Consider the following 144,179-nt stretch of genomic DNA (forward strand, 5'->3'; position numbering starts at 1 on the left):
GTAGCAACTCTACAACACAAAAGTGTATAAGGCAAAAGTGCTAGTCCAACCCATGAAGATTCAAATGGGAAAGACAACATTGCCATGTTCCACAAACCTCTTTGCCTCTAAACCAAGGCTTTCATCATCTCTGCTTACTCCAGAGAACATTATTGTCCCATTAGGGAAATTTTATAATCCCTATTATACAGGAGCCTTATCCTCCCAATTCCGGGAGCCTTATCATCCCAATTCCGGGAACCTTATCGTCCCTTATCCGGGAAACTTATTGTCCCTTATCCAGGAACTTACTGACATCATTGCAGTCCTAAGGCTGGAAAGTCCTGAATCCAAGTCAGAACAGAGAAGTTTCTCGGGTCTCCGTACATGTCCACAAGTTGAAGCACCCACCTCAAACAGCAAGGAAGACACAACACCGTTGGACTCCTTCTTAACGGCCTTTATTGCAGATACACCTCATTCTTGATACAGGGGGACCCGGGGAACAAAGGAACTTGCCTTAAATACAAGACAGACAGTGGCTGTAAACTTATCCTCTGGGGATTGGTGGAATATGAGATACCTTATAGCATGCATATCACTCTGGATTTGTAAATGCCAAAGAAGACTGAAGACATGGCTATAGTGGTTCTAATACCACAAATGACCACTAGCGCCATCTTTAGCCACTCCCAACACTGAAGCTGAAAGAACATATTGGACAGAAAATAATAATAGACGAGATTTCAACACCCTACTCTCATCACTAGACAGATCACAAAAACAGAAATTAAACAGAGACATAGACAGAATAACAGAAGTTATAAACCAAATGGACTTAGTAGATATTTTAGAACATTCTATAATAAAACAAAAGGATATAACTTCTTCTCACCACTTCATGGGACTTACTCCAATATTGATGATATAATCAGTCAAAAACCAGGCCTCAAAGGATACAGAAAGATAGAAATAATCAAATAGAACCTATCAGACCACCATGGGATAAGGCTGTTCTTCAATAAAAATTAGGAAAGAACACTCACATATACATGGAAGTTGAACAATAATCTACTCAATGATAACTTGGTCAAGGAAGAAATGAAGAAAGAAATTAAAGACTTCTTAGAATTTAATGAAAATTAAGGTACAATATACCCAAACTTTTGGGACACAATGAAAGCTAAGAGGAAAACACATATCTCTGAGTGCCTGCAGAAAGAAATAGGAGAGAGCATAAATCAGCAGCTTGACAGCACACCTAAAAGCTCTAGGACAAAAAGAAGCAAATATGCGCAGGAGTAGTAGAAGGCAGGAAATAATCAAACTCAGAGCTGAAAACAACAAAGTAGAAAAAAGGGACTATACAAAGAATCAACACAACCAATACCTGTTTCTCTAAGAAAATCAGCAGGATACATTAACCCATAGCCAGACTAACCAGATGATGCAGAGAGTGTGTTCAAATTAATAAAATCAAATATTAAAAAGGGAGACATAACAGCAGAATCAGAGGAAATTATAAAAAATTGTACTACAAAAGCCTATGTTCAAAAAACTTGAAAATCTGGAGAAAAGGGACAATTTTCTAGACAAATACAAGGTACCAAAAAATCAATCTGGAAAAGATAAACCATTTAAACAAAACATAACTCCCAAAAGAAATAAAAGCATTCCCAGGACTCTAAAGGCATTCCCAGGCCGAAGAGGCTGGGAAATCGGCGGTGCATGGTCAGAGGGTAAAGTTCGGGATGAAGCTCGCTAGCCTCTCTCCACACATCTGGCCTTTTAGTCGTTAGGAAATTGAACAAGAAATGGCAAATGGGCTACTACCACGTGAAGTGGCGGTGAATGTACTTCCCAGTGGTGAGGAACATCAGTTGAGCTGTATCCTTTGAGTATTGCTCTCTCTCCCTAGAACTTTGGACAAGTCCGGAAGGCAAAGCAGGGAAATCTCAAGTGACCATTGATCTCAGGAAACAAACAAAGCTCGAGAGGGCCTGTCCTCGAGTTAGCACGGGGCAGTAGCGAGGACTGCATGGTGCAGTCGCGAGGTCTGCACGGGGGGTCGCGAGGTCTGCACGGGGAAGTCGCGAGGTCTGCACGAGGCAGTCACGAGGTCTTCACGGCCCAGTCAGGAGCTGCCTCACTTGTCAATTCTGCTTGTAGTAGCGGGCGATCATCCAAGCTTTCTGAATGGGGAGGATCCCTGTCGACTCTCTTCCTTTGAATCCAGAGTTCTATCTGCTCTTGTGCACACTGTCAGGGGCCAAGACAAGGGATTCTGGAAGGATCAACATGAATGGAAAGGGCAAGGGTTGCTTAAGACACTGTGTGGTCAAGCGACTCTTAAAACAGGGTAGTTCCCTCTAAACTGGAGGCCATCAGTGGTGCAGTCATGTGTCTTGGAGCCTCATAACCGAATGTGAAAAGCTGATTCAGACCCTTGCTCCTCAGAGACTGCAGGGACTAGAAAATCACTGGTGGACTGTGTTAGGGAATGAACATGTGATAGGATATGAATAGAGCATAGAATGCATGTGATTGACATTAGAATTCCATGTGACTTCCAGGTGTTTCTGTGATGCTTGTGACTTGGTGTTCACTATTTTTTCTCGTCCTAAAGCTCTTAATATTATTTCCATGATGATATTTTTGAAATATTGAGTATGCTATTCAATGGAATGTATTTTCTCTAGTCACATATATTGAAATTCTAAATGTCTCTTGTTATCGTACACAGTTGCCTGGCTAGAAATCCTGGGATGCATTCAATACTAGTAAGTTTATTGAACACATACTGTTCGTGTTACAAATTTTGCTTGTAATTAATTCTTTTGGTGACCCCCAATTAGACTGTAGAAATGGCTCCTGCCTTTTACAGACATATCTACAATCACCCTTGCTTGGAGAAAAGAGTTAAGTGTTATGCCTCCTTTGAATGAAGAGGAAGACCTAAGGCTACACTCCTCAGGAAACGAGAAATCAGAAACTGTAGTAAGAAATATGCATCTAGGCAACAATAAATCTTCCAAGCTAACCTGTGCAGTAAAATAATGTATGGAAAATGCCACTCCTTTATTATTAGTATTATTAATCATAGTTTTTTGTTTTCATTGCAAATATTAACCACTTTCCAGTCCCCGTTAATAAACCACCCCAGAGTATACTCCTCCACTTTGTCTCTAAGAGGGTGCCTCCCCAAATCTCCCACTCATTCTTGCCTCACCCCTCTAGAATCACTCTTCTCTGGGACATCAAGCATCTAAAGGCCAAGTGCTTCCCCTTCCACTGATGTGAGATGAGGCAGTCCTCAGCTACATATGTAGGGTACCAGACCATGTACATTCTATGGTTGGTTGTTAGGACCATGAGAGCTCTGAGGTGTCTGCTTAATTGATATCGTTATTCTACCTATAATTACAATCCCCTTCAGCTCCTTCAGCCCTTCCCCTACATCTTCCATTGGGATCTCTAGGCTCAGTTCAATGTTTGGCTGTGCTGGCAGAGCCTCTCAGAGGATAGGCATATCAGATTCCAGTTTGCAAGCAGATCTCAAGATCAGCAACAGTGTCCAGTTTGGTGTCTGCAGATCTCTGGATGGCCTTTCCTTCAGCCTCTGCTGCATTTTTGCCCTGCATTTCCACTAGACAGGGATAACTGTAATTTAATAAGAGATGGGTGAGTTGTCTCATTCTTGCACTGTGGACCATGTCTATCTACTGCAGGTGGTGTCTTCAGGTTCAATATCACTGTTGTGTATGTTGGCTAATGTCATCAATGTTGGGTCCAGGGAACCTGTCACATCCTTAGTATCTGGGACATTCGAGAGATTACCCCCTTACCAGTGAGTGCATGCCATGTGCCTTTATTTGTGTTAGGGTTACTTCACTCAGGATGATATTTTCTAGTTTCATCCATTTGCCTATGAATTGCCTGAAGTCATTCTATTTAATACCTCAGTACCACACCATTGTGTAAATGTACCACCTTATCTGTTTCTCTTTTGAGGGACATGTGGGCTCTTTCCAGCTTCTGTCATTTATAAATAAGGCTGTTATAAACATAGTGGTGTATGTGAACTTGTTGTAGGTTGGAGCAAGTTTTGGATATATGCCATCGAATGGTACAGCTGGGTCCTCAGGTAGTAAATACTATGTTCAAGTTTCTGAGGAACCTCCAGCCTGGTTTCCAGAGTGGTTTTAAGAGCTTGCAATTTCAACAGTGACAGAGTGTTCCTTTCTCTCCACATCCTTGCCAGACTCTTTTGTCACCTGACTTTTTTATCTTAGCCATTCTGAGTGGTATGAGGTAGAATCTCAGGATTGTTTTTATTTGCTTTTCCCCAAGGACTAAGGATGTTGAACATATCTTTAGGTGCTTCTCAGCCATTCAATATTCATCAATTGAGAATTTTTGTGTTTAGAACTGTAGTCCACTATTAAATAGTGTTATTTGGTTCTCTGAAGGATAGCTTATTGAATTTTTTGTATATATTTTACATTAGTGCTCCATCGGATATAGGATTTTTAAATATCTTTTCCCAAGATGTTAGTTGCTGTATGGAAGTTATGACAGTGTCTTTTGCCTTACAGAAACTTTGAAATTTTATGAAGTTTCATTTTTCAATTTTTGATCTTAGAACAAAAGCCTTTGGTGTTCTATTCAGGAAATTTTCCCCAATACCAAAGTGTTCAAGGCTTTTCCCTGCTTTTTCATCAGTTAGTTTCAGTGTATCTGGTTTTATTTGGAGGTCTTATTTTTAAATTTTTTTATTAACTTGAGTATTTCTTATTTACATTACGAGTGTTATTCCCTTTCCAGTTTTCCAGGCAAACATCCCACTAAATCCCCCCCTCCCCTTTAGGAGTGTTCCCCTCCCCACCCTCCCCCCATTGACACCCTCCCCCAACAATCACATTCACTGGGGTTTCAGTCTTACCAGGACCAAGTGCTTCCTGTTCCACTGGTGATCTTTATGTGGAGGACTTTAATCCACATTTACTTAAACTTTGTACAAGGAGATAAGAATGGATTAATTTGCATTCTTCTACATTCTGCCCTTCAGGTGAAACAGCACAATTTTTAAAAAAATGCTATCGTTTTTTTCCACTGAATGGTTTTAGATCTTTTATCAATTTCCAAGTGGCCATAGCTGTGTGGGTTCATTTCTGCATCTTCAATTCTATTCCATTTATTTACCTGCCTGTCTCAACACCAATACAATACAGTTTTTCATCACCATTGCTCTGTAACACAACTTGAGCTCAGGGATGGTGATTTCCCCAAAATGCTTTTATTTTTGAGAATAGTTTTTTCTATCCTGGGATTTATTTTATTCCAAATAAATTGGCAAACTGTCATTTTTATGTCTGTGAAGAATTCACTTGTAATATTGATGGGGATTGAAATGAATCTGTAAATTGCTTTTGGCAAAATGGACATTTTTACAACATTTGTCCTGTCAATACACAAGCATGGGTGATCTTTCTAATTTCTGAGACCTTCAATTTAATTCTTCAGAGACATGTGTTCTTGTCATATGTATCTTTCACTTGCTTGGTTAGATTCACACTGAGGTATTTCATATGCTTTTTGACTATTGTCAAGTGTGTCATTTCTGTAATTTCTTTCTCAGTCTATTTCTCTTTTGAGTAGAGTACTGATTTGTTTGAATCAATTTTTTACCCTGCCACTTTGCTAAAGATATTAGGCTTATAAATTCACTGGTGGAAATTTTGGGGCCAATTAAATATACTACCACATCATCTGCACATAGTGACATTTTGAATACTTCATTTGCAATACTAGTCTCTTTACCTACATTTGTTGTCTAATTACTCTGGCTAGGACTTCGAATATTATATTGAAAAGGTAGGGAAAGAGTGGGTGTCCTTGTCTAGTTCCTGATTTTAGTGGGATTGCATTAAATTTCTCTCCATTTAGTTTGATGTTGGCTACTGGTTTGTTGTATATTGCTTTTACTGTGTTTCAGTATGGTCCTTGAATTTAAGATATTTCCAAGACTTTTAACATGAAGGGGTAAGTTCTGTAAAATGCTTTCTCAGCATCTAATGAGATGATTGATTGTTTTCTTTTCTTTGAATTTGTTCTTATAGTGGGATTAGTTTGATTAGTGATCAGGTTCTGTATATTAAACCATCCCAGTATCTCCAGGATGAAGCCTACTTGATCATGATGGATCATTGTTTTGATGTGTTCTTGGATTTGGTTTGCAAGAAATTTACAGAGAATATTTGCAGGGATATTCATGAATAAATTGGTCTGAATTTCTCTTTTTTTGACGGGTCTTTGTTTGCTTTAGTTATAAGCATAACTATGGCATCAGAGAAAAAGAATTGTGTAGTGTTTCTTCTATTTCTAGTTTGTTGAATAGTTTGGAGAATATTAGTATTAGGTATTCTATGAAGGTCTGAGAGAATTCTTTACTAAACCTTTCCGGTCCTGGGATCTTTGGTTGGGAGATATTTAATGACTGCTTCTACTACTTTATGAGTTATGGGAGTATTTAGATGGTTTATCTGACCCTGATTCAACTTTGGTAACTTGTATCTGAATAGAAAATTATCCATTTATTCCTTACTTTCCTGTTTTTTAAGCATAGGCTTTTATAGTAGGATCTGATAATTTTTCGAGTTTTCTATGGTTTTATCTCTATTTCAATTCTGATTTTGTTATTTTTAATTTGAATACTAAGGATTTACCTACTTCTGGATTTTTCAAAGAACCAGCTCCTGGTTTTGTTGATTCTTTATATAATTCCTTTTGTTTCTACTTGGTTGTTTTCAGTCTGGAGTTTGATTATTTCCTGCTGTATAGTCCTCTTGGTGTCTTTGGATTTGTATTGGTTCTGAGATTTCAGGTGTTCTGTCAAACTGCTAGTGGATCATAGCAATTGTTTCTTTGTGGAGGCTCTCACAGCTATGAGTTTTCCTCTTAGCATTTCTTTTTTGTGTTCCCAAGTTAGGCCTTCATTTTCATTAAATTCAAAAGTGTCTTTAATTTTTTTCTTTATTTCTTCCTTGAACAAGTTCTCCTCGAGTAAATCATTCCTGAGCTACCATGTATATGTGGGTCTTTGGTTGTTCTTGTTGTTATTGAAGACCATTCTTAGTGTTTAGTGATCTCATAGGATGCAAGGGATTAATTCAGGCTTCTTGTATTTGTTGAGGCCTGTTTTGTGATGGATCATATTGTCAGTTTTGGAGAAGGTACTATGTGGGACTGAGAAGAAAGTGTCAGGAGCCATGACTGGACAAGCTAATAACTGGCAGGTGATCATCCTCAGATGAACAGCATCAGATTACTTTATAATCCACAACTGGTACACCCTTATTAAGCAAGGCTGTAAGGGATTCATTTTGGGAAAGTTTCCTGCTATTAAAATGCTATTCCTGTTGTTATTATTAGACATATATAACAATAATTGAGTTAAAGCACACCCCTTTGGAGCAGATCTCTGCAGGCCTATGAAGTTGTACTGTCCCGTAGTGATAGTATACAGACAAGTAGATGAATTCTTTAGTCTTAATAATGATCCTACAATAATTCTTAAAATTATATCAATGGTTATTAAGCTCTTTTATAGTGGGACTGCTATAAGTCTGTTTCTATTAGTCAAAATTCCAGTGACAACTCTGCCAGTCTCCAAGGTGTCATCATTTAATTGTTCTGAGAGAGTAAACAGACTTACTCCTACTCAGAACACATTCCAAGAGGTTCCAAAACAGTTATCAAGAGTCAAACAAAGAGATCAAAAGATTTGTTACAGGTGAAAGGACACAAGATAAGATATTGACTGGGTTTTTCTATATATAACTTCACTAACAACTATGGTTTAGGATCTTCAGTGAGCCTGTGGAGCTGACACTCGTGATGAATGTTTAGCCAGATAATTCCTTCTGATGGATAATCGTGATGTCATTCCCCACCACCATGATGTCATGTCCCACACCCATGATGTCACGCCCCCTTCCCAGTGATGTCATGCCTGCGTCCCTTGCTAGAATGGTTGCATCTATTCACCAGGTAGCATTCTGAATGCTGCCCTGGAACCACACTCCTCCAGGCTCCTACCATTTACATTCCCTCCTATCCTCTCCCCTTCTTATCTGAGAGAGTGGAGGACCCCTCTAGTTTCACCCTCTCCCCTGGCACATCAAGTCTCTACTCAACTAGATTCATCGTCTCCCACTAGGTCCTGAAAACGCAGCCCGGGTAGGAGAACAGGATCCACAGACAATCGATGGGTTTAGTGACCCCACCTGAAGATCATTGTGATCCTCTGTCTCTGTCTGCCCTTCCCTCAGCCCTTCAGTGAGACTCACTGAGCTCCATTCGATATTTGGCCGTATGTCTGTGCACGTGTGTCAGTCGGCTGCTCCGTTGAGTCTTGCAGAGGACAATAATGCTACCCTCCTGTCTGCAAACATAAGAAAGGACCATTAATAATGTCAGGGTTTGCCGTTTGCCCATAGGATAAGTCTCACATCCGGCCACTTACCTTGTCGCCATTCCCTCATTTCCTCTTCCATCTCTGTCCTTGTGTTTCTTATAGAGAGGACAAATTCTTGGTCAAAATTTTGGGAGTGTGTCTGGGTTATTATCCTTCCACCTTGGGTCCTCTGTGGCTACGGAAAGTGACCATTTCAGTACCCATATCCCCACTGCTAAGAATCTCAGCTAAAGTCACCCTCATGGATGCTGGGGTAGCCTCACACATCCCAGATTGCAGGCAAATAATACAGATATCACCCACCCTGGACAGTCACTGATTTCAGTTTATTCTCTTGGCCCTCTGTCCCTCTTGCCCGTCTCTCCCAAGAAATGATTCTCAAACCCCATTTCCCTTCCCATCCTCTCACCACTCAATCCTTTCCTTCCATCTGCCTCCTCTCATTATTTTATTCATCTTTCTGAGTGAAATTTAAACATTTTCTTAGGCCTTTCTTCTTGTTTAGCTTCTTTGGTTCCGTAGATTGTAGCTTGTGAATTCTGTACTTTATGGCTAATACCTTCTTTTAAGTGAATATGTACATGTTATTTTGTGTCTCAATTACCTCATTCAGAACAATGCTTTCTCATTCCATCTACTTGACTGCATCCTCACAATGTACTTATTTTCATACCTGCATAGTATTCCATACTGTAAATGAACCACATTTTCTGTAGCCATTCTTTGGTTGAGGGGCATCTGGGTTATTTCTATTTCCTTCTCATTATGAAGAAAGCAGTTAGGAAACTTTTGGAGTACATGTCCTTGAGGTATGGCAGAGGTCTTTTCACTTATAAGGACAGGAGTAGTATAGCTAGGTATGTGTATATATATATATATATATATATATATATATATATATATATATATATATGTTTATATGCAACTTCAACAAAGTTTAACTCCATGTGTAGCTCACAAGTTAATGTGAAATGCTGAGGGCAGAATTTTTTACACTTCAGTTTGCTTATAATGTGAATCACTTTGATCGATTTTCATAGACTGAACCACTCCTGCAGCTACAGGAGGAAGCCTACTAGATGGCACTGGATGGAGTATTCATGTGTCCTTGGATTTTGTTTTCTATAATTTTACCTAGGATTTTTTCCACCTATATTCTTAAGAGAAATTCGTCTGAAATTCTAGCTGTGTTGAGTCCTTTTGTGATTTAGGTGTCAGGGTGACTGTGCTGTCACGGAATAAGTTTGGCAATTTTCCTCCTGTTTCTGTTTTTTGGAGTATGCTGAGAATTCTTTGAAAATCTGGTTGGACTCTGTGCTCAAACAATCTGGCCTTGTGGCTCTTTCAGTGGGGAAACTTTTAATTACTCTTTTGTCTCTTTAGGTGTTGTAGAGCTATTTACATAGATTATCTTACCTCAGTTTACCTGTGGTCAGTGTTATCCATCTACAAAATCATCCATTTCATTCAGAGCTTCAAATTGTGTAGCCACCAGGTTTCTGAAGTGAGACCTAAGGATTTTGTGACTTTCATTAGTGTCCATCGTTGTGGCTCCCTGATCATTTCTGATTTTGTTATTTGGATGCTATTTCTCCTCCTAGTACATTATCTGTCTTAGGGTTTGCTGTCTTGTTGATGTTCCTAAGGAACCAGCTATTTTTTTGTTGATCTTTGTATTCTCTTTGTTTCTGATGTACCTCTTTCACCCCGAGTCTGATCATTTCTTGCTGTCTCCTCCTTTAACATGTATTTGCTTCTTTTTATTTTAGAGATTTAGGGTGTGCTGGGAAGTTGCTAGTGTTGGTTCTCTCTGGTTTCTTTATGAAAGCACCCTGTGGTGCATATGCATGTTCCTCTTAGCACTGCTTTCCTTATTTCCCTTAAGTTTGGATGAGCTGTGCCTTCATTTTCTTTGAATTCTAGGAATGCTAGAATTTTATGTATTCTCTGTACTGATGGTTCTTCAGTTGGGAGTTATTGAATTTCAATGAGTTTATACACTTTTTCTTATTGTTGAAGTCCAGTTTTAATCCATTGTCATCTGAGAAAATACAATGGTTAGCACAGTCTTCTGTATCCCTTGTGGCTTTTTTAGAGTGCGAGAACATGGTCAGTTTAGGATAAGGTTCCATGAGGTACTGTAAGGAGAGTGTTTACTTTTGTATTCAGGTGAATTATTATGTAGATATCAGTGAGGTCAACTTAGTTGAACCCCGTGTTAGTTACATCATTTTTTTTAAATTTCTGTCTCAATGGCCTGCCCTTGGTAAGAGTAGGACATTGATATTCCCTACTACTCATATGTGAGGTTCGATTTAATATTTAAGCTTCAGCAATATTGCTGCTTTTGTCTTTGGCAGATAGACATCTAGAATCGAGATGGCATTTTGGTGGATTTTTCTTCTGATGCATATGAATTGTCCTTCCCCAACTCTATTGATTACTTTTGGTTGAAAGTCTGATTTGCTGGATGTTAGAATATCTACGCCATCTTGTTCTTGTGTCTATTTGCTTGGAAAAGCTTTTCAAACACCTTTGTATGAGGTTGTGTCTATCTCAGATGCTGGATTGTGTTTCTTGAGTGCAACAGAAGGATGGATCCTGTTTTTAAATCCATTGTGTTAGCCTGTGTTCTTTTACTATTGAGTAGAGGCCATTAATGCTTAAAGGCATTAATGAGATGTGATATTTAGTTCATGCTATTTTGATGTTGTGGAATCATGGTCTTTTTGATTGCATGCTTTTTGGTTTTTGTTTTTTCGATTGGGATGTTTGAGTGTGTATGTGAGTATTAGATATGTTCTGTAGGGTGCATGGCTTTTTTTGTTAACATGTTTCGTTTTTGTTTTTTGGAGGAGCTGTTAGAGTATGCGTGTGAATATGAGAACACTTCTGTAGGTTATGCTCTGCAATTATTAATTTCTAGTGGGAGGCAGCGATGGTTCAATTTCTGAAAATCCATTAATATAATGCACTACCTAATGAAACTAAAAGAAAAAAATCACATGATAATCTGATTAGATGCTGAAAAAACTTGCAAAAATATTCCAAGCCCCCTTCATGTTAAAAGGATAAGAGCGAGCAGGGATACCAGTCCTATGCAGAAACATAATAGAAGCAATGGGCTACAAGTCGGTACCCAACATCAACCTAAATGGAGAGAAACGTAAAGCAATTCCATTAAAGTCAAGGACAATGTAAGGATGCCCACTATCAGTATAGTATTTGAAATTCTATCCAGGGTAAAAGAATGGTTCAAATTTGGTTCTGACATGGAGTATGGCCAAGGCCTGAGAAGGAGAAATGGCACAGAGATTTAGAACTCCTGGGGTATGGCCCACTCTTCAGCACACTCTCATTGGGCCTTGGTGAGTCATGAACCCAACGAGGACTTCATGCAGAGTGTTGCTCGGTTATACCACTCATGTCTCTCTTAATCGAAGAAGTGCATGAAAATCCTCATGGAGCTTCCTACCACTCACAAGGCAGCGCCATTGGTATTGGCAATAACACTGGTCAAGGTCTTTTAGGGATTGCCTCTGGGGCAGATCAGTGCTTTCATCATTGCCTGAAGAAATGTAGAAATATATATATGGAACAATTTGAAGTTCGGAAAGTCTGGGACCTTTTAAGGTCAGGGATCAATAACAATGGTGGCACAGGCTAATGGTGTGACTGTCACAGAAGCTGGACTGTTGATGACTGATTTCTGACCCAGTTTTACCCTCAGCTTCCTGATAGGATTTAATAAGGATTTCCAATCACAGACGTGCATTCTGATCATTTAAAGCAGGTATGAAGTTTTTATACAGATGTTTAGATTTCTTTTTTTTAAAGATTCTTATGAGGGTACTTTTAATTATAAATAATACAATACTTAACCATTGCTCTAGAAATTCAAATTGCTGCCCACAGTGAAGGGAAACCAACTGAAAAAGTACTTTGTTCTTTGTTACTTTATAACAAATTGCTTACTTATGAAGTTACGTTGGCCTTGGGAGTAATTTGTTTTCTCTACGTGTATTATGTAATACTAGGTCTCATACAGTGTTGGGTACCACTTTTTTCACCATCAAGCAGGAGAAGAAAATTAGTACATGTTCACATTTGCAATTTTTAACGGCTTGAAAGATTTCACTATGATATCAAAGCTACTTGTTGTGGTTATCCCTGAAGTTATCTGTATTTTGATGCTAAATCCACTGGCCCAAGGACAGTTGCCTAATCTTGTACTCAGAACTCAGGTGACTTCACAAGAACCACCTCCCTTTGAATTTGTAAAGTACATGTGAGTGGCAGGAACAGGATAGAAGGAATCCTGTCATTGGAGGAGAAGGAAGGATGGGTGGGAGAGATGTTTGAAGGGAGAGGAGGAGACTAGAGTAAAAGGGAGAGACAGGAAGAGGAGAGGGTGAGAAGCCATTGAAGGTGAAGTCAAGATTCTGCTCTCTGGATTTACAGGTTGGTATTAATGTTCCTAAGGGATAGATGGTAAAGTGCTTTGTTTGTTTAAGTGGGCAATTATATCTTATTAATTGTGTCAAAATTATTGTGTTGTGTGTTCTTTTACATGAGGGTTTGAGGATAGGAAAGTGTGTGGCAGCAAGAGACACTGGGCAGCCAAGGAGTGGGGATGTGTTTTCCCAAAGATATCTACCAGATATCATGGGACAATATGGTGCCAGTGCTCGCGGGGTAAAAGGCAACATTACTTTTTTCTTTTCTCTTTTTACAACAGATCATGAACCAAGGTGATGATCAAGAATCCAATAGCAATCCTTAGAGTTTACTGAAAAGTTTTATTTTCTAAGTAAGAGGCACAGGCTCTATGTTAAGGCATGTGATAATTTAAGGCCAGGAATTCAAACAATGAAAAAGCGAAGCAGCCTGTACTGACAGGCTGTAGGTCCGCTGCTCTGTGATAAGTAAGGGCAGCTCAGAGAGTTAGGAGATTAAAGCTGCTTTTTAAAGAAAGTTGTTTAGTTTTTAAGGTGGGCTCCAAGTGAATTTTGGGATTAAATCCTAGCTACACAAGGTACTTCATTATTACAGGTATTATTAAAAAGTGATAAAATTTGGTTTTAGGAAGAAGAGTGTAGAGACATTTCCTGAAACAGGGGGGATTTTCATAAATGCTTCAGAACTTAGATAAGGAAAAATTAGTCACTACCACCAAGTAGAGAGTTGTGATAAATGTCTGTAACAGCAGGCAGAGTGAATGCAGACATATATTGTAGAAGTTATTAAGGTTAAAGAAAAATCTGTGGCTCCGGGTAGAGAGCTTAAGTGATGGATATATTTTGGGCTAAAGCCCTGAGTTTTAAGTTGCATATTGATTTTAGAATTGATAGAATGTTGTGGTTTGCCTTGAAATTTTCTCTGAATTTGTTAAATAAAGGCAAGAGCGTGAGATTTGGACAGAGGAAAAATCAGGAGCAAGAGGGTTCAGAGAATATTCAGAGAATAGGGTTAGAGAGGACAGTTGGCGACAGTTGAGCCAGTGGAACCTGAGCAGGAGCAGGAGAGGATGGAACAGTTGGGAGTGTGAAGGGAGGAGAAGGAAGCAAGGAGGAGAAAGGAACGGTTTAGAGACAGGATGGGGAACTGAGAAGAGTTAGAATAGACAGGAGATGGAGAGAGGAGAGAAGCTAGGAGTCGTTGTAAGAGAAAGAGAAACTAAAGCATGAAAGGGTTGATATATTTGGGAGAGTGAGTAAAGAAAAGAGAGAGAGAGAGGAGAAGCAAGGAGTCGTTGTGGGAGAAGCTGGAGACTTGGTAAATAAAAGGTGCAAGGGATAGATGGTACCAGGCTTTGTATGTTTAAGTGGGCAATTATAACTTACCAATTGAATCTAAGATTATTGTGTGGTGTGTTTTATATGTAAGAGTCTCACTGTAAGAAAATGTGTGGCTGGGCTGTGTTTCCGCCAAGATATCCAGCAGATATCTGGGGCACTGAGGTGTGGAACACAAGCAGGGTAAAACAACCAGAGAAAAACATTTACTGTTTCATTTATATTTTTTATTTTTTATTTTTATTTTTTTCAACAACAATAGAAGGTGTTTAAGTTTGTTTTAAGGAGAGTAAAGAGACAACCTGAATCACGTGGTGATTTTCATCTGTGGTTTGAAACTTAGATAGGGAAAAATTGCTCTTATTTTGCAGTTTGTGTCTGACACTGATATCTGGGAGATAGAATTGTTTCTAGTTGAGACTTCATCATCTCAGTCTTTTCACTAGTAATAATCTGAGTACCATTCCTTGACAGTGACCTATTATATTTCTGAATCAGTAGGTGTGATTATGTGGCAGATTTCTTTACTTTAATTTTTTTTTAGCAAATTTTATTCCTTTTTTCAATTGGATCTTTCTATATTTACAATTCAAATGTTATTTCCTTCCCCAATTTCCTGCCCATAAGATCCCTAAACTGTCCCTCTCCCCATTTCTACAATGTCCCTTACTGCTCCTTGACATTCCCTTGAACTGGGAGTCAAACCCAGGGAGGATGAAGGGCTTCTCCTGTTGATGCACAACAAAGCCATCCTTTGCTACATATCCAGTTGGAGCCATAGGTCTGTCCTTTTAGTCTTTGAATATTGGTTTAGACGAAAGCTCTGGTTCATTGGCATTGTTGTTCTTATGGGGTTGAAAACCACTTCAGCTCCTTTAATCCTTTCTCAAAATATACCAACAAGAGGTCTGTTTTCAGTTCACTGGTTTGCCACTTGCATTCACTTCTCTGCTTGACAGGTTCTTCCTGTGTCTCTCAGGGAAGATCTATATCAGCTTCCTTGCAGAATGCACTGCTTAGCTTTATCAACATTATCTAGTTTTCGTGGCTGGTAAATATACATTTGTTGGCTCGTACAGCTGGTTAGGTGCAATTTTAAAATGGATTCTGCACAACCATGTCAAGATTGTATAATCCACAAATGAATATGACCAATAGACTCCCTCCTGTTCATATGAACATATTGGTTTTGAGGTTTTACTGGACGTAAAGCCATTCCTCTCACTGCCCATCCTCCTGAATATTATGTTTGGCCTATAGAAATAATCATGGTAGATCATCCAAAACCCTCAAGTCAGGGACTGGGAACACAGGAAGGTAGATATATGAGAACTGATATCTAATGGGACTAGAGAACTGCATTCTATACTCCATGGTGTTTTTTGCATTACTGATGTCTGGTAATTTTTGGATAAAATAAGGTTTAGGGAGTTTACCCTTTGAAGTAGGTACATAATATTTAAATTATTATACTCTATAGCTGAGTCCCCTTTGTTGAAAAAATCATTTAAAAAATTGGAATTGGAAAACAGAAGTTTTGAGTACACATTCAGGAATATATTTATAAAGTCCCCTATCAAGGAATGTAAAATAAGAAAATGTAATGTGAAATTCATTCAATTAAAGGTCTGTAGAAAAAATACTGGCTTGTGGAAAACATAGAAAACCTAGGAAATTGAATTGTATGTCAGAGGAATGGAATTGGGAATAAAATGATTGTCCAGAAGAATCTACTTCACCCCATCTTCCTGGATCTTTTCTCTGTATGCCCAGTGCCTGACCTTCTACATTTACAGCATGTATACACTAATGAAGCAAGAAGTAGTTTCTAACTTTAGGGAGATGTAGTATGTAAAGGTGTCCATTGTATAACCAATTCTATATGGGTGATCCCCTTCCCATCCTCCCCCCATTACCTCCAGCCCCCCAACAATCACGTTCACTGGGGATTCAGTCTTAGAAGGACAAAGGGCTTCCCCTTCCACTGGTGCTCTTACTAGGATATTCATAGATGCCTATGAGATTGGAGCCCAGGTTCAGTCCATGTATAGTCTTTGGGTAGTGGCTTACTCCCTGGAAGCACTGGTTGGTTGGTATTGTTGTTCATATGGGGTCTCGAGCCCCTTCAAGGTCATCCAGTCCTTTTTCTGATTCTTACAACGCAGGTCCCTTTCTCAGATCATTGGTTTGCTGCTGGCATTCTCCTATGTATTTGCTGTATTCTGACTGTGCCTCTCAGGAGAGATTTACATGTGGTAACTGTCAGTCTGCATTTCTTTGCTTCATCGATCTTTTCTAAATGGGTGACTGTATATGTATAGGCCCTATGTGGGCAGGCTCTGAATGGGTGTTCCTTCTGCCGCTCATTTGATCTTTGCCTCCCTATTCCATGCCAAGTGTATTCTGGTTCCACTTTTAAAGAAGGAGTGAAGCATTAGCATTTTGATCATCTGTCTTGAGTATCACGTGTTCTGTGCATCTAGAATATTTCATGCATTTGTGTTAATAGACACTTATCAATGAGTGCATACCATGTGTGTTTTTCTGTGATTGGGTTACGTCATTCAGGATGATATTTTGCAGTTCGATCAATTTGCCTATGAATTTCATAAAGGCATTGTTTTTGATAGCTGTGTAATATTCCATTGTGTAGATGTACCACATTTTCTGTATCCATTCCCCTGTTAAAGGGCATCTGGGTCCTTTCCAGCTTCTGGCAAGTATAAATGAGGCTGCTATGAACATAGTAGAACACGTGTCTTTTTTTATATGTTTGGGCATCTTTTGAGTATATCCCCAAGAGAGGTATAGCTGGATCCTCAGGTAGTTCAATGTCCAATTTTCTGAGGAACCTCCAGACTGATTTCCAGAAGGGTTGTACAAGTCTGCAATCCCACCAACAATGGAGTAGTGTTCCTCTTTCTCCACATTCTTGCCAGCACTTGCTGTCACCTGAGATTTTGATCTTAGCCATTCTCACTGGTGTGAGGTGAAATCACAGAGTTGCTTTGAATTTTATTTCCCTTATGACTAAAGATGTTGAACATTTCTTTAGGTGTTTCTCTGCCATTCTGTGTTCCTCAGCTGTGAATTCTTTGTTTAGATCTGAACCCCATTTTTAATAGGGTTATTTGACTCCCTGCGGCGGTCTAACTTCTTGAGTTCTTTGTATAATTTGGGTATATATATATATATATATATATATATATATATATATATATATATATACCCTCTATCTGTTGTAGGATCGGTAAAGATCTTTTTCCAATATGTTGGTTGCTGTTTTTTCCTAACCTTTGCCTTCAAAAGCTTTTCAGTTTTATGAGATCCCATTTGTTGATTCTTGATCTTAGATCATAGACCATGGTTTCTTCAGGAATTTTTCTCCAGTGCCCTTGTTTTCCAGACAGCATGCACTTCTTAGCAACATCAATCTTATCTAATTTTGGTGTCTGAAATATAGATAGAAAATGTATGCACACACACACACACACACACACACACACACACATATTTTGGTGGCTCCTAGAGCTAGGATGTTAGGTGGAATTTTAACATGGTTTCTGGGAAACTAGGTCATGAATGTAGAATCCCCAAATGACAATGTCAAATAGACTCCCTCCTGTTCTTATGAAACTATTGAAGTTGGGTTTTATCTTGACCTCAAGTGATTTTTCTCCCTGCCCATCCTCCTGAATCTTATGTTTTACCAGAGGAAAGAATCAGGGTAATTTATTTAAAATCCTCAAGTCTGTCCCTGAGAACTCAGGAATTCAGATATTAGAGTACTGATATCTAATGGGACTACAAGAAACATAATCTGTAGTTCATTTTGTCCTTTGCTTTACTGATGTCTGGTAATATGGGGATAAAATAAGGATTTGGGAGTTTATCATTTGAATTAGGTAAACTATATTTAAAGTCTTAGATTTACTCTATAGCTCGACCCTCTTTGTTGCCAAAATCAGTGCAAAAAAATGAATTGGAAAATACAGTTTTTGAGTACACAAATATATATACAAAGGAATATATACAAAGTCTCCAATAAAAGAAGTATAAGAAGAAAATGTAATACAATATTCAGTCAAAATACTGTAGGGCAAATTCTGTCCTTTAGGAAACAGAGAAAACCTAGGAAATTGCACTGTATGTCACAGGAATTGAACTGGGAATAAAATTATTATCCAGAAGTATCTCCTCTACTCTGTGTTTCTAGATCATTTCTACCTCTGCCAAGACCCTGACTAACTTTGTCCATTCAGAACATGTAAACAGTAATGAAGCAAAGAGAAGTCTCTAGCTTTAGAGAGACGGAGTACATAAAGGATTCCCCTGTGTTACAGGGCACATACCTGGAAACGGCACTCTCGAAACTGCTCAATGTAAAGAAAGCTGTTTAGAGGTAGGCCATGGAAATTCTCAGTTACATCATCATTAGGCCCTCCATGAAAAAATCTCTTGTATCTTGGAGATCCCTAGTTTCTCCTGTGATATCATGTTGTCATGTCTGCAATGCCTCTCGTATATTCCTTCAGTACCTATAGGTTTTACTAATTGGCCTGTATTTCAGAGGAAACATCAATTTGGGAGTGAGAACAAAGAGGATGAAAAGCTCAGAGATGGGGAGAATGAAGATGGACTTCTGTCTTGGTATAAAAAAAAGGAAGAAATATGTCCACCCAGAGAAATCTCACTGAGTCGTTGGTAGGAGTTGAGTAGTTACCTTGAAGAGATAGAATTGATCTGAGCCTTCCACACATGGGATCAGGAGCTCGGAGCTCGGAGCCTGTCAGAAGCATCTGGACTTCCCTGCTTCTAGTGGTTCCTGTTAGTCAGAGACTTTATATCATTAATATCTTTATCCCAAAAACCAGGAGTTGCGAAGGGCACTGTTCTTTTCCTTAGAGCTGATGGCTTTTATTTATTTATATTTTTTGCCCAGAAGAAAAAGGTCCTAAGGAAGAAGTGAAAGACAAGTATTTTGTCTTCAGCTCAGAGTAAACTCCTCGATTATTTGGATACCTATAGTGCAGTTTGTCTCTGATACTGGTATTTGGGAGAGAGACATGTTTAAGGTTCATCATATCATTTTTCCACTAATATTACTCTGTCTCCCATTGCCTGGTTGTGACCCTTCAGATTTCTCAGTAAATGTCTGATTAGATGGCAGTTTTCTTATCTTTAACATATTTAATTCTTTTTATTTTTTAGCAATTTTTTTTGCTTTTTTATTTGATTTTTCCATATTTACATTTCAAATATTTTTGCCTTTCCCAGTTTCCTGTCCATAAGATCCCTCCCCATCCCCCCACACTTCTTATATAATTCCCCTTACTGCCCTTTGACATTCCCTTGAATTGGTAATAAAACCTAGTTTAGACAAGGGCATCTCCTTCTATTGGTGCCCAGCAAGGCCATTCTCTGCTACATATGAAGTTGGAGCCATAGGTCTATCCATGTAGTATATTTGAATATTCATATATTACAAGAAAACTCCGGTTCGTTGGCATTGTCTTTTTTATTGGACTGAAAGTTCCTTCAGCTCCTGTAATCCTTCCTCAAAAATCTACCAACAAGAGATGTGCTTTCAGTTCACTTTTTTGCTACTACCATTCACTTGTGTATTTGACATGTTCTAGCTGTGTCTCTCAGGAAAGACCTATATCCATTTCTTCTGATCATGCAATTCTAAGTTTCATCAATCTTATTTAGTTTTGGTGGCTGATATATATATATATATATATATATATATATATATATATATATATATATATATATATATCTGATATATATCTGTATATCTATATATCTACATCTACATCTGCATCTACATCTACATCTCTCTCTCTCTCTCTCTCTCTCTCTATATATATATATATATATATATATATATATATATACACATATGTAACCTACAGCTATGAGATTAGATGGAATTCTAACATGGATTCTGGGGAACAATGTCAAGAAAGTAGAATCTAAAAAGGACAGTGCAAAATAGACTCTCTCTTGTTCTTATGAACCTAATGAAACTGAGGACCTCAAGCCATTCCTCACCCTGCCGAACCTCGTGAATCTTATGTTTGGCCTGAAGAAAGAATCATAGTCAAGCATCCACAACACTCTAGTCTTGCCACGGGAACACAGTAAGGTAGATAATGCAGAACTGTTATCAAATGGGACTAGAGAACCGAATTCTACAGTCCATATTGTTTTTTGCTTTACTGATGTCTGGTAATTTTGGGATAAAATTAGGATTTGTGAGTTTATCATTTCAAGTAGGTACACAATATGTACACTGTTATACTCATTCTAGAGCTGGGCCACATTTGTTTCCAAAATCATTGCAGAAAAAGGAATTGGAATACCGAATTTTTGAGTACACATTCAGAAATTTTTATAAAGTCCCATATCGAGGAATTTACAGTAAGAAAATGAAATACAATATTAATTCAATTGAAGGTCCGTAGTGAAAATACTGGCCTTTGGGAAGCAGAGAAAAGATACAAAATTGAACTGTATTTCACGAAATGTACCTCGGAATAACATTAATATCCAAAAGAATCCCATCAATTCTATGTTAAAAGACCTTTTCTACCCATTCCAAGCCCTTGACTAACTTTTTCTCTTCAGAGCATATAATCTCATATAAAGCAAAGCGAAATCTATAGTTTTACAGAGATGGAGGATATAAAGGTTTCCACTGTGTCACAGGAGACATACCAGGAAAGGACACCCTCAAATATGGTCAATGTAAGGAAAGCTGTTCAGCAGGTAGGCCATGGCAGTTCTCAGTGATATCATCATTAGGCCCTGCCTGAAAAATCTCTTGTAACCTGGAGAGATTTTTCTTCTGTGATGTCACAATTGTTGTCATGACTTCATCTGCATCTCAGGTATTCCTTCAGTACCTCTAGGGTTCAGTAATAGGCATCTAATTCAGAATAAACATCCATTTGGGAGTAAGAACAAAGAGGATGAAAAGATCAGAAATGGGTAGAAGGAAACTGCCATTCTGTCTTTGTCTAAAAAAGGGAAGTAATATGTGTGCTTGGGAAAACTCAGTGACTCCTTGGTAGGGGTTGACTGCTATTGCTGAACACATAGCCTTGATCTGAGCCTTCCACATATGCAAATCAGGAGCTGGGACCCTCTCAGAAGCATCTGGACTTCTCTGTTCTTATGGTTCCTGTAAATCAGAGAGTTTATATAATCAATTTCTTCATTCCAAAAGCTAGTTGTTGGGAAGGGCACAGTTGTTCTCCTCAGAGCTCATGGCTTTTACTCTTTTTGCCCTGAAGAAAAAGGTCCAAAGAAACAAAGAAAAGACAAGTATTGTGTCCTCAACTCAGTGTAAATGCCTCCATGCTTTGTATACCTGTAGTGCAATTTGTGTCTGACACTGATATCTGGAAGGGATCTAGTTGAGACTTCATCATCTCAGTCTTTCCATTAGTATTACACTGAATACCATTTCCAGACAGTGACTGTTTAGATTTCTCTGTCAATTGGTTTGATTATCTGGCAGGTTTTTTTTCTTTCTTTCATTTTTTTTAATACAATTTTATTGCTTTTTTATTTGGATATTTCTACATTTGCATTTCAAATGTTATTTCCTTTCCCAGTTTCTTTTCCATAATTGCCCTATCTAAATCCGCTAACCTTCTTATATAACCCACCTTACTGCCCCCTGACTTTGCCTTGAACTTGGAGTCAAACCCAGGCAGTACCAAGGACTTCTCCTTCCATTGGACTTCTCCGTCCATTGGTGACCAACAACGCTATCCTTTGCCACAGATGCCATTGGAGCCATAGTTCTATCCATGTATAGTCTTTGAATATTGGTTTAGTACCAGAAATCTCTGGTTCATTATCATTGTTGTTCTTATAGGGTTGAAAGCACCTTTAGCTCTTTTAATCCTTTCTCAAACTCTACCAAAAAGATGTCTGCTTTCAGTTCACTGGCAGCATAGACTCCTTAGCTTCATCAATCTTATCTACATTTGGTTGCTGAGTGTGTGTGTGTGTGTGTCTGTGTGTGTGTGTGTGTGTGTGTGTGTGTGTGTGTGTGTGTAGAGCTGAACAATGAATTCTCAACTGAGGAATATCAACATCCTTAGCCATTAGGTAAATGGAAATAAAAAAAAAATTCCTGAGGTTCCACAGCACACCAATCAGAATGGCTTAGATATATTTGGTGCCTCATACAGCTAGGGTGTTTCGTTGATTTTTAACAAGGATTCTCTGAAACTAGGTCAAGAATTTAGAATCCACAAATGACTAAGCCAAAGAGACTCCATCCTATTCTTATGAACCTATTGAAGTAGAAGATTCACTAGACCTCAAGCGCCTCATCCCTCAGCCCATTACATGAACCTTATGTTTGGACTGCAGAAAGAATCATGGTAAAACATCAAAAACCCTCAAGTCTGGCCCTTGAAACACAGGAAGATAGATATTAGAGAACTGCTATCTAATGTGACTACAGAAATGCATCATATAGTCTATGCTGTCCTTTGTTTTACTAATATCTGGTAATTTTTGGATAAAATAAGGATTTGGGAGTTTATCATTTAAGTAAATACAAGATATTTAGAACTATAGAGCTGGGCCCCCTTTGTTTCAAAATCATAGCAAAAAATGGAATAGGATAATGGAACATTTGAGTACACATTCAGCTATATATATATATATTCCACTATCAAGGAATGTACAAAAAAATTAATAAAATATTCACTAAACTAAAGGTCTGTAGGGAAAATAGTGGCCTTTAGAAAAGAGAGATATCTGAGGAAATTGTACTGTAAGCCAGAGGAATGGAACTAGGGATAAAATTATTATCCAGTAGAATCTCCTGCACTCCATATTCTTAGATCTTTGGGACACATGCCAAGGCCCTGACTAACTTTCTCCATCAAAGCATGCAACCACTAGTGATGCAGAGAGAATTCTGTAGCTTTAGAGAGATGGAGTACATAAAGGTTTCCACTGTGCCAAAGGAGACAGACCTAGAAAGGACACACTCGAATCTGGTCAATGTAAGGAAAGTTGTTCAGTAGGTAGGCCCTGCCAGTTATCAGTGACATAATAAATAGGCACCACCTGAAAAATCTGTTGTAACTAGAGAGCCCTAGCTTCTTCTGTGATGTAACAAGTATTGTCCTGACAGGAACTGCCTCTCAGATATTCCTTCAGTACCTCTCCAGTTTACTAATAGGCCACTTATTCAGAGTAAACAGCCATTTGGGAGGGAGTACAAACAGGATGAAGAGATCAGAGAAGAGTATAAGGAAGCATGCCTTCTGTCTTAGTATTAAAAAAAATGAAGAAATAAGTGGTACTGGGAAAGTTCAGAGAGCCCTTGGTAGGGGTTGAGTGGTATCACTGAAGAGATAGACTTGATCTGAGCCTTACTCATATGGGAATCAAGAGCTGGAAGCTTCACTGAAGCATCTGGACTTCCCTGTTCTAATGGTTCCTGGATGTCAGTGGATTTATATCATTCATTTCTTTATTGCAAAGCCAAGAGTTTGAGAGGGCACAGTTGTTTCTCTGAGAGCTATGGCCTTTATTATTTTTGTCCTAAGAAAAAGGTCCGAAAGAAGAAGGATGGACAAGTATTATGTTCACAGCTCAGAGGAAACTCCTCCAAGATTTGGATACCTATAGTGCAGTTTGTGTCTGACATTGATATCTGGGAGAGAGAAGTTCTTCTAATTGAGACTTCCATCATCTTTGTCTTTCCACTAGTATTACTCTGAATACCACTATAGATTTCTGAATGAATAACTGTGATTAGTTGGCAGTTTTCTTTATTTTTATATCTTTCTTTCTTATTTTTTATGAAATGTTAGTGTTTTTAAAGTGGATGAGTCTATATTTACATTTAAAATATTATTTCCTTTCTTAGTTTCCTGCCCATAAGATCACTACCTGTTCACAATCCTTTCTTATCTAACCATACTTCTACCCCTTGACATTTCCTTGAACTGGGTGAAAAACCATCGTAGGACCAAGGACTTCTCCTTCCATTGGTGCCAGCAAAGCCATCCTCTGCCAAATATACATTTGGAGCCATAGGTCTGTCCGTGTTCATTCTTTGAATATTGGTCTATTACCAGAAAGCTCTGTTTCATTGACATTGTTTTTCTTTTGGGGTTAACAGCACCTTCAACTCTTGTAATCCTTTCTCAAAACATACCAACAAGAGGTCCGTTTTCAGTTCACTGGTTTGCCACTAACATTCACTTCTGTATTTGACATGCTCCAGCTCTCTCTCAGGCAAGACCTATATCCAGTTCCTGGTAGAATGCACTTAGCTTCCTAAATCTTACCTAGTTTTGGTGGCTGAATATATATATATATATATATATATATATATATATATATATATATATATATATATATATATATATATATATACTTTTGGTGGCTCCTAATGTATGAAGTTAGGGGGAATTTTATCATAGATTCAGTGCAACTGGGTCAAGAATGTAGAATCCACAAATGGAATTGGCAAATAGATTCCCTCCTGTTCTTATGAAACTATTGAAGTTGAGGTTTCCCTGGTCCTGAAGCCATTCTTATCACTTCCCGTCCTTCTCTATCTTATGTTTGGCCTCAAGAAAGAATCATGGTAAAACATCCAAAAACCTCAAATCTAACCCAGAGACACTGGAAAAGAGATATTGAAGAACCGAGATCAAAAGGGACCTGAGAACCAAATTCTATACTCCATGTGATCCTATGGTTTACTGATATCTGGAAATTTTTGGATGAAATAGGAATTTGGTGTTTGCCATTTGAAGTAGGTACACCCTATTTACACTGTTATAATCACTCTATAGCTGGGCGCCTTTGTTGCTAAAATCATTGCAGAAAATGGAAGTGGAAAAGCAAATTTTTGAGTACAAATTCAGGAATATATATAAAGTCACCTATCAAGGAATATTCAATAAAAATTGAAATACACATGCATTCAATTAAAGGTCTGTAGGAAAAATACTGGCCTTTGGGAAACAGAGAAAATGAAGAAAATTGAACTGTGTGTCACAGGAATGAACCTGGGAAAGAAAATATTATCTAGAAGAATCTTCTAAACTCAATTTCCTAAATCTCATCGACTCATGCCAAGACCCTGACTAACTTTGTCCATTCAGAGCATGTAACCACTAATGAAGCAAAGAGAAGTCACTAGCTTTACAGAGATGGAGTACGTAAACATTTCCACTGTGTAATAGGAGATATATGTGGAAAGGGCACCCTCAAATCTGGTCAATTTAAGGAAAGCTCTTTTGCAGATAGGCCATGGCAGCTCTTAGAGACATCATAGTTCATTCATGAAAAATCTCTTGTATCCTGGAAGCATTAGCTTCTTCTGTGATGTCACATGAGTTGTCGTGACTGCAACTGTCTCTGAGATATTCCTTCAGTAACTCTAGGTTTTACTAATTGGCCTCTAAATTCAGAGCAAATTGGGGAGTGATAACAAAGAGGATGAAGAGATCAGAAATAGGGAGAAAGAAGCTGGTCCTCTGTCTTGGTACAAAATACAAGGAACAAATATATGGTCCTACAGAAATCTCAGTGAGACATATATAGGGGTTGAGTGCTATGGGTGAAGAGATAGCCTTGATCTGAGCCTCCCACATAAGGGAATCAGGAGCTGGGAGACCCTCAGAAGAATCTGGACTTCCCTTTTCTTATGGTTCCCGGAGAGTTTATATCCTTCATTTCTTACTTCCAAAAGCCAAGTGTTGTGAAGGGCACAGTTGTTTTCCTAAGAGCTCATGGCCTTTACTCAATTTGTCAAGAAGAGAAGGTCATAAGGAAGAAGTGAAAAACAAGTATTGTGTCCCTAGGTCTGAGTATACTCCTCCATGCTTTGGATATCTATAGTGCAGTTTCTGTCTGACACTGATATTTGGAAGAAAGAAGTGCTACTAGTTGAGATTTCATCATCCCAGACTTTCCACGAGTATTACACTGATTACTTCACTATTTTATCACTTCACTATTTCACTTTACTATTACACTTCGAATTTCTGAGTTAATATGTGTGATTACTTGGCAGGTTTCTTTTCCTTTATATCATTCATTTTTTTTTTATTTTTTAGCGAAATTTATTGATTTTTTAATTGGATGTCTCTATATTTACATTTAAAATATTCTTTCCTATCCCAGTTTTCTGCCCATAAAATCCCTAACCATTCCATTTCTTTCTTCTCTAACCAGCCTTTCTGCTTCATGACATTCCCTTAAACTGGGAGACAAGCTAGGGAAGACAAGTGCTTCCTTTCCAATGTTGCTCAAAATCTCATCTTCTGCCACAAATTCATTTGGAGCCATAGGTTCAATGTACGTTCTTTGTATATTCGTCTAGTATGAGAAAGTTGTGGTTCATTGGCATTGTTGTTCCAATGGGGTTGAAAGCACCTTCAGCTCTTCTAATCTTTTTTTTCAAAAGTTACTTACAAGTGGTCCGTTTTCAGTTCACTAGTTTGCTACTAGCATTCACTTCTGTACTTGACTTGCTGTATCTCTGTCTCTCAGGAAATATCTATATCCAGTTCATGGAAGAACACACTTCTTACATTCATCAATCTTATCTAGTTTTGTTGGCTGATGTAAACATATATACTTTTGGTGGATCCTACACCTATGTAGTTAAGAGGAATGTTAACATGGATTCTGCACAACTATTTCAAGAATGGAGAATTCACAAATGACAATTTTTAAAAGAATCCCTCCTGTTTTTATAATCTATTGAAGTAGACCTTTAACAGGTCCTCAAACCATTCTTCTCCCTGCACATCATCCGGTATCTTACTTTTGGCCTTCACAACACAGGAAGCTAGAGAGTGTAGTACTGATATCAAATGGGACAAGAAACTTAACTCAATAGTCCATGTTGTCCTTTGCTTTCCTGATGTCTGGTAATTTTTCATGAAACTAAAAATTTGGGAGTTTACCATTTGTAGTAGGTACACAGTATTTACACTTTTATATTCACCCTTTAGTTGGGCCCCCTTTGTGACCAAAATCATTGCAGAAAATGGAACTGGAAAATAGAATTTTTGAGTACACATTGAGGAATATTTACAAAGTCCCCTATCAACGAATTTTCAATAAGAAATTGAAATACAATATTCATTCAATTAAATGTCTGTAGGGAAAATACTGGCCTTTGGGAAACAGAGAATACCTAGAATATTGAAGTGAGTCACAGGAATGAACCTGGGAATATAAGTATTATCTAGAAGAATCTCCTACACTCCATGTTCCTAAATCTTTTCTACCCATGCCAAGACCCTGACTAACTTTCTCCATACAGAACATGTAACCTCTATTGAAGTAGACAGAAATCTCTAGCTTTAGAGAGATGGTGTACGTAAAGGTTTCCTCTGCATCAATGGAGACGGACCTGGAAAGGGCACCCTCGAACCTGTCAATGTAAGGAAAGCTGTTCAGGATGTAGGCCATGGCAGTTCTCAGTGACTACACCATTAGGCATTTCCTGAAAACACTCTTGTAACCTGGAGAGTCATACCTTCTTCTGTGATTTCACAACTGTTCTCATAACTGCAACTGCTTCTCAGATATCCTTCAGTAACTCTAGGGTTTAATAATTGGCCCCTAATTCAGAGAAAATTGGAGAGTGATAACAAAGTGGATGATGAGATTGGAAATAGGGGAAAGGAAACGGGCCTTCTGTCTTGGTATAAAAACAAGGAAGTAATCCGTGGTCGTTTGGAAAGCTCAGTGAGTTCTGGGTTGTGGTTGAGTGGTATCGCTGAAGAGATAGCCTTGATCTGAGCCTTCCACATAAGGAAATCAAGAGCTGGGAGACTCTCAGAAATATCTGGACTTCCCTGTTTTTATGGTTCCTGGATGACAGAGGGATTATATCATACATTTTTTTATTCCAAAACCAAGTTTTATGAAGTGCACAGTAGATTTCCTGAGAGCTCATGACCTTTACTATTTTTGTCAAGAAGAAAAGGTCCTACGGAAGAAGAAAAACAAGTATTGTGTCCCTAACTCAAGTTAAACTCCTCAATGCTTTGGAAACTTATGTGCACCTTGTGTCTGACACTGATATATGGGAGAGAGAAGTGCTTCTATTTGAGACCTCATCATCTCCGTCTTTATACTAGTATTAACCTGACTCCCACTTCTGAGTCAATATTTTAGAATATTTGGCAGCTTTCTTCTCTTTTATATCATTCATGTTTTTTTTTTTAATTTTTTAGCAATTTTTTTTTCTTTTTTACTAGATGTTTTATATATACATTTAAAATATTATTTCCTTTTCCAGTTTCCCATAAGTTCCCTACCAGTTCCATTTCCTTCTTTTCTTTTTGGTTCTTTTTTTTTTTTTTCGGAGCTGGGGACTGAACCCAGGGCCTTGTGCTTCCTAGGTAAGTGCTCTACCACTGAGCTAAATCCCCATCCCATTTCCTTCTTTTCTAACCAGCCTTTCTGCCTCATGACATTCCCTTGAACTGGGAGACAAACTAGGGAAGACAAGGGCTTCTCTTTCCAATGTTGCCCAAAAAGGCTATCCTCAGCAACATATGCATTTGGAGCCATAGATCAGTCCATGTACTTTCGTTTTATATTGGTCTAGTATAAAAAATCTCTGGTTCATTGGCAACGTTGTTCTTATGGGTTTGTTAGCACCTACAGCTCTTCTAATTCTTTTTTCAAAATTTACCAACAAGAGGTCCATTTTAAGTTCACTGGTTTGCTACCAGCACTCACTTCTGTATTAGACATGCTATATCTGTGTCTCTCAGTAAATATTTATATCTGGTTCCTGGCAGAATGCACCTCTTACCTTCATCAATTTTATCTAGTTTTTTTGACAGATGTATACATATATACATTTGGTGTCTCCTACACCTAAGTGGTTAAGTGGAATATTATCATGGATTCTGCCTAAATATGTCAATAATGTAGAATTCACAAATGACTATTTCAAATAGACTCTCCTGTTTTTATGAACCTATTGTAGTAGATGTTTAACTGGTCCTCAAGACCTTTTTTGCCCTACCGATCATCGGGTATTTTATGTTTGGCCTTAAGAATAATCATGGTAAATTACCCTACACTCAAGTCTGGGCATGCAAACACTGGATGTTAGATAGAGTGTATTGTTATCAAATGGGACTAGTGAACTGAATTCAATAGTCCGTGTTGTCCTTTGCTTTCCTGATGTCTGGTAATTTTTTGTTAAATAAGGATTTGGGAGTTTATCATTTGAAGTAGGATTACAGTATTTACACTGTTATACTCACTCTGCAGCTGGGCACGCTTTGTGACCAAAATCATTGCAGAAAATGGAATTGGAAAACCGAATTATTGAGTACACATTGAGGAATATTTACAAAATCTGCTATCAAGGAATTTACAATAAAAATTGAAATACGGTATTCATTCAATTAAATGTGTGTAATGAAAATACTGGCCTTTGGGAAACATAGAAAAACTAAAAAATTGAACTGTATGTCACAGGAATGACCTGTCAATAAAAATATTATCTAGAAGTATCCCCTACACTCCATGCTCATAAATATTTTCCACCCATGCCAATACCCTGACTAACTTTCTCCATTCAGAGCATGTAACCACTAGTCAAGCAGAGAGAAGTCTCGAGCTTCAGAGAGATGGAGTACATAAAGGTTCCCACTGTGTTACAGGAGATGGACCTGGAAAGGGCACTCTCGAATCTGGTCAGTGTAAGGAAAATTGTTTAGCAGGTAGGCCATGGCATTTCTCACTAACATCACCATTAGGCCCTCTCTGAAAACTCTCTTGTAACCTGGAGAGTCATAACATCTTCTGTGATGTCACAACTGTTGTCCTGACTGCAACTGCCTCTCAGAAATACATCAGTATTTCTAGGGTGTACTAATTGGCCTCTAATTTAGAGCAAATAGGGGAGTGAAAACAAAGAGGATGAAGAGATTGGAAATGGAGAGAAGGAAGCTGGCCTTCTTGTCTTGGTATAAAAAACAAGGAAGAAATATGTGGTTTTTAGGAAAGCTCAGTGAGTCTTTGGTAGGTGTTGAGTGATATCACTGAAGACATAGCCTTATCTGAGCCTTTCAGATACGGGAATCAGAAGCTGGGAGCCTGTCAGATACATCTGGACTTCCCTGTTCTTATAGTTTCTGGAAATCAGTAGGATTATATCATTCATTTCTCTATTCCAAAAGGCAAGTGTTGTGAAGGGCATATTTTTTTTTCCTGAGAGGTTATGACCTTTACTCTTTTTGTCATAAGGAAGTAGTGAAAAGCAAGTATTGAGTACCGAGCTCCGAGTAAACTTCTCCATGTTTTGCATATTTATACTGCAGTTTGTGTCTGACACTGATATCTCGGAGAGAGAAGTACTTGTAGTTGAGACTTCATCATCTCAGTCTCTCCAATAATATTACTCTGAATACCACTTCAGATTTCTGAGTCAATATGTGCGATTACTTGGCAGCTTTCTTCTCTTTTATATGTTTCTCATTTTAGCAAATTTTATTGCTTTTAGTAACTGGATGTTTCTATATTTACATTTAAAATATTATTTTCTTTCCAAGTTTCTTGCCCTTCAGATCCCACTTGTTCTCTTTTCCTACTTCTCTAACCAGTCTTTCTGTCTGTTGACATTCCCTTGAACTGGGAGACAAACTAGGGAGGACCAAGGGCTTCATGTCCATTGTTGCCCAAAAAGGCCATCCTCAGCAACATATGCATTTGGAACCATAGGTCAGTCCATGTACTTTCTTTGTATATTGGTCTTGTAAGCAAAAGCTCTGGTTCACTGGTTTAGTTGTTCTTATGGTGTTGAAAGCACCCTCAGATCTTCTAATCCTTTTTCTAAATTTAGCAAAAAGAGGTACATTTTCAGTTCACTGGTTTGCTACCAGCATTCACTTCTGTATTCAACATGCTGTATCTGTGTCTCTCACTAAATATCTATATCCAATTACTGGCAGGATGTATTTCTTACCTTCATCAATTTTATCGAGTTTTGTTGGCTGATGTATACATATATACATTTGGTGGCTCCTACACCTAAATGGTTAAATGGAAAGTTAACATGGATTCTGCCCAACTATGTCAAGAATGTAGGATTCACAAATGACAATGCAAAGACTCCTTTCTGTTTTTATGAACCTATTGAAGAAGACGTTTCACTGGTCCTAAAGACATTCTTCTCCCCAGCCATTATCTGGTGGATTACATTTGGCCTTAAGAAAGAATCATGGTAAAAAGTCCTGAAAAATCAAGTCTGGCCATGGGAACACTGGAAGGTACAAAGGGTTGTACTGACATCAAATGGGACTAGAGGACTGAATTCAAACTCCATATTGTCCTTTGCTTTCCTGATGACTGGTAATTTTTTGATAAAATAAGGATTTGGGAATTCATCATTTGAGGTAGGTACACAGTATTCACACTCTTATACTCACTCTATAGCTGGGCCCCCTCTCTGACCAAAACCATTTCAGAAAATGTAATTGGCAAATGGAATTTTTGATTCCACATTGAGGAACATTTACAAAATCCCCTATCAAGGAATTACAGTAAGAAATTGAAATACAATATTCATTCAACTAAAGGTTTTAGAGAAAATATGGCCTTTGGGAAAGAGAGAAAACCCAGAAAATTGAACTGTATGTCACAGGAATTACCTGTCAATAAAACTATTATCTGCAAGAATTTCCTACACTCCATGTTCCTAAACCGTTTTTACCCATGCCATGCCCCTTAATAACTTTCTGCATTATGAGCATGTAACCACTGGTGAAGCATAGAGAAGTCTCTACTTTAGAGTGATGTAGTACATACAGGTGTCCTGTGCCACATGAGACATACCTGGTAAGGGCACTCTCGAATCTGGTCAATTTAAGGAAATGTGTTCAGCAAGTAGACCACGGTAGTTCTCAGTGACATCATCATTAGGACCTCCATGAAAACTCTCTTATAAGCTGGTGAGCCCTACCTCCTTCTGTTGTCATGACTGCAACTGCCTCTCAGATTTTCCTTCAATAACCCTAGGGTTTACTAATTGGACTCTAATTCAGAGACAATTTGGGAGTTAGAACAAAGAGGATGAAGAGATATGATATGGGGAGAAGGAAGCTGGCCTTCTGTCTTGGTATAAAAAACAGGGAAGAAATATGAGGTGCTTGGGAAAGCTTAGTGTGTCCTTGTTAGGGGTTGGTTGAGTGGGATCACTGAAGAGATAGCCTTTTTCTGTGCCTTCCACATAAGGGAAACAGGAACTGGGAGACTCTCAGATGCATCTGCACTTCCCTGTTCTTTTGCTTCCTGGTAGTCAGAGACTTTATATCATTCATTTCTATATTCCAAAAGTTATGTGTTGTAAAGGACACAGTTGTATTCCTGACAGATCATTGACTTTATACATTTTGTCAAAAAGAGAAAGTTACTAAGGAAGATGGTTTGGACAAGTATTGTGTCCTCAGCTCAGAACAAACTCTTCAGTGTTTTGGATACCTGTTGTCCACTTTCTGTCTGTCTGAGACTTCTATCTTGGAGAGAGAAGTGCTCTATTTCAGACTTCATCATCTCAGTCTTTCCACTAGTATTACTCTGTCTATCATTTTAGATTTCCAAGTCATTAGTTATGATTAGTTGGCAGGTTTTTTTTTTTTTATTTTATATCTCTCATTTTTTAGCAAATTTTATTGGTTTTTTTTAACTGGATGTTCCTTTATTTACATTTAAATTGTTATGTCCTTTCCCATTTTATGGCCCATAAGAACCCTATCTGGTCCCCCTGCCCGTCTTCTATAACCCTTCTTACTACCCCTGGACATTCCCTGGAACTTGGAGTTAAACCTAGGGAGGACCAAGGACTTCTCCTTCCATTGGTACTCACCAAGTCCATCCTCTTCCACATATGCAGTTGGAGCCATAACTCTGTCCATGTACATTCTTGAACATAGGTCTAGTATCAGAAGGCTCCGGTTCATTAGCATTGTAGTTCTTATGGTGTTAAAGCCCCTTCAGCTCTTGTAATCTTTCCTGAAAATCTACAAACAAGAAGTCCATTTTCAGTTCACTGGTTTGCCACTAGCATTCACTTCTGTATTTGGCATAATCTAGTTGTGTCTCTCAGGAAATATCTATATCTGATTCCTGGAAGAATGCACTTCTTACCTTCATCAATCTTGCCTAGTTTTGGTGGCTGATGTATATGTATGTATTTTTGGTGGCTCCTACAGCTCTGAGTTTAGCTGGAATTTTAACATGGGTTCTGCATATCTAGGTCAAGACTGTAGAATCCACAAATGGCAACACCAAATAGACTCCATCCTGTTTTTTGAAACTTCTGAAATTGAGGTGTCACTGGTCCTCAAGTCATTCCTCTAGATGCCCAGCCTCCTATATCTTATGTTTGGCCTTAATAACTAATCATGGTAAAATACTCAAAACCCTCAAGTATGGGAATGAAACTCAGGAAGGTAGATATTGCAGAACTGATATCAAATGGGACTAGAGAACCGAATTCAATAGTCCATGTTGTGCTTTACTTTTCTGATATCTGGTAATTTTTTGTTAAAATAAGAATTTGGGAATTTATAATTTGAATTAGGTATACAGTGTTTACACTGTTATGCTTACTCTATACTTGGGCCCCCTTTATTGCCAAAATCTTTGCAGAAAATGGAATTGGAAAATAGAATTTTTGAGTACACATTGAGGAATATTTTCAAAGTCCCCTATCAACGAATTTTCAATAAGAAATTGAAATACAATATTCATTCAATTAAACGTCTGTAGGGAAAATACTGGCGTTTGGGAAACAGAATATTTAGAATGTTGAACTGAGTCACAGGTATGAACCTGGGAATATAAGTATTATCTAGAAGATCTCCTATATTCCATGTTCCTAAATCTTTTCTACACATGCCAAGACCCTGACTAACTTTCTCCATTCAGAGCTTTTAACTACTAGTGAAGCAGAGAGAAAGTCTCTAGCTTTAGAGAGATGGAGTATGTAAAGGTTTCAACTGTGCAATAGGAGACTCTTCTGGAAAGGACACCCTCGATTCTGGTCAATGAAAGGAACGCTGCTCAGCAGCTAAGGACATGGCAGTTCTCAGTGACATCATCATTAGGCCTCCCTGAAAAATCTTTTGTATCCTGGAGATCCCTAGCTTCTTCTGTTATGTAACACGTATTGTCCTGACAGGAACTGCCCCTCCGATATTCCTTCAGTACCTCTCTGGTTTACTAATTGGCCACTAATTCAGAGTAAACAGCCATTTGGGAGTGAGAACAAACAGGATGAAGAGATCAGAAATGGGCAGAAGTAAGCTGGCCTTCTGTCTTAGTATTAAAAAAAAGAAGAAATAAGTGGTATTTGGGAAAGCTCAGAGAGCCCTTGGTAGGGGTTGAGTGGTATCGCTGAAGAAATAGACTTAATCTGAGCCTTTCACATATGGGAATCAAGAGCTGGAAACTTAACAGAAGCATCTGGACTTCCCTGTTCTTATGGTTCCTGGATGTTAGAGGGTTTATATCATTTATTTCTTTATTCCAATACCAAGTGTTATGAACGGCACAGTTGATTTCCTGAGAGCTCATGACCTTTACTCTTTTTGTCAAGAAGAAAAGGTCCTAAGGAAGAAGGGAAAAACAAGTATTGTGTCCCTAACTCAAGTTAAACTCATCAAGGCTTTGAATCCCTATAGTGCAGTTTGTGTCTGACACTGATATCTAGGAGAGAGAAGTGCTTCTAGTTGAGACTTCATCATCTCAGTCTTTATACTAATATTAACCTGACTACCACTTCAGATTTCTGAATCAATATGTTAGATTACTTGGCAGTTTCTTCTCTTTTATATCATTCATGTTTTTTTATTTTTTAGCAATTTGTTTTCTTTTTAAACTACATGTTTCTATATATACATTGAAAATATGATTTCCTTTCCCAGTTACCTGCCCATAAGATCCCTACCAGTTCCATTTCCTTCTTCTCTAACCAGCCTTTCTGTTGCATGACATTCCCTTGAACTGAGAGACAAACTGTGGAGGACAAGGCCTCTCTTTCCAATGTTGCCCAAAAAAGGCCATCCTCTGCCACATATGCATTTGGAGCCATAGGTCTGTCCATGTACTATTTTGTATGTTGGTATAGTATGAGAAAGTTCTGGTTCGTTGGCATTGTTGTTTGTATGGGTTTGAAAACACACTCAGCTCCTCTATCCTTTTTCAAAATTTACGAACAATAGGTCCGTTTTCAGTTCAATGGTTTACTACTAGCATTCACATCTGTATTTGACATGCTGTATCTGAGTATCTCAGGAAATATTGATATCCGGTTCCTGGCAAAATGCATTTCTTACCTTCATCAATCTTATCTAGTTTTGTTGGCTGATGTATACATATATACTTTTGGTGGCTCCTACACTTATGTGGTGAAGTGGAATGATAACATGGATTTTACCCAACTATGTCAAGAATGTAGAACTCACAAATGACCATTTCAAAAATATTCCTTCCTATTTTTATAAACCTAATGAAGTAGATGTTTAACTGGTTCTCAAGCCATTCTTCTCCTTTCCCATCATCCAGTATCTTATGTTTGGCCTTAAGATAGAATCACGTTAAAACATCCCAAAACCTCACGTCTGGCCATTGGAATACTGGAAGCTCAATAGTGTAGTTCTGATATGAAATTGGATAAGAAACTGAAATCAATAATCCATGTTGTCCTTTGCTTTCCTGATGTCTGGTAATTTTTCGATAAAATAAGAATTTGGGAATTTATCACTTGAAGTAGGTACACAGTTTTACACTTTTTATACTCACTCTATACCTGGGCCCACTTTGTGACCAAAATCATTGCAGAGAATGGAATTGGAAAACAAAATTTTTGAGTACACATTGAGGAATATTTACCAAGTCCCTTGTCATGCCCAACCTCGACCAGCAAAAAAGATATGACCAATGAAGATCTTCTTCAAGCAGTTTTACTCAGGAACCTTGAAACAATCTTCTGACCCCGGGGAACCCCCGGAGAACACTTAAATAGCTAGTGCTGGCTAATCCCAGCAAGCTATCTGGGTCATGCAGACATGCACGGTGCCATATTGGATTTGGGCTTAGCCGCTTTTTGACTGCATGGTTCAAAGTGACTCTGGGCTGTTTGGCCATAGAGACTCACCCCGAAGATGACTGCCATAAATCTTAAGATTGTTGGATAAAGCCTCTCCCATGAATTTACGGCACAGGAGTATAACATTGAAGGGATGCCTCAGCTCGAGCAGATACCAGTTATCTCCTCAGTCAACAGCCAGTGTCTCCACCACCTGACCTCATCGCCTGACTTCTTTGCCTCCAGCTATCACTGCCTATACCCTCATCTCCCCCTCCCTCATATTTCACAAAGGTCACTCCCCCTACCTGAAAGCCTTAAAAGCTGCAATGTTCATCCCAATAAAAGAGACCTTGACAACAGAACTTTTGCTTGGTCTCCTTCTTCTCTTCACCCCCATTTTGGCCCACAGGTAGAAAGCCTCTTTGGGACCCTGAAAAACTGGGTCCCCGCTGGCGGGGACACAGACAGGCTATCACTATGCGGAAGCTAGCAAGCCAGGCAGGTATAGCCAAATAAGGACTTGCTTACTACAAGGAGTGCACACTGTTCGGAGGGTGGATGGTGGAACCAGCACGATCTTTGACGCGCGTCACGTCACAGCCGCCTATAGTTCCACCTTTTTGCTTAATTAACCAAGCAGGCAAAGGCACCACTGAGCGTGGTGACCCCCCCTTTCTTAGGATCATCCCTTCATTAAACCAGTCTTAGGACACCTCTTCGCCCACCAAGTTCCTTAGCTAGAAGAGAGGTTGCCCATAACTGGGGAGGGTCACTCACACATACTCATGCCTGAGGTACAACAAGGTCTTCTGAATAACCTTAAGCCAGGCTTGAGGGGACTGTCCTGCTTCAATTGCTGCAAATACCTGTACCACCATAACAGCGTGCCGCCTCTGAACAAACCTCATTCTACAGAGACAACACAGGCACACTAGGCAGACCAGCAGCAAGAATCCAACTACGGTTCCCAGACCCGCCCACTCCCTCAGATGATTCATAGCAGCCTCAATCCAAAATGACAACCCCATAGCCAGTCTAGCATATGCACGTGTGGATTTCACCGTCACGATGGCTACACATAGCTGATCCATTAAGAAATCGAATTCTCCTGTCCAATTTCCTAGAAGATAACTTGACATCTTTTTAGAAAAATTAGATGAGTGGATTTAAAAGTCATGACGTATCGGCGTGAGTCTCCGGAACACCAATAGTATCCCCCACAGGGATTCCATTCAGACCACCATTTGCGTCACACCAAGAAGTGTCAGCAGCAGCAGGATCTTCATTCTTGTTGTACCTCCTGGTCAATCTTTCAGCGACCCACAAAGGATCTTGCCGGTCCTGAGGAAACACACAAAGAGACCTTCTTGCCCATGACAACACGGGATCTGGCCAATGTCATAAGCCAGTGATCACGTCTTTCCATTTCACGTAACCTTTCAACATGCCCGCCCGACACTGATGACGGACAGTGGCAGATAGGCCATCATAATCCAATATTAAAAAATTAAGAGTAAAAGGGCTAAGGATATCTGTTCCCTGGTGGTCTACCATGGCCTATTCCCCCTATTTGTTTAATCACGCATTCCTTCAAGGTACGATATGCTTACTCAACAATACCTTGACATTGGAGATTATAAGGCAGGCCATGGGTCAATTGCATATCCATCTGTTTAAAAAAGGATTTGAAAGATATGTCAGTTTAAGCTTGGTCATTATCAGTTTTTAAGTGTTAAGGCTTTTTCCAAACAGCCCAGGCTTATAGGAAGTGTCCAATAACATTGCGTGGCTTTTCTCTACTCATAGGGGTAGCATGAATGACACCTGAACAAGTATCCACAGAAACATGAATGCATTTTAGAGTCCCAAATCCAGATATGTGAGTTACATCCATTTGCCAAATCTTTAGGGGCAAAAGGCCTCTAGGATTAACCCCTACACTAGGGGAATCGTGAAAAGTGATACACTGTTGACATCCTAAAACTATCTGTCAAGCATCTGCTCAAGACAGATGAAACTTCTGTTCTAAGGTCTTAGTAGGCACATGAAATTGTTGATGAAACTGTCCAGCTTGATCCAATGATGAGCTTAAGAAGATGAACTCCATTTGGGTCCATCTATCCACAAGATCATTTCATTGTTAGACAAAAATCTTGACCTCTTTTTCAGATCAATTCCTGAAGTTCCCTCAGCAGCTGGCATACCGTGCTGCTAATTTTAATAGGGCAAACCACTTCTAAAATCTTAACTGCATTAACAAATATGATGCATCAGAGAGCAAATTAAAGGCAAAGGAACAATTTTTATACACTTCCTGCACAATCTTGAGTTCAATTATTTGTGGAGAGCTGGGATGATATTGACACAAAATTGGCTCTTGATGGTTAATCACATAAGCTCCACAGCCATTTTTGGATCCATCTGTAAAAATGTTTGGCGCCCCCTGTATAGAAGTACTGGAAGTAACCTTAGAAAGAATATGGGATGTTCTTTAAAGGATAGCAAAGAATGTTTTGGATAATGATTATCTATCTCTCCATGGAATCCACAGCATAATATAGCCCACTCACCCACAGTGCCACACAAGATCTTCATCTGCTGACCTGTATAGGGCACTATGATCGAGATTGGGGAAACACCAAAAAATTGTATGCACTTTTGGATCCTATACAGGGCTAATTCTGTAACTGCTGTAGGATAATACTCTACTGATCTAGCTGGAGAAGCCTTAGGATAAAAACAAAGCAGAGGGCCATCTTGGCACAACAATTCTGTGGGCTGCATGTAGGTGGCAAGAATTCATAGCACAATGTCTGCACCCTCCTTCCATCGATGTAAAATTGCGCCTTGTAATCCTTTTTCAACCTTTAAAGCTCTCCTTGCTTCATCTGTCAATTGTCTATGAGAATCCAAGGCCAAATCCCCAACTAAAGTATTATAAAATGGTTTTAATTCATAATTTGGTAAACTTAAATAACATCTGACCCAATTAATATCTCCTAATAATTTTTTTTAAAATCATTAAGTCTTAAGATTATCTTTCCTCCATTCATCCTCCTGGGGAATAATGATAAAAGGACTTAATTTTGCTCTTCAATAATTTACAAGATTGCCCTTTTGTACCTTTTCCGGGGCAATAATCAATCCCCTACCTTCTAGCAATTTAACTAAATTTCCACATGATAAATCTAAAATCTCTTCATTCTTTGCAGTTAAAAGGATATCATCCATAATATGAGATGCATGAAACTTCTGTCTTATTGGGGTGATGGCGTTGCCAACAAAAAGTTGACATATAGAAGGGCTATTTGGCATACCCTGTAGTATAACTACCCATTCATATTTTTGATCAGGTTCTTCATGTTTGCATGATGGAACAGTAAAAGCAAATCTTTCACTATCCCTTGGACAAAGAGGTATGGAGAAAAAGCAATCTTTTATATCAATAGGTACAGCAGGTCAACAGGCTGGCAGAGAGGATAAAAGAGGAAGCCCACGTTGCACTGGGCTCATGATTTGCAACTGTTGATTATTAACTTGTAAATCATGCATCATCATTCCCTGACTTCTTATATCACATATATAGGGGTATTCCGATATGATACTGATGGTTTTATATGCTTCATAGTCAGCTTTAGCTGTGGCAAGCTTCTCAGAAGAAAGAAGTCATTGAAGAACCCACACTGGCTCCTCTGTTTTCCAGGTAATGGGAACCCTTCCTCAGCAGCCCCAAGGAAAAACCCAAGTCCTGATACTTTTCTCTCTTTTGGGCAGTTATACGGTTAGTCCTACCCTGCAGGTATTTCCCTATTCCTTTACTGGGAATATAACACATATGTTTCATAATCTTTTGTGAAGTTTCAGAATACTCAATGTTCAATTTGAAACCCACATATTTCAGCAAATCTCTCCCTCAAAGGGAAATGGGCAAATCCAACACATAGGGTTGCATAACTCCCGAATGCCCTTCCTGATCTCTCCAACTCAATTGTCTTGCACTCATATCAGGAGCTCATGCTTAATGGAGACATTGTAATGTTTGATATGAGGCCTGTACTGGCCATCCAGAGGGCCAATCTTTCTTAGCTATTATACTTCTATTGGGCACTGTACCCAACAGTCCTAGGATCCTTTTTCCTTCTACCCTTAGCTCCATTACTGGGCGTTGGTTTAAACCCAAGGCTAGAAATGTAAATTCGGAGCTGATACCATTCTCTCCTCTCCCTCTAGACTGGGCTGCAAATCTTCCATGAAGCCTAGGCAAAGTAATAGTTGGGCTATTCTGTCCCCAGGGGAAATGGCAGTAATCCCTTTCAGTGATTCTACCATGTTCTTGACTACCCCAGTATAATCTGGGTCAATAACTCCTGGATGGACATGTAGTCCTCTTTAAGCTGTAGATGATTTCCCTATAAGTAACCGTACTGTGCCAAGTTCAAGGGGACGTTTAAAAACAGTTTCTATCAACTGTACACCCATCCAAGGAGTTAGTACGAGTCTGGCAGTGTACCAGATGTCCAGTCCTGCAGAGCCTTTAGTGGCTCTCCTTGGCCCCTCAGATGGCAAAGGGATGGCCATCTCTTGTGACTCTGTTCTACATCCTAATTCTCGACTGGCACATATATTTGTGTGCCCTAGGGTCGTGGATGTGGCTGTCCATTTTTTGGACCTGCTCCACCAAAACCCGAGCTAAGAGGCTGCCCATTGATGTCTTTTACCGAGTGGCACTCATGAGTGCAATGGTTCCCCTTTTTGCACTTGGGGCACAACCCTTTTTGCCTTAGTCGTTGGCCACTTCTTGTACTGAAAAGACTTCTCCTTTCTGGACATTGCCTTTTGAGGTGCCCCTGTTGATCACACTTAACACACATTCCTGAGCTTCCTCCTTTTCACTGCATCATCTGCCAAACAGCAGCTGCAAGTCCAGCATTAGTCAAAGATCCCCCTATATCTCTACAAACCTTGATCCAAGCTTCAAGTCCCTTATTCTTGTAAGGAGTGATAGCGGCTCGACATTCCTTTGTGCAAAGCTCATAGGCCAAGTGTTTAATTAAGGGCATAATCATAATGGGTCTCCAAAGTCTCTACGTGCTGCTACCACTAATTGGGCTACAAAGTCAGAAAATGGCTCCATAGGTCCTTGAAGGATCTTGATGAGGTTTCTACTCACTTCTCCCTTACTAGGTAAGGATTTCCATGCATTTGCTGCAATCTCATTAATCTGCTGGTAAACCTGTCCTGGATACCCTGTCTGAGCATTGGCAGAGTGTCCCTGACCTAGCAGCATATCTCTATCCCAGGCAGCCTCCCCGCCCCCTCGCTACCAAGTTAGCGGCAGCCTGTTCATTGGCAAACTCAATAAGAAAAGCTCTCCAGTCCAAATACTGTCCCAGACTAAGACAGGCCTGAGGAAGTTTACTCCAATCATTAGGAGTCATGCAAAATCTGTGTAAGGCCTCAACCTGAGTTATGGTAAATTAGGGCATAATGCGATATGTCCTGACTGATTTTACAGGGATTTGATCACCTTAAAGTCTAAAGGCTCATGATACCTTTGTTGATTATCATCCACATAAACAGGATAGACCAGATGCAGTTCTGTGTGGATTGGCTTCCACACTTCTGGGCAGAATTTACTACCCATTTGTCACGCGCCCAATTTCTCACCAGCAAGAACGACGTGTGGCAACAGGATTCTTCTGCGAACAAGCCTTTACTATACAGCTCTCTTGAACAGGGACAGGGAGACCTCAAGCAGCAAGAATGCTCGCCTTATATAGACAGCAGCTGAGACTTTGCTAATTGTACTTCAGGGATTGGCGGAGCATGAATACCTCATTAGCATGGTGCTGCTCCCTCATTAGCATATTACTGGCCAACTGATGCCAGGTGCAAAGCCTGCACATGCACAGTACTGTTGTTCACCACAGGAGGGCTCCCTGCACGCGAAACTCTACTTCCTCCCTCTACAACATTGCAGGGAGGAACAGCTGAGGGGAACCACACAGGAAGTTCCTCCACCATTTTAGGCTTTTTCCTTTTCTTGTTCTGTCTATTCCTTAGAGACTGATTCCGCATTTGATCTATCAACTCTTGTAACTCTTCTTCTGAATCTGTTTCGTCTGTTTCTTCCTCTGTATCTGTCTTTTCTGAGTCTGTCTCCTTTACGCTTCCCTGCTTTTCTGTCCTCTCATTTTGATGCATTTCTTCGGCAGCTTGCCCCTTCTCCATAGTTGCCTGACAACATTTTTGATCCTCAAGACAACTACGCACTAAGGGCCACACTGGATGGACCCCAGGTCTTTGCATCCCCTGTTCCCCTGCAAAATCAAGGTCTTTCCCTAATTTTTCCCAACTTCCACAGTAAGATTACCAGAGAATGCGAACCAGGGGGTGATGACATCCCATTCACGCAAAAATCTCTCTACTAATGCTCCTTTTTATTTTTAGTTTCTTATGCTCAAACAGCTCTTGAAGAGCCAGAAAAATTGGATGAGACTGTGAGGTCCTCATGACAAAATCTTTCTACCCTGCTATGGCTAAATTCACCAAGCGTCTTCCTATTTTCGGTTCGCTGCTACCGAGAACTTTCTTGGTAACTACACTGAATATTTATAGCCACTTATATCCCAGGGTCGTTATGGTCCCATCTTACCTTGGGAACTTTCCAGCGCTGCGTCCAACCTCGACCAGCAAGGAAGACACGAATAGTGAAGATCTTCTTCAAGCAGTTTTACTTAGGTACTTTGATACAATCTTCTGACCCCAGGGAACCCACACACCACACTTAAATAGCTAGCACTGCCCAATCCTAATAAGCCACGTGGGTCATGCAGATATGCTGTCACTATGCAAAAGCCAGCAGGCCAGGCAGGCATATAGCCAAATAAGGAATAGATTAGTGAAAGGAGAGCTCACCATTGGGGGGGTGGAATGCAGAAACAACTGCCAACTTTGAGGCTGGGCATGTCGCAGCTGCCTACAGTCGCTTTTCAAGGAATTTACAATAAGAAATGGAAATACAATATTCATTAAATTAAAGGTCTGTAGGGAAAATACTAGAGTTTGGGAAACAGAGAAAACCTAGAAAATTGAACTGTATGTCACAGGAAAAAACCTGTGACATAGAGAATAAAAATATTCTCTAGAGGAATCTACTACACTCCATGTTCCTAAATCTTTACTACCCATGCCAAGCCCCTGTCTAAATTTCTACATTCAGAACATGTAACCACAAGTGAAGCAGAGAGAAGTCTCTAGATTTAGAGAAATGGAGTACATAAATTTTTCCACTGTATCACAGGAGACACTCCTGGAAAAGGCACTCTCGAATCTGGTCAATGTAAGGAAAGGTGCTAAGAAGTTAGGCCATGGCAGCTCTCAGTTACATCATCATTAGCCCATGCCTGAAAAATCTCTTGTAACCTGGAGAGACCTAGCCTCATCTGTGATGTCACAAGTTTTGTCCTGACAGCAACTGCCTCTCAGATATTCCTTCAGTAACTCTATGGTTTACTAATTGGCCTCTAATACAGAGTAAATAGCCATTTGGGAGTGAGAAGAAAGAGGGTAAAAAGAACAGTGATGGGGAGAAAGAAGTTGGTCTTCTGTATTTGTATAAAAAAGGAAGAAATACTTGGTCCATTGGAAAACTGAGTGAGCCCTGATTAGGGTTGAGTGGGTTTACTGAAAAGATAGCCTTTATCTGAGCTCTCTACACATGGGAATCAGGAACTGAGAGCCTCCCAGAAGCATCTGGACATCCCTGCGTGCTATGGTTCCTTGAATTAAGAGAGTTTAAATCATTAATTTCTTTATTGCAAAAGCCAGGTATTGGAAAAGGCCCAGTTGTTTCCTGAGAGCTCATGGGTTTTATAATTTTTCTGAAAAGAGAAAGGTCCTAAGGAAGAAGGGAAAGACAAGTATGGTGTCCTCAGCTCAGAGTACACTCCTCCTTTTTTGGATTCCTGTAGTGCAGTTTGGGTCTGTCACTGATATCTGGGAGAGAGAAGTGTTTCTAGTTGAGTCTTCATCATCTCAGTCTTTCCACTAGTATTATTCAGACAATATTCCCTGACAATTACACCTTTAGATTTCTGAGTCAATAGGTGTGATTAGCAGGCAGTTAACTTTTCTTTTTTTCTCTCATTTTTTTAGCAATTTTTATTGCTTCTTCTAATTGGATATTTTTATATTTACATTTCAAATATTATTTCCCTGGTTCCTGTCCATGAGTTCCCTAAACAGTCCCACTAACCTTCTTTCATAACCCCTCTTACTGCCCTTTGACATTCCCTTGAACTGGGAGGCAAACCTAAGGAGGAGCAAGGGTTTCTCCTTCCATTGGAGCCCAACAAGGCCATCCTCTTCTACCTATGCATTTGGAGCCATAGGCCTGTTCATACACATTCTTTGAATATTGGTTTAGTACCAGAATGCTCTGCTTAGTTGAATTGTTGTTCGTATGGGGGTTGAAAGTCCATTCAGCTCTTGTAATCTTTTCTAAACATCTACAAACATGAGGTTCATTTTCAGTTCCCTGGTTTGCCACTAGCATTCACTTCTGTATTTGACATGCTCTGGCTGTGTCTCTCATGAAAGTTCTATGTCCAGTTCCTGGCAGCATGAGCTTCTTAGCTTCAACAATCCTATCTAGTTTTGGTACTTGATATATATATATGCTTTGGTAGCTCCTACTACTAAGAATTTTGATGGAATATTTACTTGGATTCTGTGTAACTAGGTCAAGAATATAGGATCCACAAATGACAAGGCCAAATAGACTCCTTCCTGTTCTTATAACCTATGGAAGTTGAGGTTTCACTGGACCTCAAGCCATTCTTCTAGCTGACCATCACCCAGAAACTGATGTTTATCCTGGTAAAGAATCATGGTAAAACATCCAAAAACCTCAAGTCTTTCCCTGGGAACACAGGAAGGTTGATATTAGAGAACTGATATCTAATAGAACTACAAAACCGCATTATATAGTCCATGTTGTCCTTTGCTTAACTAATGTCTGGTTATTTATGGATAAAATAAGGATTTGGGAGATCATCATTTGAAGGACATACACAATATTTACACTATTATATTCACTCTATAGCTGGTCCCCTTTTGTATCCAAATTTATTCATAAAAAGGATTGGAAAAATGAAAATTTTTAGTACGCATGCAGCATCATATGTAATGTCCCCCATCAATGAATGTACAATCAGAAAATGTAGTACAATATTCACTCAATTAAAGGTCTGTAGGGAAAATACTGGAACTTGGAAAACGAGGACACTTAGGGAATTGAACTTTATGTCAGAGGATTGTACCTGGGAATAAAATTAATCTCCAGAAGGATCTCCTTCTCTCCATGTTCCTAGATCTTTTCTACCCATGCCCAGCCCCTGACTAACTTGGTTCTTTCAGAGCATGTAATCACTAATGAAGCAGAGAGAAGTCTGTAGCTTTAGAGAGATGTAGGATAAAAAGGTTTCTACTGTATCACATGAGACACTCCTGTACACAGCACCCCTGAATCTGGTCATTGTAAGGAGATCTGTTCAGCAGGTAGGCCATGGCAGTTCTCAGTGACATCATCATTAGGCCCTCTCTGAAAAATCTCTTGTATCCTGGAGAGGCGTAGCTTCTTCTGTGATGTCACAAGTGTTGTCTTGACAGCCACTGCCTCTCAGATATTCCTTCCTTATATCTATGGTTTACTAATTGGCCTCTTATTCAGAGTAAAGATCCATTTGGGAGGGAGAACAAATAGGATGAAGACATCAGAGATGGGGAGAAGGAAGCTGGCCCTCTTTCTTGGTATAACATAAAAGAAGAAATATGTGGTTCTTGGGAAAATTCCCTGGGAAGATGACTTTAGTTCTTTTGTTTTCTAGGTGCACCGAGCTCTTGGAGAAGTTGCTTAAAATCCTAAAGAAATTTGGGCAGATGGTAAAGATTCTAGGTACCCCTTTTTAGATTCAATTGTCCTGGGGATTGTATGGCTTATGGTACATGTTTACCAGGAAGAGTGCTAGAGCCAGATTGATTTTTAGATGTTTTAGAAGACATGGAATTTTTCTGATATACTTGGCCTAATGATTATGCATAAGGTCCAAATGATTTTTTTTCGATGTGGACTTTTCCTCAGACCTTTGGAAATATAAAAAAAAAAATAGTTTTGCATTTTTTAAGTCTAATTTGCACAATGAAAAATCACTTTGAGCATCTTTGGATGACATGGGATGTCCAGCATTCCCTTGAAAGCATTGGTAACTTTACACATTTCCTTTGTCATTTTTTGAATATTCCAAGGCCCTTTGGACAGATAGAGAAGGTGTGTGACTCACCTAAGGAGTAGTTGTAGCTTTTGGTGTCTCTTTTGCAGAAGATGTCACAAGATCCCTTTTGGCAGAAGGGGGAAGGTTGAAACTGTCTTCCTTAGAGGAGAAATTTCTCAAGACTCCATCAGAAGGATCAAATCTTAACCCTTTGTTTCTTGAAACTGGATGCCTGTGGCACATTTTTGTAGAGGGAGAATGTCGACTATTTCTCTCCAGAGAGGACATGTGAAAAAAATCTACTTGGGTACATGGGGTAGTTGTAAAGCATGCTGTTCAGATGTAGTAGATCCTAAGATATCCTTCTCAGGTGAGGAAGGTCTTAATGTACCATGTATATGTTTAGAAATCCTGACTGACGTCAGAATGGGGTTTAGGTATTAGAGCTACCTCTGAAGATGTGACCTCTCCTAGAGCATCATGGACATATGTGAGATGGCTGAGAGCCTCATGAACAGATAAGGATGTTTCTAGATATTGTTATGTAATTGAGGAAGTTCCAAGAAAAATTTCTTCTGCTGGAGAAGAAGAAACAGACTTTCATATAGAAGTGTCAGGTTCCCTAGCCTCCTTGATAGGCAAAACAGGTTCGAAGGCCCCTTCAGAAGTTTAGGTAAAATCCAGAGCCTTTGAGGTATTAGGTAAAATCAGAGCATGGGACTGATCGTGGGTATAAAGTAGGACTGGAAACCCTTTGTGCATACTTGGAAGAGTGTATCATCTTCTGTTGTTGGGGAAGATGGCTGATCAAGGCGATAAGGAAGTTCCCATAGCCTCCTGTGAAGTTTGCAGAGGTCGTATGCATTCTTTTACACAAATGGAATCCAAGGAATCACTTTCCTCAAATGTCGAGGATGGTACAGACACTGGTGTTTGCATATCATGTTCCCCTACTCCACGTTCACATATGCTTGGATCCATAACCTTCTCTACAGAAGGAATATGTCCTAGAACATCTTTTGTACATGTGTCACATCCACAAGACGTTTCTCTAGATGTGGCTGTGGGTAGAACTCCTTTAGTAGATATTTCTCGTTCCACAGACTCTTTATGAGATAGAGTACTACTCAGAGAATCCTGCTCAGCTTTTGGGAAATTCTAGCATCTCTGATGTATATCTGGAAAATTTTCGAGTCTCTCCTTTTTTGAAAGAATGACCTAGAGTCCCTTGAGTAGGTAGGAGATGATTTATCTCCTCTGCACATTGTATTAATATGGAGTTTGCATGGCTCATTGACTGTGTGTTGTGATAAACTTGGCTCTTTTGTGCCTGATGAAGAGTCAGTAGGCTTGTTTTGGGTGGTAAACGGTATTTGAATAATTCTCTGTTGTATAGGGACATTGGAAGTTCTGGGGGAGATGGTGAGGGTGCTAGATCACATTTTTTTATATGCCAAAGGCAGTCAAGTCCCTTGGGTGGACTCAGAATTTTTTACCACATCTTGCGTGGGTGTGGAACTCTCAAAAGTCCCTTCTGAAACTAGCAATGATCCTTGATCTAATGGTGTACATGCAGAATGTTTTCTCTCTGCTTGGGCTGGTATGTTTATTATGAGGTTCACTTGGGGAATTGTGACTGCATTTTGTCGCCCTTGGAACATAAGAGCTGATTTAAGCCCATTTTTTTTAATAGTGGAGGATTTTAAAGATCCTCTTTGTTTAGTAGTGAAGTAGTGAAATCCCCTTTGTCAGCAGGATCAGGTTTCAAACTCTCTTTACCCGAAGCAGATTGCATAAAGAACTTTCTTGGAGATGGGGGACATCTTTGACTGTCGTTATGAGTGGACATAGCTCTCTGCCCTGCTTTAGAAGCTGTGGAAGGTATTTAAGTCTCCCGTGGAGAGGGGGCAGGACTTATTCCATTTGTGGAATATGAGAAATCACTGAGATTACCTTTAAGAGAAGAAGTTTTACAGCCCTCTTTGTCTGATGGGTCCTGTTGTACCTCCCCTTGACCAGGAGGGCCTCCAAAGAAACACTTTGGAAGAGAATTGGAAAGATTGGAGACCTGTAGGATAGGGAATGAACATTTGAAAATAATTTGGAAACACTTTTGGACAGAGAGCTGATCACCCAGAATTGTGGGCAATATGACACCTCAGTGAAGCAGAGACTGCCACTTCTGCCCAATTGGGCCCACATTCCTAGCCAAAGAGGAAACTGCAGAGTGTCTTTGGACACATGAATATAGGAGCAGTCATGCTGCAGGAGCCCTGCAGTCCAAACTGCACTTTGACCTGGACTGGTCCAAACCTCATCCTACACCCAAATCTCCTGTGGGGTGGGGAAGACTTAGACCATCAGAGGTACATAAACCCCTGAGAACTCTGCTCACATTCCTGACTCAAGAAAAAAAAAAAACCACCAAGCTCCATCTGGGCCTCCTGTGCATAGGGACCTAGAAGCAGTAGGGCCAGGACATTTATGGTTGCTGCCCTCATGGAGAGCTGAAAATGCCCTTGGAGTGACTTCAGGCCTGAGACCAGAGGAGAAACCAACATTTGTGCTCCAACTGTCCTGCCTGATGGACTCAGGACACAAAAAGACCGTATTTCCATTGGGACCAGGCAGTTCCAGTTTCCAGTTTGTTGATCCTAACCCAGAACTCCCTGCTCCTAGATGCTGTGGGAGAGAGAGCTGATCACCCAGGACTGTAGGCTATACTGAGACTACAGGGCAGGAGAGACTGAAACTTTTGCCCAACATTGCCCACATCTCTGGCCCAAGAGGATCCTTCATAGTGCCTCTGGACACCTGGACACCAGAATATAGGAGGAGTAAAGCTGCAGGACCACCATGTTACAGACTGTGCCTGGATCTGAACTGAACTGTTCAAACAGCTCTTTCAATCAAATCCTGAGGGTGGGGGTACTAGAATTTCAGAGGAGCAGACACTCCTGGGAAACCAGAGGAGACTATTCTCTGCCCAGATTCCTGACTCAACAGGAAAACCCCTTGGGCCATCTGTGCAACACCCCCACAGAGGAATCTAGGAGAAATAGGTGAAGGTTCTGCTTGTTCCTAACCACAGGGATGACTGAAAGCCAGTGGACAGGAGAAACTACTCGACTGAGAGCAGAATACTCTGTTCCCGTAACTGGCTAAAAGAAAACAGGAAAACAAGTCTACAGCAGTCCTGACAAATGAGACTACAGGATGGTCAAGCCCCTGCCAGAAAGAACTAGGCAAGCTAACTCCAGAGACAACCTGATGGTGAGAGGAGAGCACAGGAAAGCAAGCAACAGAAATGAAGAATACTTTGGCTCATCAGAGACCAATTCTCCCACCAAAGCAAACACTGGATATTCAGACACACCAGAAAATGAAGATCTAGATTTAAAATCACATTTTATCATGACAATTTAGGATGTTAAGAAGGTCATAAATAAATCCTTTAATAAAATACAGGACAACAGAAGTAAACAACTAGAATCCCTTAAAGAGGAAACACAAAAATACCTTAAAGAACTACTGGAAAAAAAACAAATCAGGAGAAGGAAATAAACAAAACCATCCAGGAGTAAAAATGGAAATAGAAACAATAAAGAAAGCAGGAAGGGAGACAACCCTGGGAATGAAAACCAAGGGTAGTGACCAGCAGTCATAGATGCATGAATCACAAACAGGATACAAGAGATAGAAGACAGAATCTCAGGAGCAGAAGATTCCATAGAAAACATACACACAACTGTCAAAGAAAATTTAACACAGAAAAAGCTCCTAGCCCAAAACATACAGGAAATCCAGGAAACAGTAAGAAGCTCAAACCTAAGGATCACAGGTATAGAAGAGAGTGAAGACTGCTAGCATCTAGGGGCAGTAATATCTTCAACAAAATCATAGTAGAAAACTCCCTAACCTAAAGAAAGAGATGCCCATGAACAGATAAGAAGCCTAAAGAACTCTAAATAGATTGGACCAGAAAATAAAATCTTCCCCTCACATAATAGAGAAAAAAAACCAAATGCAAAAAACAAACAAAAATATTAAAAGCAGTAAGGGAAAAGGTCAAATAACATATAAAGGCAAACCTATCAGAATTACACCAGACTTCTCATCAGAGTCTATGAAAGCTAGAACAGCCTTGACAGATGTCACACAGATCCTAAAAGAAACAAATGCCAGCCCATGTTACTGTGTCCTGAAAAACTGTCAATTAACATAGATAGAGAAACCAAGATATTCCATGACAAAACCAAATATACACAATATCGTTCTACGTATCCAGTCCTACAAAGGATAATAAATGGCAAAGTCCAACACATGGTGGCAAGTAAAACCATAGATAAAGAAAGAAATTAAACTTTTCGCAACAAAACAGAGAAGAAAAACACACAAACACAAACTAACCTCAAAGTACGAAAATAACAGAAAGCAACCATCACTATTCCTAAATAACTCTAAATATCAAGCAACTCTATTCCCCACTAAAAAGACACAGATTAACAAACTGGATATTGAATGAGGACCCAGCATTTTGCACTACAGGGAACACTGCTCAGAGAAAAAGACAGACATTACCTCAGAGTGAAAAGCTGGAAAACAACTTTCCAAGCAAATGGTCTGAAGAAGCAAACTGGAGTAGTCTTTCTAATATCAAATAAAATCGACTTTCAGCCAAAAGTGATCTAAAAAGATAAGGAAGGAGACCTCATATTCATCAAAGCAATAATTCACCAAGATGAACTCTAAATCATAAATATCTATGCTCCAAATAAAGGGGCATCAGCATAAATAAAAGAAACCTTACTAAACCTCAAAGCATACATTGCACCTCACACACTAAGAGTAGGAGATTTCTATAGCCCACTCTCATCAATGGACAGATCATGGAAACAGAAATTAAACAGAGACATAGACAAACTAAGAGAAGTCATGAATCAAATGGACTTAACAGATAATTACAGAAAATTTTATCCTAAAGCAAAAGGTACTCAGCACCTCATTGCACTTTCTCCAAAATTGACCATAATTGGTCATAAAAAAAGGGCTCAACAGATACAGAAAGGTAGAAATAATCCCATGCATCATATCAGTCCACCACGGGCTAAAGCTTGTCTTTAATGACAATAAGGAAAGAATGCCCACATATACGTGGAAGTTAAACAATGCTTTACTCAATGATAACCGGGTCAAGGAAGAAATAAGGAAAGAAATGAAAGACTTCTTAGAATTTAATGAAAATGAAGTTACAACATACCCAAACTTATGGGACACAATGAAAGCTGTGCTAAGAGGAAAACACATAGCTCTGAGTGCCTGCAGAAAGAAACAGGAGAGAGCATAAATCAGGAGCTTGGCAGCACACCTAAAAGTTCTACAACAAAAAGGAAGGTAATACACCCAGGAAGAGTAGAAGGAAAGAAATAATCAAACTCAGAACTGAAATCAACCAAGTAGAATCAAAGAGGACCATAGAAAGAATCAAAAGAACCAAAAGGTGGTTCTTTGAAAAATCAACAAGATAGATAAACCCTTGGGCAGGATAACGAGAGGACACAGGGAGTGTGTCCAAATTAACAAACTCAGAAATGAAAAGGGAGATATAATTACAAAATCAGAGGAAATTCAAAAAACCCTCAGATCCTACTACAAAAGTCTATATTCAACAATACTTAAAAATCTGCAGGAAATGACAATTTCTAGACAGATACCAGTTGACAAAGTTAAATCAGGAACAGGTAAACTATTTAAACAACCCCATAACTCCTAAGGAAATAGAAACAGTCATTAAAGGTCTCCCAACCGAAAAGAGTCTGGGTCGAGATGTGTTTAGTGAAGAATTCCTTATTTATAATAGCCAGAAGCTTGAAAGAACCAAATGCCCTTCAACTGAGGAATGGATGCAGAAAATGTGGTACATCTACACAATGGAATATTACTCAGCTACCAAAAGCAATGAATTTATGAAGTTCTTAAGCAAATGGATGGACTGGAAAATATCATCCTGAGTGAGGTAAACCAATCACAGAAATACACATAAGGTATGCACTCATAGATAAGTGGCTATTAGCACAAATGCTTGAATTACCCTAGATGCACAGAACACATGAAACTCAAGAAGGATGACCAAAATGCGAATGCTTCACTCCTTCTTTAATTGGGTACAAGAATACCCTTGGCAGGGAATAGAGGCTAAGATTAAAACAGAGACAGATGGAACACCCAATCAGAGCCTACCCCACATGTGGCCCATACATATACAGCCACCTATTTAGACAAGATGGATGAAGCAAAGAAGTGCAGACCAACAGGAGCTGGATGTAGATCTCTCCTGATTGACAGAGCCAGAATACAGCAAATACAGAGGTGAATGCCAGCAGCAAACCACTGACCTGAGATCAGGACCCACGATGAAGGAATCAGAGAAAGAACTGGAAGAGCTTGAAGGGGCTCGAGACCACATATGAACAACAATGTCAAGCAACCAGAGCTCCCAGGGACTAAGCCACTACCCCTAAGGACTATACATGGACTGACCCTAGACTCTGACCTCATAGGTAGCAATGAATATCCTATTAAGAGCACTAGTATAAGGGGAAGCACTTGGTCCTGTCAAGGTTGAACCCCCAGTGAACATGATTGTTGGGGTGGGGTCTGAAATTGGGGGGGATGGGGCAGGGAACACCCATATAGAAGAGGGGGGTTAGGGGGATGTTGGCCTGGAAACTGGGTAGGGGAATAACATTCAAAATGTAAATAAGAAATACTCAAGTTAATAAAGATAAAAAAAAAAATTAATGTGAACAGATAAACAGATACCGGTTTTCAGTTCTTCATAATTTCAAGAAGAACCTGAAAGAGAATATAAAATGTTCCAGAGATAAAATACGGGAATTTAAATTAGCCGGCATAAATATGTTGTTAAAATTTTCTCCCTTCTGTTATCTAATAATTCTGACTATTCGTGCTATGAATGAAAATATGGTTGTATAATGTCTATCAATTCCCAAAGCCTGAAGCGTTGTGAAAAAGTTTCGTATTTCTCCCTACCGTGGGTCTTTGGTCACCATCCTTTTCATTGCCCATCTAAATTCTCTGTTTCTCAAGTAGATCAGAGGACTACGTGAGGGTGTCACTCTCAATTAGAAGACCAAGAAACTGTCTGTACTTGCATGTATTTGCTCTTGGGAGCATGTAAATAAAACTTTCAGTTCCAAGAACAAAACATGGCCATCCAATGGGACCCCCGTTAACCAAAATCTTTCTTTCTGCCATCAGTGAACTTTAGCACACTGGAAACAATGCAGACTATAATATAAAGGAATAATCCTGTAATAATAATAATAGTAATAGTATTAATAATAATAATAATAATAATAATAATAATAATGATGATGATGATGATGATGATGATGATGATGATGATGATGATGGAATAATGCCCTGAGGGATCACGGACTAAGGAAACTACATGTTGAGCCATGTTTTTCTAGGGATATTGTATCCATGAAAGCAAATTTCCTCACACATGAAAATCACGTACCCTGTCACGGCTTCACAGAGAGAGTTGGGAACCAGAGTGGTCTTTTCTTAGGACAAGAGAATCTTCGCCAACCTTCCAAATGGAAAACCAATCCAGACAGTCTGCGTGAGGATGGTTAGCTTATGCATGACTAACACACACACACACACACACACACACACACACACACACACACCACACACACACACACACCACACACACACACACACCACACACACACACACACATCCCACACACACACACATGCACACACACACATGCACAAAAACACACATGCACACACACACACACACACACACATATACACACACACACACACATCTCTGATGTATGCTTCTTAGAATGTCCAGGTGCACACCAGGTATGAAAGGATGAAGTGGACCCAGGAACCAGTCAGTCAGCAGAATCTTGGTCCTCCTGCAAGTAAGTTAGGGTTCCTCCAAGGAATTCAGTGTCACAGCTCTTTTAGAAGTTATTCGGGGATGCGCTGTGTGCATATATTTTACTCAGGGTGAACAAGGGCTACACAAACCTTTGAGAGCATGAAGGGGTATTCGGGTGCATTTACATTGATGGAGGCCTCATTTGGTTGAGCTTTTTAATCCCTGTCCCATTCTCAGTCTGTTATTCAGGGATCTCCATTTGACCTCCTCAGACACAGACTCCACTGAATGTGCCCCATCCCCACCCCTGAGGTCTTGCTTGCTTGATATCAAAGGATTTCAGGTTCCGACTCTGCATTCTCCATCAGATTAAATCCTCAGGAAGGTGGCCTTCTAGATGCCATGAATTAACCAGTGCATCGAGTTTCTGCATTAACCCGTATGTCCCCTAATTTTGGCAGGTTCTCTCTGCAAAGCGCTATCCCTCCATCTTCCCCACCGAACCTCTGCTTCTGTCCTCAGACGCCCTCACTCACCCACAGAATCTGTTCGAGTTTTCCTTTCAGAGACGTCGATGCTTTCCCCCTCACCGGCCTTCTCCTTTCCTATGTCTTCTCTGCATTTGAGGATTGTAGATAAAATACGATTTAACTCACAGCTGATACTGATACCATCCGTAGGTAAATGCCAGCCATGTTTGTGTCTCTAGGTCTCAGCTCCGTCTCGGGCTTTTTTTTTTTTTTTTTTTTTTTTTCTCGTTTCATCAATTTTCCCTGAAGCTTGATGATATCATGCCCCATCCTTATGATATCATTCCCCCACCCCCATGATGTCATGCCCCACTCCATGATGTCATGCCCCACCCGTACGATGTCATGCCCCAACTCTATGATGTCACGCCTGCGTCCCTTGCTAGAATGGTTGCATCTATTCACCAGGTAACATTCTGAATGCTGCCCTGTCACCACACTCCTCCCCTCCCAGCATTTACAGTCCTTCTTTCTATCCTCTCCCCTTCTTCTCTGAGAGAGTGGAGGGCCCCTCTCAGTGCACCCTCTCCCCTGGCACATCAAATCTCTGCACGACATGGTTCATCATCTCCCACCAGGTCCTGAAAACGCAGCCCAGGTAGGAGGACAGGATCCACAGATAGGCGACGGGTTTAGTGAACCCACGTGAAGACCATTGTGCTCCTCTGCCTCTCTCAGTCCTTCCCTCAGCTCTTCAGTGAGACTCACTGAGCTCCATCTGATATTTGTCCGTGCGCCTCTGCTCCTGTGTCAGTCGGCTGCTCGGTGGAGCCTTGCAGAGAACAATAATGCTACCTCCCGTCTGCAGACACAAGAAAGGACCATTAATAATGTAAGTGTTTTCCGTTTGCCCGTAGGATAAGTCTATGATCCGGCCACTTATCCTTTGGCTATTCGCTCATTTCCTCTTACATATCTGTCCCTGTGTCTATAATAGAGAGGGCAATTTCTGGGTCAAAATTTTGGGGGTGGGTTTGTGTCCTTATCCTTCCACCTTGGGTCCTCCGTGGCTACGGAAAGAGACCATCTCAGTATCCGTATCCCCACTGCTACAAGTCTCAGCTAAAGTCAACCTCATGGACCCCAGGGTAGCCTCACCGATCTCAGATTGCAGGCAAATCAAAGAGATAGCACCACCCTGGACAGTCACTGATTTCAGTTAATTCTCTTGGCCCTCTGTCCCTCTTGCCTGTCTCTCCCAAGAAATGATTCTCAAACCCCATTTCCCTTCCCATCCCCACAGCCACTCAATCCTTTCCTTCCATCTGCCTCCTCTCATTATTTTATTCCTCCATCTGAGTGAAATTCAAGCATTTGTCTTGGGTTTTTCTTCATGTTTAGCCTTTTTTGGTTCCATAGATTGTAGTGTGTGAATTCTGTACTTTATGGCTAATACCCTCTTTTAAGTGAACATGTACATGTTATTTTGGGTCTCAGTTACCTCTTTCAGAACAATACTTTCTAATTCCATGTATTTGACCACATCTTCACAATGTCCTTATTTTCAAAGATTCATAGTATTCCATAGTGTAAATGAACCACATTTTCCGTAGCCATTCTTTGGTTGAGGTGCTTCTGGGTTATTTCTATTTTCTGCTCATTATGAAGAAATTGGTTAGAAATCTTATGGAGCGCAGGTCCTTGCGGTATGGCAGACGTCTTTTCAGATATAAGGCCAGGAGTAGTATAGCTGGGTCTTTAGAAAGAATATCACTCATTTTCTCAGAATCCACTGGATAGATTTGCAAAGTCATTATTCGGATTTGATCTTCCCACAGCAAATATTATTTGTATCCTGATTTTTATCTGCTTCCTAAAAGGGTGTTGCCCCTGACTAGACGTCTGTCATGGAATAAGGAGATCACATATGAACCTTCTGTACATTTTAATTGTTCCGTAAATGCTAGAGCCTATGACGGGGGCAAGAGGGGAAAGTTGATACTAAAGGGTTGAGGGTGGCGTTAGGTAGAGAGGCAGAAGAGGATAAGAGAGGTATAGTATTATTACCATATAATAATATAATATAATAACCTAATATATTAATGTTATTTATATTTTATCATGATATTTATATATAATAATTAAATATATTAATATAATATATTAATATTTATTTTATATTATCATAATGTTGATACATAACAATTTAATGTGTTAATATAGTATATTAATATTAATTATATTATTATAATGTTAGTATATAATAATTTAATATTAACTTATTATACTATTTTATATATGTACATACACACACACACACATATATATATAGTATATATATATATAATATATATATATATGTATATATATATATATATATATATATTATATATATATATAATTATCTGTAACTTCCATTAAGTTAACTCCAAGTGGACCTCACACATTAATGGGAAATGCTGAGGGCAGAATATTTTTTTTTCATTTCGGTCTGCTTATATGGTCGATCACTTTGATGGGTTTTCATAGATTGATCCACTCCTGAAGCCTCAGGAGAAAGCCTACATGATCGCAGTAAATGGCGGTTTTGATATGCCCTTGCATATTATTTTCGAGCATTTTCCCTAGTATTTTTTCCACCAATGTTCATAAGGGCAATTCGTCTGAAATTCTATCTTTGTTGAGTCGATTTAGGTGTCAGGGCGACAGTGGTGTCATGGAATCAGTTTGGCATTTTCCTCCCGTTTCTGTTTTTTTGGAGTAGGTTGAGAATTCTTTGAAAATCTTGTAGGAGTCTGCACTCAAGCAATCGGGACCTGGGGCTCTTGCTTGGGGGGGGGGAAACTTAATTAATGTTTGTGTCTCTTTAGTTGTTGTAGAGCTATTTGCATAGTTTATCTTACCTGAATTTACCTGTGGTCAGTGTAATCAGTCTACACAATCATCTACTTCATTCATAGCTTCTAATTTGGAGACAGAGGGTTTTTGAAGTGAGACCTAATGATTCTGTGACATTCATCAGTGTCTATTGATACAGCTCCCTGTTCATTTTTGATTTTGTTATTTGGATGCTGTCTCTCCACCTATTACATTATCTGTCTGAGGATTTGTCTGCCGGGTCGATGTTCCCAAGGAACCAGCTCTAATTTTTTTTGATCTTTGTATTCACTTTGTTTCTGATGGATCACTTTCACCCCGAGTCTGATCATTTCTTGCTGTCTCCTCCTTTAATATGTATTTGCTACTTTTATTTTAGAGATTTAGTGTGTGCTGAGAAGTTGCTTGTGTCAAATCTCTGGTTTCTTTATGAAAGTGCCCTGTGCTGCATATGCATGTTCCTCTTAGCACTACTTTTACGTCCCTTAAGTTTGGACAAGCTGTGCCTTCATTTTCATTAAATTCTAGGAACCCTTTTTGTTTTTCATGTCTTCTCTGACCTGGGGATTCTTCAGTTGCGAGCTATTGAATTTCAATGAGTTTATACATTTTTTCTTATTGTTGAAGTCCAGTTTTAATCCATGGTGATCTGAGAAGATCCAATGGTTAGCACAGACTTTCTGTATCTGTTATGGCTTGTTTAGCGAGGGAGAACATGGTCAGTTTAGGATAAAGTTCCATGAGGTACTGAAAAGAGAGTGTGTACTTTTATGTTCGTGTGAACTATTCTGTAGATATCAGTGAGATCAGTTTAATTGAACCCCGTGTTAGTTATATTATTTATTTTTTTTACATTTCTGTTTCAAAGGCCTGCCCTTGGTGAGAGTGGGACATTGATGTTCCCTACTATTAATATGTAAGGTTCAATGTGATAATTAATTTTCAGCAATATTTCTCTCACCAATATTGCTGCTTTTTCTTTGGCATATAGATGTCCAAAATCGAGATGCCATTTTGGTGGATTATTCCTCTGATGCATATGAAGTGTCCTTCCACATCTCTTTTGATTACTTTTGGTTGAAAGTCTGATTTGCTGCATGTTAGAATGGTTACATCATCTTTTTTCTTATGTCCATTTGCTTGGAAAACTTTTTCCAACTACTTAATCTGAGGTTGTGTCTATCTCTGTTGTTGGATTGTGTTTCTTGAGTGCAACAGAAGGATGGTCCTGTTTTTAAATCTATTGTGTTAGCCTGTGTCCTTTTACTGATGAGTAGAGGCCATTAATGGTTAAAGGTATTAATGAGAAGTGATATTTATTTCATGCAATTTTGATGTTGTGGAAGCAGGGTTTTTTTGCTTGCATCCTTTTTATTTTTTGTTTTTTTGATTGGGATGTTTGAGTGTGTATGTGAGTATTAGATATGTTCTGTAGGGTGCATGGTTTTTTTGTTTGCATGTTTTTTGTTTTTTGTTTTTCGTTTTGTTTTTTGGTAGCTGTTAGAGTATTCATGTGAATATGAGATCCCTTCTGTAGGTTATGCTGTGTAATTATTAATATCTAGTGGGAGGCAGGGATGGTTCAATTTCTGAAAATGCATCAATATAATCCAGGATATAATGAAACTGAAAGAAAAAAAATCACATGATAAGCTTGCAAAAATATTCCAACCTCCCTTCATGTTAAAAAATGAGGGCGATCAGGGATACCAGTTCTATGCAGAAACATAATAGAGGCAACGGACAGCAAGCCGGTACCCAACATCAACGTAAATGGAAAGAAACGTAAAGCAATTCCATTAAAGTCAAGGACAATGTAAGGATGCCCACACTCCCTACTCTGTATAGTATTTGAAATTCTATCCAGGGTGAAAGCATTGTTCAAATTTGGTTCTGACATGGAGTATGGCCAAGGCCTGTTAAGGAGGAATGACACAGAGCTTTAGAAATCCTGGGGTATGGCACACTCTTCAGCACAGTCTCGTTGGACCTTGGTGAGGCAGGAACCAAGGAGGACTTCATGCAGAGTGTCGGTCGGTTATTGCACTCATATCTCTCTTAATCTAAGAAGTGCATGAAAATCCTCATGGAGTTTCCCACCACTCAGAGGGCAGCACCATTGGCATTTGCAATAACAGTGGTCAAGATCTTTTAGGAATTGCCTCTGGGGCAGATCAGTGCTTCCATCATTGCCGGAGGAAATGTAGTATGGTCAGCGACGACCACCAAACTTAAAATGCATTTGGAAAAGTAAATAGTTTGTGAAATTGGTTAAGATGTTGTCCCTACTGACTCTAATGTAAAACACAATTTATGTAACAATTTGATGTTTGGAAAGACTGGGACCTTTTAAGGTCAGGGATCAAGAACAATGGCGGCATAGGCTAATGGTGTGACTGTCACAAAGGCTGGACTGTTGATAACTGATTTCTGACTGAGTTTTACCCTCAGCTTCCTGATTGATTTAATAAAGATTGCCACAGATGTGCATTCTGATCATTAAAAGCAGATATGACATTTTTATGCAGATGTTTAGATTTCTGTTTTTTTCAAGATTATTATGAGTACTCTTAAAGATAAATAATACAATACTTAGCCATTTCTCTGTAAATTCAAATTGCTTACTTTTGAAGTTACGTTGGCCTTGAGAATAATTAGTTTTCTTTAGGTGTACTATAAAATATTTGTTCTAATACAGTATTGGGTATCACCTTATTTCAGCACTAAGCTAGAGAAGAAAACAAGAACATGATCACATTTGTGTAATACAATATTCAATAAATTAATGGTCTATAAGGAAAATATTGCCTGTTGGGAAACAGAGAAAACCTCCAAAATTGAACTATATGTCACAGCAATGAACCTGGGAAGAAAAATATTATCTAGAAGAATCTAATATACTCCATGTTTCTAAATCTTTTCTACCCATGCCGAGCCCCTGACCATCTTTGTCCATTCAGAGCATGTAACCACTAAGGAAGCAAAGAGAATTCTCTAGATTTAGAGAGATGGAGTATGTGAAGGTTACCACTGTGTCACAAGAGACACTCCTGGAAAAGGCCCTCTCGAATCTGGTCAATGTAAGGAAGGCTGTTCAGTAGGTAGGCCATGGCATTTCTCAGTCATCATCATTAGGCCCTGCCTGTAAAATCTCTTGTATCCTGGAGAGCCCTAGCTCCTTCTGTGAGGTCACAAGTGTTGTTGTGACTGCATCTGCCTCTCAGATATTCCTTCAGTACCTCTAAGGCTTACTAATTGGCCTTTAATTCAGAGTGAACAGCCATTTTTGAGGGAGAAAAGGAGGATGAAGAGGTCAGAGATGGAAAGAAGGAAGATGCCCTTCTATCTTGGTGTAAAAAAAGGAAGAAATACGTGGTCCATTGGAGAGCTAAATTAGTCCTGGGTAGGTTTTTAGTGGGTTCCTGGAAGAGACAGCCTTGATCTGAGTCTTCCACATATGGGAATCAGGAGCTGGGAGCCTCTCAGAAGCATCTGGACTTCCCTGTTCTTATGGCTCCTGGAAATCAGAGAGTTTATATCATAAATTTCTTTATTCCAAAAGCAAAGTGTTGGAAAGGGCACAGTTGTTTCCTGAGAGCCCATGGCCTTTATTCTTTTTGTCAAGAAGAAAAATGTCCTAAAGAAGAAGGGATGGGCAAGTATCTTGTCCTCAGCTCAGAGTAAACTCCTCCAGGATTATGAACCCTATAGGGCAGTTTGAGTCTGACACTGATATCTGGGAGAGAGAAGTGCTTCTAGTTGAGATTTCATCATCTCAGTCTTTCACTAGTATTACTCTAACTACCATTCCCTGACAGTAACCCTTGAGATTTCTGAGTCAATAGTTGAGATTAGCTAGCAATTTCTTTTCTTTTATTTCTTCCATTTTTTTTTATTTTTTACCAAATTTTATTGCTTTCTTAACTGGATATTTCTATATTTACATTTCAAATGTTATCTTCTTTCAAAGTTTCCTCTCAATAAGAGCCCTAACTGATCCCTCTACTCTTCTTCTATAACCTCCCTTACTTCACCTTGACATTCCCTTAAACTGGGAGTCAGACCTGGGAAGGACCAAGGGCTTCTCCTTCTATTAGTGCCCAACAGGCCCATCCTATGTTACATATGCAGTTGGAGCCATAGTTCTGTCGATGCACAGAATATTGGCTTAGTACCAGAAATCTCTGGTTCTTTGGCATTGTTTTTCTTGTGAAGTTGAAAGCCCCTTCAGTTCTGTTTGGAGCAATGCCCTTGACGCCCTCCATTGTTGATGTTATTATTATGGTTAGAATTAAGTAGGATTATTTTCATGGAAAATCCCCAGCCAGCTTCATAATACTAATACAAATCTGGTGGTCAAGAAAAATAATAACATTTTAAAGTTGTCCTGCTGACTAATAATATGACAAACCTTTTACATTTCTGATATTATGTCAACATCAGCTGATTCCATGACCACACCAATATTGTATCTTTGGACTGAGTAAATGTTTCTTACTTCTCCCCACCCTATGTTACCACTGTTATGGTATAAATTCAGCCTTGGAGGAAAATAAAATTGTCACCTTGATCAGAGTCTTATCTTAACAACCTACGTTGTTACCCTTGTACCCAGTTCTATTCCAGGCACCCTCAGACCTCTGACAAATGGCACCCAAGGAGAGGCTCTTTGAAGGTGTCCTAGAGGAGAAAGTCATTCCCTGTAAATAGACTGGTCTGTCTTCTTTGTTTTTGAAAGCCTTTGCTCCCCCTTGGAGTTTTTGCACCCAACCAACACCACCTCCAAGAGCTTCTGCTGAGAGATGGCACAAGCATTCTACAGTAATCTTTTGTGTCATGACTCAGGGAGTCACTCAGGATACAATGAATACGATTAAAATTTTTAAAAATAATCTTAGATTTTGTAAAAATATTGTCCATAGTTACCTCAGGAAGGAGCAATTGATTCAAAAGATAGTATAGAGTTTGTGATAGTTTAATGAATGAGCTAACACTTTTACTGAAGTCTAAAATCTGTAGTGAATAAAATTTATGTGCATTTTGGGTACAAGGTTGCCTCTCCTTGTGTGGATGAGCAACCCCACATATGTGGATTAAAAACCTTATACACTCATGCTACTGCTCCGGTCACTTTGTCACTCTATGCTCCGTGGTTGCACTCCAGAAGTGGTTCACTATGGGGTTTTGGTGCCTCACAGGGAACTGTACTCCCTCCAAACCACAATTGGTGAAGAGATCACAGGTAATCTCAAACAAGTCAGTCTTTTGTGTTCTGTGTTACTTTCTGTTTTATCTCCGTGTCATGTCTCGTCTTTGTTTCATGTTGACTTGTGTTGTCTGCCTCTGCTCTCTGAAGGGTTTGAGTCCCCACTGGAAAAGGTTTAGAGTCCACTCGGTTGTCACTATTGGTCCTGTAAGGGGCTTACGGTTGTGACAGGTTGACTTGCTAGTTGACACAAGCCATAGGGCCTAGAGGATGCTCTAGGAGGAAAAAGGAATCTAGGGGACACTCTAGAATCCCATTGGGAGGTGGGATCAGATGGTCTGCCTCTTCCCAGAAGAAGCTAAGGTTAAGCTGCATTTTGGGCCAGGTACTGAAGGTAACAGGCATCTGTGGAATTCACTTATAGAATGATTTTTCTTGGTCCTGTTTTTCTATTTTGTTTTCTTTGGTATTGTTGAGTGTCTTTTTTTGGCTTTTGTTTAATTTTTGGACTTGGGCTGATGATAGTGTTTGAAATCATGGAATTGTTTGCTTTGTTTCTCAAGAAGTTTTACTTGGTCCTCTTGGTGCTTAACTTGGAAATAATTTGCTTGAAAGAAATTGCTTTGTGCCAGGGAGCCTGCCTTATCCTCTAGCCCTATTGCAAGTGAGGAGTTGATCTTCAGCATTAAGTCCCTTCCTTGTTAGTCATCATTAACAAAGACACTGCCTCTGATCCTATCACTGCAGCAATCAGTTCTTGCCCCATGGTCAAAATGCCGCAAGTTGGGGGTCAGGGTAGTCCCTAAAATAGTTTCAGAAAGACTCTGCACCAGACTGCGAGGAACTTTGTTTTGCCAGACAAAAAAGGCTTTACTCTAGGATGACAGGAGGAGAAAGTGTTGGCACCGGCTCTTCAAATTACACTAATTGGAGGCTGTGGCCAAGGTCATGGTCAATGTTTTTTTTTTTTTCCCCATGGCCCTCTACCTAAGTGAGATGGCTTAGTGAAGGGCTACTCCTGCAGTACTGGGAGGGTTATACTTCTATTAAAGATCAGTACTCCACTGTTAGTCATATATTTATTGGTTGTAAGAGGCAGGAAACCCAATGCAATTGTGACCCTGCCTCAGGAATGGCAGCAGAAAGTGTCCTTAAAACCAATTGCCTCTAACTATAGCTTACTCTCTGATACCTGAGGCTTCAGTCGGATAACAACACCTTGGGCAAACCCCCTTCAATATTCAAATGCTACTTTCTCCTGGTCTTTTGGGGGAAGGTCATCATGCATGTCTGACATGCTGGAAGAAACTTCCCCCCTAAAGCAGATGAATCATAAAATGATTTTGTCAGCCACTTGGCATTTACTACTCAGATCCTAACCATCTCCCCATCATTTTGTTATTAATTCTTACTGGAAGCCTAGTGTCCTTAAGAGGCTGGGTCTCTTGAGAGGCAGAGCCACTGAGCTGACCCTAAGGAGCTGAGCTGAGCTGAGTCCAGAAGGACAGCCAGTAATAGACCAGCTGCCACTCTGCTCTCATTTTTGTTTCAAAGGCACAAGGCTTCTGCTTAATTATGGGCTGGCCTTTTCACCCCAAGAAAGCTGGCTCATTTAGCTGTGCGACTGAATGCTATTTGTCACCTGATAAGGTTGTTACACCTGCTCTCATCAGGCCACTCCATAGCATTCTTGCCAGGCCCCTTACAGCTCTTCTTAAGAATTTTATCACCTAAGACACTGTGTACTTTGACTTAAAGTATATCCCATCCTGCTTATATGCATGTCCCAGATTCACATTCTGAAGGTCCTAATTCTAAAACAAGGGGCTGGTGAACCCCCCTAAATATTAAATTTAACTCCACGGTCTGAACCGGGATTGGACAGATGGATATAGTTGGGGTCTTAGAATGCTTCAATCACGTGCTGATATGGAGATTATATTTACTATAAAATTGTTAAAAGTGACAGTGCATTCTTATTGCTTCACTTTTGGGCAGTGATCCAAAGAAGGAGCTCAGGGAGGCACTGAACATGCCGCAAGGTACACATGACTTCATCTTCAGCCTGCACTCCACTGAGAGGACCTGCTTCCTCAAAGATCTGCACTGATTCAAGTCCACTGCCATCGCCCAAGAAGAATCAGTATACTACCACCCACTCTAGCACAACTAAAATATGTATTCTTCAACAATGTAATACCTTTCATAGGATTTGACTTTTTGGATAATGCAATTATGATTGTTGCAGGAACACAAATTTATGATTTATTCAAAACATGATTTATTTTGAAATATTTAAAAATGTCAATCAGAATGTTATTTTTCCTTCTATGTATCAACACATTATTTATTTCTCAGTTATTGATGCTGTACTTTAATGACGTGTGGTTTGCTTATTTCTTATTTGCCATGCATGGGATACCTGTTTATCTCTTTGGCTTTTACTTATATATTTTGGACCTTGGACATTTAATCATTTAATCAGCCTTGTTAAATAACAGGGAGACAATATAGCAACAAAACCTATTCACTTATATCATCATAGGCTAACTGTCGATGATGCTTTGATGAGGGTCAAACTCAAACACAAATCTCCATCTCAGTTCAGGCAAGGACATTTTTGTCCTTCAGTCAAATGGGGCGAACATTCTTTTCTGCCTACTGTCCTGATGCGTTTGCTGAAAAACCAAAAAATTGTCACCAATGCGTGCTGAGCTGTACAGTCAATGATGGATAAGAGAGTGATATGTTCATGAATAAGCGGCCTAAGACAGGGGGGCCGACATTAGCTGCTGCCTTATCCCATGATGGGCCCTGGTTACAAGATTCTCTTGGCCATGTGATAAATAACACCCCAACCTAAGACAGACGCAGTTTCCAAGGGGCCATTCCAGGACATACATGGCCATTGGTCACTTTTACGTTTGAATATAAGTAAGGTTATGATTGACTAGGTTCATGGAAAATCCCCAGGCAGCTGTTGAAGACTAATACAAATTTGGTGGTCAAGAAAAATAATAATATGATAATGTTGTCCTGATGATTAATAATACGACACACCTGTGAACTCTCTGACATCCTTTCAACATCAGTTCTGTGACCAAACGAATCCTGTGTTCTTGCCCTGCGTAAATGTTTCTTAGTTTCCTCCCTCCTTCTGTTACCCCTGTTATGGTATAAATTCAGCCTTGGAGAAAAATAAAATTGACACCTTGTTCAGACTCTTGTCTTGGCATTCTTCTTTGTGTCCTTTGTCCCACATTCTCTTCCAGGTACCCTCAGAACACTCACTTACAGAGCATTTGTAATCCCTTCTCAAAAATCTACCAACAACAGATCAGTTTTCAGTAAACTCGTTTGCCACTAGCATTCACTTCTGTATTTGATATGTTCTAGGTGTGTCTCTCATGAAAGATATATATCCGGTACCTGGCAGCATGCACTGCATAGCTTCATTAATCATATCTAGTTTTGGTGATATACATTATATATATATATATATGTATATATATATACATATAGATAGATATATAGATAGATGATATAGATATAGATATAGATATAGATATAGATATATAGATATAGATATAGATATAGATATAGATATATATTAGATATAGATATAGATATTCTCCTACACCAATGAGGTCAGGTAGAATTTTAGTATGGATTCTGTGCTACTAGCTCAAGAATGTTGAATCCACAAATGACAATGCCAAATAATCTTACTCCTGTTCTTAGGAACCCATTGAAGTTGAGGTTTAACTGGACCTCAAGTCATTCCTCTCACTGCCCATCCTCATAAGTATTATGTATGGCCTGAAGAAATAATCATGCTAAAACATCCAAAACCCCCAAGACTGACACTGGGAACACAGGTAGGTAGATATGAGAGAACTGATACTTAAATGGAAAGAGAACCACATTCTATACTCCATGTTGTCCTTTGTTTTATTGATATCTGCTAATTTTTTGATAAAATAAGCATTTTGGAGTTTATCATTTGAAGTAGGTACACAATATTTTCACTGTTATATTCACTCTACTACTGGACCCACTTTGTTGCCAAAATCACTAAAAAAAAATAGAAATGAAAACAGATTTTTGATATGATATTCAGGAATATATATAAAGTCCCCTCTCATGGAATGTTCAATTAGAAAATGAAATACAATATTCACTCAATTAAAGATCTGTAGGGTAAATACAGGTCTTTGGGAAACAGAGAAAACTTAGGAAATTGAAATATATGTCACAGGGATGAACCTGGTAATAAAATTATTATCCAGAAGAATCTCCTCCATTTTATGTTCCTAGATGTTTTCTACCCATGCCATGCCCCTGACTAAGTTTCTCCATTCACACCATGTAACCACTAATGAAGCAAATGAAGTCTCTAACTGTTGAGAGATGGAGTAAATAAAGGTTTCCACTGTGCCGCAGGAGATAGAACTAGAAAGGGCACCCTGGAATCATGTCACTGTAAGGAAAACTGTTCAGCAGGTAGGCCATGGCATTTCTCACTGACATCACAATTAGTCCCTCTTCTGTGATGTCACAACTGCTGTTTTGACTGCAACTGCCTCTCAGAAATCCTTCAGTACCTCTAGGGTTTACTAATTGGCCTCAAATTCAGAGCAAATTGGGGAGTGATAACAAAGACGATGAAGAGATTGGAAATGAAGAGAAGGAAGCTGTCCTTCTGTCTTGGCATAAAAAACAAGGAAGAAACATGTGGTTTTTGGGAAAGCTTAGTGAGTCCTTGGTAGGTGTTGAGTGGGATCACTGAAGAGATAGCCTTGACCTGAGCCTTTCACATATGGGAATCAGAACTGGGATCCTATCAGAAACATCTGTACTTCCCTGTTGTTATGGTTTCCCTAGTCAGTGGAATTATATCATTCATTTTTTTATACCAAAAGCCAAGTGTTGTGAAGGGCATATATGTTTCCCTGAGAGGTTATGACCTTTACTCTTTTTGTCAAGAAGAAAAGGTCCTAAGGAAGAAGTGAAAAAGAAGTATTGAGTCCCTAGCTCCGAGTAATCTACTCCATGCTTTGGATATCAATAGTACAGTTTGTACCTGACACTGATATCACAGAGAGAGAAGTACTTGTAGTTGAGACTTCATCATCTCAGTCTCTCCACTAATATTACTCTGAATACCACTTCAGATTTCTGAATCAATATGTGCGATTACTTGGCAGCTTTCTTCTCTTTTATATGTTTCTCTTTTTAGCAAATTTTATTGCTTTTAATAACTGGATGTTTCAATATTTACCTTTAAAATATTATTTTCTTTCCAAGTTTCTTGCCCTTCAGATCCCTAATTGTTCCCTTTTCCTACTTCTCTAACCAGTCTTTCTATCTGTTGACATTCCATTGAACTGGGAGACAAATTAGGGAGGACCAAGGGCTTCATTTCCATTGTTGCCCAAAAAGGCCATCCTCAGCAACATATGCATTTGGAGCCATAGGTCAGTCCATGTACTTTCCTTGTATATTGGTCTAGTAACCAAACGCTCTGGTTCACTGGCATAGTTCTTATGTTGTTTAAAGCACCCTCAGCACTTCTAATCCTTTTTGAAAATTTACCAACAAGAGGTCCGTTTTCAGTTCACTGGTTTCCTACCAGCATTCACTTCTGTATTCGACATGCTGTATCTGTGTCTCTCAGTAAATATTTATATCCAGTTCCTGGCAGAATGCACTTCTTACCTTCATCAATTTTATCTAGCTTTGTTGGCTGATGTATACATATATACATTTGGTGGCTCCTACACCTAAGTGTTTACGTGGAAAGTTAACATGGATTCTGCCCAACTATGTCAAGAATGTAAAATTCACAAATGACAATTTCAAATAGACTCTCTCCTGTTTTTATGAACCTTTTGAAGTAGATGTTTAACTTGTCCTCGAGACATTTTTCTCCCTGCCCCTCGTCCAGTATCTTATGTTTGACCTTAAGAAAGAATCATGGTAAATCATCCTATCCTCAAGTCTGGGCATGCAAACACTGGAAACTAGATAGAGTGTACAGGAATGACCTGTGAATAAAAATATTGTCTAGAAGAACTTCCTACACACTGGACTTTTCTCTTCTTCTGGTTCCTGGAAAACAGTGGGTTTATATCATTCATTTCTTTATTTAAAAAGCCAAGTGTTTGAAAGGCATATTTGTTTTACTGAAAAGTCATGACCTTTATACTTTGTCAAGAAGAAAAGGTCCTAAGGAAGAAGGGAAAAACAAGTACTGTGTGCTTATCTCTGAGTAAACTCCATGCTTTGGATATCTATTGTGCACTTTGTGTCTGACATTGATATTTGGGAGAGAGAAGTGCTTCTAGTTGAGACTTGATCATCTCAGTCTTTCCACTAGCATTACTCAGACTACCACTTCAGATTTCCTAGACAATATGTGTGATTACATGGCATCTTTCTTTTCTTTTATGTCATTCATATTTTTTAGAAAATTTTATTGCTTTTTTTAACTGGATGTTTTCTCTATTTACATTTAAAATATTATTTCTATTCCCAGTTTCTTCCTTTAAGATCCCTACCTGTTCCCTTTTCTTACTTCTATAACCATTCTTTCTATTCATTGACATTCCCTTGTACTGTGAGACAAATTAGGGAGGACCAAGGGCATCATCACCATTATTGCCCAAAAAGGTCATCCTCAGCCACATATCCATTTGGAACCATAGATCAGTCCATGTACGTTCTTTGTTTATTGGTCTGGTATGAGAAGGCTCTGGTTTATTGGCATTGTTGTTCTTATGGGGTTGAAAGCACCTTTAGCTCTTCTAATCCTTTTTTAAAATTTACCAACAAGAGGTCCGTTTTCAGTTCACTGGTTTGCTACTAGCATTCACTTCCGTATTAGACATGCTGTATCTGTGTCTCTAGGTAAATATCTATATCCGGTTTCTGGAAGAATGCACTTATTAGCATTATCAATCTTATCTAGTTTTGGTGGCTGATGTATATAAATAATTTTGGTGGCTTCTACACTTATGTTGTTAAGTGGACTGTTAACATGGACTCTCCCCAACTATGTCAAGAATGTAGAATTCACAAATGACAATGCAAATGGACTCCCTCCACTTTTTTTTTCCTTTTTTTCAGAGCTGGGGACCGAACCCAGGACCTTGCGTTCGCTAGGCAAGCACTCTACCGCTAAGCTAAATCCCCAACCCCTGCTGTTTTTATGAACCTATTGAAGTAGACATTTAACTGGTCCTCAAGCCATTCTTCAACCCTGCCCATCATCTGGAAGATTACATTAGGCCTTAAGAAAGAATCATGGTAAAACATCCTAAACACTCAAGTCTGGCCATGGTAACACTGTAAGATAGATAGGGTTGTACTGGCATCAAATGGGAGTAGAGAACCAAATTCAATAGTCCATGTTGTCCTTTGCTTTCCTGATGTCTGGTAATTTTTTGATAAAATAAGGATTTGGGAATTCATCATTTGAAATAGGCACACAGTATTTATACTGTTGTACTCACTCTATAGCTGGGCCCCCTTGTGACCAAAATCATTACAGAAATTTTAATTGGAAAAAAGAATTTTTGATTACACATTGAGGAACATTTACATAGTCCCCTATCAAGGAATTTACAGTAAGAAATTGAAATACAATATTCATTCAATTAAAGGTAGTTGAGAAAATACTGGCCTTTGGGAAATAAAGAAAACCCAGAAAATTGAACTCATTGTCACAGGAATGATCCTGGGAATAAAATATTGTCTTGAAGAATCTCCTTCACTCCATGTTCCTACATCTTCTCTACCCATGCCAAGCCCCTGTCTAACTTTCTCCTTTCAGAGCATGTAACCACTAGTGAAACAGAGAGAAGTCTCTACTTTAGAGTGATGTAGTACATACAGGTTTCCACTGTGTTACCGGAGACATACCTAGTAAGGGCACTCTCGAATCTGGACAATGTAAGGAAAGGTGTTCATCATGTAGACCACCGTAGTTCTCAGTGACATCATCATTAGGACCTCCATGAAAACTCTCTTATAACCTGGTGAGCCCTACCTCCTTCTGTTGTCATGACTGCAACTGCCTCTCAGATTTTCCTTCAATACCTCTAAGGTTTGCTAATTGGCCTCTTATTTAGAGACAATTTGGGAGTGAGAAAAAGAGGATGAAGGATATGAAATGGGGATAAGGAAGCTGGCCTTCTGTCTTGGTATAAAAAACAAGGAAGAAATATGTGGTGCTTGGGAAAGCATAGTGTGTCCTTGTTAGGTGTTGAGGGGTTTCTCTGAAGATATGTGGTTTCCACATAAGGGAACCAGGAGCCAGGAGCCTCTCAGAAGCATCTGGACTTCCCTGTTCTTTTGCTTCCTGGAAGTCAGAGAGTTTATATCATTCATTTCTCTATTCCAAAAGTCAGGTGTTGTGAAGGGCACAGTTGTATCCCTGACAGGTCATGGACTTCATACTTTTTGTAAAAAAGACATAGGTACTAATGAAGATGGCATGGATAAGTATTGTGTTCTCAGCTCAAAGAAACCTCTTCAATGTTCTGGATACCCTATATTGCAGTTTTTGTCTGACACTTTTTTTTTATTAACTTGAGGGTTTCTTATTACATTTCGAGTGTTATTCCCTTTCCCTGTTTCCAGGCAAACATAACCCTAATCCCTCCCCTTCCCCTTCTTTATGCGTGTTCCCCTCCCCATCCTCCCCCCATTGCCGCATTTCCCCCAACAATCACGTTCACTGTGGCTTCAGTCATAGCAGAACCAAAGTCTTCCCCTTCAACTGGTTATCTTACTAGAATATTCATTGCTACCTATGAGGTCAGTCCATGTATAGTCCTTAGGGGTAGTGCCTTAGTCCCTGGAAACTCTGGTTGCTTGGCATTGTTGTTCATAAGGGGTCTCGAGCTCCTTCAAGCTATTTGAATTCTTTCTCTGATTCCTTCAACTGTGGTCCCGTTCTCAGTTCAGTGGTTGACAGTTCTATCTGGGAGAGAGAAGTGCGCTAGTTCAGACTTCATCATCTCAGTCTTTCCACTAGTATTACTCTGTCTATCATTTTAGATTTCCAAGTCAATAGGTATGATTAGTTGGCAGTTTTCTTTTATATCTTTCCTTTTTATCAAATTTCATTTCCTTTCTTAACTGAATGTTTTTATATTTACATTTAAAATGTTATTTCCTTTCCCAGTTTCCTGCCCATAAGATCCCTAACTGGTCCCTCTCCCCTTCTTCTATAACCGTCTTTACTACTCCTTGACATTACCTTGAACTTGGAGTCAAACCAAGATGAACCAAGGACTTTTCCTTCCATTGGTGCTCACCAAGTCCAACCTCTTCCACATATGGAGTTGGAGCCATAGCTGTGTCCATGTACATTCTTTTAATATTGGTCTAGTATCAAAAAGCTCTGGTTCATTGGCATTGTTCTTCTTATTGTGTTAAAGCCCCTTCAGCTCTTGTAATCTTTCCTGCACATCTACAAACAAGAAGTCCATTTTCAGTTCACTAGTTTGCCACTAGCATTCACTTCTGTATTTGGCATAATATAGCTGTTCTTCTCAGGAAATATCTATATCTGTTTCCTGGAAGAATTCACTTCTTACCTCATCAATCTTGTCAAGTTTTAGTTTCTAATGTATACATATGTACTTTTGGTGGCTCGTACAGCTATGAGTTTAGCTGGAATTTTATCATTGATTCTGCACATCTAGGTCAAGACTGTAGAATCCACAAATGGGAACTCCAAATAGATTCCATTCTGTTCTTTGGAAACTACTGAAATTGAGGCTTCACTGGCCCTCAAGTCATTCCTCTCCCTGCCCAGGCTCCTATATCTTATGTTTGGCCTTAATAAGGACTCATGGTAAAATATCCGAGACCCTCAAGTATGGCAATGAAACACAGGAAGGTAGATATTGCAGAGGTGATATCAAATGGGACTAGAGAACCGAATTCTATAGTCCATGTGGTACGTCCCTTTATTGAAGTCTGGTAATTTTTGGATAAAATAAGGATTTGAGAGTGTGTCATTTGAAGCACGTACACAGTATTTACACTGATATACTTACTCTATAGTTGGGCCCCCTTTGTTGCCAAAATCATTGCAGAAAATGGAATTGGAAAACAAATTTTTTGAGTACACATTCAGGAATATTATAAATCCCCTATCATGGAATGTACAATAAGAAAATATAATATAATATTCATTCTATTAAAGGACTATAGGGAAAATCCTAGAGTCTGGCAAACAGAGATATCTGAGAAAATTGAACAAAAGACCATAGGAATCGACCTGGGAATAAAATTATTATCCAGAAGAATCTCATCCACTCTAGGTTCCTAAATCTTATCTACACATGCCAAGCCCCTGACTATCTTTCTCCATTCAGATCATGTAAACAATAATGAAGCCAAGAGAATTCCCTAACTTTAGAGCGGTATAGTATGTAAAGTTTTCCACTGATTCACAGGAGACACTCCTGTAAAGTGCACCCTTGAATCTAGTCAATGTTAGTAAAGCAGTTCAGCAGGTAGTTCATGGCAATTCTCAGTGACATCATCATTAGGCCCTCCTTAAAAAAAAATCCTGTATCCTGCAGAGCCCTAGCTTCTTCTAGGATGTCACAAGTGTTGTTTTGACAGCAATTTAATCTCAGATTTTTCATCAGTACCTCTAGGGTTAACAAATTGGCCTCTAATTCAGAGTAAACAGATATTTGAGGAGGGAGAACAAAGAGCATGAATTGATCAGAGATGAGGAGGAGGAAGGTGGCCTTCTGTCTTGCTAATAAAAAAGGAAGAAATGTGTAATCTATGGGAAAGCTCTGCGTCCTGGGTAGGGATTGAGTGGGTTGGCTGAAGAGATAGCCTTGTCCTGAGCCTTCCTCATATGGGAATATGCAGCTGGGAGCCTCTGAGAATCATCTGGACTTCCCTGCTTGTTATGGTTCCTGGATATCAGAGAGTATATATCATTAATTTCTTTATCCCTAAAGCCAACTGTTAGGAAGGGAATGGTTGTTTACCTGAGAGCTCATTGCTCTTATTCTGTTTTTCACAGAAGAAAAAGGTCCTAAGTAAGAAAGGAAAGACAAGTATTATGTCCTCAGCTCAGATTAACCTCCTCCTTGATTTGGATTCCTTTAGTGCAGTTTGTGTCTGACACTGGCATAAGGGAGAAGGGAAGGACAATTATTGTGTCTTTGCTCACAGAAAATTTCACTATGTTTTGGATATCTATATTGCAGTTTGTGTTTGACACTGATATCTGGGAAAGAGAAGTGCTTCTAGTTGAGTCTTAATCATCTCAGTCTTTTCACTAGTATTACTCTGACTATCCTTCCTTGTCAGTGACTTTTTAGATTTCTCAGTCAATAGGTATGATTAGTTGGTCATGCTCTTTTATATAATTCCTTTCTTTTTTTATTTTTCACCAAATTATATTCCTTATTATTAATTGGATATTTCTATATTCTTATTTCAAATGTTATTTCTTTTCCCAATTTCCTGCCCATAAGATCCCTATCCTGTCTTGTCCCCTTGTTCTACTGCTCCCCTTACTGCCCCTTTACATTCCATTGAACTGGGAGTCAAACCCAGGGAGAACAAATGGTTTCTCCTTCCATTGATGCTCAACAACTACATACTCTGTCTCATATGCTGTTCGAGCCATAATTCTGTCCATGAACCATTTTTGAATATTGGTTTACTACCAGAAAGCACTGGTTCATTGACATTGTTGTTCTTATGCATTTGAAATCCCCTTCATCTCTTGTAATCCTTTCTCAAAATCTACCAACAAGAGGTAGATTTACTTGTTTGCCATTAGCACTCGCTTCTGTATTTGACATGATCTATCTGTGTCTCTAAGGAAAGATCTGTATCTATTTATTGGGAGAATGCACTTCTTAGCTTCATCAATATTATCTAGTTCTGGTGGCACATATATATATATATATATATATATATATATATATATATATATATATATCTTGATGGCTGCTACAGTTATGACGTAAGGTGGAATTTTAACATGGATTCTATGCAACCAAGCCAAGAATGTAAAATCCACAAAGGACAATGCCAAATAGACTTCCTCCTGTTCTCATGAACTTATTGAAGTTGAGGTTTCACTGGTCCTCAAGCCATTCTTTTCCCTGCCCATCCTCCTGCATCTCATGTTTGGCCTTAAGAAAGAATCACGATAAAGCTTCCAAAACCCTCACATCTGGCACTGGAACACTGGAAGGTAGATACTGTAGTGTTGATATCAAAAGGGACTAGAGAAACGAATTCTATACACCATGTGGTCCTTTGCTTTACTGATGTCTGAAAATTTTTTAATAAAATAAGGATTTGGGAGTTTTTCATTTGAAGAAGGTACACAATATTTACACTGTTATACTCACTGTATAGATGGGCCCCTTTGTTGCCAAAATCATAGCAGAAAATGGAATTGGAAAGCAGAATTTTTGAGTACACATTCAAAAATATTTATAAAGTCCCCTAACAAGGACAGTACAATGAGAAAGTGAAACACAATATTTATTCAATTAAGGTCTGTAGGGAAAAAACTGGACTTTGGGAAACAGAAAAAAAATTAACTGTATGTCACAGGAATGAATCTGGGAAAAAATAATATCTAGAAGAAACTCCTCCTGTCCATATGCCTAAATCATTTTTACCCATGCCAAGCCCCTGACTAACTTTCTCCATTTACAGGATGTAACCACTAATGAAGCAAAGAGAAGTCACTAGCTTTAGAGAGATGGAGTACATAAAGGTTTCCACTGTTTCACAGGAGACACTCCTGGAAGGGCCACCTTTGAATCTCATCATTGGGAGGAATGTTTAGCAGGTATGCCATGGCAGTTCTCAATGACATCATCATTCGGCCCTACCTGAAAAATCTCTTGTATCCTGGAAAGTCCTAGCTTCTGCCATGATATCACAAGTGTTGTGCTGAAAGCAACTGCCTCTTAGATATTCCTTCAGTACCTTTAGTGTTTACTATTTGTCCTCTTATTCAGAGTAAACAGCCATTTGGGAGTGAGAACAAGAAGGACGAAGAGATCAGAGATAGAGTGAAGGAAGCTGGGCATTGTCTTGTTATAAACAATGCTAGAAATATGTCGTCCATGGGAAAGCTCAGTGTTTCATGGGTAGGTGTTCACTGAGTTCACGGAAGAGTTATCCTTGATCTGAGCCTTCCACATCTGAGAATCAGGAGATGAGAGCTTCTCATCTGGTCTTCCCTGCTTTTTATGGTTCCCGGAAATCAGAGAGTTTATAACATTATTTTATTTATTCCAAAGCCAGGTGTTGGGAAGGGCAGAATTGTTTTCCTGAGAGCTCATCTTTTTTTTTTTTCATTTTGCCCAGAAGAAAAATGTCCTAAGGGAGAGGGGAAAGTCAAATATTGTGTCCTTAGCTCACTGTATACTCCTCCATGCTTTGGGTTCCTATAGTGCAGATTGTGTCTGACACTGATGTCTGGGAGAGAGAAGAGCTTCTATTTGAGACTTCACCATCTCAGTCTTTCCACTAGTATTACTCTCCTGAGAGTGACCCTTTAGATTTCTGAGTGAATAGATGTGATTAGCTGGCAATTCTCTTTTCTTTTATTTTTTTTTATTATTTTTTAAGTTTTATAGCAAATTTTATTGCTTTTTTGAATGGGATATTTCTATATTTACATTTCAAATATTGTTTGAAATCCCAGTTTCCTGTAGGTTAGGTCCCTAACCGGTCCCCCACCCATTATTCTATACTTCCTCTTACTGCCCCTTGACATTCCCTTGAAATGGCTGTCAAACCTAGGGAGGATTAAGGGCTTCTGCATCCATTGGTGCCCAAAAAGCCATCCTCTGCTACCTGTGTATTTTCAACCATAGGTCTCTCAATGTACAATCTATTAATATGGGTTTATAATTGGAATGCTCTGGTTCATTGCCATTGCTGTTCTTATGGGGCTAAAAAACCCTTTAGCTCTTTTAATCCTTTCTCAAAATCTACCAACAATAGGTCAGTTTTCAGGTCACTGGTTTACCACTAACATTCACTTCTGTATTTACCATGCTCCAGCTGTGTTTGTCAGGAAATATATATATATATATATATATATATATATATATATATATATATATATATATATCCGGTTCCTGGCAGCATGCACTTCTTAGCTTCAACAATCTTTTCTAGTTTTGGTGACAGATATGTTTATCAATCTATATCTATATCTGTATCTGTATCAGTATCTGTATCTTTATCTATCTATCTCTATCTCTATCTCTATCTCTATCTCTATCTCTATCTCTATATCTAATCTATCTACAGCTTCTTCAGCTATGATGTTAGACATAGATTCTGCATAAGGAGGTCAAAAATGTAGAATTCACAAATGCCAAATAGACTTCCTCCTGTTCTTCTGAACCTATTGAAGTTGAGGTTTCCCTGGACCTCATGCCATTCCTCTCCCTGCCCATCCTCCTGAATTTTGTTTTCCTTGAAGAAAGAATCATGGTAAAACATCCAAAACCTGCAAATCTAGCACTGGGAAAACAGGAAGGTAGATATTACAGAACTGTAACTTAATGGGACTTCAGAACCGCATTCTATACTCCATGATGTCCTTTGCTATAGTGGTGTCTGGTAATTTTTGGATAAAATAAGGAGTTTTGAGTTTATCATTTGAAGTAGGTATACAATATATACACTGTTATATTCACTCTATAGGTTGGTCCCCATTGTTTACAAAACCATTGCAAAAAATTGAATTCGTTAACAGAATTTTGAGTACACTTTCAGGAATATACATAAAGTCCCCTATCAAGGAATGTACAATAATAAAGTGTAATACAGTGTTGGGGAATTAGGTCAGTGGTAGACTGCTTGCCTAGCAAGCTCAAGGCTCTGGTTTCAGTCCCCAGCTCAAAAAAAAAAAAAAAAAGAAAAAGAAAAAGAAAAAAAGAAAAAGAAAAGAAAATGTAATACAATATTCGCCCAATTAAATGTCTGTATGGAAAATACTGGCCATTGGGAAACAGAGAAAACCTAAAAAATTGAACTTTATGTCACAGGAATGGACCTTGGAATAAAATTATTATCCAGATGAATCTCCTCCACTCCATGTTCTTAGATCTTTTCTACCTATTGCAATCCCCTGACTAACTTTGTCAATTCAGAGCAGGCAACCACTAATGAAGCACAAAGAGGTCCCTAATTTTAGAGAGATGTAGTAAGGAAAGGTTTCCACAGTGTCACAGGAGACTATTCTGGAAAGAGCACCGCCAAATCTGGTCAATATAAAGATAGCTTTTTAGCAGGTAAGTCATGGCAGTTCTCAGTGACATTATCATTTGTCCATCCCTGAAAAAATCTCTTGTATCCTGGAGAGCCCTAGTTTATTCTGTGATGACACAAGTGTTGTCCTGTATGCATCTCCCTCTCTGATATTCCTTCAGTACCTCTAGGGTTTACTAATTTTCCTATAATTCAGAGTAAACAGTCTTTGGGAAGGGGAATAAAGAGGATGAAGAGATCAGAGATGGGGAAAAGGAAGCTGGACTTCTGTCTTGGTATATAAAAAAGGAATCAATACCTGATACATGGAAAATATACATGAGTCCTGGGTAGGGGCTGTGTGGGTTACCTGAAGAGATAGCCTGGATCTGAGCCTTCCACATATGCAAACCTGTAGCTGGGATTCTCTCAGAATTATCTGGACTTCCCTGCTGGTTATGGTTCCTGGAATCAGAGAGTTTATATCACTAATTTCTTTATCCCAAAATCCAAATGTTGGGAAGGGTGCTGTTTTCCTGAGAGCTCATCAATTTTATTCTTTTTTCCCAGTAGAAAAGCATCCTAAGGAAGAAGGGAAAGGTCATTATTCTATCCTCAGCTCAGTGTAAACTCCTCCAAGCTTTGGATTCCTACAGTGTGCATTTTGTGTCCGACACTCATATATGGGAGAGAAAAGTGCTTCTAGTTGAGAATTCATGATCTCAGTCTTTCAACTAGTATTACTCTGTCTACCATACATTGACAGTGACTCTTTATATTTCTGAGTCAATAGGGGTGATTAGCAGCCAGTTTTCTTTTCTTTAATTTCTTTCATTTTGAATATTTTTTTTTGCTTTTAATTCCATACTTCTGTATTACCTTTTCCAGTTTCCTGTCCATAAGATCTCTAAGTAGTCCCCATCCAATTCCTCAAAAACCACCCTTACTGCCCCTTGACATTCACATAAAATGGGAGCTAAACCTAGTGATGAAACCAAAGGGTTTCTCCTTCCTTTGGTGCCCAAAAAGGCCATCCTCTGCTACATATTCAGTTGGAACCTTAGGTCTGTCCATATACATTCTTTGAATATTGGTTTAGTACCTGAAATATCTGGATCCTTGGCATTGTTGTTCTTATGGTTTTAATGCCCCTTCAGCTCTTGTAATCATTTCTCAAAATCTACTACCAAGAGGTCCGTTCTCAGTTCACTGGTTTGCCACTAGCTTTCATTTCTCTATTGGACCTGCTTTAGCTGTGTCTCTCAGGAAAGATCTATATCCTGCTCCTGGAGGCATGCACAACAGTCATATATATATATATATATATATATATATATATATATATATATATATATATATATATATATATACATACATATATATATATATATATACATATATATATATATATATGTGTGTGTGTGTGTGTGTGTGTGTGTGTGTGTGTGTGTGTGTGTGTGTGTGTATATATATATATTGGTGGCTCATACAAGCCATGAGATTAGGTGGAATTTTAACAGGGATACTTTGGAACTACATCAATTATTTAGAATTTACAAATGAAAATACCAAATTGACTTCCTTCTGTTCTTATGAAACTAGTAATGTTGAGGTTTCCCTTGACCTCAAGCCATTGCTCTCCCTGCCCAATCTCCTGACTCTTATGTTTTATCTGAAGAAAGAAGCATGTAAAACATCCAAACCCTCAAGCCTGACCCTGGGAACACAGGAAGGTATATATTAGCTATCTGACGTCTAAAGGTATTACAGAATCTCTTTCTCTTGTCCATGTCGTACTTTGCTTTACTGATATCTGGTAATTTTTGGATAAAAAAAAGGATTTGGTAGTTTATCGTTTGAAGTAATTACACAGTATATATATATATATATATATATATATATATATATATATATATATATATATATATATAGTGCCCTTTCCAGGAATGTACTGTAAGAAAATGAAATACAATGTTCATTCAATAATAGGGCTGTAGGGAAAATCCTGGTCTTTGGGAAACAGAGAAAAGCCAGGAAATTGAACTGAAGGTCACAGTAATGGACTTTGGATTAGAATTATTGTTCAGAAGAATCTCCTCCCTTCCATGATCCTAGATATGTTCTACCCATGACAAGCCTCTGACTAAGTTTCTCCATTCAAAGCATGTAAACACTAATGAAGCTAAGAGAAGTCTCTAGTTTTAGAGAGATGAATACATAAAGGTTTCCTCTGTTTCACTGGAAACACTCCTTGAAGGGGCACTCTCAAATCTGGCCATTATAGTTCAGCAGGCAGGCTAAGGCATTTCTCATTGACATCACCATTTGGCCCTCCCTGAAAAATCTCTTGTACCCTGGAGTGCACTAGCTTCTTCTGTGATGCCACAAGTGTTGTCATCACAGCACAGCCTAAGGGTTATTCCTTCTGTAAATCTAGGTTTACTTATTAGACTCTCATTCAATGTAAACAGTCATTTAGGAGGGAGAACAAAAAGGCTGAAGAGACCAGAGATGGGGAAAAGGCAGCTGGCCTTCTGTTTTCATTAAAAAATAAAAATAAAAAAAAGGAAGAAGAAATATGCCATCACTGGGAACGTTCAGAGAGTCCTGGGTAGGGGCTAAGTGTGTTCGCTGAAGAGAAGCCTTGGTCTTAGTCTTCCACGTTTCGGAATCAGGAGCTGGGAGCCATTCATTTATTTATTCCAAAAGCCAGGTGTTGGGAATCATACAGTTGTTTTCCTGAGAGCTCATGCCTTTATTCTTTTTGCCCAAAAGAAAAACGTCCTAAGGAAGGACGTAAAGACAAGTATTGTGTCCTCAGCTCAGAGGAATCTCCCACATGCTTTCCATTCATATAATGCAGTTTGTGTCTGACACTGATATCGTGCTTCTAGTTGACACTTCATGATATCAGCCTTTCCACTAGTATTACTCTGACTCCCATTCTCTGAAGGTGACCCTTTAGATTTCTGAGACCATTGGTGACATTAGCCTGAGTTTTCCTATCCTTTATTTCTTTCATTTTTCTTTATTTTTTACTAAATTCTATTGCTTTTTTAAATGAATATTTCTATATTTACATTTCATATTTTTCTTTCCCAGTTTCCTGTCTGTAAGACCCGTTACCTGTCCCCCTACCCTTCTTGTATAACCTCCCTTACTGCACCTTGAAATTCCCTTGAAAGGGGAGTCAAACCTAGTTTGGACAAAGGGCTTCTTCTTCCATTGATGCCCAACATGGCCATCCTCTGCTACATATGCATTTGGAGTCATTGGTCTATCCATATACAGTCTTCAAATATTTGTTTAGTACCAGAAAGCTCTGGTTTGTTGAAACAGTTCTTATTGAGTTGAAAGCCCCTTCATCTTTTGTTATCCTTTCACAAAATCTACCAATGTGTTGTCAGTTTACAGTTCACTGGTTTGCCACTAGGATTCACTTCTGTATTTGACATGGTCTAGCAGTGTCTCTCTGGAAAATTCTATATCCGGTTCCCGGCAGCGTGCGATTCTTAGCCTCATTTATCTTATCTAGTTTTGGTGTCTGATTATATATATATATATATATATATATATATATATATATATACACACACACACACACACACACACACACACACATACATACTTTTGTTGGCTCCAAGAGGTATGATGTTAGGTGGAACTTTAACATGGATTCTGGGAAACTAGGTCAAGATTGTAGAATCCACAAATGACAATTCCAAATAGACTCTCTCCTGTTCTTATGAAACTATTGAAGTTGAGTTTTAACTAGACCTCAAGCCATTCCCCTCCCTGCCCATCCTCATGAATGTTATGTTTGGCCTGAAGAAAGGATCAAGGAAATATATCCAAAACCCTCAAGTGTGTCTCTGGGAACTCAGGAATTTTGATATTACATTACTGATATCTAATGGGACTCCAGAACCACAGTCTATAGTCCATGCTGTCCTTTGTTTTACTGATATCTGGAATTTTTGGAAAATATAAGAATTTGGGAGTTTATCATTTGAAGTAGGTACACAACATTTAAACTGTTGTATTCATTATAGCTGTGCCCCCTTTGTTGCCAAAATCATTGCATAAAAGTGAATTGGAAAATACCATTTTTGAGTACACATACAGGAATATATAAAAATCCCCTATCATAGAATGTCCAATAAGAAAATGAAATACAATATTCAGTGAGTTAAAGTTGTGTGGTGCAAATACTGGCGTTTGGGAAATAGAGAAAACCTAGGAAATAGCACGGTATGTCACAGGAATGGAACTGGGAATAAAATTATTATCCTTAAGAATCTCCTCCACTTTATGTACCTAGATCATTTCTACCTCTGCCAAGCCTCTGAATAACTTCCTCCATTCAGAGCATGTAGCCAATAATGAACAAAGAGAAGTCTCTAGCTTTAGAGAGATGTAGTACATAAAGGTTTCCACTGTGTCCCATGATACACTCCTGGAAAAGGCACCCTCAAATCTGGTCAATGTAAGGAAAGCTGTTTAGCAGTTAGGCCATGGAATTCTCAGAGACACCATCATTAGGCCTGCCCTGAAAAATCTCTTCTATCCTGGAGAGTCCGAAGTTCTTCGGTGATGACACAAGTTTTGGCATGACAGCAACTCACAGATATTCCTTCAGTACCTCTAGGGTTTACTATTTGGCTAATAATTCAGAATAAACAACAATTTGGGAGGGAGAACAGGGAGGATGAAGAGATTAGAGATGGGGAGATGGAAGTTGGCTTTCTCTCTTGGTATAAAAAAAAATTCTTTGTCCATGGGAAATTTCAGTGAGTCCTGGGTATTAGTTGAGTGTGTTCTGAAGAGATAGCCTTGATCTGAGTTTTCCACATATGGGAATCAGGAGCAGGGTGCCTCCCAAAACCATCTGTTCTTCCCTTTTTCTTATGGTTCCTGGAAGTCAGAGAGTTTATATCATTAACAGCTTTATCCCAAAAGTCAGGTTATTTGATGGGCACCGTTGTTCCGTAGAGCTCATGGCTTTTATTTGTTTTGCCCAGAAGAAAAAGGTCCTGAGGAAGAAGGGAGGAAAGACAAGTATTTTGTCCTCAGCTCAGAGGAAATTCCTCGTTGATTTGGATTCCTATAGTGCAGTTTATCTCTGACACTGATATTTGTGAGAGAGAAGTGCTTTTACTTGATATTTCATCATCTCAGTCTTTCCACTAGTATTATTCTGACTATCATTGCCTGACAGAGACCCTTTAGATTTCTGAGTCAATAGGTGTGTTAGCTTGCAGTTTTCTTCTCTTTTTCTTCTTTCATTTTTTTATTTTTATATACAATTTCATTGCTCTTTTAAAATTATTGATTATATATTTATTTCAAATGTTATTTTCTTTCCCAGTTTCCTGCCATAAGTTCCCTCCCCAGAACCCTCCCATTATCTATAACCCCATTTACTGCCCCTTGACATTCTCTTGAACTAGTAGTCAAAGCTAGATTGGACCAAGGGCTTCTCCTTCCATTGGTGCCAAACAAGGCAATCCTCTGCTACATATGCAGTTTAGACATAGGTATGTCAATATACAGTCTTTGACAATTGGTTTAGTAACAGAAATCTCTGCTTCATTTGCACTATTTTTCTTATGGTATTGAAAGTCTTTCAGCTCTTGTAATCCTTTCTTAAAATCTACCAAAATGGGTAGGTTTAAAGTTCACTTGTCTACCACTACCATTCACTTCTTCATTTGACAAGCTCTTGCCGTGTCTCTCAGGAAAGAATTATATCTTGTTACTCTCAGTGACACTTCTCTGCATTATCTAGATTTGGTGGCTGAATATATATATATATATATATTTGCTGTCTCCTACAACTATGAGCTTTGTTGGAATTTTAACTTGGATTCTGGGAAACTAGATCAAAGATTTGGAATCGACAAAGAACAATGCCAAATATAAACCCTCATGGTATTATGAAACCAATTAGGTAATGATGTAGAGGATTCAATGGACCTCACCGATTCCTCTGCATGCCAATCCTACTGAATCTTATGTTTGGCCTAAAGAAAGAATCATGGTTAAATATCCAAAAGCCTCAATTCTGCCCTTGGGAACACAGGAGGTAGATATTAGAGAACTGATATCTAATATGGATACAGATCCACATTCTATAATCCATGTTTTCCTTTTCTTTACTGATGTCTGGTAAATTTTTGATAAAATAGGATTATGGAGTTTATCTTTTCCAGTAGTACACAATATATACACTGGTATATTCACGCTACGGCTGGGACCTCTTCGTTTCCTACGTCATTGCAAAAATTGAATTATAAAACAGAATTTTTGAGTACACATTCAGGAATATATATATATATATATATATATATATATATATATATATATATATATATATATATATATCAAGGAATGTACAGTGAAAAAATGTAGTAATATATTCACCCAATTAAAGATCTCTAAGGAAAATACCGGCCTTTTGGAAACAGAGATAACGTAGAAAATTGAACTGTATGTCACAGTAATCAACCTGGGAAAAAAAAATTATTATCCAGAAGAATCTCCTCCACACATATTTTCTACCCATGTCAAGCCACTGACTAACTTTCTCCATTCAGAGCATGTAACCAATAATGAAGCAAAGAGAAGTCTCTAGCTTTAGAGAGATGTAATATGTAAAGGTTTCCTCTGTGTCCCAGGAGACATCCTTGAAAGGGGACCCTCAAATCTCTTCAATGTAAAAAAAGCTGTTTAGAAGGTAGGCCATTGCAGTTCTCAGTGGCATCACCATTAGACCCTCCCTGAAAAATCTCTTGTACCCTGGAGAGCCCTAGTTTCTTCAGTGATGTCAAACGTGTTGTTGTGTCCGCATGTGCCTCTTGGAATTTTCTTCAGTACCAATAGTGTTTAGTATTTGGCCACTAATTCAGAGTAAACAGCCATTTGGGAGGGAGAACACAGAGGATGACAATGTCAGAGATGGAGAGATGGAAGCTTGAATTCTGTCTTGGTATAAAAAAAAGGAAGAAAAATATGGTTCATGAGAAACTCAGTGGGTCCTGAATAGCCATTGAGTGGTTTCTCTAAACAGATAGACTTGATCTGAGTGTTCCACATATGGGATTCAGGAGCAAGATGCCTCTCAGAAGCATCTGGACTTGCCTGCTTGTTATGGTTGATGGAAGGCAGAGAGTTTATATCATTCATTTCTTTATTCCAAAAGCCAGTTGTTGGGAAGGGGTCCATTGTTTTTCTGAGAGCTCATCACATTTATTTTTGTTGCCCCATAGTAAAACATCCTAAGGAAGAAAAGAAAGACAAATTTTATATCCTCAGCTCAGTGTAAACTCCTCCATGCTTTGGATTCATAAAGTGCAGTTTGTGTCTGACACTGATATCTAGGAGAAAGAAGTGCTTCTAGTCGATGTTTGATCATCCTACTCTTTCCACTAGATTTACTCTGACTACCATTCCCTGACAGTGAATCATTAGATTCCTGAGTCAATAGGTGTGATTAGGAGGCAGTTCTCTTTTGTATTATTTCTTAATTTTTAACATTTTTTTTGCCTTTTTAGTTGGGTTTTTCTTTTTTTTTTCTTTTCTTTTATTCAGAGTTGGGGACCAAACCCAGGGCTTTGCATTTGCTAGGCAAGTACTCTACCACTGAGCATATCTCCAACCCCTAATTGAATATTTATATATTTTCGTTTCAAATTTTATGTTTCTATTCAGTTTCATTTCCATAAGATCCCTAAGCAGTCCCGCTCCTATGCCTCTATAACCACACTTATTACCCCTTGACTTTCCCATTCACTAGGAGTCAAACCTATGGATGACCAAGGGCTTCTCCGTCCTTTGGTGCCCTACAAGTCCTTGCTCTGCTACATATGCAGATGGAGACATAAGTCTGTCCATGTACAGTCTTTGAACATTGGTTTAGTACCAGGTTTGTTGGCATCTTCGTTCTTATTAAGTTGAAAGCCCCTTCAGCCCTTGTAATCCTTACTCAAAATCTACGAACAAGAGTTCCGTTTTCAGTTCACTGGTTTGCCACTGGCATTCACTTTTGTATTTGACATGCTCTAGCTGCGTCTCTCAGGAAGGATCTATATCTGGTTCCTGGAAGAATGCACTTATTACGTTCATCTATCTTATCTAGATTTGTTACACTATATATATATATATATATATATATATACTGATATATACTGGATATATATTTGGTGGCTTCTACAATTATGACGTTAGGTGGAATATTACCATGGATACTGCACAATTAGCTCAAGAATGTAGAATCAACAAATGACAATGCCAAATAGACTCCCTCCTGTTCTTAAGAACCTATTAAATTTGAGGTATACCTGGACCTCACTCATTCCTCTCCCTTCCCATCCTCCTGAATCTTATGTTTGGCCTAAAGAAAGAATCATGGTAAAACATCCAAAACCCTCAAGACTGGCCGAGGGAACACAGGAAGGTAGATATTAGAAACTGATATCTAATGGAACTACAATACTGTATTCTATAGTCTATGTTGTCCTTTGCGTTACTGATGTCTGGTAATTTTAGGAAAAAATAAGGATTTGGGAGTTTATCTTTTGAAAAGTGTACACAATATTTACACTGTTATATTCACTCTAAAACTGACCCCCTTTGTTACCAAAATCATTGGAAAAAATTGAATTGAAAAGAGGAATATTTAAGTTCACATACGGGAAAAAATATATAGAGTCCTATACCAAGGAATGTACAATAGGAAAACGTAATACAATTTTCATTCAATTAAAGGTCTGTAAAGAAAATTCTGGTCTTTGGGAAACAGAGAAAACCTAACAAATTGAACTGTATCTCACAGGAATATACCTGGAAATAGAAATATCCAGAAGAATCTCCTCCACCTTATGTTCCTGGAACTTTTCTACCTATGCCAAGCCCCTGACAAAGTTTTTCCATTCAGAGCATGTAACCACTCATGAAGCAAAAAGAAGTCTCTACCTTCAGAGAGTTGTAATATGTATAGGTTTTCACTGTGTCACTGGAGACACTCCTGTAAAGGGCACCCTCGAATCTGGTTAATATAAGGGAAAGCTGTTCCCCAGGTAGGCTATGGCAGTTCTCAGTGACATCATCATTACACCTTCCCTGAAAAATATCTTGTATCCTGGAGAGCCCTAGCTTCGGCTGTGATGTCAAAAGTGTTGTTGTGTCTGCAACTGCCTCATTGATATTCTTTCAGTATCTCTAAGGTTTACTAATTTGCTTCCAATTCAGAGTAAACCGCCATTTGGGAAAGAGAACAAAGAGCATGATGATATCAGACATGGGGAGAAGGAAAGTGGCTTTCTGTCTTGGTATAAGAAAAGGAAGAAATATGTCGACAATGGGAAAGCTCAGTCATTCCTGGGTAGGAGTTGAGTGGGATCGCTGAAGAGATAGCCTTGTCAGAGCCTTCCACATATGGTAATCAGGAACAGGAACCTCTCAGAATCATCTGTACTTCCCTGCTTGTTATGGTCCCTGGTAGTCAGAGTGTTTATATCATTATTTTCTTTCTTCCAAAAGCCTGGTTTTGGGAAGGGCACAGTTGTTTTCCTGAGAGCTCATGGCTTTTATTCCTTTTGGCTCATGTTTGTAAAGAATTTAGTTCTTGATAACTTGAACCCTTCAGGTCTGTAGGAAGGCATATCACTTTTGTCACAGTGTTAGAGTCAGTAGCTAACCGTTACTATTAGTAATACTACTCGCTGGGGACAGCACACATGATAGTTTACCTTTGGCCAACACTTAGTTTCCAAACAACATCCTTCGTATTTTATCACTTACACAAACATGAAATCTTTTTACTGTGTCTTCATATTCTTTGAATTTTATCACTATTCACTCCATCCATTATTACTATCTTTGTCTCAAGAGTTGTTTCTTCTTTATCGTACAACAGTGTGCATCTACCCTGAGCTTTTTCTTTTCTTTTTTTTTTTTTTAACTTGAGTATTTCTTATATACATTTCGAGTGTTATTCCCTTTCCCGGTTTCCGGGCAAACATCCCCCTCCCCCCTCCCCTTCCTTATGGATATTCCCCTCCCAACCCTCCCCACATTGCCGCCCTCCCCCCATAGACTAGTTCATTGGGGGTTCAGTCTTAGCAGGACCCAGGGCTTCCCCTTCCACTGGTGCTCTTACTAGGATATTCATTGCTACCTATGGGGTCAGAGTCCAGGGTCAGTCCATGTATAGTCTTTAGGTAGTGGCTTAGTCCCTGGAAGCTCTGGTTGCTTGGCATTGTTGTACTTTTGGGGTCTCGAGCCCCTTCAAGCTCTTCCAGTTCTTTCTCTGATTCCTTCAATAGGGGACCTATTCTCAGTTCAGTGGTTTGCTGCTGGCATTCGCCTCTATATTTGCTATATTCTGGCTGTGTCTCTCAGGAGCGATCTACATCCGGCTCCTGTCGGTCTGCACTTCTTTGCTTCATCCATCTTGTCTAATTGGGTGACTGTATATGTATGGGCCACATGTGGGGCAGGCTCTGAATGGGTGTTCCTTCAGTCTCTGTTTTAATCTTTGCCTCTCCCTTCCCTGCCAAGGGTATTCTTTTTCCTCATTTAAAGAAGGAGTGAAGCATTCACATTTTGATCATCCATCTTGAGTTTCGTTTGTTCTAGGGATCTAGGGTAATTCAAGCATTTGGGCTAATAGCCACTTATCAATGAGTGCATACCATGTATGTCTTTCTGTGATTGGGTTAGCTCACTCAGGATGATATTTTCCAGTTCCAACTATTTGCCTACGAATTTCATAAACTCGTTGTTTTTGATAGCTGAGTAATATTCCATTGTGTAGATGTACCACATTTTCTGTATCCATTCCTCTGTTGAAGGGCATCTGGGTTCTTTCCATTTTCTGGCTATTATAAATAAGGCTGCGATGAACATAGTGGAGCACGTGTCTCTTTTATAAGTTGAGGCATCTTTTGTGTATATGCCCAAGAGAGGTATAGCTGGATCCTCAGGCAGTTCAATGTCCAATTTTCTGAGGAACCTCCAGACTGATTTCCAGAATGGTTTTACCAGTCTGCAATCCCACCAACAATGGAGGAGTGTTCCTCTTTTTCCACATCCTCGCCAGCATCTGCTGTCACCTGAGTTTTTGATCTTAGCCAATCGCACTGGTGTGAGGTGAAATCTCAGGGTTGTTTTGATTTGCATTTCCCTTATGACTAAAGATTTTGAACATTTCTTTAGGTGTTTCTCCGCCATTCGGCATTCCTCAGCTGTGAATTCTTTGTTTAGCTCTGAACCCCATTTTTTAATAGGGTTATTTGTTTCCCTGCGGTCTAACTTCTTGAGTTCTTTGTATATTTTGGATATAAGGCCTCTATCTGTTGTAGGATTGGTAAAGATCTTTTCCCAATCTGTTGGTTGCCGTTTTGTCCTAACCACAGTGTCCTTTGCCTTACAGAAGCTTTGCAGTTTTATGAGATCCCATTTGTCGATTCTTGATCTTAGAGCATAAGCCATTGGTGTTTTGTTCAGGAAATTTTTTCCAGTGCCCATGTGTTCCAGATGCTTCCCTAGTTTTTCTTCTATTAGTTTGAGTGTGTCTGGTTTGATGTGGAGGTCCTTCATCCACTTGGACTTAAGCTTTGTACAGGGTGATAAGCATGGATCGATCTGCATTCTTCTACATGTTGCCCTCCAGTTGAACCAGCACCATTTGCTGAAAATGCTATCTTTTTTCCATTGGATGGTTTTGGCTCCTTTGTCAAAAATCAAGTGACCATAGGTGTGTGGGTTCATTTCTGGGTCTTCAATTCTATTCCATTGGTCTATCTGTCTGTCTCTGTACCAAAACCATGCAGTTTTTATCACTATTGCTCTGTAATACTGCTTGAGTTCAGGGATAGTGATTCCCCCTGAAGTCCTTTTATTGTTGAGGAAAGCTTTAGCTATCCTGGGTTTTTTGTTATTCCAGATGAATTTGCAAATTGTTCTGTCTAACTCTTTGAAGAATTGGATTGGTATTTTGATGGGGATTGCATTGAATCTGTAGATTGCTTTTGGTAAAATGGCCATTTTTACCATATTAATCCTGCCAATCCATGAGCATGGGAGATCTTTCCATCTTCTGAGGTCTTCTTCAATTTCTTTCCTCAGTGTCTTGAAGTTCTTATTGTACAGATCTTTTACTTGCTTCGTTAAAGTCACACCGAGGTACTTTATATTATTTGGGTCTATTATGAAGGGTGTCGTTTCCCTAATTTCTTTCTCGGCATGTTTCTCTTTTGTATAGAGGAAGGCAACTGATTTATTTGAGTTAATTTTATACCCAGCCACTTTGCTGAAGTTGTTTCTCAGCTTTAGTAGTTCTCTGGTGGAACTTTTGGGATCACTTAAATATACTATCATGTCATCTGCATATAGTGATATTTTGACCTCTTCTTTTGCGACCTGTATCCCTTTGATCTCCTTTTGTTTTCTGATTGCTCTGGGTAGAACTTCAAGAACTATATTGAATAAGTAGGGAGAGAGTGGGCAGCCTTGTCTAGTCCCTGATTTAAGTGGGATTGCTTCAAGTTTCTCTCCATTTAGTTTAATGTTAGCAACTGGTTTGCTGTATATGGCTTTTACTATGTTTAGGTATGGGCCTTGAATTCCTATTCTTTCCAGGACTTTTATCATGAAGGGGTGTTGAATTTTGTCAAATGCTTTCTCAGCATCTAATGAAATGATCATGTGGTTCTGTTCTTTCAGTTTGTTTATATAATGGATCACGTTGATGGTTTTCCGTATATTAAACCATCCCTGCATGCCTGGGATGAAGCCTACTTGATCATGGTGGATGATTGTTTTGATGTGCTCTTGAATTCGTTTTGCCAGAATTTTATTGAGTATTTTTGCATCGATATTCATAAGGGAAATTGGTCTGAAGTTCTCTTTCTTTGTTGTGTCTTGGTGTGGTTTAGGTATAAGAGTAATTGTGGCTTCGTAGAAGGAATTCGGTAGGGCTCCATCTGTTTCAATTTTGTGGAATAGTTTGGATAATATTGGTATGAGGTCTTCTATGAAGGTTTGATAGAATTCTGCACTAAACCCGTCTGGACGTGGGCTCTTTTTGGTTGGGAGACCTTTAATGACTGCTTATATTTCCTTAGGAGTTATGGGGTTGTTTAACTGGTTTATCTGTTCCTGATTTAACTTCGATACCTGGTATCTGTCTAGGAAATTGTCCATTTCCTGAAGATTTTCAAATTTTGTTGAATATAGGTTTTTATAGTAAGATCTGATGGTTTTTTGAATTTCCTCCGAATCTGTAGTTATGTCTCCCTTTTCATTTCTGATATTGTTAATTTGGACACACTGTCTGTTTCCTCTCGTTAGTCTGGCTAAGGGTTTATCTATCTTGTTGATTTTCTCAAAGAACCAACTTTTGGTTCTGTTGATTCTTTCTATGGTCCTTTTTGTTTCTACTTGGTTGATTTCAGCTCTGAGTTTGATTATTTCCTGCCTTCTACTCCTCCTGGGTGTATTTGCTTCTTTTTGTTCTATAGCTTTTAGGTGTGCTGTCAAGCTGCTGACATATGCTCTTTCCTGTTTCTTTCTGCAGGCACTCAGCGCTATGAGTTTTCCTCTTAGCACAGCTTTCATTGTGTCCCATAGGTTTGAGTATGTTGTATCTTCATTTTCATTAAATTCTAAAAAGTTTTTAATTTCTTTCTTTATTTCTTCCTTGACCAGGTTATCATTGAGTAGAGCATTGTTCAATTTCCACGTATATGTGGGCACTCTTCCCTTATTGTTATTGAAGACCAGTTTTAGGCCGTGGTGGTCCGATAGCACTCATGGGATTATTTCTATCTTTCTGTACCTGTTGAGGCCCGTTTTTTGACCAATTATATGGTCAATTTTGGAGAAAGTACCATGAGGAGCTGAGAAGAAGGTATATCCTTTTGCTTTAGGATAGAATGTTCTATAAATATCCGTTAAGTCCATTTGGCTCATGACTTCTCTTAGTCTGTCTACATCATTGTTTAATTTCTGTTTCCATGATCTGTCCATTGATGAGAGTGGGGTGTTGATATCTCCCACTATTATTGTGTGAGGTGCAATGTGTGTTTTGAGCTTTAGTAAGGTTTCTTTTACGTATGTAGGTGCCCTTGTAATTGGGGCATAGATATTTAGGATTGAGAGTTCATCTTGGTTGATTTTTCCTTTGATGAATATGAAGTGTCCTTCCTTATCTTTTTTGATGACTTTTAGTTGGAAATTGATTTTATTTGATATTAGAATGGCTACTCCAGCTTGCTTCTTCTGACCATTTCCTTGGAAAGTTGTTTTCCAGCCTTTCACTCTGAGGTAGTGTCTGTCTTTGTCTCTGAGGTGTGTTTACTGTAGGCAGCAGAATGCAGGGTCCTCGTTGCGTATCCAGTTTGTTAATCTATGTCTTTTTATTGGGGAGTTGAGGCCATTGATATTGAGAGATATTAAGGAATAGTGATTATTGCTTCCCGTTATATTCATATTTGGATGTGAGGTTATGTTTCTGTGCTTTCATTCTCTTTGTTTTGTTGCCAAGACGATTAGTTTCTTGCTTCTTCTAGGGTATAGCTTGCCTCCTTATGTTGGGCTTTACCATTTATTATCCTTTGTAGTGCTGGATTTGTAGAAAGATATTGTGTAAATTTGGTTTTGTCATGGAATATCTTGGTTTCTCCATCAATGTTAATTGAGAGTTTTGCTGGATACAGTAATCTGGGCTGGCATTTGTGTTCTCTTAGGGTCTGTATAACATCAGTCCAGGATCTTCTGGCCTTCATAGTTTCTAGTGAGAAGTCTGGTGTGATTCTGATAGGTCTCCCTTTATACGTTACTTGACCTTTTTCCCTTACTGCTTTTAATATTCTTTCTTTATTTTGTGCATTTGGTGTTTTGACTATTATGTGACGGGAGGTGTTTCTTTTCTGGTCCAATCTATTTGGAGTTCTGTAGGCTTCTTGTATGTCTATGGGTATCTCTTTTTTTAGTTTAGGGAAGTTTTCTTCTATGATTTTGTTGAAGATATTTACTGGTCCTTTGAGCTGGGAGTCTTCACTCTCTTCTATACCTATTATCCTTAGGTTTGATCTTCTCATTGAGTCCTGGATTTCCTGTATGTTTTGGACCAGTAGCTTTTTCCGCTTTACATTATCTTTGACAGTTGAGTCAATGATTTCTATGGAATCTTCTGCTCCTGAGATTCTCTCTTCCATCTCTTGTATTCTGTTGGTGAAGCTTGTATCTACAGCTCCTTGTCTCTTCTTTTGGTTTTCTATATCCAGGGTTGTTTCCATGTGTTCTTTCTTGATTGCTTCTATTTCCATTTTTAATTCCTTCAACTGTTTGATTGTGTTCTCCTGGAAATGTTTCAGGGATTTTTGTGATTCATCTCTGTAGGCTTTTACTTGTTTATTAATGTTTTCCTGTGCTTCCCTAAGTGTGTTCACGTCTTTCTTGAAGTCCTCCAGCATCATGATCAAATATGATTTTGAAACTAGATCTTGCTTTTCTGGTGTGTTTGGATATTTCATGTTTGTTTTGGTGGGAGAATTGGGCTCCGATGATGGCATGTAGCCTTGGTTTCTGTTGCTTGGGTTCCTGCGCTTGCCTCTCACCATCAGATTATCTCTAGTGTTACTTTGTTCTGCTATTTCTGACAGTGGCTGGACTGCCCTATAAGCCTGTGTGTCAGGAGTGCTGTAGACCTGTTTTCCTCTCTTTCAGTCAGTTATGGGGACAGAGTGTTCTGCTTTCGGGCGTGTAGTTTTTCCTCTCTACAGGTCTTCAGCTGTTCCTGTGGGCCTGTGTCTTGAGTTCACCAGGCAGCTTTCTTGCAGCAGAAATTTTGGTCTTACCTGTGGTCCCGAGGCTCAGGTTTGCTCGTGGGGTGCTGTCCAGGGGCTCTCTGCAGCGGCAGCAACCAGGAAGACCTGTGCCGCCCCTTCCGGGAGCTTCAGTGCACCAGGGTTCCAGATGGTCTTTGGCTTTTTCCTCTGGCATCCGAGATGTGTGTGCAGGGAGCAGTCTCTTCTGGTTTCCCAGGCTTGTCTGCCTCTCTGAAGGTTTAGCTCTCCCTCCCCCGGGATTTGGGTGCAGAGAACTGTTTATCTGGTCTGTTTCTTTCAGGGTCCGGCGGTGTCTCTGGCAGGGGTCCTGCCGCTCCTGGGCCTTCCCCCACGGGAGCCCAGAGGCCTTATACAGTTTCCTCTTGGGCCAGGGATGTGGGCAGGGGTGAGCAGTGTTGGTGGTCTCTTCCGCTCTGCAGCCTCAGGAGTGCCCACCTGACCAGGCGATTGGGTCTCCTCTCACCGGGTCTGAGAGCTGAGAGCTACTGCGGGCCGGGATCCGCGGGTGTGGGACTTCCGGTAAACACAGAACGTGCCCGGTCCTAGAGAAATTCTGCTTCCGTGTGTCCCAAGCTCACCAGGCAGCTTTCTTGCAGCAGAAAATTTGGTCTTACCTGTGGTCCCGAGGCTCAGGTTCGCTCGTGGGGTGCTGCCCAGGGGCTCTCTGCAGCGGCAGCAACCAGAAAGACCTGTGCCGCCCCTTCCGGGAGCTTCAGTGCACCAGGGTTCCAGATGGTCTTTGGCTTTTTCCTCTGGCATCCGAGATGTGTGTGCAGGGAGCAGTCTCTTCTGGTTTCCCAGGCTTGTCTGCCTCTCTGAAGGTTTAGCTCTCCCTCCCACGGGATTTGGGTGCAGAGAACTGTTTATCGGGTCTGTTTCCTTCAGGGTCCGGCGGTGTCTCAGGCAGGGGTCCTGCCGCTCCTGGGCCCTCCCCCACGGGAGCCCAGAGGCCTTATACAGTTTCCTCTTGGGCCAGGGATGTGGGCAGGGGTGAGCAGTGTTGGTGGTCTCTTCTGCTCTGCAGCCTCAGGAGTCCCCTGAGCTTTTTCTAACCACAAGTCTGTGCAATGTGGTTTCCTTCTGTTCCCCTTTCTTCAAACCCTCCCCCTACATAGTAAACAGTATGTTCAATGATGTTGCACCTTAATTGTTTGGTTACTTCCTATCTTGTCTTTCTCCCCATGTTCATTCAGTTGAATCCATTAGTCTTTGGACAAATCTGTTGCTTAGGGAGCTCTTTCCCAGGGTGTCAATTTGCCTTATTCTTTCCCTTCATTTAGATCTCTGTTTAATGCTGTATTCTCAGTGAGGCATTCAGTGAGCACACTACATTAAAATGGTCTCCTCTCTATTTTTCTATCCCTTTAGCCATATTATTTTTCTTCAGATGCTTGTGACATGACAGTGCATCACATACTCTTGTCTCTACTTGCCACTAATATGTAAGAAATAGTTGGACTTGGTCCCAAACACCTTTATTGCTGGACTTTTGTCTCTAATCACTAGAAACTACATGCAGCATAAGAGAAGTTTAACAATATTTGGAGAAGTCTGAATGGATTGAAGAGAAAACCAATTGAAATTAAGTGATGTACAGAACTTTATTATTTCTTGGATGCTTTTTCCTTAGAATTGCCTACTTTATATCACAAAGTTATAAACCTATTTGCAAGGCATTGCAAGAACTTTCCAATTGACTGTATGTTTTCAATGTATTATTAGAGTTTTGTAGCTAGAAAGACAGGTCAGCCGTTACAACCAAAACTTCAAGGTCCTCCTTCCCACTAGTTGCTAAAAAGTATTATGCACACAAATCATACAATTTAATATTGCTGAGAGTTCTGATAATTTTTAACCAGTTTCTGTGCATGTAGGGTAATTATAGTTTACGTGTCTAGGATACATGAAACGTCTACAGTACACACGACCAACCAGATTACCAAGCTGCCATGGAAAGAGCAGAACTCGGTCTGACTTTCAGTTCCAGGTCCACCATTGATGGGTTGTTTTGGTCCAGTGGATAATTCTTCTTTTCTACAGCAGTTTCCTCATCTATTCAATGAACTCAGTACCTTAAATATACAGGATTATTATAAATTTATCTTTATTTGTTCATCTATAAGTAACTTAGAACCTGAAGTTTTTGTATTATCCATAAATGTAAATGTGAGCCCCTGCACAGTTAGAATATCAGAGGAACAAGGCAGGCATTGTTCCCTTTTGTTTTGAGGCTGGGTTTCTCTATTGTTTACCTCGGCTATGCCATTCAAGCTGGCCTATAGGTGTCTAATATTCTCCTATCTCACCCTGCTATCCAGTGGCTGGAGCACAAGGATTATAGATTCATGTTATAAAATCTTGCTTTTTATGTGGATTCCTTGCATTCAAACTCAGATCCTCACACTTGCACCTTAAGCTCTCTGCTCACTGTGCTATCTCCCCAGTAAACCCGCAAGTCACCTTTATGTGACTTGAACACATAGGAACTGCCCTTGACCCCCATGAGTCTTTAGACAAAAAAAAAGGGTTTGGGCGTACAGAGGAAGGAGAGGGTTATGTAGTTCAGTAGCAAAATGATTGCCTGTCTCAAATGGACTCCTGAGTTCAGTCCTCAGTACTGAAAAACTAGGAGAAGTCAATCCTTAAGAGTTTAAATAAGTCAGGAAAAAAGCAGATTTCTTTCTTTTCATGTGAATTATATGAAAGGGGGTTTTAGGTTTTTTTTTTATTTTTTTAACTTATTTGACAAGCTGAGTTTTTAATAAACATAGACTGTATTACTCTGAGTTTATTTTTAATGCATGCAGTTTATATATCTAACATTGTGCATTACACTCTAAACTCAGAACCTTTTTTTGTTTGATTTTTGTGAGTATTGGTGAGGGGGAGGGTAAACAGATAAGGCCAGCTGTCTGTCTTTATTTAACTCCCCTCAGGTACTGAGAAGATAGCACTGTTGAGAGTCAGAGAGAAACACATCAGCGGTAAAGCAAGTACAAGCAAGATTCTTTTCATTTTGCATTCACATAAATATTATGTGAAAAATTGCTATGGTCTCTCAAGGGAACATGACCTAGTGTTCAATAATTTTCAATAAAAAATCTCATATCCCAGAGTTTTAATTTCATAAAAATAATTTTTTCTATACAGATTTTTGTTTTTCAGTTTTTCTTCTATTAACCTTTGCTCAATTTAAAATAATCAAATTATGCCAGATTTCACTTATGACTTAACAATTGCAGTAGACATAAGTGTATAAAATAACCACTTGTAAATTAATGGTAGGATTATTGATTGTTGAAATCCTTTTTGAGAATAATTGGTAGTATATGTAAAATGTTAAATCATTTTAATTATTTTGTTTTTTATAAATGTACAACCTAAGAGGCTACAATACAAAGAAATAGTTTTGTGCCAATATGCCTACAACAGTAGCAGACTTGAAGCCTCTCACATAGCCATATATTTGGAGTGTACAGGAGTTGTGTTGCCCTGTATAGTGGCACATCTTGGCAGTAATACTGGAAGTGAAAGGTAGGCATAGCACTTCAGGGTGATGCTAGGCACTATTTACGAAAACGGAGGTAACCTATGTTTGTGGGCAGTAACCTATGAACCACCTCTAGGAATAGAGATAAGTGCATAGACCTACGAATAAGCACTCAAGAACATTAGTAACTGTACTATGTTTATGTCCCCAAACTGGAACAATACAAACTTCTATCAACAACGTAATAGACTTTTTTTTTTTCCCAATGGGATGGTGTGGAGAAGAGAGAGGAATGAACTGATGCCACATACAGGGACACAGATGAAAGATTATAACTTAGGTTTATAGAACATGAAACTAACCATTTAAAAATAAACAAAAGAAGCCAAACTCCAAAAATACACTTATTTCATTTAGCTGACAAAAAGATTGACAATTCATATTAGAAGACAGTGCTTACTTACCATGGCCGGAAAGGGATGTAAAGCGCAGGCACTGTTTTGTGATGAGTTTCAACAGTGATTTAGGACCCAGAACAACAAAAGAAAACATATCCAGCAACTGGACTCAATGCAGCAAAGATTATAATGAAAAGATTTAGAATAGACTTCTGTTTGGGGCATTGTTTTTTGTTTTGAGTTAACAGACATGTTCTGATTTGTAAATATTTTACATACAAGTCCAGAAGGCTCTGGAACCAGATTACTGAAATTAAATATTTGTGTCCTTAGATGAAGCACTTGATTTAACTCTGTTTCTTCATTTAGCTCCTATAAAATCATGTATGTTTTTACCTTGAACATAAAATTATACACAGCAAGCAACATAAAACATCACTTAGCCCAAAAGATGCTAATGAATGTTAGTATCGTCTCACTAAGATTTTAAACTATGTGAGAGTTTAGAATAGAACAGTATGCAGCTTTTATTATATGGATCCATTATTCACAGAGGTGGTATTCTTATTCTTAGATAGAAACTCTATGAACTCAGCTTATTCCATAATTACTTGAGTTTTTTTGCGGCCCTCTCACATCAGCCATCAGTCAAGACCATCTCCCAGAGACACAGTACAACACATTCTCAGGGGTACCTCTTCCCAGGTCACTCTACGTTATGTCAAGTTGACCAGACAGAATTAGAAATTTTGGAATGTTGGAGCAAATCCGTGAGTGGTAAACAGTTAAAACAGTTAATCTTAAGATGGAATTACAATGTCAACTTCAAAATTTTATTACTTTCCCCCTTTGTAATTATTTCATTTAGTGAAATGAAGTGTATAAAAGATGAACACTCTTTCTTTGTGTGTGTGTGTGTGTGTGTGTGTGTGTGTGTGTGTGTGTCAGATTTCTGTATACAGGTATACCCAGCATGTGTACATGAAAAAGCCCAAAATAGGATAACAGATGTCTTTCTTATCCCTGCTTTATTCCCTTAGGCCAGGTTGCTCACTGAACTTGAGGCTGATTATTTTGCTAGGCTGCTGGTTAGTGAACTTTCCCGGCATGACTGGCTTCATGATACAGCACTAAATTATAAGTATCTATGACAAAGCCTGTTTTTATATGGTGCAAACTCACTTTGTCATGCTTGCTTAAGCTGTTTTTTTTACCTCAGAATTAACTATTTTACAAGAAGATTTCAATATTGTTTCACAATCTACCTAAACCTTTTATTGTCCTAGAAGGGAGCCCAGTCACAAATTTCTATTGCTCCAGCTGTCGATAACTACAGAACTTTTCTGTCTTTATGGATATACCTCCAGTAGATAGTCCATGTGATTGAAGTCTTGTGGCATTTTCACTTAGTGTGTTCTCAATATTCATTTACGTTGTGGCATATGTGGTACTACATTCCACATATCACTGTTTGTTTATCCATTCGTCCATTCATAGACTCTTTGGGTCTTCTAAACTTAAAATTTTTCATTGTTTGTATTATGACATTAGGACCTATGGGCATGTGCTTCCTATGGCTCACATGTATTGATCAGAAAACACTGTACGGGTGACGTAGGTGAGTTGTTTCCCTCCTATTGGGGCGAGAAATGGAACCCAGGTAGGTGTGCAGGCTTGGGGCATGTTTTACTTTATACGAAAGCATCTTATTTTCTTCTATAGAGGTTATACCGCTTTCCATTACTACCAGTAATGTATGAGGGTGCTTTTACATCCATCCAAGTGGATGTGAGGTATTGTCTTAGTTTTTAAGTTGCATTTTCCTAATAACTAATAATTTTAAGCATTTTTCTTTTAGACCAGTATGAGAACAGATGATATTTCTATTGACCAAGAGGAACTGAGAACCAGAAATTCTAAATCAAATAATTTCTCCTACTAGGATTTGATATTTGATTTATGTATTTGATTTCAAAGCAACACTTTTTCTGACCTGTTATTTTTAAGTTACTAAATATTTTTATAAAAATGATTATATAAATTAGGGAAGTATAATTTGGTTGAGATGAAATGAAAGAGCACAGTAGGTGCTGGGGAAAAACCCACTTTTTAAAAGGTAAGATGCATTAGGACTGTCACTGGGAGTAGTGTAGCATAGGTTTGGGAAAAGTAATTTGGAGAGTAGATGTCTTTAAGAGCTTTAATTTGCAGAGCTAAGGTGTTTGAATATCAGAATTGTAGGAAGTGGAGATCAATAGTGTTCCCGAGTGGTTTGAATGGGCATATAAGCAACATAGTACGTGAGAGCACCAGCTTCGTGCACAGTTATAAAAGTTGCAGCCAGGTGTGGAGGCAGAGGAAGATGGGTACCTTCAAGTACAAGGCCAGGCCAACCAAATGTTACATTTAGCTCAGTAATCCAGAGCAAATTCCTCAACCTCTCTGTGCTCTTGTTTTCTCCATCAACATAGGCATAGTAATTTAAATTCATGAAGCTATTATAATGATTTTACTATGATTATAACTATTTTACATGTAAATGTACCAAGAACAAAGTAAACTCTTAGTGTATTAAACATTCCATAGATGTCAACTATTATTATGTGACATATGCCTTGTGTTTTGTATCTTTTCATTTTACAACAAATCTGTGCAGTAGAAGTAAATGTAATTAGTGTCATGACAGAGAAAGCAAAGTAGAAGAGGTTGTATCATATAGAAAGCTCCCATTGACTAAACTAGTCTTATATTAGGCATGGCACATATTTAATGCCAGGATACAGAAGGCAGAGGAAAGATGATCCCTGTGTTTGACGCCAGTCTGGTCTACATAGCATGCTGAAGGATTGTCATGACTGCATGTCTCAAACAAAAACAAAGTCTGGTCTTACTGTTCAATGCCATTTAAACCTGCTGTTTTATACTTTAGAAAAAGAATGAAAATTAAAAAAAATATAGAACTATGTAATAACATGATTAAAAAAGTTTGATAGAAATTAATCTAATGGCACTCTGCAGCATAAAGAGGTAGAAGAAATATGCCTAGATGCATATTTATTGACTATTAAGATTATCTATATACAGATTGTCTTTGTAGAAATATTTTGTCCTAGGTCTGTGACTTAGAGAATTATGAGAAAAGATATTTAAGGGAACATGGTAGATAACTAACCAATATATTTCTTTCAGTTGTTTATAAACTTGAAATAGATAGAACTGTGTGGTCCTTGATAAGAATCTACTGTGGTAGCTATCTTCTGATTGAATTCCTTTTTCTACTGAGCATCAACACAAATGGTTGGAGACAAGCTGGAGTAAATCATTTCCTCACCTTTTAACTTAATTCAAGAAACAATTTGTCTATCATCATCCCTTTGAGGTAGTACAGCACAGAGTCTTGTGAACATGTCCTCGCTAAAAGAATGGCCATCTCACTGGGAGTCTCCTGAGTGTTCTCCGCTCTCACAGAGCGTCTGACTTACTGGGACTCCATAGATGTACTCCACTCTGAGTGACAGAATGCAAGGGTGTTCATGAATAACCTGATCAGTGCTCAAGTCAACCTCCCACTAGAGGATTATTGAACTGTGCATCATTTTTTATATATTTGTTTATTAAAGGCTATTCTGTGTAATGATAATGAGGAACTTTCTTTTGTCTTCCCTCTGCTTTACAGATTGCTGAATTCCTGGTGATATTATGGTTCCGGAGTCTTCTGCCGTGCTTCTTTGCTCCAATTAGTATCATCCCAATATATGTGTATTCACTTGCCCTTTATGGGTTTATGCACTTCTTTCTTATCAACCCCCCAAAAAACTTTCTACTATAAATCCAGATTTTGGTTGTTTAAACTTCTTGTAAGTCTAGAAGGCATGCACAATATTTTGAGCATAGTACATTAGCATTGACTTCCTCAAATGCCTCACTGGACTGTTGGATTGCACAGCCTTAGAGGCAGGATTCACATTGGGACAAGGGAATAGTGCCCAGATTCAGGAGTAAGTGCTTTTGTTGGATACCAGATATACTTGAACATTTATAACATGGAAGTCAGATAGTGAATTGATTGTATATATTATAATTAATTAACCAGTGTGGTAAAATATAGCACTTTTTTTCTTTCTAATGAAAAGAGAGTCAGGCAGAGTGTTATTGTGTAATCCCTTACTTAGAATTTGAAGGTTGAAGTATCAGAAGTCCAAGGCTACTTTATACTGCATTTACCTCAGTATTCTCTTAGATTTCCTATAACTATACATCCCTATGAAGTGTTTATTTTTGTCTAAATCATATATGTGAGTGCCTACATATATGTATATGTATGGGTACCACATATGTGGTTGGTATTCATGAAAGCCTAATGAGTGTGTCTGATGCCTGAAGGTTGAGTTGTAGACAGTGGTGAACCAAGCATGGGTGATGGGAACTAAGCTCCTTCCTCCACAAAATCAGCAGTACATAACTATAGAGCCACCGATCTAGCATTTCTATAAACTTATTTCTAAATGATGGTTTTGGAAGATTCAGAAAGCTTACTGTGATGATGTTGCAATAGCAGGATGGTATAGATGCGTACTTTGTGAGCAGTGCCTCGGTGAGTCCTTTTTTTTTTTTTTGAGTAGGAAGCCATGATTTCATGCATAATTACATTCTCTGATGAGTAGAATGATCCCTGTTGAATGGATGTGTATCTAGGTCTGAACTGTGTGATGATAAATTTAGACTGATTGGTTGAATAGGCTGGAGTGAGGTATAAAAAGGATTAACACACTAGTAAACGTCTTCTTTGAAGCAGTGATTTGTTGCTTTTGTAATATCATTACTAAAACAGAAGTGTTATAGGGTATAGGTCATTTAAAATCAGTTCGACTATTTACTCAAACTTCATTTATAAAATTATTCACTAAAATGTATGTCAGAGTATTAACTTAATGTTTTCACCATAGTTTTGTTTATTGAAAATGTTTGTAAACTTTTGTCCTAAAATAAATATCTTATTTCCCTTTTTTTCTCCTTTATTTTTACTAAAAAATACTTGGTCTTAAAGATAAAGATTGCTCAACATTTATATTCATAGTTGTATCGGAATCTTTATAATTGACTTATGCTACCTTCTTTTCCCCCCCCAAAAAATTAAGAAATTTAAGTACTATCTTTCTGCAAAGTTACTGTGTCAAATATTGCATTCTATTTATACTAAGGAAGTCTTTTGTCCTCTATCCTATCATTTTTTTGCCCCAACTAGGAATCCAATTAGATAGCACAAAGTCCCAGACTTTCCAATAGTAACATTACCTCATTCTTCTAGTAAGCTAACTAAAGTTTTAAAATAGAGTCCTTAGTTATATCATTAGCGATCAATTTGTTTTGTTTTGTTTATTTTTGTTGCTGCTGCTGCTGCTGTTGTTATTTTTCAAGGCAGGTATTTCAGTGTGGCCCTGTTTGTCTGAGACCAGGATCTACAGAACAGGCTAATCTTGAACTCACCCAGATCTGCTGCCTCTGACTCTAAAGGCATGTGCAATGACTGCCTGGGCACAGATCAGGTTTTACCAATTTTTTTGAGTAAAATTGTTTGTGCATGGACATGAACTTAAGGGACCTGGAGAGTGTTCAGTGGTTATCAGCACAGGCTGAGGATCATAGAATCAAAATATATCTGCTCCAGAGACCAGTATCTCAAACCTTGTTATTATTGTTTCCATAGCTAATTCAAACCTTATCTGTTATATATGATATTCAAGATTGATTCATATTATATAGTCATGTATCCCTCTGAAGAGAAATGTTTATAGAATAAAGAGAAAGAACCAACCACATCTGAGGGCAGGCCTGCCATAGTTTCCCTGGTTGAATGTCTCTACTAAATAAAAAAAGGATACATCCAGAGAGCTAGGAATTTAAGCTCATTTTCAGAATTACTATAGTGTCAGAGGAATGCAATATTATATATAAATTTTCTTCTGTATGATAAAGTAAAGGGAGACTAAGAGGATAAAGTTAAAAGCTATCTCTATCCATTCTCCTCCACGCAGGTACCACTGGGTTCCTTGCACAACAAACAGTATCTGGTTCTCCTCTGCAATGACAGGAATTTTTTTATAATTATAACAGGTTTAAAGAGAACCAGTCAAGGTGAATTTGTGTTAATGCGAATAACAAAGGACTAGCTTAGGAAATACTATGAGAAATTTTACCGTGCAGTTACACACTATGATCCTGGCCTTACTGAGTAAAGGCAGGAGAATTTCAAGTTAGAGGCCAGCCTGGGGTACATAGTGCAGCCTGTCTCAACCTACTCCCCTTAAGAGAATTGTTATAAGAATTGAGCTATACCCATTTATAAACTCTAATAGAATATATTGCATGAGTTAGTTGCTTAACAACACATTTATCATTATTTTCAGAATAGTGGTCAGAGATGATCTTTGTGGAAATGTTAAGGCCAACACAGTCATTACCATTACATTAGTGAAATCAATATTATATAGTCTGTGGGTGCAGTCAAGTGGTAGAGTGCATGCCTCATATGCATAAGATCCTGGGCTTGAAACCCAATGCTCTAAGAGTGTCATTTAGGTTAGAGAATGCAACAGGCCTCAGATGATCACACTCCCTGCCTGTTTTTCTCTCCCAGGGTTTTGCTGTGCAGCTGTCCTAGAACTCACATTGTAGACCAGGCTGGATAACAATTCAGAGATCTGCATGCCTCTTCTTCCCTCTTTTGGAATTAAAGGCATGAGCCACCACTGTCTGTCCCTTCCTGTCTTTTATAGGCAAAGAAGAGCTTTGTAGTCAGCAAACTGTACCCTGTCCAACAAATGATTTGTAGTCCAACACCGGGTTGCCTCTTGTGCTTACATCACTTATTTTTCTTACTCCGTAGCACAGGCTAGCCTCAAACTTGTTGCACTGCTGCCTCAGCCTTCTAAGTGAAGGCCTACAGGAACGAACCACTATGGCTAGCGTATTCTCCCTCCGCTTGGTTTCTGCTTTCCCCAACAACAACCACACACTCATCTTCTGTTTACCTTCCAATTTTGCATTCAACTCCTTCCTACTTTACTGGGTTACACACCCTCGTTGTCTGGGCTTAGTGTACGTGTGTTATTTATTGGTTTCCTTTTTTAACAGCAGTCATTCTGAATGGTCAGCCTTGCAGTAGAGAACTGATTCTATGTTTTCTCATTTTTTCCTTTCTTTTTCTCATTTTTGAGTATTTACTACTGCCTTTCATAAGGTAGGCTTTGCCAATTTCTGGATGGCCGATCAGCTGAACAGCCTGTCAGTGATTCACATGGACCTGGAATATATGATCTGCTTTTACAATTTGAACTTAAATGGGATGAGAGTAAGGGCCTGTTGCCAAATGATCCGCAAGATATAGTATGATTTTGTATTCACACTAGTGAATGCCAGCATAAACAAAGAACTGTTGGGAATGATAACTACGACAGTTAATGTCATGATGAAAACTCATCCAATAGCATTACACACGGAATTAAATGTGCTTGGCACCCTGTTGGCAATCTCCTTATCTGAAATCATTTATTTGGTATTTAAGTTGTGTTAGGATTTTAGTCAACCTCTTGCCAAAACATTTACAACTTACATTTAAAGAATTCTGCAGTTATATCTCAACGTTCATATGTGTTGGTAGCTGTATCACAACTGCTAGAGTGCCAGCAGCTTGTCCTCATAGAAATGCTCAGGATGCCATTGTAGGAGCCAGTGATCCAAGTACTGATTTCTTAGAATCAGGTCGAATGCCTGAGAAAGAACATCCTGGTCAGTTCAGAAGTCTTGACCTTCTTCTGGCTCTTTACCCATGCTTAGGTGACACAAAGTTAATTTAGTTAGGAAGTTTGCATTAATTACAAAGATCTAAATGTAGAGATACCTAGCATGTACTCACAAAAGATAATGATAAATTGTGTATGGCAGGCCACCACTCACCTGCAATCCCAGCACTGAGGAGGCTGAACCCATAGGATGGCCAGTCATCCTGGGGTGCATAAATGAAATCCTGTCCCCAAAACAAAAACTACTGCAGAGCAGCAATAAAAAACAATAATGAGCCATAAGCGTTCTGTGATTATGAGGAGGCCATAGAGCGTGTGCTCTGGGTGTATGTTTATAGTAACTTGCCACTTACAAAGCTGTCTCAGTACCCATAATATTTCTATATTTTCCTATGTTTAAAGTCATAGAACAAAGCATGTGTTTTTCTTCCTTTTATTCATAGACTCTTTTCCTATAGTTTTATTACACTTGAAAAAAGTACAAAATTGTTTGAGTTGGTTCTAGGATATTCAGAAATCACAAAAAGAATTGCCCAGTGTGACTACTCAGCTTCTCTCGTTTTCTCAGCCACTAAAGATGTTGTGCAAGTCATGTCTGCATAAGAGAAAGTGACTGTGAACCCACGGGTTAGGGTTTTATGGATATGCTGATGGGTAGTTGTACTGTGTGACTAAATGGTATGAACAGTTAATTTATTTGAATTGCGATATTGTTTTCGTTCTTCTTTGAAATCTTCACAGAACCAGAATTTTGCAACAGAAATACATACAGAGTGCGAGCCACAGTTCAGTGCATTCCTGCTTGGCTTCACTTCATCCAGTGCCTGTGCTTGTACCGTGACACAAGAAGAGCCTTTCCTCTTCCAGTAAATGCTGCCTGGCAAATACTCTACAACTTTCTTCACCCTGACATTTCCAGCCCTTTACAACACTCACAAAGGTAGGCTGAGGTCTCCCATCTGAGCCCTTACTATTGCATTCTGTTGCCCTGGACTCTGCCGTCACTGCTACTGGTTCTGCTGAGGCTTCAGAACCCGGACATCTCACTTTAGCCTTGAATATAGTTTTAATCTCATTTCAATTAACAGTTATTATCACTAAGATTTTCAGTCAATTGGTAAGAATTGTGATGCTGTTTCAATCCTGTCTGTTGCTCAGTGGCTTTAACCTATGGGTGCCTTGGGTTTTAATTTAGTGGTTTAGAGTGTTTTTTTTTTTCTGTTTGTTTTTGAGGATTTTTTGTTGTTTTTCCTTGGGGGGGTTGGGGAGGTTGAAATTTCCTTGTTTATTAGTGAGGTTAAGAAATGGTTAGGTGCACAAGAATCCCTCTTCCAACCAAGTATTTAATATTTAAGTATTTTCTTTGATGAACATGTAAGGATTGTTTACAGCCCATTTAACTGCAAATTGAGTTCTCTGATCGCTTCAGTTTCTGATTTCCATGGCATCCTGCTATGACTTGCTACTGATCTTCTGTTGGGAATAGAAAAAAAAAAGTCTTTTAAGTTTAGAACCAAATGCAGACACTCATTTTGAATTTTTACCATTTCCCATGAACTGTCAGTGATTTTCCATCCTTGCACTAAAATGTATTCCTTCTTTGTCTGCTGAGTAGAGAGCATCAGCCCACACCTTACAAAATGCAAAGAGCTTTGACTAATGCTGATTAGTAAAGAGCTTTTTAAATATGCACGTAAATTGTTCTCAGTAAACTTTTCTGTTCTGCTCTATTGGGAGATATATTCAGAAGTACAAAACTACTGTTGCTGTAATATGTATCTGATGCCATGTCAGATGAGGTCACTGTTAGTACCGTGATATTGGTGTCCCTGAACTCTCACAGTATGACATAGGGTCTGTGCTAGAATAGTATTGATAAATGTAGCCATTCTTGTTAAGTGTTATAATTTAATTGAGTACCTCAGCGAAGGAAACACATCCACAGGAATTCCATAATTTTAGTTCTTGCTAAGGAATGCCAGTACTCAATACCAGTATGCACCTTGATTTATAGATTTGACAGTTGATTTGGAAAAAAAGATGCGATATGGCTTCAGAAACATCTGCCTCCTGTCTTAGATATATATGAGTGCTGGGATAGATTATACTAGTAATATATTTATTAGGAAGTTAAAATTGCTGGAAGGTACTATTGACACAAAATACAGCACTTACCTCAGGAAATAAGAAATAGTTAATTCTTTTTTTTTTAGGTTTTTTTTTTTTTTTTTGTTTCTTTTTTTTTTTTTATTAACTTGAGTATTTCTTATATACATTTCGAGTGTTATTCCCTTTCCCGGTTTCCGGGCAAACATCCCCCTCCCCCCTCCCCTTCCTCATGGGTGTTCCCCTCCCAACCCTCCCCCCATTGCCGCCCTCCCCCATAGACTAGTTCATTGGGGGTTCAGTCTTAGCAGGACCCAGGGCTTCCCCTTCCACTGGTGCTCTTACTAGGATATTCATTGCTACCTATGGGGTCAGAGTCCAGGGTCAGTCCATGTATAGTCTTTAGGCAGTGGCTTAGTCCCTGGAAGCTCTGATTGCTTGGCATTGTTGTACTTTTGGGGTCTCGAAATAGTTAATTCTTAAGGCAAACCTAAGTGCTAGTAGCCTGGGAGCACAGACTCAGGTTATAACCACTGTAGGTGATCACATAATATTTTATTTGATACAAAACAAAGAGAAATATAAATAAGTGCATTTATCACATTGATGATCACTGCCAATAAGCAGGCTACAGCAAAACAAGTGGAACTCTGTATAGATCTAGGATGTCTGATAACATGTTTAGCTTTCAGATTGGTAAAGGATGGTGCCCTGCTGAGCATACATTTTAGGGCTGTAGTGAATTTGGTCCCCAACACCCATGTAAAGGCTGTGAAAGGCAGCAAACACCTATAACTCGAGCTCTGGGGAGATAGACACTGTGACTTGCTTGCCACTCCTATTATGGTATCATTGAGCTGCAGATTCAATCAGAGACCTTGTTACAAAAAATAGGGTGGAGAATGCCTGGGAAGACACTGATGACAAGCTTCCTACACACAGAGAACACATTTGACAGATTTGGATAGTCACAGGCACATTCAGATAAAGGAGTGAACAGTGAGTGACTTTCAAAGGGAAATTCTAAGGTAGTCTGGTTAGGTTCTTCACACCATCTTCAATCACGAAGCTCGTTATTGAGACTCAGCCTTGAGGAACTTATGTTTACATAAAGACCTTTAACAACACAAGAGGATTACAAGTCCAAGCCTGTCTTATTTACAGAGTGAGTTCAGGCCAACCTGGCCGCATAATAAAATCCTGTCCCAAAATAAGTAATATATAGCTTACCTCTAATTCATAGAACTCTGTGGTCTGTTCTTAGCACGATGTAAGAAGAATTACAAAGAAGGTTGGGATGAGCCAGTAAAAATGGCTTCACAAGTAAAGGCACCTGAAGCAAAACTTGACAGCTTGAGTTCAGTCCCTGAGCACGATGGTAGAAAAAAAGAACTACCTCCATCAGGTTGTTTTCTGACCTCTGTGTTTGAACAGTTGGACTATGTGGAAATGGATGCTTTGTCCCCAGTATCACAGTGGGCTGGGGAATGTGAACAGAACTTTGAGCCAACATAATTTATCTATACATGAAGCAGTCCTGTACTAGTAAATACATATATTTCCTATTCAAGTATAGTTTAAATTGGTACAGTTTTACATTGATATATTTGATGCATTGATGACTTATCTGTTATATATACATATATATATATGTATATGTATATATATATATATATATATATATATATAATTATATTCTTTTCTCAAAAACAAAAAAAAATCAGATTACATTATTCTTTCATTACAAGGAACTAAGAGAAGTTTCCTTACATCTGATTTAAATTATAGAGGTTTGTTTAACTGTATATACTAAGGAATGGTTAAAGTGGTAAATTTATGGAGGTTTAAAACCACATATTTTTGAAAGGCTTCTATTATACTATTTTGTGTAAGCAGTGATCAGTAAAACCCTTAGCACAAAACTCTCACACAGCTTGCTAGGCCACAAATAAAAGTTGACATTCAGAGGACATGCAGGTGAGAATGACCGTGAAGGTCTGATCCTCCTGTCATAACCACTCAAGTTCTGGTATTACAGAAGTGAGTAACCCTGCCTGGCTCCTTATTTTTATTTTGTGATACCAGGCTCGTTCTCGGGGGTCTGAGTGTGATGTGCCATGTGGTCACTGTGCCATGGGGCTCATTCATCCCCACCATGCAGTGTAAGATGTAATTCTGCTTCCTTCTTCTGTTTCCCTTGACCCCATTTGTCATGGCTGTGTTTGTCTTACACATTGCTACATCTTTTACTTCACATAATCATTGTAAGATTTGTCCTGAAATCATGGTATAGACTTTATAGGTGTACTTGCTGCATGAATGCCCTGGAGAGAAAAATGGTGTGGCCATTTATTAATTTTGTTTATCATATCCCTAAAGTTTTAAATATATTTTAATATTGCTACATATTGGATACATAAATAATTTTTGTACCAAAATGTCTAGAACTTGGCATGGCAAAATTTTGACGTTGAATCGTGTTCAGGTTTCATTTTCTTCCTTCTTTTCTTCCTTCCTTCCTTCCTACCTCCCTTCCTTCCTTCCCTTTTTTCTTTCTTTAAGATTGGGTCTCATGTCAGTTGGTAACAGTGCATCCCTTTAATCCCAGCAGAGGCAGTTAGATCTTTGAGTTTGAGTCCACCCTTGTCTATAGAGAGAATTCTGGGATAGCCAGATTTACGCAGAAAAGCCCTGTCTCGAGGGAGAAAACAAAAAACAGAACAGAACAGAACAAAACAAAACAAAATGTGCAAGTCTCAAATAAAAATTAAAAAAAGACAGGGCTAGGCCACACATAGGTCTTACTAGCTTCAAATTCATTATGTAGTAAGCATGACATTGAACTTCTGACTCCCTTCCTTCTATTTCCCTCTTAAGTGCTGGGATTAGAGGAATGTGCAACAACAACATAACCAGTTTTATATGGTGATGGACATCAAACTCAGGGCTTCAGTTTGCTAGGCAGACGTCCTACCAGTTGAGCCATCGCCCCAGCCCTAGTTAGGTTACTTTATTGGACAGTGTCCTAAAAAACAAAGTCTTTAAAAATAATTACTGAGACAAAAGAATCTAGTCAAAATTACTAATTATCTAGATACTGTTCTATTGAGGCTGTTGCAAAAGAAACATTGTGAGGAAAAAAGAGTAAAAGACCATGACATGACCTTGTTTAGACTCTGATGTGATTCTTTCAAAGAACTAGTCTGCCTGGGTTACCATTGTAACAGCACTGTACTAAGCGAACTTTGAAAATTGTCAGTGCTTGTTTTTTTTTTTTGTTTTGTTTTGTTTTGTTTTGTTTTGTTTTGCTACCTGATTTGTTAAGATGGAGGATTATGCATTAACTCTGCACCTAGAATCATTGTTGGTGAGATTTAGATAAGCTATTTAGGAAGATTAATCATGATAATATTTATTTGACCTCTTTTGTTACATTAAAAAAGAAACATATTTGAAATAAGTTATTTGCTGTCATTGATTTTTGGAGACAAAAGAATTCAGCTAGCAGCCAATCTCTGTTCAAAGATTCATATTTCATTCATGATCACATTTGAAATAACTCCAAGTGTTTTCTTGGAAATTTGGATTGAAAAATGTGGGAATTATTTTAATTAGGTTCTCATTTCCTTAAGATTTCTTTGCTTTGGAAAGAAAGGTGTTTGGGAAATATAGGAGCAGAAAGATGTAACACTATTGATTCTAGCAAATTGTAAGGAGAGAGTATTTCATTAGATTGTATGGCATTTGTAGCTTTTTTTTTTTCAGAGCTGAAGACTGAAACCAGGTCTTGTGCTTGCTAAGCAAGCAGTCTACCACTGAGCTAAATCCCCAACTCCAACTTCTGACGTTTTGTAATTCACATAATATCCTAGTGGAATTAGAACCTTACTGTTCACATACATAATAGTGATTGTTGGCAGGTGAGTGTGGGGGAATTACATGTCATGTTTCCTCAGACTTCTTAGGTTGAGGTAATATTAGCTATTACATTTTTGAAGGAGACCCTATGTAGAGCTCACTCATATCCATGTTATTGGTGCCCAGTTCTTTGTCTGGGTATCTTTGTGCACTCTGAAGGCTGATGCTCTCAGAGGGGTTTTCTCGGCTCCAGTCTGGACCTCTGCAGAAGTAGCTGCTTTATTATTCTGAGTAAGCACACATAGTCCTGAAGTGCTGCTTCTCTGGGGTTCAGCGAGTTGCTCCTCTTCTGCTACCCTGAATAATAGACTTCTCATTCACAATTTAATCTGCTTATACTATAATAAAAATGGTAATTTTGGCTTTTAATTTTCTAGGTAAATTTTTGTTCTATTAACGTTAAAAGATATATGTGGTATTAGCAAAAAAAAAAAACTCATTTGGATAAATGTTCTCATTTTTGCCTTACTATTGAAAGTAGCTCAAAACATTATCTCTTTTGGAAGTTATTACACTCTTTTGTAATGCCCTCACATGGGAAGAAACTGATTTACAATCTGTCTCAAAAAATTGGCTAAAGACCTGTGGATACCAGGAAACTAAAATATAAATATACTTGGATTTTCCTATTTAGTAATTGCCATTTTTCTGCTGTTATTATGCTGATTTTTAAAAAAAAGTATAGTTGTTTTTACATATAAATCATGTATACATAAATTATGTCTCTATATAATATTAACTATAGCTTTGAAAAAATTTAAACCTTTATCTTCTTCTTCACTGAAGACTTGTAAAAAGTAACAACTGTGTTGACACCTAAATTTTGTTTTGATTCTTTTCTCTTGTCACATTGATTTTCGTAATTGTTCTTATAATAAAAACAGCATTTCAACTGGATAGTGGTGGCACATACCTTTAATTCCCACACTTGGGAGGCAGAGGCATACTGATCTTTGTGAGTTGTAGGCCTGGTCAGGATAATCCAGGCTATACAGAGAAACCCTGTCTCAAAAAATAAAACAAAAAGAAAAACAAAAAAACAAAAAACAAAATAAACTAAACAAAACAACCACAAAAAAACAGCAATTTAAATATAAGCTATATAGCTTTGTAATACTCATACAAAATAGTTTAAAGATTGTAAAGTATCTACAATATTTTATTGTTCAGAAGTTGTAAGATTTTTGCGTCTTGAAGGAAGCAAAGTGATTGTTATTTGAGTTTAACTTATACAACAATGTCTGATTAGAGAGAAAGTTGAGACTTGGTAGAATTCTAAATTTTCATTTTAATCTGTACATATGACTTCATTTTGATGCTATCAGTGAAAAACAATGAATTTATTACATTGACATATTTTAGCTGGAAAAGAAAAGGCAGAAGAAATGAGCAGACAAATAGACAATAAGGCCTCATTTCTACTATATCGTATTTTGGGGGCAGAGAAGACTATATACGAGTCTCTTCAAAGTCTTTTATAGTTCACCATAGTAAGAATACTCATCAGCTGTTGTTGCCACATATAAATGCACCCAAAATTTTGTAAATTAAATAATTGTAAATTGTTCTTGCTGGAAACACTTTAGGTCAGCAGGAAATTCACTGAAGTAGGTGGAACTCATCCAGTAAAACTGCTTCTGCCCTGTTTTATTTGTGCTTAGCTCTTACCTTTCAATTGGGAGTGGGGTTGTTTCATGGGTGTTAATTCTAGAGCCCCACACCATGAAGCAAGCCTTGGGAAGGGAATCTCCTCGTGTGGCACTGAGGAAAGCAAGTCCTAAGGCACAAATACTTTTAAAGCATCTTTTCTTGCTGTCTAAGAAATCCCACAGCAGGACCAAAGGAAGCCTGTCCTGCCTAATGCAAAAGCGATCACCAAACCCAGCATCAGTGAGGCAAAGAACACTCTTGCCTTGGGAATGGAGAGCTGAAAGGAACGATATTTCAGCTGCAGCCTGACCTCTACATGGAAAACTTTCCATATTGACTCCTTATTTGTCAAAGTTCTTAACCATAATTTTGCAGAATAAACACATTAGCAGTGTTTCCATTCACTAGTAGCAGAATAATGGAAGTTAAGATAATATCTGCTGGGTGATGATGTCACTGCCAGTAAAGTTACAGGGTGGTGATCATTTATTCTCAGGCAGTTGTTATTTTGAAAAATATGTCTTCTATGCAGGAGTGGTAGTTCATGCCTTTAGTCCCAGCACTTAAGTGGCAGAGGCAGACACATCTCTGAGATGGAGGCCAGCAAGGTCTACAGAGCGAGTTTGACACAGAGAAACCCTGTCTCGAAAAACCAAAATATATATCTTTCGATCTAGTAAATCCCTTTCCATAACTAGAATAGGAAGAGAACTTGGGGAAAGCTAAGACATGCTTATGGCATTCTACAGTAAGAAAATGAAAGCATGTAACAAGTTTACAGTAGATTTAGCAGCTGCAGGACATGAAACATCACATGGTAGCCTGACAAAGGATAACTCCATCACCTGGAGGAGTAGGCCAACCAGCCCTACTTGGGAAGTTTAAGGGTAAGAGAGGCCCTATCTCAGGGGGTAAATGAAGATGGATGTCCCTGATCAAAGACCACTAACATTGTCCTCTGTCCCCTATGCCCACAGAAGACAGACTGTGCCCATGGCTAGACATTACTGGAAGTATTTACATGTACTAATAGCAGCCCTGGATACGAAAAGCAGAGCTAGGCAGGTCTAAAGGTGGCGTTTTATTGAGAAACATTGCAATTGTGGAAAAGTGATTATTTTTCTTCTCTGTTTGCAACTCGACTTACATCAGTAACAAAGAAATGAGGGCTTATAGCCAAGCAGTTAAGGAAAGGGAATTCCTAAAAGGAAACATTGGATTATAGACCCTGTCTAAGCCAACCTGGCAGATTCTTACTGAAGACAGGTGTAAGTACTCCCATGTATGTTGGGTTTGCACAGTCTAGACTTACTTAGAAAGATGCTTGTTAGGACTAGGTGACATAGACCCCATGTACAAATTACAGGAACTAGGACTGTGGCCTGGAGAGGTTAAAGAAACTTAGCTAAGCAAATCAAGGAGAAAGTCTTTGAGAGAGACAAACACTTGACTTTCATTTTATAGGGAAGGGAATTAAAGCAGTGGTTAAGATATTTGCCCAAGCCCCCCAGTTAGGAAGTAGAGGAACCAAGGGAATGAATATGCATAAAAGATTGAACTTCAAAATCCACACTACCAAATGGATAACAGTGCTAGAATTCACTTCAAGGGCTTGTGATCATTTCTGTTGTACTAATATTCTTTGTAAGCTTGCCAAATGCCCTGAGTACTACCCAATGTCACAGTGTTAAAATCTAGGTAAACAATAGAGAACCAATCAGATAGGGTGTTGTGGTTTCATTCTATGTTACAGAGCTGTGTTTGAGAAAGCACAGAAGTACAGTGAGCAAGAATAATGCAGGTGTGTTTATCAGAAGATACACCCATTTCCTGCTTCCTTTTCCTAATCACCACATCCACTGAGTGCCAAGCCAGGAACTTGCCAGTCACACTAACAGCCACAGCATTGGTTCAGGCAGTGGGAAGTCAGCTCCAATATGAAAATAAGGCCTCCCTCTGCAAGGGAATACATTATCACTGAATAAGAGGAAAATAGAGACATTAATGCTATTTCAAGTTGGAAATGATTTAGCTAGTATGTTTAATTTGCCTAGCATTATGATCTTTGTACATTTTTATTTCATTACTAACGTATATGTAATGGGGGCTCTGTGCTTGCCGTTATGTGCATGTGATATGAGAAGACAACTTTGTGCAGTCTGTGTTCACCTCCAATTTATGTGGGGAGGGAGATACATACATACATGTGTGTGTGTGTGAGTTTGTGTGAGATATATATATATATATATATATATATATATATATATATCAAGTTCCAGAAATATATATATATATCTGGATTTGCAGACAGTTGTAAGCTGCCATGTGAGTCCTAGGAAATAAACCCGGATCCTCTGGAGGAACAGCCAGTGCTCTTAACATCGAGCCATCAGTCTAGCCCCAATAAAATACATTTTAAAGGTAGTATTGGAAAAAAATTAGGAAGTTGGCTATTGTGCTAATAAATAAGACATGTCATCTATATACCTCTTAGAATCCAGTGGACAAAAAACGTCCACACATTTCACATACACATGTTGGGGATTTACAAAAAAGTCTTGAGCATGCTAAGCATATCCTTATACTCAGCTATGCTGTGGAGTCTTCAGTGATACTCTGAATAGTATGCAGTATATGGTTTTCGTTGAACGAAAATTTGTTTTGTATAGTAAAATCGTGCTTCTGTTCTATTTAGTGGAAAAGAAAAGAAAAATTTTGTCATCACCTAGTATTTCACTGACACATAGCATTTGCATTTGAGTCAGGCAGGCTTCTCAGTGCTTAGTACATATTTTTTAATGGCTTTGAAGGAGATCCTAGAGCATATTTTCTTTAAAGGCAAATTTTTTACCTATTTACACAAGGGGAATCAACACTTACCAAATAAAGTGAAATATTATAACCTACTCAATATATTTAATCTCTGGTACAGAAAGACTAAAGCAAAGTAAAGTGATACAAAGTGTAGAAACTGCTGGGTGGTTCTTCTTGTCCCTGACACTTACACACACACTATTCTGTTTCCTATATCAAGAACTTCACAGCCTGGTGTGGGTGCATAGCTCAGAAATCCCAGCACTTGAGAGCCTGAGTCAGGAGGATTTTGAGTTTGAGGACAGCCAAATCTACACACCAAGACCCTGTCTCAGACACCTCCCCACCCAAGTCTTTCTCCTCAAACAAACACAACTCAAAAGATTCTAATTGTTTTTTTTTTCTATTCTCCCACCTAATTTTGCATTGCCTACAGTAAGGTTTAGTTACCTTCCTCTTTCAATTTAACCAAGTCCTCTGCCAGAAAGAATTTTAAAGAAGCATTTGAGTGAAAAAGCCCTCATTTGTCAAGAGCTGAAACATGGTCTTGGGATAATAGACAGAGCGGGACTGGCTTACTTTGCTCCCTTATGAACTGTGCTACCCTGAAAGAGGCACTCATCTATATTATAGGTTTATAAATGTGAAATACCCGTCTTTTGCTACCTGTAAGATTTACCTTCTGTGTAAGACTCCTGTGTCTGAGTTTGGTTGGTTGAGCTCCGTGGTGTGACACAAGCATGTAGAAAACACAAGTGAAATACCAGAGAATGTCACTCTCTTCCTTTAATATTTTTATGAATGTGAACATTGAGCTTGGATGTATGTCTGCACCATGTGTGAGCCTGATGTCCTTAGAGTTCAGAAGAGGGTATGGAACCTTCTGGAACTGGAGTTCTAGGTAGTTGTGAACAACCATATGGATGCTGGGAATTAAACCTGGGTCCTCTGGAAGAACAACCAGCCATCTAAACACTGACCCAATCCCAGAAAGGAGCTTTGTCTTGTTTTTAGCACACTTCTGGAGAACTTCAGTAGATCAGAGGTTGCTTCAGTTCTCATCTGTCACTCTGCAGAGCAATTTGTAAGCACAGGTGCCACTCTGCTAGATGATTAATTTGGAATTCAGTCATTTCCTTTCAAATTTCTTGTTTTTTAAGGAATTATCATTGTATATTTTTAATCCACCCTTTGTTGAATTTCCTCTTAGTTTTTTAATTTGTTGAGTTCTTTACATATTAGGTAGAATTCATCTGGTAGTTTTTAAAATCTGGAAGTTTTTAAAAATAAATATTACCTGAGACATGCTGTGGTGACCCATGCCTTTAATCCCAGCACTACGGAAGCAGAGGCAGGTGTATCCCAGAGTTTCAGATCATTCTGGTCTACAGAGAATTCCATGTTGGCCAGGGCTACAGAAAAAAGCTTCTGCTGCAGCGTTTCCTCCTAATGTGTCCTTTAACAGGCAAAGTTTAATTTATCAATATTTCCTTGTATGAATGACTCTTTACCAAGGCCTTCTTCTTAAGATTTTTTTTCTTTTCTTTTGTTTTCTTTCTTTTTTTTTTTAATCTCGGTCTTAACGTTTTTATTGGTGTCCTATTTTCTTGTTTTACAGGTAAGTCAATAATCTATTTTGATTGAATTTCCATGTAAGTTTTGAAATAGTCAAAGTTTCTGTTAGATCTCTGACTGTCAGTTTTGAGTAACACTAGTGTTATTGCAAAGAGCTGTCTCTGCTCTATTGAATGTCCGCTTTAAAAATCAATTAGGCATTTTGGGGGCAGTGGGGCCCATTCCCAGATTCTCCCTTTGTGTTTCTTTTTTGCCAATACTGGAAAATGTGTATTAAATCTCAATTTGGTAAGCAGATTCCCCCTGCCTTACTATTCGTTTCCAGGTTGTTTTGCCTCTTTTAATTTCTTTGCATTCTTTTCCTAGTTTTAGAATTATATTATATTTAGAATTATATATATATATATATGTATATATATATGATTTTCCCATTTATTATTATTTTTTAACTTAATACACTTTATATCCTGCCCACTGCCACATCCTCATCACCCCTCCCACATTCCTTCTCTGAATTCCCCAATCCCTTCTCCTCTGACAAGTAGGGTTCCTCTTGGATTTCCCCCTACCCTTACATGTCAAGTGTCTAAAAGGCTAGGCATATCCACTGCCCCTGAAACCAGACATGGGAGCCCTGTTAGAACATATCCCACATGCAGGCTACAGCTTTTGGGAACACCCACCCCAAGTTATTCAGGACTGACATGAAATCCAGGCTGCATTTGTGTAAGGAGGCCAAGGTCTAACCTGTGTATGTTCTTTCATTGGTGGTTCAGTCTGTGGGAGCTTCCAAGATCCATGTTAGTTGCTTCTGTTGGTCTTTTTATGGTGTGCCATTCCCCTCTTGGTCACCAAATCCTTCCTTCTAATTCTTACATAAGAGTCCTCAAGTTCTGCCTGCTGTTTGTCTGTGGGTACCTACATATGTCTGAGTCAGCTGCTCGTTGGAGCCTCTCTGGCGACAGTCATGCTAGATTCCTGTCTGTAAGCATAACAGAGCATCATGAATGTTGTTAGGGATTAGTGTTTGCCCATGGGATGCATCTCTAGTTGGGCCAGTTATTGGTTGGCCATTCTCTAAGTCTTTGATTTATCCCCTGTCCCTGCATTTCTTGAAGACAGGAAAGATTTTGGGTCAAGTTTCTTGGATGGGACAGTGTCTCTGTTGTTCCACTGATGTTCCTGCCTTGGCTACAGGAGGTGGCCTCTTTGGGTACCATATCCCCAATGCTGTGAGTCACAGCTAAGGATGCTTCCATTGATCTTGGGGACCTCCCTTATCCCAGGTCTTTCTCATCTTAGAATTGCTCACGCCTACCCCTGTCAATTGCAGTTTTCCACTCATTCTCCTGTCCTTTTGGCAATCCCTCCTTCTCCTCCCCACACCTGTTCCTGAATTCCCCCCCATTTCCCTTCTCATCCCCTCTTCCACCCAGTTCCCTCCCTCCATCTGACTCTAATGACATTTTTATTCCCCCTCTATGTGAGTTTCAAGCATTCTCCATTGTGCCTTCCTTCTTGTTTAGCTTCTTTGGGTCTGTGGAATGTAACATGAGTATCCTGTATTTTATGGCTAATATCATTTATTAGTGAATACATACCAGGCATGTCGTTTTGGGATTGGGATACATCAATCAGGATGATACTCTCTGCCCATTTGCCTGCAAAATTCGTGATGTCTTTTTTTTTAAATAATTGAATAGTATTCCATTCTGTAGATGTACCACATCTTCTGTATCCATTCCTCAGCTGAGGGTCATCTAGGTTCTTTTAGCTTCTGACTATCATGAATAAAATTGAGCAAGTGTTTGTGGGATGGTGGAGAATCTTTTGTTTATATGCTCAGGAGTGGTATAGCTATGTCTTGAGTTAAAACTATTCCCATTTTTCTGAGAAACCTCCAAATGGCACTCCCAACAGCAATGGAGGAATGTTCCCATTATCCACATACCCACCAGCTGTGTTTTTATTGATGTGAAGGTCAAGTCCAGGTCTCACACAGGCAGACCAATGCTCTACCACAGTCCCTTAGCCTCTATGTATGGTTTAACATAATTTCCCTGAATTATCGTAGATATATTTTAATGGTACTCCATACTCCTAGGAATTCCTTTTCACTTTAAATGTCAAAGGGGATCAGGGAAGCATTCTGTGAGGTAAAAAAGTGTGTAAATAGAATTGCTATTTCCCTTTTCCTCTTTTATTCTTAGTACTGGTTAGCCCCATTCTATTTCCAATTACGTAAGTGTACAAGTCTCCTGTAAACATAAGTTTGGGAAGTGACAGAGTCTGGATTCCAACTCAAATCTAAACGATTTATTTTTTTACCTCCTGTCTCTAGGATTGTATTATCTTTAACTGTGAATGAAACTGAGAATGTCTGCTTTTCATACTCCAAGATGAAAATTGTCGTAACCTAAGGAGTACCATGTGCAATCATATGTGCACATAAACTCACTGATGACCAGTGACAGAGCACCCATCCTTCTGACAGATGAGAAAGTTGTGTCCTGTAACTAATGGGCATTGAGAATATGGTCAGTCCAAGTGGATTCCATGCACTTAGCCGACCACAAATCATAGCTTTTGCACAGGGGAGAACCAGCTGCTGGAAGTCATGAACTCATGACCGCTGGAGCTGTGCCCACTATTGTTGCCTTTCATTATGAGAATGTCAAGCAGCATATAACTAGTCAGAATACAGGCTATAATTTCCTCTGAGGTCATACAGATTTACATTATTATATGTTGCAGATTTTCTGTTTATTCATTTCTCAGAGAACAGTAGTAATCTCAAAAATCAATAGTTTGATCTGGCGGACTATAGGACAAAATCCAATTTTTTTTTTAGGTGAAAAGCTTATGCATAATTCAGCTTACTCCAAAGCTTGGACTTTGAAAACAATGTCTGCCCCATTTTACTTTTCATCTAAATTTGGGTTGAAAAGTGTTTATTATCAGAGTGGGTGAATTTTGAGAGACTAGACACCCTTCACATGCAGACCCTTTAAGCACCCCTCAAAAAGAGATGGATTGCTATTTGGTGCTCTGGTTTCCTACCTTTCACTTCTCTCCCTTCTTATTTCACTTTCATTCCTATCATGGCTATGGCTCCGCAGCTCTTATGAAATTTATATTTATTTTAAACTCAATAGATGTCAGTTCTATAAATTAGTTCCATATATTATGCTTCAAATTTGGCATATGTGTAACAGAGAGACTCCTCTGGTAAAATAGCAATGATTTGATTTACTGTGATTCTTACCATTACTGAAGTGGACTAGCAGGGTAACCCAAGGAAGAATAAGGTGTAATTGCTTGACTAAAGTGGTGGTCGCATCCTTCCAGGACATCCTCTCAATACCAAAGAAAGAGGAGGACTTAAAGGAGGAATATTCTTTATTAGGGAAATAGGGAAGATAAAAAAAAGAGACCAAAATGTAGCATGGGTGCATCATTGAAATCTGAGGTAAAATATTACCTACTCTGGAATAGTCTGTGAAGATATTTAAAAGCCAGTACATCTACATGTGTTTCTCCTACAAGTTTCATAGAATAAATGGGCTTAGAAAGAGGAAGCTGCTAACACCATCTTAACAATTGTATTATAAAGACAAGGCAAAAATATAGAAATACAGGAAGATTAGTATACTGTGTTTTGTTTCAGTATTAATTTACTTTCTTCTGACAACAATTTATATTTATTTCTTCAGTAACTAATAAAGAGCATCTGCTTTCAGTAATAAGACTTGATACTACTTATGCTCACTTGACTAACACCAGCGTGTGACTTACTGAATATATGCCTGTTTTTCTGTGCAAGTCCTCACTTACTAGTAAGCTAGTTAATTTATTATTATTATTAATTATTATTATTATTATTATTATTATTATTATATTTCTATTATGAGAAATGAAATAAAATGTGTGGATTACATGACTTAACATACACATTTCATTTTAAAGGTTTCTAATTTATTATCAAATATCTTGTCTTTTAATCTCTATATTCATCTTATTTTTTAAATATTGAAGACTGGATTTCATTCCATTCCTGAAATTGCTTTATTTTTGCAAACCTTGGTAGATAAATTGTGAGCGGGTTTTAATGACCCATGAAGCTGGTAATACCTACTACTTAGCTGACCTCTGAAAAAATTCAAACATACCTAGATAACAAATTATGTGTTAGACACATAGAATTCAAATTCAGTGTTCTAATATAAATATTCAGACCAATATGCTTCTGAAGAAAATTCTTATGACTTTTCAGGACTTTATTGCTGTGAAGAAACAATATCATCACAGCAATTCTCATAAAGGAAAACATTTAATTGGGGCTGGCTTACAGTTTCAGAAGTTTAATCCATTTTCATGGTGTGAAGCATGACAGAGTACAGGCAGACTGACACTGAGAAGGAGCTGAGAGTTCTACACATTGATCCACTAGGAACATAAGGAAACTGTATATTACACTGGGCCTGGAATGAACATATTAGACCTAAAAGCCTGTCTCTTCCACCAAGGACACACCTCTTAATAGTGCCACTCTCTTTGGACCCAGGTTTCAGTCTCTTGGGCCAAACCTATTCAAATAACCACAGTGATTATAATTTAAACCTGAAGATTGTTTCCTATCCAAACAGAGCCTTTCTGTTCTGTTCTGTTCTTTCTTTTCTTCCTCCTCTCCCTCCTTTTTCCTTCTTCCTCATCTTCCTCTATTTTCTTCTTTTTTTTATAGATCCAATTAGGATCACTTGCCTTTACCTTCTACTAACTGTCTAAAAAACGCTAAGTAAGTGATATGCTGGTGTATATTTATTTAATAAACCAGCACTGGTGTGGGAGTATAGATTGAGAACACTGGGTTGTAGTGTTTCTTGATTTCCATGATATAAATTTTTCCATCAGACCCAGTTTTTGCCACTGACTGTTGCATGTGGAGTTGAAAGAAGATGTGCAGTGGAGCAGCAATACACAGTGATTCTGTCATGCAGATAGAATGTATGCAACCAGGGAAGGGTAGAGAACAACACAGTTTACACCAGGAAGAAGTGATAAATTGTGAGTGTCTATTATTTTAACATATACCTAGGTGTAAGTTTATATGCCTTACCATTTAATAATGATTGTGTCAGCAAACACTTATGTATCTTATGAGATAAGACATACTGAATCCAGTTGTTCTAGACCTGCAAGGTATCAGTTCTTTCTGACTGTGCAATTCTGGTGTCAGTAAATGTCTGAGCATTTATTTGACTAAAATAATGATCCTAAGGTCTAAGAAGCATTCAGAAATCAAGGCCTATGTCTCTTCCAATGTTATTTCAAGTGGTTACAAACTATCTTGTCTGTTGTCTTATGTCTTATAAACCCTTTATAAACAACATTTTTTTTCTTTTTTTCGGAGCTGGAGACCGAACCCAGGGCCTTGCACTTCCTAGTCAAGTGCTCTACCGCTGAGCTAAATCCCCAACCCCAACAACAATTTTCTAAACATAACACACTTTTATACCTTAAACCTTTTCAAAAATGTCTTCAACCTTGAATGACATCACTTTATCCTCCTAGCATTCACACTATTGTATATTTATTTTTCTAGAAATACCACAAATGCTGCAGGCGTCCATTTCCTTCTGTGGGAAACTCCCTTTCTCCTTGATGTTTTTGCATCTCTTTGTAGTTCATTTGAACTCAGCTTCACTTATGTAGCAAACGTCTGTTACTCAGCAAATTATCAGTTACCCTTGTATCATTCCATACTCAACTCATTAATAACTTTAAAATGATCTGTAAATACTTGTTTAATAGGACAAATTGTGGAGAATGCATGAGACAGTATGAGAAACTGACCAAAATTTAAAACTTTTTGAGGTTAGATGATGTGATTATTATTTTTCCTGGTAATGCAGAACCAGTTTATTGGATATCTAGCCATATCTTGAAACTGGAGAACATCATGGGGACTCAAGAAGTTACCAGAGGAGGATTTTAGAGAACAAATGGCACTCAAAACCAAAAAGTTCAAATTGTATAACTATGTTTACAAATTATTTTTATTCTGATTTGATGTGCTTTATTGTGTTCTCAGAATAAAGCCAAAAGTTTCCAGCATAAAGACAGATTAGCCTTTGTATGGGTGATGCCTCAGTTGGGGGAAGCGGGGAGGGAAAGGCATGGATCTCTGTAGCTTGAGTGAAGCTCGGCTCCATAAACATAAAGGGCAAGTAAGTGCCTCATCACAACCTCTGTTGTGTTCTCAGCGCTTTCTCTGGAGTCCTCTGTGCTCCTGAAGGCTAAGCATTGATGATCCAGTGTGTGAAGGAAGCTCTAAAGTAAAAAACACCCCAGGTGCTCTTGGAGAGAAAGTGGTGCAGGATCTTCCTGTGGTTCTGCATTGTTTTTTTTCTCCCAATCTTTTACCCTAAGCTGTCACCTAGTATTAGAAGTTTAAATTTCATGTTTAGACATCCAAAGAGTACACTGAAATGTTGCAGACCCCTATTAAACATTTGTATAATTTTGTTTATGGTTAGTTCAATGATTGTAATGGCACATAAAAGAAGTCATATTTCATATTAACCATTGTTTCACAATGATTCTTTTAAGGATGTTTATTTTAACAGTTTGATTTTTTTCTGGTGTTATGAAGAATCTACCTTTACTAAGTAACTATAATTCAATCTAGTAATTTTTTCTTTCCTTTTGCTTTTCTCTCCTCTTTCTCCACAATGAGGTCACTCTGACACCGTTGTGTTCTCTTACCTGCGGTCTTCTTTTGTATCATCAGTTCCTGCTATGCCTTCATCTGGGATCTTATCTTTGATAAGAATGCAGGAGAAAACACTTTCCTCTGGGAATAAATTATATACCCTCAAAAAGCATGTATGGAATATTCACACTTATCTTAGATATATCTGCAGTTAGGTCATACAGCAGTACTGACACAGGTCTAGTTAACTAATATGATTACAAAACAATTATCCCAGATGCCAATCTAGTCCCCAAAACACCTTATCTTGTTTTTCTGCTGTGTAGTAAATGCAGTGGGACATTTGTTAGAAGTGAGTACCAACCCAATCAGAGTGGGAGAAAAAATATATATGTTATATATTGTATATAATATATTTTATATATAATATAATATTTTATGATTTTACTGGTATATTAGAGTTACAGGACTATGAGATGCTGAAAAGAAAAGATCCTTACACAGATGATTTAGTAAAGGTAAATGTGGTGAATAGATCTTGAAAACATTAAGCCAAGAACTGGGAATCTAGCTGTCTGTATCCAATCCCAGCTGTACAACAACTAGGCCATTCAGACAGAGAAGTCCACAGAAGATTATTAAAGTAAGGATGTTAGACTACATTAGCTCTTTATATTTTTATTGGCCTAAAGTTCTCTTTGGATAGCATAGATATATAGTTAATAATTTTTAAGATTTTTATATTTATTTCATGTATATGACTACATTGTAGCTGTCTTCAGACACAGCAGAAGAGGGCATCAGATCCCCTTACAGATGGTTGTGAGCCACCATGTGGTTGCTGGGATTTGAACTCAGGACCTTGTGAAGAGCAGTCAGTGTTTTTAACTGCATCTCTCTAAGCCTGAGTTAATGTTTTGACCTATATCAAAATGTCACCATTATGTCAGATTTGTGTTTTGAAAAGTATGTGACTGTGGGGTGCTGTGTAGAGAAAGTTGCCTGCGAGGACTGGAGCAGCATGCGTGAGCAGAATGCTGTATGCATAGGGGCCTCGGGTGAACCCTTGCAGGGAAGTAGTGATCCTGACATGAGAATTTAGGAAACATCACTGTTCATTGAATATACTTTTTATAATTCTAAACTAAAGGGAAACAAAGGGCAGGGCCAGGTGACAGCAGGCAGGCACAATCAGGCACAGGATGGAGATTTCAGCCCCTAGTACTGTTAGAAAGAAAGAAAGAAAGCAGGGTCAGGTAAAGCTGCTTCATATTCACCACATGTGTGCTTCTTATTACTTTTGTGCTGTTTGGTAAAAAACGGGACACATTTGTTTCCTGTGCTGACTGTGTAAGATCAGTGTCTCTATATCAATGTAGTTTGTTTTCTGTCACAGACTTCTCATTTATAGACTTCCATACAGTGAGATTGGCGAATAGATTCTGTCAGTCAGTTTCTTTATTATTACATATTTAATGCGATAGAAAATAAAGTTATACTTTCTTGAAATATAATTGCAATTTTTTAAGAAAAACGTGAAGAAGCCAGGGTGCAGTCCAGTTTACCTTCATTCTGAAATCCTGTTACAGTCCTCATTCAAATTCTGCCTGCCTTCTCTCAATGGGGAACCTAGGTTCGGTGTGTGTGTAATGAAACTGGGAAGGGGACAACGAAAGGGATAAAATAAGCTGTTAAGCCAGGAGGGCATGGGAGTGAACACCACATGTGACATGAAAATAGAAGAGGAGCCACTGTGTGGCAAGAAGAGGGGTTAGGGCTGGGGGGCAGGAATGAATCTGAAAAATTCAGAATGGAGATTGTGGAGATGCCATACCAAAAACTTTTGCTGATTTTTGCTGGCATAATTTTTTTATTTGAAAGCTAAATGTCAGCTCATTGATAATGTTTAATACTGAATAATCAAAACATTTACAGTTATGGAGTCAAATGGGATGGATAATTACAAATGTTTGTCTCTAGGGAGTGGAAAAAGAAAGCAGTACAAGGGGACTGATTGTAGGCTCTTAACTTTCTAGTGGTGATGAATACACTTGGTTAAAGTTAAAATAGGGTTGGAGGAATGGCTCAGGACCTAAGGAAACCTGCTGATCTTTGAGAGGAACTTGCTCAGTTCCTAGTACCCCATGACATCTCACAGCCATCTGCAATTCCAATGCCAGGAACTCATTCTCTTCTCCTAGCTTCTGAAGGGACAAGGTACACACAAGGTACACATATATACATGACAGCAAACACTCACACACATAAAAGAAGAATACTTTTCAACAGTAAATTAAATAAATACTATAGCTTAGTACCTAGGAGTTCTATTTACCAAAATGACACAGCCGTGAAATACACTTTAAAGTGCTAATTTTGCTTAGTAATAAGTAAATTATATGTTCCGGGATCTGTTGGCAGTTGAATTCTTAAGAATCTTGGATAAACTGCATTAGCAGAATACTATGATCAGTGATGCTTCTCGAATCCAAACCTCGATTTATTTTTCAACATCAAAATAAAAGGCAACAGTTATGTGTGGGATGAAGAAATTACAGTCTGCACATTGTGTCTGACACTAATATCTGGGAGAGAGAAGTGTTTCTAGTTGAGACTTCATCGTCTCAATCTTTCAATTAGTATTACTCTGACTACCATTCATTGACAGTGACTCTTTATATTTCTGGGTCAATACATGTGATTAGTAGGCAGTTCTCTTTTTTATAACTTCTTTCATTTTCTCTCATTTTAACAATTTTTTTGCTTCTTTAATTGTATATTTCTATATTTTCATTAAAATGTTATGTACTTTTCTAGTTTCCTGTCCATAAGATCCCTAAGCAGTTCCCATCCAATTCTTCTATAACCAACATTACTGCCCCTTGACAGTCCCATAAACTGGGAGTTAATCCTAGGAATGAAACCAAAGGGCTTCTCCTTCCTTTGGTGCCCAACAAGGCCATCCTCTCCTACATAAACAGTTGGAGCACTAGATCTGTCCATATACATTCTTTGAATATTGGTTTAACCTGAAACTTCTGTTTTGTTGGCATTGTTGTTCTCATGGTGTTGAAACCCCTTCAGTTCTTGTAATCCTTTCTCAAAATCTAAAAACAAAAGATCCATTCTCAGTTCACTGGTTTGCCACTGGCTTTCACTTCTGTATTGGACGTGCTCTACCTGTGTCTCTCAGGAAACAAGTATATCCTGTTCCTGGCCGCATGCACTTCAAAGCTACAACCCTCTTATCTAGTTTTGGTGGCTGGTGTATATATATATGATAATATAATAGATAATATATATACATATGATAATATAATAGATTATACATATATATACACACTCATAAACATATATATTTTGGTGGCTCCTACAAATGAGATTAGGTATAATTTTGACATTGATTCTTTGGAACAAACAAGCTCAATTATTTAGAATCCACAAATGACAATGCCAAAGAGACTCCCTCCTGTTCTCATGAAACTAGTAATGTTGAGGTGTCCCTGGACCTGAAGCCATTACTCTCCCTGCCAATCCAAATGAATCTCATGTTTTGTCTGAAGAAAAACCATGATAAAATATCCAAAACCCTCAGGTCTGGCACTGGGAAAACAGCATGGTAGTTATTAGAGAACTGACATATAATGGGACTACAGAACCACATTCTATGGCACATGTTGTCCTTTGCTTTACTGATGTCTCATAATTTATGATAAAATAAGGATTTGGGAGCTTATCATTTGATGTAGGTACAGAATATCTACACTGTTATATTCATTCTATAGCTGTGCCACCTTTGTTCACAAAATCATTGCAAAAAAATTGAAAAGGAAAACTGAATTTATGAGTACACTTTAAGGAATATTATAAAGTCCCCTATCAATGAATGTACAATAAGAAAATGTAATAAAATATACATTCAATTAAAGGTCTATAGGGAAAATACTGGCCCTTGGGAAACAGAGAAATACTAGGAAATTGAATTGTACAGCACAGGAATGGACCTGGGAATAAAATAATTATTCAGAAGAATCTCTTCTACTCCATGTACCTAGATCCTTTGTACCCATACCAAGGCCCTTTCTTTCTCTATTCAGAGCATGTAACCAATAATGAACAAAGAGAATTCTATAGATTTAGAGAGATGTAGTATTTAAAGGTTTCTCCTGTGTCACAGTAGACTCTCTTGTAAAGGTCACCCTCGAATGTGGTCAATGTAAATATAGCAGTTCAGCAGGTAGGCCATTGCATTTCTCAGTGTTATCATCATTAGGCCCTCCCTGATAAATCTCTTGTATCCTGCAGAGACCTTGCTTCTTTTGTGATGTCACGAGTGTTGTTCTGACTGCAACTGCCTTTCAGATATTACTTCAGTACCTCTAATGTTTACTAATTGGCTCCTAATTCAGAGTAAACAGCCATTTGGGAGGGAGAACAAAGAGGAAGATGATATCACAGATGGGGAAAAGGAAGCTGCCCTTCTGTCTTTGTATAAAAAGGGAAGAAATATATGGTCTATGGGAAAGCTTGGTGAGTCCTGCGTTGGGTTTGAGTGAATTCTCTGAAGAGATAGCCTTGATCTGAGCCTTCCACATATGGGTATCAGGAGTTGTGAGCCTCTCAGAAGCATCTGGATTTCTATGCTTGTTATGGTTCCTGGACATCAGAGAGCTTATATCATTAATTTCTTACAAAATCCATGAGTTAGGAAGGGCATAGTTGTTTACCTGAGGGCACATGACTCTTATTCTTTTTCTCACAGAAGAAAAAGTTTCTAAGGAAGAAGGGAAAGACAGGTATTGTGTCTTCAGCTCAGAGTAAACTCCTCCATGATTTGCATTCATTTACTGCAGTTTTTGTCTGACCCTGTTATCTGGGATAGAGAAATGATCGTATTAGACACTTCATTGTCCCCGTCTTTTCACTAGTATATCTCTGACTACCATTCCTTGTCAATGATTTTTTAGATTTCTGAGTCAATAGATGTTATTAATTGGTTGTGCTCTTTTCTTTAATTACTTTCATTTTTTTATTTTTTACCATATTTTATTCCTTATTATTAATTGGATATTTTTATATTTATATTCAAATGTTATTTCCTTTCCCAATTTCCTGCCCATAAGACCACTAGCCATGTTCCTGTTCTTGTCCTATTATGCCCCTTACTCCTTTACGATCCATTGACCTGTGAGTCTAACCCAGGGAGAACAAATGGGTTGTCCTTCCATTGATGCTTAAGAAGGACATACTCTGCCACATATGCAGTTCCAGCCATAGTTCTGTCCATGTACCTATTTTGAATATTGGTTTAGTACCAGAAAACACTGATTCATTTGCATTGATGTTCATATGTGGTTAAAGCCCCTTCACCTCTTGTAATACTTTTTCAAAATCTACCAACAAGAAGTCCATTTTAAGTTCACTGGTTTGCCACTAGAACTCACTTCTGAATTTTTTCTAAGGAAAGATCTATATCTGGCTCCTGGCAGAATGCACTTCTTAGGTTCATCAATATTATCTAGTTTTGGTGGCATATATGTATATATATATTCACACATTGATGGCTCCTGCAGTGAGGAAGTAAGGTGGAATTTTAACATGGATTCTGTTCAACTAGGTCAAGAATGTAGAATCCATGTTGGGGATTTGGCTCAGGGGAAGAGCGCTTGCCTAGTAAGCGCAAAAACCTGAGTTCGGTCCCCAGCTCCGAAAAAAAGAAATAAAAAGGTAGAATTCACAAATAAAAATGCAAAAGAGACCTCCTCCTGTTCTTATGAACCTACTGAAGTTGAGGGTTCCCTGGACATCAGTCATTTCTCTCCCACCCATCCTCCTGAATCTTTTGTTTGGCCTGAAGAATGAATCATGGAAAAGCATCCAAAACCCTCAAATCTTACTTGGGACACTGGAAGGTTGATACTGTAGTACTGATATCAAAAAGGTCAAGAGAAACAAATTTGATACTCCATGTGGAGTATCCACTGATGTCTGAAATTTGTTGAAAAAAATAAGAATTTAGGAGTTTACTATTTGAAGTATGTACACAATATTTACCCTGTCATACTCACTGTGTACCTAGTCCCCTATTTTGGCAAAATCATTGAAATAATTGAATTGGAATACAATTTTTGCGTACACATTCAGGAATATATATAATGTCCTCTCTCAATTAATGTAGAAAAAAATTATTACAATATTTCATCAATTGAAGGACTGTAGGGAAAATACTTGCCTTTGAAAAACAGAGAAAACCTAGGAAATTGAAGAGTATGTCACAGGAATGGACCAGTGAATAAAATTATTATCTGGAAGAATCTGCTCCACTCCGTTTTCCTAGATCCATTGTACCCATAACAAACCCCTATCTTTCTCTATTCAGAGCATGTAACCACTAATGAAACAATAGATGTACTTAGCATTGGAGAGATGGAGTATGTAAAGTTTTCCACTGTGTCACAGGAAACACACCTGGAAAAGGCACGGTCAAATCTGTTCAATGTAGGGAAAGCTGTTTAGCAGGTAGGCCATGGCATCTCTCAGTGACATCATCATTAGGAACTGCCTGAAATGTCTCTTGTATCCTGGAGAGCCCTAGCTACTTCTGTGATGTCACAAGTGTTGTCCTGACTGCAACTGCCTTTCAGATATTCCCTCAGTACCACTAAGGTTTACTAATTGGCCTCTAATTCAGAGTAAACACCCATTTGGAAGTGAGAAGAAAGAGGGTAAAAAGAACAGTGATTGGGAGAAAGAAGTTGGCCCTTTGTATTTGTATAAAAAAGGAATAAATACTTGGAACATTGGAAAGCCCCGTGAGCCCTGGTTAGGGGTTGAGTGGGTTACCTGAAGAGATAGCCTTTATCTGAGACTTCAACATATGGAAATCAGGAACTGAGGTCCTCCCAGAAGCATCTGGACATCCCTGCTTGTTATGGTTCCTTGAAGTCAGAGAGTTTATATCATTAATTTCCTCATTCCAAAAGCCAGTTGTTGGAAAGGACCCAGTTGTTTCCTGAGAGCTCATGGCTTTTATAATTTTTCCCAGAAGAGAAAGATCCTAAGGAAGAAGGGAAAGAAAAGTATTCTTTCCTCAGCTCAGAGTAAACTCCTCCTTGCTTTGGATCCCTATAGTGCAGTTTGGGTATGACACTGATATCTGGGAGAGAGAACTGTTTCTAGTTGAGTCTTCATTATCTCAGTCTTTCCACTAGTATTATTCTGACTACCATTCCCTGTCAGTTACCCTTCAGATCTCTGAGTCAATAGGTGTGATTAGCTGGCAGTTAACTTTTCGTTTTTCTCTCATATTTTTTATTTTTTATAAATTTTTATTGCTTTTTCTAATTGGATATTTTTATATTTACATTTCAAATATTATTTCCCAGATTCCTGTCCATGAGATCCCTAAACAGTCCCACTAACCTTCTTCTATAACCCCCTTACTGCACCTTGACATTCCCTTGAACTTGGAGGCAAACTAGGGAGGAGAAAGGGCTTCTCCTTCCATTGGAACCCAACAAGGCCATCCTCTGCTACCTATGCATCTGGAGCCATAGGTCTGTCCATACACAGTCTTTGAATATTGGTTTGGTACCAGAAAGCTCTACTTAGTTGAATTGTTGTTCTTATGGGGTTTAAAGTCCATTCAGCTCTTGTAATCATTGCTACAAACATGAGGTCCATTTTCAGTTCTCTGGTTTGCCACTAGCATTCACTTCTGTATTTGACATGCTCTAGCTGTATCTCTCATGAAAGATCTGTATCCAGTTCCTGGCAGAATGTTCTTCTTAGCTTCAACAATCCTACCTAGTTTTGGTGCCATATATATATATATATATATATATATATATATATATATATATATATATATATATATATATATTTGGTGGTTCCTACCACTATGAATTTTGATGGATATTTACTTGGATTCTGTGTAACTAGGTCAAGAATATAGGATCCACATATGACAATGTCAAATAGACTCCCTCCTGTTCTTATAACCTATTGAAGTTGAGTTGAGGAGTTCCACTCCTGGAAAGGGCACCCTCAACTCTGGTCAATGTAAGTAAAGCTGTTCAGCAGGTACACTGTGGCAATTCTCAGTGACATCATCATTAGGCCCTCCATGAAAAATCTCTTGCACCCTGGAGAGGTCTAGCTTCTTCTGTGATGTCACAAGTGTTGTCATGACAGCAACTGCCTCTCAGATATTCCTTCAGTACACCTAGGGTTTATTAATTGGCCTCTAATTCAGAGTAAAGTGCCATTTGGGAGGGAGAACAAATATTGTGAAGAGATCAGAGATGAGGAGAAGGAAACTGGCCTTCTGTCTTGGTGTAAAAGAAGAAGAAATTTGTAGTCGATTGGAAAGCTCAGTGAGATCTGGGTTGGGGTAGAGTGGGTTATTCAAGGAGAGAGTCTTGATCTGAGCCTTCCACATATGTGAATCAGGAGCTGGGAGCCTCTCAGAATCATCTGGACTTACCTGTTCTCATGCTTCTAAGAAGTCAGAGAGTTTATATCATTACTTTTTTTCTCCCAAAAGGCAAGTCTTGGGAAGGGCATCATTGTTTTCCTGAGAGCTCATGGGTTTTATTCTTTTTGCCCAGATTGGTTTTATTGGAGGTCTTTCTGAGGAGATTATTAGTTCTTAGTAACCAATGCCCACTAATATGATACTGTGCTATGTTTATTATTTTAAATTAATAATACCTGGATTAGGCACATGCTGGAAGAAGTTTCATCCACTATAATCCTGTCTGTTTAGAGATTGGATATACCAAAGATGAAAAGGGTTATCTTCGGTTCCTTATTGAATTTATTTAAATAAATGAATGTTTTAAAAAAGAAATATTAAAGAATATAACCATAACTGAACAGATTTTTGTCACAGATTATTGTTTTGTTCTCAGTATAGAGTTATTTCATTAAAGAGTCATGCATATTGTTAGTTTATCTGAGCCATTCATCATATTAAATCATCCAATAACCTTCAGCATGTTCAAGTTAGCAACATCTATATTGTAACGTGTACCAAATTTCAACTTTATTTTCTTTTCTGCTCTATTACACTTTGATGCCATTTTTTCTAGTATTTACCATGGATTTATAAATAAACCTGCTTATGTAATCCACTCAGAGTCACTTGTAAATATTCTTCAACAACTTTCACTCAATATGAAAGTTCAGGTCTTTTACACTTTTTTTTTTTACAATTGCATGAAGCACTTCCCTGCATGAGGTCTTCTACAAACTCTTCTTCTTTTCCACACGTGTTCCTCCTATGCTTCCTGTCACATAGACAACTTTCAGTTTTAGGTCTGAGTAGAACCAGCACTTTGTGACAACTTTGTTTTTCTTGTCTAAAATTTCATTGGAACAAACTCTTGGTACATAATTTACTAGGGGAAAAATAGATCATTTTGGGTTTGGGGATTTAGCTCATTGGGAGAGTGCTTGCCTAGCAAGCTCAAGGCCCTGGGTTCGGTCCCCAGCTCCGAAAAAAAATAAAAAGATCATTTTATTATCTCATATAACGAGCAGTTAAAAAATGATTGATGTTGAAAATAGTACTGAAAACAGAGAAGGGGATAGTGATCACATTTGTGACAGAGAAATAATAGTTACCTCTACGAGAGCAATGTTAGTAAAGATTAAAAGTGATTCATCATGAATAATTTTCATGATAGCATATGAGGATCTATTAGAGACTTAAATATAGTGATAGGATTTGAGGTATAATTCAGAGCAGGGTGGAAATTGACGGTTGATTTGAACATGGATAAAAAGTATGATGTTATGCATTTAAGGAACAAAGACAATATGGTGGAATAATTTGACAGATTGATGTAAATGAGGTTAAGTATTTCATGTTTTTATCTACCTGGGTGGAAGTGTCAAATAGACATTTTATTTTAAAGAATATGTCTGATATATCTCCCTTAGGTATTAAAATATGAACAAAATTCACAATTAAAATTTTGCTCCATATTAGAAGATAATTTAATCTTTCAATACTAATTATTTCATAATTGATGATTCTGAGTTTGTGATATTTGTCTACTTATCATCTGTGATCTTTCATCAATGTAACTATGCATGTATAAATGTATGTATGTATGTATGTATGTATCTATATATCTATATATCTTTCTATCTATCACTCTGATCTATCACATATTGAAGTCATTTGAAATAGTTTCTACATCACATAGGTCTAGTAGTATCCTGAAATTATATCACATGCTGGAAAAGCTAATTAGTTATGTCTCATGCTAAAACATATTTACAGTCACATAACTAAAGTAAATATTTGTGTTTTTATGAAAAAGATAAATAATTTGATAGTAAAAAAATTAATGACCCATATTGAATCTATTTTCTGAGCAGTACTTTAAAATGAATCAAAATTAATGAAGCAGCTTTTAAAATTCTTCAGTCCTGATGAATATATGAGAAAAATTTCATAAAATTAGAAAATAGAGTGCATTTGTATGTTACATATATATACACATATACACATACAAATATATATATATACATATATATATATATATATATATATATATATATATACACTCAAGTGGCCACATACACATATATACATATACACATATATAAACAAGTATACAAAATATAAACATATGTCCTTATGTACACATACACATATATACAAATATACACATACATACTAACATACATACATGCATACATACATACATACATAAATACATACATACATACATGCATACCTACATACATACATGCTTTTATAAAGCAAAATCCTTGCTTTAAAAGAATTTGCCTAGGCATGACGTATATGGTTTAGCCAAATAAGAGAAAAATGATGTTATTGCTAAATGGCTCTGACTGAGTACTCATTTCTGCTGGTTTAACATGATGATGGTTCTACCAATCTGACTTCTATTTACTTGGGGATTGAAATGATGTCCTTTGCTACTCTACCTCAATCATACACTTTCTCCAAAAATAAGTCATTCCTTATCCCTACAACTAGATGGCATGTGCCTTTAACCACACACAATAGGAGAATTAACAGAAGAGCTTCATGTCTTACAAACATTATTTTATAAACTTGCTTGAAATCATAGTTTTGATAATTATCATTTTGACCAAAGGCACCATCAGGCTTACATATTCACCTTTTTCTAACTAACTGTATTTTATTTAATACAAGGGTAAGAATAAGTTACTGCTTTTGAGGTGGTTTTAAGAGTTTGCAGTACCATTACAGATCATAGATTGTAAGTGTTTTTAAACTTTTTATATTGGAAACGTGGTCAAAGGATCTACACTGTCTTGATTTTTCTCCTCTCATCACATATTGAATTACCCATTTCAACATTAGCAGCAATAGGTGTAAATGATTGGAATACCCTCTATCCCTCTGAGGAGAAAATGATGCACAGGATTACTCAGCTACAGTAATATATTTGTAGCAGCAACAAACATTGCCAACATCTTATATTGTTCCAATCGAAATCTAACTATGCAGACTTAGAGAAACAAATAAAGCAGCAGCAACAATGTTTGTGGATCTTGAGTCTCTGCTGATCTTCGATTCCCTGAGAGAAGCACAGCATAGAACTTCTCTCTGTCCAGGTTACTAACAGAAGCCTGGCTGTTCTACTAGGTTGTGCCACTTCTGCTGTTTCCTGTTTGTTATGACAACTCTACAGAACTGAACTAATAGTGTATTCATGAAATGTTTGCTAATGGAACAAGCTACGTATTCCAACTTGAGAACAAAAATTTTGCTTTCCAGAAAACACAGATGGGAATTGCTCCAATGAACTTTTCTAAACAGGGCCACCACCCACAATCCACAATACCCCCCATCCTTTCTTTTACCTCTGGTTGCTGGAGGGCTACAGGGACGTTAAGCTTTTAAGAGTCATCAGCAAATATTGATATTTGGAAAAATTAAATTTATCTTGAAGAATTATGAGCTGTGGGCTATCCTTGGGGTGTAATATCACTCAGGCATTTGACGTATGCTACATGGAAGGAACCTGAGGATGCCAAGTTAACAGCAAAATGACTGATATTTTCTGGTGCTGCATATATCAATGAATATAAAGTTTTTTATCAACAGTGGTAAGAATCAGGAGATTTGGCGTCTGCGAGGAGAGAGAAGGAAGATGGTTACTATGTGTAAAATGCATGCCATCTCAGCTCCATAAATTCAAAGAGATCTGGGTCAGAGAGGGAGTGACAGGCACACACCAGAGATGCTGAGCACTATACCAAAAGTGGTAAAATGCTAAGTTTTTTTGCTGTATATATTTTGATACCAAACCAAACCAAAGAAAACAAAAAAAAAAAAAACCAAAAAAAAAAAAAACAAATAAAGAACCATGATTGTGTATAAAGATCTGCTGGAAGTAATTTCTCTGAGGCTATCAATATTCAACACTAAATAAATCATCTAAAATAAATGATGACCCACTCACTCATGGAGCTGGCCACCAAGTAATATTGGCAATAGTCTTTTGAAACAGCACTGAAACCCATGGCAAGTGTTCATTGCACAATATGTGGAAAATATTTGCATGCTTTTTTTTCAGTGTGAATCAAGCTCTAGTTGCATGTGTTCATGCATTTGTGTGAACATTCAGCTTCCTGAGGTTCAGGCTCACTGAACATTGTTTTCCTGCTGCAAGGACAGCACTGTCAGCATTGAATCATAATAAGCTGTTGTCCAGTGAATGAAGAAGGAAGTGAGGGACTAAATACCAATCAAAGAGTACACATGGAAGCATCCATGACTACAGCCTCATATGTAGAAGAGGATGTCATTTTCCGGCATAAATAGGATGAAAGGCCTTGGTCCTATGAAGTCTGGTTTCCCTAGTGTAGGGGAAGGCCAGAGTGTTGAGGTGTGAGTGGACAGGCAGGATTGGCAGCAAACTCACAGAAGCATGGGGAGGGTGGATGGGAAAGAGGGGAACCAGGAAGGCTATAACATTTGAAATGTAAATACATAAAATATCCAATTAAAAAAGAAGGACATGAGTGAGAAAGGAACAGGAGGCTAACCTCAAAGAAATGAGAGCTTCTAGATGCTGTCTTAAGTTAAAATATTCAAGAATCTTCATTATGTATGAAAGACAAGCATCAGCAGACTATAGCATTTCATCTTTTTAAAGGAAAGTAATTGAAATAATAGTTCCATTTTCTTATATGAAAACACAAACTCATTGGAAAGAAAAATAGACAGTTGGTATTACTGGTTTTATTGGTTAAGAAGAATTGGCATATCTTCCAACATAGCTTAAACCACTCTCAGAAAGATTTTTATGGGATAAGACAGCAATAGAGAGTATTGGGTCAGTGTTGGGATACATGTATCTTCCATGTATTTTCAGTCACATATAAACACCTTTTTAAACTGTGAAAATATAAAATTATTAATTGATTGAATGAAATCATACGATTTTAATTCCTTACATGAAGCAGTACTGTTTCTGTATAAGACTTTCACAATTAGAATAATATTACGAGTTGAATTCATTTAAAAATTTTTAAAAGTGCTGTGGTATAGTGATGGAATACAGCATCTAAAGTCTTACTGTCTGGGATGGAATACTGGCTCTCCATTATCTAATCATAAATCAAATAAGAATGTAAAGAGACAAGTGCCTCTGAGAAAACACTCACTATAAAATATAAATTGCCTTCTACATTCAAAATAATACTATAAATATTTTAGTTCTTCTAAAAGAATATAAGGATGATCATTTTAGACTGGGTTCATATTGCCAGACAATATATTTTATTTAAAATTCAAAGCTCACACGTGTGAAGTTTTGTTGGTCAGAACTGTTTTCAAGTTATAAAGCTTTAATTTTCTACCTGACTTACTGCTTTAATTCTAATTGATTGATTTTAATTGCAACATTCTATGTTGCCAAATTTTTGTCTGCTCTGTGATAGCAACAACCATTTGTGTGCAGGTGTATTTGTCAAACATGTAGAACCAGAATAAATCTGTTGTGTCATGGTGAATGGAATTACAATAGGTAAAGTTTATAGGATATATTTTAATATTAAGTACATGCATAAAGAAACTCTGTAGTACATATATTTTTGCAAAATTGATTGTAAATATTTTGAGATAAAAATTTAAGAGAATGTTATTTGAGAAAATGAGAATACCCCATTGTCAAAATGCAAAAAAAATTAAGATACTCATTCTGAATTGCAAGGGAATGCAAAATCACAATTAACAAGAGTAATTTGATGGGATGGCTATTGTGTATGTAATATTTCTATGTCTCAGAATTTTACACTTACATTAGTACTCATTTGTACATTAAAAAACAAAATGACCAAACTGATTTTTTTCTTGTACTACAGTTTAAAAAGAACCCAAATGCTATCCTTTTAAATTCTTTTAAAACTTATTTTCCATTAGATAAATATCTCCTTTAATTAGAGTAGAATGACTTTTTTCTATAAAACTTTTGCTAACTAGAGACATTCAAAAATGAACTTTCCTTTCTTTTTCCAAAAGCCAATACCAGCGTACATGAAGAAAGTCCATAAGTAGTGAGAAAGATCATTCCTGCAATTCTTCAATAATCGTTTCCTTTTGTAAGTGAAATTGTTCCAAGTGTGTGAAAATTAATCTAACTATTGCAATTTCCATCAGTAGATGTAGAAGAAACAATGATATAAAAAATGGAATTCACTGCTACAGTAAACTCATTAAAGGTAAACCATTCCTGCAAGCTACAGAAACTTTTCCAAGCAATTCCAATTGAAATTCTTACACAAATTCTTTTTATAATATATGTAGTAAACAAAACACTTCCATACAAACAGTAATACCTTTGGACTTAAGTTCAAATTAAATTCAAACTTTCTCTCTATATAGAGTCTTATTCATTAATCTATTATTACTTTGGAATGAATAAAAGAGAATATGGATTGTGTTGGGTAGCAGGCAGCAATCAGAAGGCTCAACCTCTTTGTGGTAATCTAATAGATATGAATTTCATTACTCCATGAATGTTTCAGCAAGATTCTTCCCTTTTAATATTCCCAGTCTTTTTATTTGTTTCCAGATATCACGGATACCATAATGGTTGGACTAAAAAAGGTTCACTATGTCATGATAGTAAACTTAGTCTTAGAAATTCCCTGTTAGTTGCTACCTCTGAATAAGGACGTTTGAATCAGATCATGCAACTTGAATCCACAGAGATGTCATCCCTGCCAAAATCATTGCAGAAAATGGAATTGGAAAACAGAAATTTTGAGTACACATTCAGCAATATTTATAAAGTCCCATATCAAGGAATGTACAATAAGAAAGTAAAATACAGTATTCATTCAATTGAAGGTCTGTTGGGAAAAACTTGCCATTGGGAAACAGAGAAAACCTACAAAATTGAACTGTATTTCATGAAAAGTACCTGGGAATAAAAAATTATTATTCAGAAGAATCTCCTCTACTCCATGTTACAAGATCTTTTCTATCCATTCCAAGCCCTTGAATAACATATTCTTTAGAGAGATGGAGTACATAAAGGTTTCCACTGAATCACAGGAGACATAGCAGGAAAGGGCACCCTCAAATCTAGTCAATGTAAGGAAAGCTGTTTAGCCAGTAGGGCCTGGAAGTACTCAGTGACATCATAATTAGGATCTGCCTGAAAAATCTCTTGCAAGCTGGAGAGCTTTATCTTCTTCTGTGATGTCACAAGGTTTGTCATGATTGCATCTGCCTCTCAGGTATTCCTTCAGAACCTCTTAGGTTTAGTAATTGTCATCTAATTCAGTGTAAACAGCTATTAGGGAGTAAAAACAAAGAGGATGAAGAGATCAGAAATGGGGAGAAGGAAGATGCCTTTCTGTCTTGGTCTAAAAAAAGGAAGAAAGATGTGTGCTTAGGAAAGCTCAGTGACTCCTTGGTAAGGGTTGAGTAGTATTGCTGAACAGAAAACATTGATTTTAGCCTTCCACATGTGGGATTCAGGAGCTTGGGTCCTCTCAGATGCATCTGGATATCTCTGTTCTTATGGTTCCCGGAAGGCATAGAGTTTATATCATTCATTTCTTTATTCCAAAAGGAAAGTGTTGGGAATGGCACAGTTTTTCCCTGAGAGCTCATGGCCTTCATTCTTTTTGTCCAAATGGAAAAGTTCCCACATAAGAATGGAAAGACAAGTATTGTGTCCTCAGCTCAGAGTAAACTCCTCCATGCTTTGGATTCCAAAAGTGCAGTTTCTATCTGACTCTGATATTTGGGAGAGAGAAGTGCTTCTAGTTGAGACTTCATCATCTCTGTCTTTCCACTAGTATTACTCTGAATAACACTTTACATTTCTGAGTCAATAGGCATGATCAGGTGACAGTTTTCTTATCATTTATATCATTCTTTTTTTTACTTTTTGGCAAATTTTAGTGGTTTCTTAAACTGGATATTTTGATATTTACATGTAAAATAATATTTTCTTTCTCATTTTCCTTCACATAAGATCCCTACATATTCACAATCCCTTCTTTAACCACACTTTCTGTCCCTTGACAGTCCCTTGATATTGAAGATAATCCTAGGTTGTATCAAGGGCTTCTCCTTCCATTGGTGCCCATCAATGCCATTCTCTGCCACATATTCATTTAGGGCAATTGGTCTGTCCATGTACAGTCTTTGAATATTGTTCTAATACCAGGAAGCTCTGTTTCATTGGCAAAATTGTTCTTATGGTGTTGAAAGCACCTTCAACACTTGCAATCCTTTCTCAAAATCTACCAACAAGAGGGCGGTTTTCAGTTCACTGGTTTGCAACTAGCATTCACTTCTGTATTTGACATGCTCTAGCTGTGTCCCTCAGGATCTATCTACATCCGGTTTCTGGTAGAATGCACTTCTTAGCTTCATCAATCTTGTCTAGCTTTGGTGGCAAATATATATATATATATATATATATATATATATATATATATGTTTATGTATGTATGTATGTATGTATGTATGTATGTATTTTTGGTGACTCCTACAGTATGAAGTTAGGTGGTATTTTAACAAGGATTATGTGCAAGTAGGTGAAGAAGGTAGAATCCACAAAGGCATTGCAAAATAGACTCTCTCCTGTTCTTATGAACTTATTGAAGTTGAGGTTTCACTGCTCCAGAAGCCATTCTTCTTTCTGCCAATCCTCCTCTATCTTATGTTTGGTCTTAAAAAAGAATCATGGTAAAACATCCTAAACCATTAAATATGACCGTGAGACACTGGAATGTAGATATTGCAGATGATATCAAAAGTGACTAAAGAAGAGAATTCTATGCTCCATGTGGTCCTTTGCTTTACTGATATCTGGAAATTTTGGATAAAATAGGATTTCAAAGTTATCATTTGATGTCGGTACACCATATTTACACTGTTACACTCAGTCTGTAGCTGTGCGCCTTTGTTGAGAAATCATTGCAAAAAGTGGAAGTGGAAATCCGAATTTTTGAATACACATTCAGGAACATTTATAAAATCACCTATCAAGGAATATACAATAAGAAGTGAAATACAATATTCATTCAACTAAGGGTCTGTAGAGAAAATACTGGCCTTTAGAGGACAGAGAAATCCTAGAAATTGAACTGTATTTCATAGTAATGAACCTGGGAACAAAATATTACCTAGGAGAATCTCTAAAATCCCATGTTCCTAAATCTTTTCTATCCATGCCAAGTCCCTGTCCAAATTTCACCATTCAGAGCATGTAACCAATAACGAAGCAAAGAACAGTTTGCAGCTTTAGAGAGATGGAGTTCATAAAGGTTTCCACTGTGTCACAGGAGACATACCAGGAAATGTCACCCTTGTATCTGGTTCATGTAAGAAAAGCTGTTCAGCATATAGGCTATGACTGGTGTCAGTGACATCATCATTAGGCCCTCTTTGAAAACTCTATTGTAACCTGGAGATCCCTAGCTTTTTCTGTGGTGTCCTAAGTGTTGTTGTAACTGAAACTCCCTTTCAGATGTTCCTTCAGGACCTCTAGGGTTTACAAATTGACCTGTAATTCAGAGTAAACAGCCATTTGAGAGGGAGAACAAAGAACATGAAAAGATCAGAGAAGGGGAGAAGGAAGTTGGTCTTCTGTCTTGGTCTAAAAAAAAAGGAAAAAATACATGGTCCTTGGGAAAACTCAGTGAGACCTTTGTATAGATTGAATGGGAATGCGGAAGAGATAGCCTTGACCTGAGTCTTCCACATCAAGAGCTGCGAGCCTCTCAGAAGCATCTAGACTTCTCAGTTCCTATGGCTTCTGGAAGTCAGAGATTTTATATCATTCATTTCTTTATTCCAAAGCCAAGTGTTTGGAAAGTAACAGATGTTTGATGAGAGCTCACGGCATTCATTCTTTCGGTCAATTATAAAAAAGTCCTAAGTAAGAAGGGAAAGACAAGTATTCTGTCCTTTGGTCAGTGTAAACATCTCTATGCTTCGGATGCCAATAGTGCAGTTTGTTTCTTATACTAATGTCTGGGAGAAAGAAGTGCTTCTAGTTGAGATTTCAACATCTCAGTCTTTCCACTACTATTTACACTGACTAACACTTTAGATTTCTCAGTCAATTGGTGAGATAAGCTTGCAGTTTTCCTTTCTTTTATTTCTTTAATTTTTTTAATTTTTTTTTAGCAAAACTCTCAAATCTCATCCTGGGTGACAATGTAGATTAGACCCATTAGATAAAATGAAGAATTAAAAAAAACTCCTGATGATGAAAGTGGTAAGGAAATCATATTGATGTATCATAAATGCAGTGCCAAGAGCAATATTCAGACTAGTCTGGGGAGATGCTGCCTTCATCAGAGACCACAGACCTTTAGTGGAGTATGATTCAGTACTAAACTGGGAAGGGAAAATTATGTTTGATATTGTTCTAGTAGAACTCACAACATTAAAAAGTGTTTCTTCCAGATAAATGAATGATTATTGTAAAGCAACTCCCGGAATGAACTTATGAGACCCACCATTAGCCTGTGAAATAATGTGTTAAAGAAGAAATCTGTGTCTCTCCAGGGACAAACTGTTGCTTTCAAACCAACAGTAAAGTGTCCATTCTATGAATGATACATAGATATATACACATTATAACAGGATGGATACAGAGTTTCTTCAGGTCCATGAATGAGGTATTCAGCAGTTGACCTGACTCAGCAATAAAGGTAATTTTTGCCAACTCTTGAGAACTGAGCTCCTTCACTAGGAGCGTGATTGAAGGAAAGACCAAACTTCAGACAACGTGTCTCAGATTTGTATTTAGTTCAGGTTTCATGGTCTTGGTCCTCAGAAGGAAAGACATCTTGTTTTCCAATTCTTGTTTATCCTATAATCCTTCTCTCTAATGCACTCATGCAAATAAATTACTGTGCATTTAATTGATAGGTTATTATTGCTATTTTAAT

At 38.4% G+C, this 144,179-nt stretch overlaps 1 pseudogene; it reads left to right on the forward strand.

The window, feature by feature from the left end:
- Positions 1–43,022: 43,022 nt before the first annotated feature.
- Positions 43,023–106,927, forward strand: LOC147997965 (solute carrier family 53 member 1-like; annotated as a pseudogene).
- Positions 106,928–144,179: the final 37,252 nt, after the last annotated feature.

Source organism: Rattus norvegicus, chromosome Y (genome assembly GCF_021556685.1).
Source record: "Rattus norvegicus strain SHRSP/BbbUtx chromosome Y, alternate assembly SHRSP_T2T, whole genome shotgun sequence".
NCBI classification, from domain to species: domain Eukaryota; kingdom Metazoa; phylum Chordata; class Mammalia; order Rodentia; family Muridae; genus Rattus; species Rattus norvegicus.